We start from the raw sequence: 118,045 nt of genomic DNA, 5'->3' as shown, positions 1-118,045 counted from the left end.
GGGCTGTCACGTGATGAACGAATGACTCAAACCCGAAGACTTGAGAGATGAACTAATCAATTCTCTTTCCAGCTCAGACTGCATTGGTTAAACTTATGGGGCTATCACGTGATGAACGAACGACTCAAACCCGAAGACTTGTCAGATAAGAAGTGAGGTGAGCTAAAGAGACAGGTAAACAATGAATTAATCTTTTCTGTTTCTTATAGCATTATAGTTTTGTATTATTTGTTATGGGATAAACGTTTGCGTAAGTAGTAGACATGTTAGGGAAGTAACACGTAACATTTTAATTATATTTTGCTAAAATGAACGAAATGACTCGAAAAAAGATTTTGCTGAACGAGACTAAAAGGTCTGAGTCTGTAAAATGATCCGAACTTCCCATCACTAGTCTGTTAAGATTGATGGCTTGAGCAAGTCTGTGTGTGTGTGTGTGTATAACACCAAATGCATCAGAAATACAGCATATCTAATATACACTATAGATCTGATGATGTTGCATATGGGAATCTGAATATACTGAATATAAACGAATGCTGAATTGTGCAATTTGGTTTTAAATGAAATTGTGGCGATAAATGTAGAGGTTCATTTCATACAACCCAAACTGAGTTTAAGAATATTGAAATGTGAATATAAGGTATAAAACACAAAAATGTTCATTAAAACGATTAGTTCCAGTCCTTGATTCGGATTGGTCAGCAGCTGTGTTATACACGATAAAGCACGGCTATCATAGCTATGATGGCTATGACCGCTTCACCCAACACCCTTAGCAACCACCCTTGGCAACATAAACAATCAATAATACAGTATAGCATCAAAACTGTTCCATGTTGTTTGTTATGTTGTATCATTCAAGTTTAATTTTGAGACCACACCCTTACCCCATCAAAGAAACTCTTCTCATACGGAATATATGTAAGGAATAATTGACAACGCGCCGATGAATTCGTAAGGGATAATCAACAGCTAGCCATGCATTAAAGGATTTTAATGCATGACGTGGCAGCAAAGAACCGCCTGCTGCAAAGTGCATTTAAAATAATTTAATGCATGGCTAGCCATTGATTATCCCGCTTATTTCATGGTCATTTGCCAAGTTGTAGACAAGTTAAAACTAGTATTGCTCTTTGCAACGCAATATTTGACCGAATGGGTAAAAATGACAGTTATTTTCGTCAGTTACAGATTGTTAGGTCTAGCATTCTGCCTGCTTCAAATCAGACACAGAGATTAAATGAATTTAAATGAATCATAGCATGTATTTCAATTAATTATCGGTGGAGAGAGAGAGAGAGAGAGAGAGAGAGAGATGACAGTAGTGTGTAGCCTTCCTTCTTGCTGTGTCTGCAAACAACTCTGCATCTCTCTCTCTCTACAAACAACTAGGCTAGTTCAAAAACAGCGATTTTATCACCTCGTTGCTGGAGAATATAATGTAGCGATCTAGTATCTATCTTTTATTTTATTAATAAAAATTGCGGGGAAGCGTTGACAACAAGTTTATGTGTGTGTGCAGCGCAATGTACGATCTCCGACCTCACTCTCTCTCTCTCTCTCCGTGTGTGTGTGGTCAAGAGCTGCCTGGAATTACGCTCGCCGTGCGTTTCCCTGAAAATAATTGCACACCTTAGAGCAGGGGTTCTCAAAGTCTACATTCAAAGGTCCAAATCTGAATTTTCATCAGTGTCAAAGGTCCGGAACAATTGGTTATTACAAAACGTGTTTTTAATAAACATACATAACATATAAAAAATTAACACTCATTTAAAAAAAAAAAAGGTTCCCTTTGCATTCAAAATACTTTAATAACAAGTGCAAAAGTGGCAAAACAATTCATTTAAGTGTCAGCAGTAGAACTCAACCTATAATGTTTTTTCTCTGGCCAATATTTAGAAATCAGGGCAGCCTATGGCCGATATATGATGCTGATTTTTTGGGCCGATTTTCTCTTTTTTTCCCTTTATATCAAAAGAGAGTTTGCGTAAATGGTTATTGCAGGGCACAAGATAGTAATAGTAGTAGTAGTAGCCTAATTCATAGTAATAATACATGGCTCAAAACTTAAGCACCTTCTCAAAACAGTTCTGAAGCATGCTTTTTTGTTTATCTTTGCTGACAGACACCAGTGTTTCCCACAGACTAGCAAATGCAAGTTGATTCTCTGCCAGCAGGAGGCGCTGTTGGAGCGTGATATATAGCTGTTTCCCCGGTAACGACTGTAATCAAATAAGCGCTACTTTATCAGCCATTACAGGAAAGACCAAATGAAAATTAGCATCAAAGCTTTTCTGAAGAAAACGGACGGTTCTTTTAAAAGATACATTCATATAAAAACACCATTTTATTTTTGAAACGCGCAGTGATCAGTTTATTCAACGAAGTATAAGCCTTTTGGAAAATCTATTTGTAGCGGTCAGTTTTGATATTGTGACAAGCCGCCACAAATAAATGTATACACTGGGCACTGCTATAAGACAAATTGCCATAATATAAGTGATAGCAAAACAAAACAAAAAATAAAAATATTAGCGGTGAAATGTCGCCCGATTACGTCAAACGTCATACGCTCACTGGATGTCATGATGACAACAAATGTCATGAAGGAAAATTTTCAATATCTCGCCTGCAATTTCGGACCTTCTCCAAAAAGACATAAAAAAATAAGAATAAATAAACAAATGATTTACAAGTTTAACGTGCGTTTATAAAAGTAGGAAATATAATTAGTGTTCTTGAAATAGAAGCGGGTCCGGATTGAATTCCCTCCGGGTCCGGATCCGGACCGGAGTCCGGACTTTGAGAAGCACTGCCTTAGAGTGTTCGTCAGCCAATCAGATTCAAGCATTCAACGCCCCGTAGAGTGTATATGTGTATATATATATATATGTGCTGTCAATTGATTAAAAAAAATTAACTAATTAATTGCACATTTTTCTGAAATTAATCGCAATTAATCCCACCTAACTTTAAAGTTTTTAAATATACTTTTATATAGCAATAATTTCACATTCAATCTTCAATTTATTGTACAAACAACATAAAGACAGTATATTTTTAAATATTTGTTTAATGGCATCTTTTTTATGACTGAAGGTCAGTATCAATGATCCGGATACTACTGATTTCTCTATAAAATTGCCCCCCCCCCCCCCCCCCCCCCCCCCCAATATTTAACCATTGACTATAGCCATTCAAAATTAAAGTATAATTGAGAGCTATCAATTTATTCGACTTAAAAAAATAACTTCTAATTTAAGTGAACTTCACATAAACCCATTATAATAAATGTCGTATTACCAGCACTTAAAAAGAAAAAAAAAAAGTTCAGCCAACTTAAAATCTGCTGAAGCTGGTTGCCTTAAAATTTTAAGTTGGCTCAACTTTTTTAAAATATTTTTTTGTGTGTTTTTATGTTTTGTTTTTTTACAGTGGGTGCCATTCAGCAGAAATACATAAATTGAAATTGAAGTTATCAAACACTAAATTCTAAATTAAATATAGATGAATCCTTAAATCTATAAAAGTTATTTTTTTCCTCTTTTTTTCTTTGTCCTTTGATTAACAGACATCACAGCAGCTGGTTATTTTGGCTGTTATTTCTTTAAGAGCTGCCGCGGAACATAACGCAAATCTGACAAGCACCCTATTTTCTCTCAACCCTTTTTTCCTTTTCTGACCCACTTCAGGTCTTAAAGTCTATTAATGAGCTGACGAGTTAAATTGGGTTAAATCTTGATCAGAGGTTTGTATCTTGCTGTGTAGCATCTGTAATTCTGTGTCAAAGTCTCCTGAGGACAGTAGATTGTCAGAGCATCACCCCAGCTTTCTGGAAGTTGTTGGTGATTTTACAGACACGTCTTTTAGAGTTCATTTTCACAGCTTTTATGATTTGTCTGTCATCAACTACTGTTGTTTTCTCAGCTGATCAGGTCGTTGTTGGTTGTTGGTATCGCTGGTGGTTTCCAAACTCTTGATTTCTCCATGCCCTTTGTTTTTTCTAGAGCTCTAACTGACTTCCTCTTTTCTTTTAGCATCCAAATTGCTTGCTTTTCTCTCAAAATCAGCTCCCTCATCTTCATCCTGGTTTGTGTGTGTCATCATCGAATGCAAGATTCAGAATGCAGAAGTAATGGATATAACTGATACGACACATTCCCTGCTTTTAATATCTGAACAATTAATGCAACAAGACACAGCTGATCACTTAGAAAGACCTGTGAGGCAACTGTCCCAATACTTATGCTCACATCAGATAGAGGGATGAAACTCTAAAAGTGCTGTTCTTTTTATTTGGTAAAACATGTATGTGTTGAAACGGCTAATAATAAAATGTGACATTCTGTAGTTTTGTCTCATATTCATCTTTTAATCATATTTATAAATGTCTTGACTCCACAGCCAACAGAGCAATTTAGTCTTTACTGTTCCAATACATTTGGAGGGCACTGTATATATATATATATATATATATATATATATATATATATATATATATATATATATATATATATATATATATATATATATATTAGTATGCGTGTGTGTGAGTGTGAAAGAAATTAAATATTTAATTTAACTTGGCATGGATGCATTAAATTCAGTAAACATGTATAATAATTTTACAACAAGAGCTTTCTATTCATCAAATAATGCTTAAAAAATCTTACCAACCCCATGCAGCATGTCTGAACTCCTCAGCTGGTTATTGTGAACTTTGATGTGATGGGAGTTCTGGAAGGGCCTGGATGTTGTTATCATCTATCATGAGTTTATTCCAAACTGTTAACCAGTAGTGCATATTTGTTACTGTGACAAGATTTATGTTTGATCACAGGTGTTCCTTAAAAGCGACCGCGTGTCCCGTATGGTCCAAAGCGGCGGTTGCTCAGCCAGTGACTCTCGTGAGGTCTTCAAGAAGCACATCGAGAAGCGAGTCCGCAGCCTGCCTGAGATCGACGGTCTGAGCAAGGAGACTGTCCTCAGCTCGTGGATCGCCAAGTTTGACACCATCTACAGGGGAGAAGAAGACCCATGCAAACACCAGCAGCGTATGACAGCCAGCGCTGCCTCTGAGCTCATTCTCAGCAAGGACCAGCTGTATGAGATGTTCCAACAGATTCTTGGCGTTAAGAAATTTGAGCACCAGCTGCTGTATAATGCTTGTCAGGTAAGGAGGGGACATTTATGCAAGTCTGTTCATTGTCAAGGAAGCGCACACTTGTTTCTACATGACATGGAAAACATAGAGATATATGTGATTATCTGAGTCTGGTTTTGGCTCTGTAATAAGATTTTTACCATGCTTTTCTTTTTTTGGAGGAAGATGACTAAACCCAAAGAGCTCTGCGAGAGTTGGCTTGAAAGCAAGCATAATTATGTGTTATTTTAAATTGCTTGAAATTGGTCTAAAGCATCTGCACAGACCAGAAAAACCCATCAAGATTCCTGCAGCAGGTTGAGGAAAAGCAACAGTGCCTTTGCTTAGGAGGTGTGAGTTTGCAAATCATGCTTCAGTTAGAAGAGCTTTCATTAGACCAGCTGCAGAAATGTGCACAAGTCAAACAAAACCCAGAGGTCCTCCCACATTGACTTGACATCCTGTCCTCACGGTAGATCATTTCAAAATACACTGCAGAATGATATGAATTCAGAAGGTGATGTCATCCTAGGCTTTATGGGTTGTGGTAATTTCCTGTTTGTGGTAAATGAAATGATTGGAAACTAGCAAAGTGTGAGTTTGTTGAAAAGCTATTTACACTGACAATAGCATGGATAGTGAATCATTGACTCATTAAATCATTGACAATGAGTGGGTTCCAGAACAACAGAATAGACAGAAAAAGAGAAACAATTAAAGGAAAGAGGATCGTTCGACTGTCACATAAGCTCTGCTCCAAAATTTAGTGAGTTGTCCATGCAGTATTTTAAGATCGTTCCAAATGGTACAGAATGCAACTTAATTAGTAAAATAATAAATTGTGGGAAAGTTGAGAAAAAATAAACATGCTTTGGGGTTAGTAAGTTAAAAAAAGAAAAAGAAAATAATACTTTAATTCAGCAAGTATGCATTATATTGATAAAGACATGTTACAAAAGATTTTTATTTCAAATGAATGCTGTTCTTTCAAACTTTGCATTCTTCAATGAATCCTGAAGAAATGTATCATGCTTTCCAGAAAAATATTAAGCAACACAACTGTTTTAAATGTTCATAATAAGAAGAAATGTCTCTTGAGTAACTTCTCTCTTGCCTGACAGGTTTAGCAATGTGCTAATGCTAAACTCTTATTTTAATCAATTGTGCTCACTAGATTTTGGAACAGACCTAGACCCTTGCCAATGGTCATATATGAATAAAACAAATAAACACATGTTTTGGGTGGAAAGCTTATGGTTTATATACTTCCCCAAATTCCACATATCTTGCAATACACAATGACAAAAATTACATTGAAAAACTGAGATTCAATATCTGATTTATACTTGAGAAAAACTTAGGGTTTTGAAAAATTATAATTAATTATTAATTAATAATATCTAATAAATATGCATAATAAATAAATAAATACATAAGTAAGTAATTGCATAAAATGGAGAAATATTAACCTGCAATAGGATACTTGACCTGAAACATAATTTGACATTGTATTAAATAATAATAATAATAACTAGGTCTTTTTGGACCCCGCTGTATTTTATTGATTTGTGGATTTGTGTACTTGTGTACTTGAATTGGGATAAAAATGGGAAACACCTTCATACAGAATTTCATGAAGGCTCCTGCAGATTTTGGGCAATTGTGGGATTTGTGACCAGTGGGAAGACAAAAGCACCGAATCCGGAGGAGGTGTCAGTGTAGGAGTCTGCTATTCATCATTTTCCACTGTCTGTGTTCACACTGGAGCCAAGCGGGCCCTTTTGATTGTGTGCCATTTTGATGATCTTTCTATTAGCCTTATGAATCCTACTTACAGTGTAGTAATGGCAATATCCCTGTAACCATGGCAACGGCGGACACGCCAACTAGGTCTTACCTCAAACCTCGGCATCAACTCGGTCCTGTGGTTACAAATGCTGGCATATTTGTCTTTTTCTTTAGCTTCGTCTCTGTGCCATTCTCACTGCTAGTTTATTTAGGGCGCTTAAGTCTTTTATTTTTCACAGCAAGTCATTATTTCTGTTTTTCCACTGGGACTTCCAAGCCCCTTCCTGTTTTTTAAATTAAATCTTGTTGATAGGGAGAGTCTGGGTTAAACAGCTGTGTGTGTGTGTCTGTGTGTGTGTGTGTCTATGTGTATAACAGCATTCAGTATCAGTGCATTGGCTGTCTCCTGGGTAGTAGGAGTTTAATCCAATCTATCGACTCTTCCTGAGGGCATATCAAGATACCGGCTGTGGATGGCAAGTGACTGACAGGCAATTCAATTTGATAGAAAATGCTGGAAAAAGGATCAGTCAATCAGGGGAAATCAAGAATCTATTAATTTGGGGCCCATAACTCGCTCTGTCCCTTTAGCAGCTCTCTTGCAACTGTTATGAGGTTAATTATATATTATTATTAGAGGTGTTAATTTTGCATCTAAATTTATAATTAATGATAAAAAAATTATTCACATAATTAAAATAAAAACGTAATGTCATTAATTAAAATAAAAAATTAAAAATGTCATTTAAATTGAATGAAAATGTAATATATTTGGCTATTATCTAGTTGTTGCTTTTCTTTAACATCTCGCCTCCATGAGCTGTGCATTTTAAAGGAATAGTTCACCTAAAAATGAAAATTTGTGGAAAATTGATTCACCCCATGTCATCCAAGATGTACATGAGTTTGTTTCTTCATCGGAACAGATTTAGAGAAATTCCTCTGCAGATCCTCTGCAGTGAAGGGGTGCCGTCAGCATAAGAGTCCAAACAGCTGATAAATAGATCACAGTAATCCACACGACGACGTTGTAATGTACAAAAAGCTGCGTGCTTATGACCAAAATAGTCCATAATCCATAATTACATTTTCTCTGGTGAAGAAGTATGTCCCTTGTTCTCTCATATCAAACCCCAAATATATTTGTTTTTGCTTGAAAACATAGCTTGATTGGATATTTCTCTCCTGATTCAGACAAGATTACTTTTTCACTGGATAATATATTTTCAGCAAATTTTTCAGCACAAGTACACCCAAAAATGTTTTTTTTTTTTTAAATAATTTTTAATTCACAAACAACAACAACAACAATCAATTAAAATTAGACTAGACAGATGTCTTAACAGCGAATACAAAGTGGTAGCTTGATGCTGGTCTCCTCACACGCACATGGTGTTGGATCAAATCCATTAATGATGTCCCCTGGTGAGGGCGCAGTCATAGGACGATGCATCCACCTCACAGAACACAGCAGGAACCTTTTTCAACTCCATGTCAGTTGTGACACCGATGCCACACTGGGAATCTCAACAAAAGAGCTCACTGCTGGCCTACATCTTTCACTCTTTCCTCTTCACTCCTTCCTTCACTCATTTTGACGGTACATATTGATTAACAAATGCATTTTACCCTGCAATTATGACTATAACTGGAACAAATTGGATTTCAGCCATATGGTGAGCCATATGCATTTTGGTGTGTGCGTCCTGAAGTAGGAAGCATTATTCTGTTGAATGAAATTTTGCTTTCCTGGTTTGGATAATGAAAGCCCAGTCTGAAGTAATTGGCATGAATAGCAAATACAAGAGGAGCAGCAAGGTGACTTGACTGGTATGTGCGCACTCTGGTTGACTGCTGTTAGAGAACACAAACTGATAACAAATCAGTAGCGGTTCTACACACACACACATGCACTTCAAAAAATGGCGTCCCTACTTGAATGCATTCATGATGGAGACTCTCTCCAGATAACTAAAAGTCAGCACAGAAATGGCTAAACAGTTACAAAGTTTTATCAAAGGCTTTTCGAGCAGACGTTGGTAGGCTGGTGCAGTGAGGACAGCTGTTGCCACTCATTTACTTTCATCAAACCTTGTTGCGCTATCTGTATTCTCTGAATTGCAGATTACACAATGAGCTTTGAAAGCTCTGAAAATAAAGACCATGTATGTGTTTGTTTGGTGCTTTGGCGAATCCCTTTGCGCCCATGATGTGCGTGTGCGCTTTGTGGTGCGTGTTTGATGTCCGCAGTGTGACTATGCAGTGCTGAGGGTCTGTGCGTTTTAAAGGCGCTTGTTGTTTGACAGAAATCACCTCAGCGCCCTTGTCTGATCTGAGGTAGTTGTCATGGAGATCGTAAACATGCAGGGCTTTTAAACACTCTCTTGCCCATCAGCTGTTTTTCCTTTTGAATACATTACAGACTGTAACCTTATAATTACTTCTTTCTCTGTCCTTCTCCCACCCTCTCTTTTTCCTCAGTGTCAATCATCTGAGTTATCACTGTTTAAAAAAAGAGTGCGCCAGTGTTATTTTAGTATTATTTATATATTATTGAATTGTAGTATAAATTCATATTTTGAATTAGCTTTTTGTTTTTATATTTAATTTTAGTTTAGGTTTTGGTAATTTTGCTATGTGCTTTTGACAATTTTAAACCTGGATTTAAATTTAGTTTTATTTCAGTTTCAGTTTAAGCAATTTTAGTGCTTCAATTAAAATTGCAATAACAAAAGGAAATGAAAATTATGCTTTTAGCCTCCAGATGGTGTAGATATGGCCAGTGCCGCATTAAGCCTTTGCGGGGCCTTGGGCTAATGCAGATAATAGTGGAAATGAGAACGTGAGAGAATGTCTTTGCCTTGCCAGGAACCCGTGGAAGCAGGGAGAAGCACATACCTCACTGGACAACTTGGGATCCAGGCTGGAGATCGCAGGAGGAGACTGACGCAGGAGATAGGAGGGCAGGTGTGTACAATCAATGATTAGGTGAAACCAGGTGAGGGTGTGCATTGTGATTGGAGAGGGAGAAGGACAGACAGACTCATACCATTACCTCCCCCTCCCGGAAGGCGCGTCCCGTGCCGTAATAGTAACGGGAGGGGGGTCTGGGGACTCCGGCAGCCATGGCGGGACAGGACGCTCGGGGAGCCATGGTGGGACTGGAGACTCGGGAGGTCATGGCGGATCAGGAGACTCAGGGAACCATGGCCATACAATTTTTTTCAGGAGGGCTCGACCGTCCCCATGGCCACTATGGTTATCCAGGCCAGGGATATATAGCCCCCCCCAAAAAAAAGGTTCGGGGAAGCTCCTCTCTGGAGGAGCGGGCTCTGGTGGGCGCTCTGGAAGCGCGGTGCTGGACGGGACCAGCGGAGATGCAGGAGGGCCGGACGGGACCAGCGGAGACGCAGGAGGGCCGGACGGGACCAGCGGAGATGCAGGAGGGCCAGACGGGACCAGCGGAGACGAAGGAGTGCTGGACGGGACCAAGACATCCCCTCATACTCAACCAATAACCCAAGGGGTACTTGTGGGATAGTCGATAGGCCTGAGTGTGCCACAAGCGGCAGCCTTGATTCACCTGTGAACGGCGGGCTTGGTTTCTTCATGGACGGCGGCACAGACTTCGCCACGGGCGGCGGTTGAACTGAGGTGACCTCGGACTGTGGCGGGCATGAGGGAATCACGGAAGGTGGAGGACTTGAATGAGACGGGCTGGAGTGAGGAGCGGTCGATGGGCTGGGATCAGGAGCTGGTGGATCTTCCCTTTCCCCTACTAGGTATGAGGATCCGACAATCCATAGGGCGAAGTTCAGATATTGAGCCAAACACCAGCTGGGATCACCTAACGGCATCATCATCTGGATTTCTTCATCCAGCCCGACTCTGAAACCTTCCATAAGCGTGAGTTCGCTGCAGAAGGCTTTGTGGCTGGTCTCTATAAATTCCTTTACATATTCCTCCACACACCGTTCCATTCTGGAAGAGGAATATAGTGCATCCATCAGAAAGATTGTCCTCTTCCCTGGGCCACACGTTAATTGAGGCTAATTCCAACCTCATCTTCAGTATCAGTCCGATCTTCTGTTACGGGAAGCAGACTCACACAAGGGATTAATATAAATCACAGAAGCATTTATTGAACAGCAGAGTAAGGAATGACTGATGAAGGTGAGTCTAAAGTTCAAGGTACTGATAATAGTGGAGATAAGAACGTGAGAGAATGTCTTTGCCTGGCCAGGAACTCGTGGAGGCAGGGAGAAGCACATACCTCACTGGATGACTTGGGATCCAGGCTGGAGATCGCAGGAGGAGACTGACGCAGGAGATAGGAGGACAAGACGCTGGAGATGACACAAGAGGTAGGTAAACAAACAGGTAAGTAGCAGGTAAGTCACTGCGATAATTTAAGGAGTCCACTTCGTTAAAATGAAACATAAACCAAACGAGATCGGACCCTGGAGTGCTGTGAGGTGTGTGACTTTGTATTGGATGGTGATGAGGATCCAATGACGTGCAGGTGTGTACAATCAATGATTAGGTGAAACCAGGTGAGGGCGTGCATTGTGATTGGAGAGGGAGAAGGACAGACAGACTCTTATCAGCATTACTCTGGGCTACTGAATTATTGAAACTTCAATGCCCATCTGAGGTTTATTTTCCTTACACAAACTTTCCCTGACGCGGAGAGTAAAAATTAAATGGTTAGAGTTCCATTTTGGAAAAGGCCCCTTGACCATGGCAGTCATTTGCTGTTGCTTCAAGAAGACTGGTCAGCAGGGTCTATTTGGTGAAATGTACAATAATGACATAATAGAGCTGACATGAAAGCAGCACAGCCTTTTCTTTCTTGCACTCTAACACATTCAGTCATCTATATTTTGCCAACCGCAAATACATGTTTGCTTCAGGCAGGATTATGGGATCATGTAAGACTATAATGGTTTTATTAATTGAACCAAGAACTCTTGTGGCTCCCTTAGCTTATGAAAATAAATTATTTACAGCTCTAGTAAATTAGTTGTCTTGATTATGTGCTGGACAGGTTCTGTGTGTTTCTCCCACCCATGTCTGTACATTCTCGCTCATCTGCATAAAGATGGGTCTGTCTGTTCTCTGTCTCTCTTTCTGTATCTTAACAAGCTGCCACTCCTGTGCTGATTGCAGTGGTAAAGAGTAATTAACTGAGAGAGATTGTTCAGAGTGTGTTATCTGCACACTCGCCAGCTGAAATCTGTGTCCAGAATAATGGGATTGAATTGGCTAGTCACCATGACAGAACTACAGTAAATACTTGCAATATTAAAAAGTGGCAGGTAAGCTGTGTAGCCGACAGGGATTACATGTGGATTTGTTGTGCCAAAGCCTCCATCAGTTTTCACCATCACTGACAAGCTTTCAACCATCGCGCAAATGTTTTTATTTTTGAAAAGGATGATTATTTATTTCCCCAGCATCATCTGCGGTATGACATGAAAAAGTACTATAATAAAAACATTTTTGAATAATTCAAATAATTGTTTTTAAGGATTTGGCTATTAATGCCAGAATAAAAAAAGATTAAGCAATTAAATTAATTAATTAAACACTATTGTTCAAAAGGTTGGGTTCAGTAAAGAATTATTACTTTTATTCAGCAAGGATACATTAAATTGATCAAAAGTGACAAAGACAAAAACAAACAAACAAAAAAAAGGTTTCCACAAAAAAATATTAAGCAGCATAAGCACCAAATCAGCATATTAGAATAATTTATGAAGGCTCATGGCACTCAACACTGCATAATGGCTGCTGATAATTCAGTTTTGCAATCACAGGAATAATTTACATGCAGTATATTAAAATTGAAAACTGTCATTTTAAATTGTAATAATATTTTACAGTATTATTATTTTTTTCCCCACACCTAATTGTTGCAAAAAGTACCAGCTCCAAACATTTGACCGGTAGTGTAGCTCATTAGTGCCATATCGTAATACAAGCTACCTACAAGTAAAAATAATTCATACCTTTTTTTAAATCTGATTTTTAAAGCTATAAATGCCAGAATAAATTAGCCATTAAAATGAAGAATGAGTAAACAATGAAATTATAAAAAAAATTAAAATAAACATGGCTCGTTGGTACAGTGGTATTATTTTCATAAAGATGTGTCATATCGGTAGGAATGGATTTTTATAATAAATAACATTTCTCCTTTCACGCTCTATACTGTAAATCCTCTGTAATTGTTTCAGGGGTCTTAATTGAAATAGCTTCTGCAATGTCACAATATTTATTTCCGTCCAGAGTTGCATTAATTTTTCACCAAGATCCTGTATTGTTGATGGGAGAGTAGTCACTATGCATGATGTATGCATCACTTCATCTGCCTCTCTTCTTACCCGGATGCACCCATCACTCTGGAACAGGGTAAATCTGGACTCATCAGACCACATGACCCTCTTCCATTGCTCAAAAGTCCAATATTTATGCTCCCTAGCAAACTGAAGCCTTTTTTTCAGATTAGCCTCACTGATAAGTGGTTTTCTTAAGGCTACACAGCTGTTTAGTCCCAATCCCTTGAGTTCCCTTCACATTGTGCATGTGGAAATGCTCTTACTTTCGCTATTAAACATAGCCGGGAGTTCTACTGTTGTTTTTTTACAATTTGATTTCACCAAACATTTAAGTGATCGCCGATCACGAGCTGGACAGTGGACATGTGTTGGACAGTTCTTATCCCAATTTGAGTAGTTTCAGCAGTCTCCTTAGATGTTTTCTTGCTTGATGCTTGCCAATAATTTGACCCCTCTGAAACAGATTAACATATTTTCCATAACCACAGGATGTGTCATCCAACATGGTTGTTTAAGAAATGAGAAGCTACTCACTGCATCATTTAGGGTTAAATAACTTGTTGCCAGCTGAAACATAATCATCCATGCAGTAGTTATCCAATGGGAGGCTCTTACCTGTTTGCTTAGTTAAATCCAGTTGGTGACCTTTTTTTTGGACGGGCAGTGTATATACACTATATATAGTATATGCTGAAATGCACAATACAACATTGTCATAAACTAAAAAGTGAACAGAGATATGAATGTGAAAGTAACAGAAGAGTGCATAAAAAAATCAATTAGACAGGGCTGTAATACAAGAGACTCTGTGCAAGAAATAATGAACTTTCTTGCCCATAGCCTTATTCCTCTTGCATTAATCCACGCTTTTGCAATTGTCTTCATGCATAGATTCATCACATGCATTTTTGATATGAGGATGGCGGCCATTTCCCCCTCTTTCTTCAAAGTAGAGTTTGGCTAGTCAAGATCTACTTTCTCCCTGCCTGTGCTCATTACCAGCATGGATCACCTATTATTACCCATCTCCTCACTATAGATCAGGAGCAGAGCCCTGGGCAATCAGACGTTTTTTTTTCCTATAGCTAGAATAATTTGCTCTGCCGTTAGAGATCTTGATAAGTGTTCTGTCCTGTGCTTTTCTTCCTGTGGTGGTTTTTCTCAGTCTGTAATGGTGATTAAACTCGTGACCCTGTCTTAGACGATCTCCCTGCCCTCAAAAGCTTGCTGGAATTGGAATATTGAGTCAATAAAATATTCCATTGATTTGACTTTCCCCCTATTGTCGTTTTGTCCATTTTCGTTACATGATAAAGGTAAAAACTAACCTGGACTTTCACTGCCTAGTGGTGGAAAGAGCACTTTTTCTTTCAGTTTGTGAAAGATTACAGTTGCAGAGATGTTTACAATAAAACTCTGTATGATATTGCTTTAATTTTACACAGCTATTGTAGGTGTAACATGGTGCCTTGAAATCAGAAAAACATAAAATCAGATGTCTAACATTAAAGTTCATCCCCTGCTAGTTTTGTACGCCTCCATCATGTGGTGTTGGATGCTAACCACCGTTACACCCACACTAATCAGTGTTCCACTGAGTTGCCTCTGTCCCAGAAGAACTAACTTCACCAAACAGACTAAATATTTAACGACCACAGTTTAAGAAGCACTCTTGAACATTCTGAGTGCATAGCACTAGTCATTTTAGCTTTTTATCCCTGGAGAGAGGGACTGTGTTGTCAGTGTGCTCTACTATTAGATTGAAGCAAATGCTACAAAATACTCTAGCAATACTATGGTACACTGATGACAATAATAGCCTAGCATGGTGCTTTTGTGTAATAATCGTCAACAATTTTTAAATTGTATATCAGATCTTATTATAACCTACAATGGAAGCTACAATGGAATTCAGGTACCTCACAAGCTAATCATTAGGCCACTTTAGCATGCTGCCATAGCTGATTATTCTGTTGCTGACCAATTAGCCTTACTTGTTACATGACCCCCCCCCCCAAAAAAAGCGCAAACTCCACTTTGCAGCCGATTCTGAAGATGTCCATTGGTCTTGTCAATCAAAGTGCTGATAGCATGCACAACATTGAACCTAATGTAAACTCATAACCCTAACCTCAGCTCCATGATTTTTCACTTTCCTTGACAGGCGACCAGTGTTGTTATTGTTGACTAAATTTATTAAAAATAGTTTTCGGTAAATGAAATAAAGCTGAAATACAATATCCTAAACTTTAAAAAAAAGTTAAAAATGTTGCCTTTGCAACTATCTGCAATGAACAAGTTTAAGTTACTATACATATTAAAAATGTAATAAATAAATAAATAAAATAAACAAATAAACAAATAATTAAAGCTATATAGAAATATAAAAAAAATAGTAAAAACAAAAGAAATACTACAATTTGAAATATAAAAATGAAAAAGAAATCAAAATATTATTGAATACTATAAGAGTACAAAAATAACATAATACTAAAATAACACTGCAGGTGACTGAGTGTTGAATTGACCATTCGCAAAGAGCTTGATTGACAGGCGATCTGACCAGTCATAACGCTGAATCCTCCATCTTGCCCGTCAAACAAATCCGGTAGGAGAGTAGATTAAGTTTGGACTTAATTTTGGAAAATTGTGTGTATTGATGTCTTTCCGTGGTTTATATAAAATACGTTCTGATGTTCATTTCATGCTTTAAGTAAATATGAAAAGACGATTGGTTCACGTGTGCTGCTTGAACTTAGGCAATATGGTGATCTGTCACGACACATTCAAGAGCCACAAAATGGTATTTATTGTTTGAATTTCTTAAAAAATGACAAAATTTGAAAGCTGAGACCTTATTTCATACCACAAATAACCTGCTCTGTCTTGTCTGTCAACATGTTGTCAGTTTTCTCTTTGCACCACAATGTATTTTTTAATGTGTGAGAACGGCATTTTTTGTTGAACATAGCAACAGTAACAAAAGGGGGGCGGGTTTTTGCTAAGGGTCTATTGACCAATAAAATTTGCTGCGGGGTGGGGTTTGCTGCTTTGGGAAAACAGATAACGCTTTTTAAATTATCTTAATATATGATGATGATCTGTTTTGGAACAGGCTTTACAAACAGATTGCTCTTGTGGTCTGGGGATGTCAATCTGCAGCGGGATTGAATATCAAGGAAAAATATTTTATTAGTTTGGAATAACATGAGGATGAATAAATAAGGGCAGAATGTCAATTTTGTGGCAAATTATTCTTTTAATGTTTGAGAAACTGTTGTTCATGATGCTGTCTGACTCTGTTTTGTTGGACTCACCTTCTACTCACACACACATACACACGCACTGGCCAGACAATCTCTCTGCCTTGGCTGGCTTAGATTAGGCACATTCATTTAATTACACATGTCTTGTTTGCACCAAATCTGATTATCATCAGGCAATGACATCATGGATTGCTCCCTTGCTGGTGCATGAAAATCTCAACAAAGTTAGGATGTGTCATGGCACGCCGGGTTATTTGTTTATTGTTGTTCATTTGAAGGCCTTGTTTGGCAAAACCCATCTTTTACATTTTATCAGGTTCCATTGACTTGATAATAGCCTCTCTAAATCAGGTTCAAAGGCAATCTATGGTGTCGCAATAGAACGGTTGGTTGCTTGCAACAATGCCATTCATCTGGTTTACATTCTGGTTCAAAGCCAGAACAGATAAATAATTTAAGAAATAATCAAAAGCCTCACAGAGCAGTTAAATGACAGTGGTGGCAGGTTCTTTTATGCTAGCTGGTTTGTCTTTGCGATGTCAACACAATGAGAGAGGCAGCTGAGACGTGAGGCATGTGTGAGAAAGACTGAACTCTGATTCATCTTTAGCATCGACTGGCTCAGTCTACCAGCAGCAGAAGAACCATGCATGCTGTGCTGCTTGGTCTCAGCTTGAAAAGCTAATTTCACTGTTAGAATGTTTGTGACCAGACTCAAAAATGCCATTTAGGGAAAGTAGTGTCATTTGGTGGTGGTCAAGGCAGTTATGTTTGATGCTAGGCTAGACTTTTGATTAAATATTGTAATGGAATATATTTGATAATAAATGTTGCATTTACTAAGTGTGTTTTTTTTCAGAAGTAATTTTCTGCATATTAATTGAGCTACAACTATACATTTTCCACTAACGTTGCCAAATATCAAAATTGTGTGTTGTGTTTATGTGTAAATGTGTTTATTTTAAAATGTAGACCTTGTCCCTTTTGTGTTTCCATAATCTAATGCATATTCAATACGGATGACAATGAGTGAGAGACTGTTTACATTGAAACCTCTTCTTCTTCGTGCGTTTATCCATGGAATCGTGACAGACTAGTGTTTTAAAGTTAGCAATTTTCTTGAAAGCAATTTCACTACTTTTTAAGTTTTGGGTTAAAGAATTAACACTTTTATTCAGCAAATGACATTGACAAAATAAAATTTATAATGTAAAAGATTTCTATTTGTAGTTATTTTGAACTTTCTGGTTATTAAAGAATCCTGAAAAAAAAGAAAAGAAATTAGCTGAAGGATCGTGTGACACTGAAGACTGCATGGCTGCTGAAAAGTCGGCTTTGCCCTCTCAGGAATAAATTACACTTAAAATGTATTAAAACAGAAAACAGTTGTTTTAAATTGTAATACTATTTCATAATATTATGGTTTTTATTGTATTTTTGAGCAAATTAATGTCGCCTTTGTGAAACTAAGAGACTTTTCTAATTTTAAAAACACAAATTCTTACAGACACCAAACTTTTGAATGGTAGTGTATATATTGCTTGTTATTTCTTTGTTAAAACCGGCTTTGTTGCAGAATCAACTATAAGATGTGACAGATTTTATTAATGTCATTATTAGGACCCCACAAAGTATTTTCTTTCATTATTTCTTTCATCATTTTCAAACAATAGAAAATCAGGTTTGGAACAACATGACTTCATCTAATAAACCTGTAATTGCTGGACAAAGGTGCATTCTCTGTGGAAAGTGTTTTTGATCTTGGATGGAGATGAGGCTTAATCTGTGTCTTGGACTCTCATCCTGTTATTATGCAGTAACATTAAGCATTTCATTATGAAAACACCCACATATTGGCATGATGCATGTGAGTGTGTGTTCATATACTGTATGTGTGGGACAGAACTTTTATATGAATTCATGCGTGTGTGATGTGAGCATGTGTTTTAATTGTGTATCCCTGCACAGTTATATGCCCTCGTTGTTCTGTGTGAGCAGTGTGTATGTTGCAAGTGCATTGGTGTGTGTGCGCTCATTTGCATGTAGGAATCCTCATGGAAGGGTGTAGGTGTTTGTAGCTATTTGAGTACTGAATTTAGCCCAGCTGGAGTCAGGAACGGGGACACCATAGCCACAGCCTGTCCAGATGGTCCTCCACCCAACCATGACTGGCCAATTCTTCCCCCGTAAGGCTCTGAACTCACCATTAGTTCAGAACCCTTTTTGAACATACTTGGTATTTAAAAGATGCATCCCTTGGCCATAAACTGATAAGCTTGTAGGATAAAAAGTGGCATGCTGATTGATTTTTGCAACAAGGTATTTAAACATTCAGGCCGCCAGCTAACAGTTTCATTATTAGGTTGGGCATTGAATGATGGCGGTACAAAAATAGCTAATTACAGAAATAGTGAGGTCTGTTCTATTCTTAGCAAGGGTAATTTTTCTGGCTTGGAGAGTTCACTGTTAGCTAAAAGGAATGGTTCATCCCAAAAAATAAAACTATACTAACCCATGGGCCACCCAAGGGTTTATTTCTTCATCCGAACTGATTTTGAGAAATGTATCCTTACTTCGCTTGCTCACCAATGGATCCTCTGCAGTGAATAGATACCGTCAGAATCAGAATTCAAACAGCTGATAAAACATAACAATAATCCACAATTAATCCACTCAACTCCAGTCCATCAACATCTTGTAAAGCGAAAAACTGTGTATCTGTAAGAAACAAATCAATCAGTATGATTGAACTTCAAACCATTGCTTGTGATTCAAACTATTACAAGTTTTCTATCCATAATATTGCTTTCTCCAGTAAAAAAGTTGTCTTGTCCGAATCGGGAGAGAAATATGCACAGAAGTTCATGCTTTATTTTTAAATGATTCGAAAGTTGCCTTCTCAAGTGACATGATGCCAATAGGCTGATGGACTTTGCCCTCTAATCTAATAACAGTCTTGGGCTTTCAGATGGACAGTGCTGTGCATGTATTGGTTGGAGGCTTGCAGAAAGCCACATGCAGGCATTAGATATTGAATACAGTTCGCTTGAGGTTTATTTGGTTTATATGGTTGGTATGGTACAGCTAATGTTGATTTATGGTTAATACAAATCAAAAGATAAAATTAAATCATTAAATCAGAAATCAAGATCTTTCTGAAGACAAGTATTGATCTCTTATCACTTGGTATCTTATCTATACATGTAGTTATTTTTCTGAATAAATGCAGGTATTTCTTTGAACAGTAGTGTGTTTTACAGTATATATAAAAAAGTATTTTTTGAAATTACAGCTGTGTTCGGCTCTGATCTGTATGCCCTTTTATGAACATTCAATTCTTCATGTACACACAGTGAATGTGACTATTGACGATGACCTTTTCTGTTGAACTGATATATTTTGGCTCTATTTATTGTAATGGTGAAGGTCAGATTTGGTTGATCTTGTTACAGGGAGGAAAAGTTGTTGGTGTAAATGCATTAAAATGTGTCTCTTACAGTTGGATAATCCTGATGAACAGGCTGCCCAGATCAGAAGGGAGCTGGATGGACGACTCCAAATGGCTGATCAATTCACCAAAGTAAGTGTTTCGATCTCAAACAGTTACACATGAAGCTGTTGCATACTATACTTTTTAGGCTTATAGAGGAGCCTATTCTAATCTCATTTAGTCCCTCTTGGTCACATTTGATTTTCTTTCCTTAACACCTTGAATAGGCTGGCAGGTTCCCCAAGTTTGTGTCCAGGGACATGGAGGCCTTGTACATTGAGGAGCTGAAGTCATCAGTGAACCTGCTGATGGCCAATCTGGAGAGTATGCCGGTGTCTAAAGGAGGAGAGTTCAAACTGCAAAAGCTCAAGAGAGGCCATAACACTTCCATCATTGACATGGGCCAAGAGGACGAGAATCAGCTCTCCAAGTCTGACGTAGTTTTGTCTTTCACTCTGGAGGTACTTCTTCTTGCTTAGTGTTTTATCATTGGGTTATAAAACAACTTGACACTCTAAACCATTTCTGGGATCAAACTCTCCTTGTTGACTACTTTTTCTTGTCCTAATATAAATATAGCTATCCACCTAATTTTTCAACATGGAAGTAAGCCATTTTCTGTGAATGTGTGAGACTACTGGTTCATTAGCCATTGTAGGGACATAACGAGAAGAATAGCAAAGTGCAGTAAATGGTAAAACTGTTTGCACTACAAACCAGTGTGTTCATAATTAAGAATATACATTAAATAATACATATAATGTAATGTAATATAATAAATAATATGGTAAGACACACCAGTGCAATATTGCAATATCAAGCAGCTAAACTATCTAAAATTAGCTGGAAGTGGATGACTCTGCAAGTGTCACGTTCCCTCTCGGGATACAAGGAGGTGCGGAGACGTGGAAGTTCCAATAAGGTTCTTTATTAGAATCCAGCAGACAGACAGGGAGCATGGGGAGAGACGAACATCAATGACATTAAGACCGGACACAGGGGCTAGGAAACACAGGGCTTATAAACACAGGGAAATAAGGAACAGGTGTGGACTAATCAAACACAGGGCTAGGGACTAATTAAACTAATGAAGACAAACGAGGACAGGAACAGGAAGGCCAAATATGGGCACGGGAGGAGGGGAAACAAGACAAGGACTGACATTACGCCCCCCTCCGGAAGGCGTGTCCTCACGCCTAACACCATCCAATGGGGAGGGGGGGTGGGCGCTCTGGAGGCCTCCAGGGCGGTGCCCGTTCCAGGGGCCATGGCGGGTCAGGGGACTCGGGAGGCCATGGCGGATCTGGAGACTCGGGAGGCCATGGCGGGTCAGGGGACTCGGGAGGCCAGGGCGGATCTGGAGACTCGGGAGGCCAGGGCGGGTCAGGGGACTCGGGAGGCCAGGGCGGGTCAGGGGACTCGGGAGGCCACGGCCTATTTTTTTCGGGCCCGAGGGGTTCTGTGGCCTTGGCCCTTGGCCCGGCCACACAGGCTGTGACCCTCTTACCCCCCCCCCCCAAAATTTTCTTGGGGAAGCTCCCCCCTGGGAGCCACAGAGGAGCGGGCTCTGTTGGGCGCTCTTGCAGCGCGGACTCTGTCGGGCGCTCTTGCAGCGCGGACTCTGTCGGGCGCTCTTGCAGCGCGGACTCTGTCGGGCGCTCTTGCAGCGCGGGGCTGGATGGAACCAGCGGAAACACAGGAGGGCACGTGCGTGGAGCCGGCACGGGAGGGCACGTGCGAGGAGCCGGCACGGGAGGGCGCTCGGGAAGCGCGGACACCTGGGGGCGCTCTTGCAGCGCGGCAACTTGGGGACGCTCTTGCAGCGCAGCCACTTGGGGACGCTCTTGCAGCGCAGCCACTTGGGGACGCTCTTGCAGCGCAGCCACTTGGGGACGCTCTTGCAGCGCAGCCACTTGGGGACGCTCTTGACAAGCTGGGCTGGACGGAACCAGCGGGAACTCAGGAGGGCACGGGCGTGGAGCCGGCATGGGAGGGCGCGTGCGTGGAGCCGGCACGGGAGGGCGCGTGCGTGGAGCCGGCACGGGAGGGCGCTCTGGAAGCGCGGACACTTGGGGGCGCTCGGGAGGCGCGGGGCTGGACGGAACCAGCGGAGACGAAGGAGAGCTGGACGGAACCAGCGGGAACTCAGGAGGGCTGGACGGAACCAGCGGGAACTCAGGAGGGCTGGACGGAACCAGCGGGAACTCAGGAGGGCTGGACGGAACCAGCGGGAACTCAGGAGGGCTGGACGGAACCAGCGGGAACTCAGGAGGGCTGGACGGAACCAGCGGGAACTCAGGAGGGCTGGACGGAACCAGCGGGAACCCAGGAGGGCTGGACGGAACCAGCGGGAACTCAGGAGGGCTGGACGGAACCAACGGGAACTCAGGAGGGCTGGACGGAACCAGCGGGAACTCAGGAGGGCTGGACGGAACCAGCGGGAACTCAGGAGGGCTGGACGGAACCAGCGGGAACCCAGGAGGGCTGGACGGAACCAGCGGGCTGGACGGAACCAGCGGGAACTCAGGAGGGCTGGACGGAACCAGCGGGAACTCAGGAGGGCTGGACGGAACCAGCGGGAACTCAGGAGGGCTGGACGGAACCAGCGGGAACTCAGGAGGGCACTTGCGAGGAGCAGGTACAGGAGGGCGCTCTTGAAGCGCGGGGTTGCGGGGGTGCTCTGGGCTGAGGACAGCAGCAGTGCTGGGAAGAGTTGGGTGGCCGGAATATTTGGCAGGGCATGTGGAGGGTCCTGGCGAGCGGTGAGCTGGTGAGGCCGGGTTGTTCTCGGGTTGGGTTGGACGAAGATTGGTTTGACATTCTTCGACTTCGAAATCAAAGCCATGTACATTGAGGACATAATTTATCAGCCCGATAAGGGAAAAACTGGACGTGGGGATATCGCAGCTGATGACATCTTTGTCCAACCCAAACCGAAAACACACACCGAGCGAGGCGTCAATCCAGCTCACCTCGTTGGAAAGCTCAAGAAACTCCTCAACATACCTTACCAAATCCCGACCATCCTGCCGCAGACACCAAAGCCTGTCTTCAGCCATAGTTGAGTTGTATGGGTCCGGTCTTCTGTCACGTTCCCTCTCGGGATACAAGGAGGTGCGGAGACGTGGAAGTTCCAATAAGGTTCTTTATTAGAATCCAGCAGACAGACAGGGAGCATGGGGAGAGACGAACATCAATGACATTAAGACCGGACACAGGGGCTAGGAAACACAGGGCTTATAAACACAGGGAAATAAGGAACAGGTGTGGACTAATCAAACACAGGGCTAGGGACTAATTAAACTAATGAAGACAAACGAGGACAGGAACAGGAAGGCCAAATATGGGCACGGGAGGAGGGGAAAAAAGACAAGGACTGACAGCAAGCAAGACACATTCAATTTACAAAAGGCTGTGCCTGTTCTTATTCTTATTCTCTTATTTGTTATATTTCTCAAAGAACCACTGAGAAAAACTAATTTAGGTAATTAAGTAATTTTCTTTATCTTTTTTTTTTCTTTTTGAAAAACACTGTGTCTGAGGAAAATCACAATGTACACCTGTGAAACACAAAAAACAGAGCTCTGTAGCGTCGACCAGACGGTAACAGTTCAAAGAGGGAGTGTGCTGGGTATGAGGGGTCCATAGTGATTTTACCAGCCCTTTTGCTCACTCTGGATAAGTACAACTCTTGGAGAGTGGGGAGGGTTGTACCAATGATTCGCTCAGCAGTCCGGACTACCCTCCGTAGTCTTCTGAGGTCAGACTTGGTAGCTGAGCTGAACCAGGCAGTTATTGAAGTGCAGAGGATGGATTCAATGATGGCAGAGTAGAACTGTTTCAGCAGCTCCTGTGGCAGGTTGAACTTCCTCAGCTGGCGAAGAAAGTACAGCCTCTGCTGGGCCTTCCTGACAATGGAGTCTATGTGAATATCCCACTTCAGGTCCTGGGAGATGGTGGTGCCCAGGAATCTGAATGACTCCACTGCGGTCACAGTGCTGTTTATTATGGTGAGTGGGGGAAGAGCAGGGGGGTTTCTCCTGAAGTCCACTATCATCTCCACAGTTTTGAGCGTGTTAAGCTCCAGGTTGTTAAGACTGCACCAGACAGCCAGCTCCTTAACCTCCTGTCTGTAAGCAGACTCGTCACCATCCTGGATGAGGCCGATCAGTGTGGTGTCGTCTGCAAACTTTAGAACAGGGTTTAAGAGAAAAAACACAGCCTGTATGAAAGATTAGTGGTCAAAAGTTGTACTTAGTGGTTAAAGATATTGGCTCATAACTTAAATGTTGCAGCTTTGACCCTGTGCAGTTTCAGTGTTCTGAATAATATTGCATCAAACATTGCCTTTTGAATTCTTGCACAAATTTGTCTTAACCATTATTTTTGGCTTTGCTTCAGAGCACTAAGCTTTCCAGAATACCACATCACATTGCCCACACTTAAGAAAATAGAATTTCTATGAGCACATGAAACAAATGCAAACGCAACATCGCCTCTTTCCTTTTCACCACCGTCTTGTTGTAGCTTGTGATTTGATAGGAACTGATCTGATCATCAACATGCAACAATGTCCTAATAAAATAACTGAATCTGTGATGGTCTTAACATTCATCACTGGCTTGACGTAGGATTTCTGTACTTCCTTTTATTGGGTAAAAATTTAATTTGCACAATCATTGCTTTTGAATATCTAATTAAAACGTTACAGATCAATGTCAAATATCACAGACCATGTTGGTGCATTAGCAATTAGACAAATTGAAAATGTCACCTTATGTTCATCATGCAGGTTTAAAAGAGGGCAGGAGAATTCTGAATTTGTGAGAAGCAGATAAGTCTGTGTGTGTGTGTGTGTGTGTAGACAAGTCTTACTTAGCACAAACAGGACAGAAAATCCTGAGTGGCACTGACAGCCTGCTATAAAGCTAGCTTTAATCAAGTGACATTATTTGAGAGGAGATATTCCCTGAAGAAGGGGGCAATAAAACTATGTGATGTATGTTGTGTGTTAACAGCTCATTCCCCTTTCACTGATACCTTTGTTATGACGGCTTTATCTGACACATCTCACATCCTCTGTCCTCATGCACGCCAGCTGTGTGTGGGTTTGGATAAAAGTGCTTCTAACTTATCTCACGTCAAAGGATTAGTTCACCCAAAAATGTAAATTCTGTGATAGTCTATTCACCCTCACGTTGTTCCAAACCAGAATGACTTTCTTTCTACAAAAGAAAATAAATTGAAAATACAGAATAATGTTTTTCCCCATGCAATTACAATGACTGTAGACTCAAGCTTTCAAGCTTCAGAAATATGTAAAAGCATCATAAAATATAATAAGAATACTAAAGACACTGAAATTTCACAGATAATCTACCAGTGGGCTGTTAACTAAAGTCTACAGTCTGATTCATACAAGAGTTATTCAGAATGGTGAACTGGATGAACTGATTCACAAAATAGATTTGACTCAAAAGATCAGTTTTTACCCTGATCCTAATTTGATGTTTCTAGCATTTTGATTAATTTTCAGGTTTGCAGACCATTTACAAGCATTATACAATCATATTGTCACTCTTGTTTTTTTTTGTTTTTTTTTTACCTCACACTAGCGCTGCAATTTAGGATTTCTGAAAAATTCAAAAAAATATTGATTCATACATTATTGGACAATATTTCACACAACATTAATGTTTTGTTTTAATGTTTTTGTAGTCATTTTATGTGTAGAACATACATTGTCTCGTTTACTTTCTTGAAGTTGGTTTTGGGGTTATCAACAGTGTGTTTGGTTAACAGTTACAATTGTTTTTTTCACAATTGAGTCGTCTCTATAGATTTAATCTTTTTTTTTCCACAGGTGGTGATTATGGAGGTACAGAGTCTAAAGTCTTTAGCGCCAAACCGGATTGTTTACTGCACCATGGAGGTGGAAGGTGGACAGAAACTTCAGACCGACCAGGCAGAGGCCTCCAAACCAACGTAGGTCTCGAAGAAATTTCTTGTCAAACATTATGTATGTTCTTTGCATCAACATCATATTAACTTCTCAGTGAAGTTCAAGCACTGTTTATAAACAGCATTGAAAGCTGCTGTCTGGAATAAATGATTCTCTTGCAGACTGATTAAATCAGTCTATGTACACTAACCAACACAAACCTGTTTAGGTCTGATTACTTGTCTTCATGCATACAGGCACATTCCCACTGAACCGTTCAGAGCTGGAGGAACTTAATCTCAAATCCCATCAAATGCTATTTGCTGAAGCTGTGTGTGTGTGTTATTTAGCTCATTACATGATCAGTTGATCTTATGATCGTGTACACAATTGGCCCATTCTGTTTGTGGTGAGGTTTAACGCTTCATGATGAAGTAACAATTCTGGGCATCTAATCAACACTTACGAAAACCGTACGCTGATCACATTACTCAACTAGACTTATCATATTTGTTTGTATTTGAGGAGACTGATTCGAGTGTAAGAGAGAGAGGAAACACCACACACACAATTCTCACACTTTTCACTGAACATGCTTTATGCACTCATTAGATCAGCTTACACTCACACTGATTTCTGTGACATTTCTGGAATTGTAAATTATTTATTTTGTCGTAGAACAACATCTCTTGTTAATGAAAGATTAAATGATCATCTTGCTTCAAAATTACCTCGAGTTCACTTTGGAACACGAGCAGTCAACTATGAAAAACTTATAATCTTGCAATGTGAAATTTTTTTCACAGTGTGACTTTGCCTTGTAATTTGACTCACATTTACGATTATCGTAATATACTTTATATCTCGTGATGATCTCTGGCAATTGACTTATATCAGTGTGACTTATTTCACGGTGTGACTTTATATCTTTCAATCTGACTATATCTCACAATTGAGATTTTCTAATAACGTTATATTTCACAATGTGACATTAGCTTACAGTTGTAAATATTTTCCAATTATAAATTTGTTTTTCATAAATGACTTAATATCTCACAGTGGGACTACTGTATATTTGACTTTATATCCCGCAGTTGCAATTTTTTACAAAGCTAACTTTATATCTCGTAATGTGACCTTACAACTGCCAAAATTGTACAGTTTTCAATTGCAAACATCTCACAATTGCAGCTGTTTCTCTTAATGGACTTTATATCTCAGAATGTGATATGTATTTTTAATCTCACACAGTGACTTTTATTCCACAACTTTTTCTCATAACTGAATTTAAAGTATATCTCACATTGCGACTTCAACAATTTGCAATTGTAAATATCTCACAATTGCAATAACTGACTTAATATCTCACAATTTCGACTTTATTTCTTTTAATTTTGACTTTGTCTTGCAACTTTGAATTTCTTGGCACAGTGTGGGTTTATATCAAACAACTTGTCTTTACATCTCACAGTTATGACAGTTTCTTATTATTGTAACATTCCCACAACATTTCATCTCACAGTTAGTTTTTTTTTTTTTTTTTTTTTACTCTGAGCCAGAAAACCTATATCCATAGCCCAAAACTTATTTCAATAGCTTCTTTTCTTTCTTTTTTTTTCAGATGAAACATTCCAAGCATTAGCATAGGGGCTTGATTGGATTTCTGCCGTACATATTCAATTTAGTGTGTAAATGAGAATGTCAGAATGTGACAGTGAGAGATTGATGATGTAAAATTCCTAGTCAGCAATTGATGAGCCTTGGCTTTTGCCCACAATTTCACTGAGGTCACATCATACAGTCTGACCAGCAACAAATGTAAAAGATAGAAAAAATTGCATTGTGTTCAGCCAAGTTTACACACACACACACACACACAAAGCAAAAATGCTCATATCCACTCTCTTTCCACTAAAAATACGCAGTTGCTCAGATCAACAAGTTCGCACATTCACACACACATTTGGTGCACATTTCTCCAGAGCTTGCTGTAATGCTAAAAGCCTGCTGGGTCTCAGGGGTAGAGCCGTGTGAGGATAGATGAAAAAGCGAAAGAGTGATGGGAAACTGCTGAGAGACATGCGTTCTTTACCTGTTTGATCAGACACCTTAAAACTATGGGGACTGATCCTAACGCATCTCTTTAATTAAAGCACATGTGTGCTTGTGAGTGTTTGAGTGAGAAAAAAAGGAAGTAGATAAAAAAACAAAAACACAACAGGGAAAGAAAGGCTGCTGTTGTAAGCCTCCAGGTCTGCTCAGGGGCTGGAAAGCCTTTTTAAACTCATATGTGCATTTGAGTCAGATTGGACCTATGCTTGAATTTGAGTGTTCAGATTGCTTTTCTGGCATCAGTTTTTAGAGAGTGAATGCTGCCGTGACCCCCTAAAGGGATAAAAAAGAAAATTAAAGGGTTGTTGTCAGTAAGTCATGTATAGTACTCTGCATTTGTTCTAGGGAGGCAGAACGTTTGACTTTAGATGCTCTTAGCTGGTGGGTTGTGACACAAAAATAGGTGGTTGATTTGGTATAAAAGGGTCACGGACAGCGGGGCGGGGGCACAATACTGAATACTGCTAACCATATAATTGTGCATAGTTTAGAAAAGGCAATTAACTGTGCTTAAGGAAAAAAAGAAAATGCTATGAATATCTGTCCAATCAAATTCACACTGATGATTCATCTGTCATTTGGCAGCCAAATTATGCATATGCTAGCATGGATAGGTTGTGTGACAAATGGCTTCTTCATTAAAAACTATAAAAAAATAAAACCGTACAAGATCAAAGAAAAAAAATGACCAAGACTAAATTAAACGCGACTTCATTTGCAATGAGAATGAAAATGGTTTGTGCTGTTTTGGTTAATCATTTTTATATTTTTGTATATTGTTGGGCCTAGACAGTAACGAGAAATGTAATTTACTTAAAAAAAAAAATTCAAGACAAATTAAGTGGTCAAAAATCATATCTGACCCACTATGTCTTTTGAAATTTGTGCTGTTCACTATATAACCCGCCACTTTCTTATACTGGCAGTGATGTATCTACAGTATATTGCATATATTACTCACACAGTGTCTACTTTCATAATCAGTGAATTCAGTTGAATTGAATGTTAAATAAACAATACATTATAATATTTAAATATACATTTAAACTAAATATGTTTTCTGTAATGGCCACCACAAAAAAATAAAACCTTAAAGCAAAAACTTAATGTAGCTTAAGTGTGACATATCAAGTCAAATGTGTTTTTCTTTATTAGTAACTTTATATTTAAATACACATTCATTGATATATGCTTTCAACACAAACCTTTTGTGATTTGTAAAGAAGGCAGTGGCCTTATTTGTGACTGGTCCTGTTTCCGCTCTATTGTGTCACTGGAGTGTTGCTCTAGGCGCTGTGGATTACATAACTCAGAGAGCTTTGCTGAGAAGTGTTTTACTCTGTGTGTGTGTGTGTGTGTGTGTGTGTGTGTGTGTGTGCACTTTGCATGGTTTTCTTTGTTTGTTTTTTTCATTGTGTTATGATATAAATCTGTAATATAGATCAGGGTTTCTCTACCACATGTGGGCTTTTAATGCACATTTATCACATTTAGCAGGCCAAATGTATGTTTGTGATATTACTTAGTATTTAAGTTCAGGCTGTATTCGCCAATCACACATGTGATTCACTCACAGCTAACATTAACACTAAATACAAATGCCAGTTATATTGTATTATGGATCTTCAAAGCATACTCAATTAGCAATAGACAGCTTTTTTTGGGGGGGGGTGTAGGTTTGATTGAAGCTCAAATGTGAGGAGTAGTGTTTAGAGTCATTCGCATTAGGCTTCATGTAATATTGATGCAGTGTATGTACAAATGTAAGCTCTTCTACTGCCACCCTCTGGCACTATTAATGCTAGCTGCACTATGCACTGATACAGTGAATTTCATTAACATGTAAATGAATACAAATATATGGATCACTCTCTGGCAACACTGATATGGCAACTTCTGACATTTGAGTATTGTATTTATAAATGCATATTGTAAATAACTTTTATTTATTCTTCTTTAAAAGAAAGAAGCATCAAATTTTTTAATTATTCAGAACATGCTACTTATATTCCAAAAATAAGTATTGTACAATTTTTTTAGTTGTATTTCATCCTCTGGGATGGCTAATCTGAGATAATAAAACTTAAAAAATGAGACTCATGCAGCAAGATCATAAAACTCCAATCATAAATGCAGTAAAACATATCTCAACAGAACATAATAGTTAATAAGACAGTATTTTCATTTTCTGTCTTGCTATCATGATTTACTCCCATTCTTCTGGGACCTGTTGTTAGAATTGAAATGGTGTCCCAGTATCAGTGAGACTTTATAATTATTAAATGATAATGTCAGGCCTTGAGCACTGTAACCTGTTGAAAATATGTGCCAGACACAGAGACATAGAGTCTGATTGTCTCTAACGTGAGTGCAGTAATGGTGTTTGTCTGTGTGCAAATGGTCACATAAAGATGACTCACTGAGCAAATGAAAGGTGCAGAGTATGTGAAATATGTGTTTGAGAAGACTCATGCACATTAATAACAGGTTTAATAGCATTCTAAAACACTCTTCGGTATGTGGCAGAACAATATTTGTTGTCACACACACATTTACAGCTTGTGGTCATATCAGTGTCATCAGACAGCTGTTCTGTTCCAGGCAGAGGATCTGATGCCAGATTGTTATGAGGACATTTACATTCATGTTTTATCAACTTTACCTAGCTATCTGGCTATAAAACACAAACTGAGACCAAAACCCTATCCCCAGAAATTCTGCATTAATAGAATTATAACAAAACCTTATATTTACATTTACATTTAGTCATATAGCAGATATTTAAAACCATTATTTACTAATAATTTTACCTATGAAAACATTCCCAATAAAAGTTTATATATATATCCCATGAATAGATTGCATTTATATAATTAATGTAATTATTTATACAATGTGTACTTAATATATATTATTGTAATTATATTTAATGATATTGTTTTACTGTATTTTGATCAAATAAATGCAGCCTTGTTGAGCTTAAAACACATTTAAAAACATAAAAAAAATCTTACTGGCTCAAGCCTTTAAACAGTAGATAGACAGACAGACAGACAGACAGACAGACAGACAGACAGACAGACAGACAGATAGATAGATAGATAGATAGATAGATAGATAGATAGATAGATAGATAGATAGATAGATAGATAGATAGATAGATAGATAGATAGATAGATAGATAGATAGATAGATAGATAGATAGATAGAGTCAGATGATAGATAGACAGACAGACAGACAGACAGACAGAGAGATAGATAGATAGACAGACAGACAGACAGATAGACAGATAGATAGATAGATAGATAGATAGATAGACAGACAGACAGACAGACAGACAGACAGACAGACAGACAGACAGACAGATAGACAGATAGATAGATAGATAGATAGATAGATAGATAGATAGATAGATAGATAGATAGAGTCAGATGATAGATAGACAGACAGACAGACAGACAGACAGACAGAGAGATAGATAGATAGATAGACAGACAGACAGACAGACAGATAGACAGATAGATAGATAGATAGATAGATAGATAGATAGATAGACAGACAGACAGACAGACAGACAGACAGACAGACAGACAGACAGATAGATAGACAGACAGACAGACAGACAGACAGACAGACAGACAGACAGACAGACAGACAGACAGACAGACAGACAGACAGACAGACAGACAGATAGATAGATAGATAGATAGATAGATAGATAGATAGATAGATAGATAGATAGATAGATAGATAGAGTCAGATGATAGATAGATAGATAGACAGACAGACAGATAGATAGATAGATAGATAGATAGATAGACAGACAGACAGACAGACAGACAGACAGACAGACAGACAGACAGATAGATAGATAGATAGATAGATAGATAGATAGATAGATAGATAGATAGATAGATAGATAGATAGATAGAGTCAGATGATAGATAGACAGACAGACAGACAGACAGACAGACAGACAGACAGACAGATAGATAGATAGACAGACAGACAGACAGACAGACAGACAGACAGATAGACAGACAGATAGATAGATAGATAGATAGATAGATAGATAGATAGATAGACAGACAGACAGACAGACAGACAGACAGACAGACAGACAGATAGATAGATAGACAGACAGACAGACAGACAGACAGACAGACAGACAGACAGACAGACAGACAGACAGACAGATAGATAGATAGATAGATAGATAGATAGATAGAGTCAGATGATAGATAGATAGATAGACAGACAGACAGATAGATAGATAGATAGATAGATAGATAGATAGATAGATAGATAGATAGATAGATAGATAGATAGATAGATAGAGTCAGATGATAGATAGATAGATAGATAGACAGACAGACAGATAGATAGATAGATAGATAGATAGATAGATAGATAGATAGATAGATAGATAGATAGATAGATAGAGTCAGATGATAGATAGATAGATAGACAGACAGACAGACAGACAGACAGACAGATAGATAGATAGATAGATAGATAGATAGATAGATAGATAGATAGATAGATAGATAGATTAATGTTTCATGTCTTGAAAAAGATAAATCAGTAACAAAAATCGAAAAATATATATATATCATCTGCTGTGCCACAGGCGGCTTCTGATACTAAACAGCAGTTCACAGTTCACATGCTGTGCCCAGTAGCTGTAGCCTTCAAATACACAGCAAGTCCTAGCAAAACCCGCTTTTCATGATCCTGTATTGATGGCGTGCTCACTAACAGCACTTATCCTTTCTTCCAAAGAATGTTTCAACGCCATGAGCCGAATATGCATCAGACATCTCCCCTGAGATACTGATGTGAAGGAAGGTTGAACAGCTCTATACACCGACACAGCAAACACACATGAAGACACAGTGTCCATACACCCTCAGACTCACCCCAGGCATTCTAGAGGGAGCCAGGCTCAGAGGGGGTTGCCATGGAGACCCGTTTACTGTGCACTCTGGGCAGATGATTACCCCCCTCAACTCGAGGGATCACAACACACACACACACACACACACAGGCACACACACACACAGGCACACACATGCATCACAAATACTTTCATGTACACACATACACATGCACACACATAGCGTATTACCAGACAAGCCAACAAAGCTGCAATTATTTTCGTGTTGATTCAGCCTTTCTTTACAAAGTAAAAGAGTGTATAATCCATTTAAACTTATTTATGTGTGTAGACAAGCTCTTTTTTTAGCTTATTATTAGATTGTTGCCTTATTAGTAACCAAACAGTTGACAGTAGCCATTGACGTCCATAGTACAAACATACAAACAAACAAACAAAAAACATTTTTGGGTGAACTATCCCTTTAAGTAGGCGGTTGAATATCCATTGCAGGTTTGCAAATCATGATCCTCTGTGTGAGTGTGCAATCTCAGACTGTCTCTGTATCATACTGCTGTTGTTGTTTTATTATTGTTATATTATAATTGATTATTAAAAGTATGCATATTTATGTAGTTTTACACCCCTAGTTGAAAAACCATTTCGAGAACCACTGATTTAATCTCTTTCTCTGTCATTTAGTTGGGGTACTCAAGGAGACTTCACGACCACTCATCCACTTCCAGCAGTAAAGGTGAAACTCTTTACTGAGAGTACAGGAGTGCTGGCACTGGAGGACAAAGAGCTGGGACGGGTCAGACACACACACACACACACACACACACTGAACCCATCACAGCTCATTTTAGCTCATACTCACACAGCTCTTTAAGCAGTCAGCAATGATCTGAGTTCAGTTCTGCCATCAGGAGGTGATTGGCACTAAAAATGGTTTTGCTAAGCTCTCCAAAATGAGCAGCCCCCTGCGTGCCTGTAGCTGTTCTAATGGATTTGATCCAGTGCTGAGTCAATGAGGCATACAGTCTCTCTATTCCACTCTCTCTCTCTCTATCACTCATTCTCTCTAAACAATAAGCCTGCACTGATATAAAAACAGAAAGATAAGGTGCTGATGTCGGCTCTTACGCAAATGATAGATAACTTCAAAGTGAAGTGAGAGATAGAGAAAATAATGAGATCCGATGTGCGATGAATCAAAACATTGGTGGGAATGGATATTACTGGAAAGCTGCAGTGTCCCACTTTTTTTTCTTTCCCATATTTGAGCTAACTATGCAATATATACTGTATGACCACTAATGAAAATGAGTTTGATTTCAAATTTTCAAACAGAGTGAAAAGTTAAGTTAAAATTAATTTTATGTCTTTGTATTTGGTATGTCCCCCTTTGCTTTAATGACAGCTTAGCAATAGTGCAGAATTTATAAATTTACTATAACATTTACATAATATATATAGATTTAATTTATGTATTTTTATAATGATATAGTTATAATCTTTATATTTTTATTTATTTATAACACACAATTATATATATTTAAAAACAGTTATCTCACACTTCATTTTTTACATTTTAGAATAAATAAAATATTTTAAATATTCATAATGTAATTCCAGGTTGTATTGCATCCAACACCCAACAGTCCCAAACAATGTGAGCTCCATAAAATGACTGTTGCCAAAGGTTGCCCAGATGACCTGAAGATCAAATTGGCTGTCCGTATGGACAAACCACAGAACATGAAGCACTGTGGGTAAGTGACACCCTCAAAATTTTTATTTCATATTTTGCTTGTGAACTGTTAAGATTTTGTTAAGGTGAAATCTGCTGTAATGGACAGTCAGTTCTACACTGACCCAAAACTGAATAGAGTTTAATAAGTTGTTGAATAGATTCAATATGCACAGGCTTAGGATAACCCATTCCACTAACACTGAAAGGCAAGAGTCATAAACTGGCTGGTCCAATGAACATGCGTCCTCGCCACTTTTATGATCTTTTGGCTCCACCTAGTGGATACAGTAGCAAATTATTAACAACAGAAGCATATGATGGAAGAGATGCGGTGAAGTGACCCATACTCGGAATTCGTGCTCTGCATTTAACCCATCCAAGGTGCGCGCACACGCACACCCGCACACGCCCGGGGAGCAGTTGGGGGTTCGGTACCTTGCTCAAGGGCACCTCAGTCGTGGTATTGAGGGTGGAGAGAGCGCTGGACATTCACTCCCGCCACCTACAATCCCTGCCGGCCCGAGACTCGAACCCGCAACCTTTGGATTACGAGTCCGACTCTCTAACCATTAGGCCATGACTTCCCCCTTTTAAATCAGAATATCAGAATGATTTCTAAAGGATCATGTGACACTGAAGACTGGAGTAATGGTTGATTGATTGTTCGATTGATTGATTAATTGATTGCAGTGGTCATTTAATTATATTTATCATCATGTCCCATGTGATGTGCATTTGCCTTCAGTGCAATTGAATGTTTTCGCCATTAGGGGGCACTAAACCTACACCTGAGAATCCATATCTATTCTTTGCTTGTATTAAAACTCACTCTACTTACTGAGAGAAGACTCGTATGTCATCTTCTATGAATTTGCATTACGTAGCAGGTTTTAATTTTAAATATTAATTCAAGTGATATATGTACAATATAGCAAATCTCTGCCTGTTTCTCTGTATGCTATATCCGTATGCAGTTTACTTCTAGTCCATTGTTTATCTGCTAATGGGACTATATTGACAGCTTGATTTTCTGTAAAGCTGTTTTGAAATGTGTATTGAGCTTAAGGAAATATTTGATTTCATTTTTTGAAAAACTGTATATGTCATCCTTGATTCAATGAACACATTTTTAAACATACTTTTAACATATATTTATGATGTTAACGTATCCCTGTTTTAATTGACAAATTTTCAATTATTCAGAGAGAAAGGCAACAGTGACATCCAAATTAAGAAGAACACATCCAGCAAGCTATATCTTGACACTATGATGCAACACCTGCTCTGCGTCTGTTCACAGATACCTTTGGGTCATTGGGAAAAACCTGTGGAAGAGATGGAAGAAGAGATTCTTCGTCTTGGTGCAGGTATGTGCTTTTTCACCTCGGTGTGACTTCTAATGGAGACCGTTTCCTCCCCATTTGATTCAGATTTTTTAAATCAAGTGCTGTGCATTTCCATTGTATGTGTCAAAACTGCTCCAGTGAAGTAGACTAGATTCCTGACTCTCTCTGGTCGAGCACTGTGTCAGGTACTTCGATGGAGCCTTTTTTTATTTCTGTCTCAATTGTTTGCTGTTCAGACAGCTCCTCTGTGGCGGGTTGTAACATGTCTGAGAGCTAAAAGTTGACAGGCGGCTTGACAGTAAAGGACCAGCACTCGCAGCTAAAAGAGCCCACATCACACACCCACCAGTCGCTCGCAGCTACGGCTACAGCAAATGACAAACAACAGTCAATACACTGACATTATTTATTTACCTTAGTGTTTGCGTGCATGTGTGTCTGTGTGCGTGCAAGCAAAAAACATTACACGATGCCCTGTTTGTGTTTTCGAATGTCAGTGCGGGTAAGAAAATGCCAGAATGCGCTTTTTGTGTCCGTGCTTTTTGTTATTTTGTTTGTTGGTTTCACACTTTGTGTTTGTTTGTTTCCTTTCTGCTATTTGTTGTTTCTTCTCTGTTAAATCCTGTGTATTCACACAGACGTCAACACATCCATCTGTGTAATCCTCGTAAATGTAAATGTTAACACAAACATGCTCCAGAATACATTGTGGCATCTTGTTTTATTTAGATTTTTAAAAAAAATTATATAAAATGTTTTATACCACATACACAGTTCAATATATTTTTGAAACCAATGTCTCTGCAATATAAGACCTGTATTATAAGATTTATGCTGTAAAAAAATGTGTTGTGAACATAATGTGCAGCATGCATTTTTTGCCTAAATTATTGAAAAAATATTATTTTACCTTAATAAATCAATGTAATTACATTAGTTTACATCATCACAAGGGTCAGTTCATGCAGCAGTAGCTGTAAAATTAAGTAAATTAAATTTATATGATGCATACCGACCCTGTTAATAACATCTATCACTACTGCTATTTTTATATACAGCACACTACCGTTAAAAAAATTTAGGGGATGGTAAGATTTTGAAAGAAGTCTTTGATTTGATCACAAATACAGTAAAAAGGTAGTATTGTGAAATGAATATATTTTAAAATATCTCGTCTTCAGTGTCACATGATCCATCAGAAATCATTTCAGTATGCTGATTTGGTGCTCAAGAACATAACTTATTATTGTTAATGAAAATTTTAAATAAGTGTAATCTAAAAATGTCTTTACTGTCACTTTTCAATCAATTTAATGCATCCTTGATGAATAACAGTGATCATACAAGTAAATCTTTAGTATGCTGGAAGTCCTATCTATGAGTGACCAGCGTTTGATTGACACTCTGAAGGATTGTATATAAATGCTCCTGCATTTAATGTGGGGTTTGAGTTACAGGGTGGGTGTGAGTTCACTGTTGCATTATTCATAGATTATTACCACACCACGTAGACCATTTAGGGCTCCTGTTTGACACAGTCTGGCTTTGAAACAAGGTGTCGTGAAAAGGTGGTGACAGGGTTCCCTGTGGCTCCACCCTGCCATTTCATTTCTTCAGTGTTGTTTAACTGAGTTTGCTTATCTGTTTTAACATCTCTATCATTTATAGAGCACTGATAAGCAGTCATATAAATTTTACAGCAGCCGGATCATCTATCTTCGTGCCTCTAAAAGCTCTTGTTGTCAGTAAGTTGACAACATAAGGCCAGCATTATGATTCAAACTGAAGTCTAATTATTTTATGGTCAATAGGCGATGCGACAAAACAGCGGGCAGACGCTCTGTGCTCGCTTCCTCTTTCCCCTCATCCCGTCTCCGATGCTCTGGCTCAGGCATTTAGCCTCGCACATCTGAATATGGTAATGTGTTCGAGTGACCGGGTTGTGTGTCTGGCATTCGGCTTTATATTTCCAGCGTTAGTGATCGATTTGCACCCACTCTCCCGCTCTCTTCATCCACAATGCAATTTGCAGCGCATCGACAATAACAAGGTTATTTAAAAGAGCAAAAGCATGCAGGGGTAATCAGAAAGCAAAGTCCTTTAAAATCCTTTAACTGTCGGTTTGACAGCGGGTCAATGGCCCCACCAGCGACTGCTCCGGCTTCTGACAGGGCCGAACTTCAGCAGATTGATGGGAGGTTGTGGGTGTATACATGTGTGTGTGTGCGAGCGCGGGGGATGCGTGTGCCCCGGTAGCGTCCCGAAGGCACCTGGGTGCCACCAAGCCAGATTGGGGCCCCGAAGCGAGCCCAAGTACCCGTCACACACATGACATTGAATTTATCATGTCACTCGGAGACGGATTGAGAGAGGGCTGCCACTTTCAGCAGAGGTGATGGAGGCGCTGGATTGGTGCAATGCTGCGGATGAGGCCGGAGAGCGTCTTGTGTGTGTGTGTGTGTAGAATGTGTGTATGACTGGCACCTAACTGCACGACTCGCATCCAGAGTGACAGCGTGTCATCCCACACTCTTCTGTCAGTCCCGTTTGATTGGCAGGACAAAACCTTACAAGTCCAACCCTACTACGTCAGTGACCAAGACAGCCTCCCTCTGAGATGCCACCCTCCATTTGAACCCTATCACTAGCCTGAAGTAGATATTTCTGTTCAGGTTTTGCCTTTCTAGTTCTTAATAGTGTAATTCACAGTGTGTGTTTAATGTGCCAATATTCTTTCCAGGTCAGCCAGTACACCTTTGCCATGTGTAGCTACAGGGAGAAGAAAGCAGAACCTATTGAGCTTCTCCAGCTGGACGGATACACTGTGGATTACACCGACCCTCAGCCAGGTCACTGCAGCCAATTGGATTGTTGCAATCAATGACTTCACCTGTTCTAGCCACCTTGTTTTTAACGTAAGAGCGTGTACGGCCATTTGTAGTTTGAATGGCCAAGGCATCCGATGTCAGTTGCTTCCAGTTATTTTATCTGTACCAAATCAGGCCATTATGCTGCTTGATTTTGCAAACTGGTATTTGTTATCATATATTTTTTTAAATGTATTAATGTAATTATAAACATATAGCACATAGTTTTTTTCCCAAAGTATTGTGCATTCACAAAAATCATTGCAAAATAAGGTGGATAGAAATACCTCTTAGACCAGCAGGTGTCATGTGTTTCTAGGATCCATTCACATTTATTCCCAAATAATATGTGACTCATTTTATTAGTGTTAAACAAGCATTAACTAATGTTTCTAATTAACTAGTTAAGATCAATTATCTTTCATTGAAACCTTCTGTATCTTTGCATAAAACATTACGCACACTATACACGGGTAATTTAATTCTCTAATATTCATCGGTGGTACATAGTGTCTGTGCAGACATGTTTTATAAAGAATGTTTTATTTTCATATCGTCTGATATTTGACTAATGAATCATTTATAGTCTATGCGTAATCAAGCAGTGCATACTAAATATTGTGACATAAATGGAATAAATTAAAACAATTATATCAGTATCAAACAATATTGGTTCATTTAAATCAATTACACTGTAAAAATATTTTGAGATAACCAAAAAATATGATTCATCTGTATTAAATGAATAATAAAGTAAAAATATTATTTAACATGGTTGACTCAACCTTACTACCTTAGGTTACATTAACAAAAGCAATTACTATGTTTTTAAAATAAGATTCTACACACCAATATTAATTAAAGCATTGGTTGCCATACAAATAATAATAATAATAATAATAATTTTACAGCTTTTATTGATCTTGATGAATAAAATAGCATAACATTATTGTTTTATTGTGATTAATTATTAATATAATATTATACAATGTGTAAAAATATTTGGTATAATTGAAATACTTTCTGCATTAGGTTGCAGATCCTGTGAATATATTGACCAATGTTTTGGCTATCATGCAACTACTAGATTCCATTCCTGCTCTCTCCTTGTACTTTCCTGTCATAAAAAAGTATTATTTTATGTATAAATATAATTTTGCCAAAATTCAAAAATGCTGTGAGAGTATCGTTAGTTCAAGAATGCTTCCACATACCTTGAAAGGGTCTTGTCAAGTAGAAATAACTCAGTGTTTTGACTTTTCATAGTGCGCTTTTGCTTACAGAGTGATTCATTTCCATGTGATGTATAAATGATGAATATGTTGAATGCAGGTCTGGATGGTGGCCGGACGTTCTTCAATGCTGTGAAGGAGGGAGACACTGTGATCTTCGCCAGCGATGATGAGCAAGATCGAATCCTGTGGGTTCAAGCGATGTATCGTGCCACGGGCCAGTCCCACAAACCCGTCCCCCCGACCCAGGTGCAGAAACTCAACGCCAAAGGAGGGACAGCACCACAGCTTGATGCTCCCATCTCTCAGTTCTGTAAGTATGAATACATAGACTCTACAGATCCGCACACGCTGACTGCAGTCACACACACACACAGGGCCAGAGCTGCATTTGTAATGGCACTCTCCATAGCAGTCACACTGTTACATGGAATCTTTCTATATAACATCGGCTAAATAAGTTCAAGTTCTATACAGCACACTACTGATGTTTTTACACCCTGTTTCATTCTACTGCTCATTAATGTCCTGTAAGTGTAATCTCAACAGTGTTCACCTCCTGAGAACAGTAACTACTTACTGTACTGGTGTTGTAAAAAGGGAGAAAAATCTCACTCTGTTTTCATCTGCACTGTGTGATTCTGTCATAAATCTTTCGTCTTGCATCCCACATACATTTCATCATTGCATATTATTTGCAATGATACCTTTTGATCCCTGTCTTTATTTTTTTTTCTTCTTCTGCTTGCTTGCTTTATTTATTTACTTATTTGTTTGTTTTTAATTACTTATTTTGCCCACTTGTTCATTTGATCTCTTTCATTCATTTGATTTGTTTTCTTTATTTCTTTCTTTCGCTTGCTTTTGACTTGCATGTTTGTTTTTTTACTTGTTTGTTTGCACTTTTCTTCTGCCTATTTGTTTCTTTTACTTATTTTTTTCTTTTGCTTTTCACTCTTTCAGTTTTCTCTTGTTTATATAAGCTCTTTTTCTTTTCATTCACTCGTTTTTCTTTCTTGCTTTGTTTATTTTTTACTTTCACTTATCATTCGCATATTTCTTTCTTTCTTTCTTTCTTTCTTTCTTTCTTTCTTTCTTTCTTTCTTTCTTTCTTTCTTTCTTGTATATTAAATAAGTGTATCAGATCCTTCTTCTCTCATGCTTTGCTTACAGTGTAAAGGGACTATTCTTTCCTCCTTTCTCTTTCTCTCTCTGCTTTTTTCTGTCTTCTGCTCCACGTGAGTCTATATGTCACTCTGGTTTGTTCCCTCTTACCCTGCTCTCTTGTAGCTGGACTGAAGGGTAAGTGCTTCCTTGTAGCAGGCACAGATCAGATAAACCGCTCCGGATTATCTGACACAGGCAATGTGCTATTCGCTATTCCTCTTCTAAAACTCTCATTACCCCTCCTTCTGCAAATCTCCCTCTATTTTGTTTCCTTTGAGTCTGGAAGACAAACACACTTTTATTTAGAAGACTAGATTGCATGTGAAATTTTATTTCTGGATGTTTTGCTCTGATTAGTGGTTACATATTTGCCTTCTCTCAATATGGCTTCATCAGATCAGCGGCTTCTCAAATCAAAGCGGCGTTTCACATTAAAAAGCATGGGCAAAATTAAAACCATATGTTCCTTGTAAGCCAGTTTCTTGTTCAACAGCAGTTGCCTTTATTTAACAATAAAGATTTCTGACCAAATAGAGAATTTGGTAAATGATATAATTATAGTGATTTTCTCTATTGCAGTTGTTGATTTATTGTGCTAAATGAATTCTGTGAAACCAATGGCGTGCTCTGCACCCCTCAGCAGCTGGTAATTACCATGTTAAGAGTGACATGCTATGAATAAAACAGTGTATCTTCACCCTGATTATTTCTGGAAGCTATCAGTGGAATGTTACCAAATAACTACTTGCTAGTTCACACCAGTTTCGCATCTGTAGAAAGTAGTGCCACCAGTGTTTTCGTTTTTTTTTCTCTTAACCTTACGACAGCGGCAAATTAAATTGTTGTGGTTGCAGTTTTAAATGTGGGGATTAGGATGCAATTGGAAACATTGGCTGTTTGTTTTCAGTTCTCCTTGGAAAGATTTGTGTTGTCCTTGAAGCAGTGGACTCTGTGAGATTTAAGAGTCTATTTTTATTTTAAAAAAGAGAGTTGGCAAATATGTAGCTGGAATACAGAAATATTCAGCAGGTGATGTCATACAGTTTTTTTTTTTTGTACGATAGTTAAACTAATGCAACTATTGTCACAACTGATACATCTGTTTTGCCACACACTTACGCTGACACTTTTAACAAATAGTGGCCCTGTTCATGTTGTAGTAGTGTTTCTGTTTTACTTTCCAATAGAACTACTAACATTTTTAGACTAACGGTTTCTTTCCTCATCTCTGGGAAAATGCTAAAACTCCTATTGTCTGCTGTTTGTGTAAACCTGTGAAGGTACACTGTATGTAGGGGGAGACTGAAATCAGAGACAATTACATTACTAACATTACTGAGGTCTTGTAGTAGTAGTAGTAGTAGTAATAATAATTATTATTACATGGCTTAAACAATGTTTTATTTATTTAATACCATGGCTTCACCATGGCTTAAACCCATTGTAGACAACCTCAAGGAATATAATTTAACAACAACAAAAGCAACAACTATTTTTATTATTAATATTATTATTATTATTACCATTCTTTTTCTTTTTCTTCTTCTTCTTCTTCTTCTTCTTCTTCTTCTTCTTCTTCTTCTTCTTCTTCTTCTTCTTCTTTTATCATGGCTTACACCCAGTGTAGACAGCCTCAAGGTATATAATTTAACAATAACAGCAACAACTGTAATAATAATAATAATAATAATAATAAAAATTCATCTTCTTCTTCTTCGTATTATTATTATTATTATTATTATTATTATTATTATTATTATCACCATGGCTTACAACCAGTATAGACAACCTTAAAGGATATAATTTAGCAACAACAGCAATAATAATAGTAATAATAATAATTATTATTATTAACAATGGCTTACACCCAACGTACAGAGCTTCATTGAAACAACAACACATGCTCATTCAGACAAAACAGGTTTGAACCTGACCTGCAACATGTCTCAATCTCATCCCCCCTCACTTCTTAATAATTTAATAGAAATAAAATACTAAAAAATGTATGAAATGTAAAAATGTAATTTGTTTCATTTTTCAACTCGTTTACTGCTTCATTATTCTGAAACAAAGAAAGTAATGATTGATGTTGGATGTCAGCCAGAGTCCAGGGTTTTCTAATCCAGTGTGATAAGGACTGAAATAGCGACGGGCTCTGAGAGAGGCTCACATATGGACTTGTCTGCAGGCCTGATGAGGGAAGCCATATTGTTAGAAACTGAGTTCAGGAGCAGATTAAATTAGAAATAATAAAGTATGTGTCTGCTGTCACCCCTTTCTTCATCCCTCCTTTTCTTTCTCTCCCTCTGTTCATCCCTCACTCACAGAGGAGCGCCCATCCTCTCAGTTGGCCCCTTCAGCTCTTGTCGGCCCAGGGCAGAATCTTAGACTCCCAATCCGTCCATTGTGTGTGCTTGTGCAGACACATGCACAGAACAAAAAAAAAAAAAACAAGCACTAAATAGCCCCAAATGTTCTGCTCTTCGGACTCTTCGAGAGATATGATCTATAAATGAAAGGAATCCATCAATCAGTGTCATTTCTCCTCTTCCCCGCTCGGACAGAGTTGACTAATGTCATTGTGTGTTACTGTCCAGAGACCTTCCCCTCAATTCCAGTGTCAAAGAGACATGACAAGCTCATATTAAGACATGGGAGAATGACACAATGTCACCTTTTTGACCTGTGGCTGATTTCAGCGGACCATTTTGCTTTAAATTATTGTTTAGATATCTTATAACGAAATTTACAGACAAAAACACAGCATAGAGTAACTTTAAAGTAACTTTCATTATTCATATTAATTATTATTAATATTTTATATTGCTTAGCAAATTAGTAGTTCATAAACATTCAAATATGAATACATTGATTTGAGACCAACAAATTCTTCTATTGTACATTTTTCATTACATTTTGTTTATGTATTATATATATATATATATATATATATATATATATATATATATATATATTTTTTTTTTTTTTTTTAAGTCCAATTTTATATTGCAGACTTTCAGTATGGTCTCTTTTGTTTCCTATTTTATGTATGAAAATATGAATCAAAATTTCATGAATTTTGGGTATACTGGTTTGTTAAACTTTATATTATATTTTATGACTTACTTTCTTCTGCAGAACATAAAAGATGATATTTTGAAGAATGTTGGTAACCAAATTTAACAGTGGAACTCAAAATTTCTTACCAAAATTCTTCAAACAATCTTCTATTATGTTCCACAGAAGAAAGTAAAGTCAAACAAGTTTTGAACGAATAAATAAAAATTGTTGTTGTTATTTTTGGGTGGACTATTTTAAAGTCCCTTTAAGTTTAACAAAAGATGTTGTGAAGTCTAACCACAATGATTTGATGTACTGTATAAGAATTAAAGCCAAAATTATACAATTATCATTTACATTGTGCAAGCAAAAATTTAACTTCCATTATATAACTAAGCAATTCATGTCTTATTCCTGATTTAACATGCAAACCAGCGACGCTTTGGAGGAGGAGGTGTCTGTTGAATGGCTCAATCATACAGTATAGCTCTAAAGCCTCTGGTTGAAACGGGGCATTAGAATAAGAATAGCCCCTGACCAGTTGCAGGATTAAGAAGCGGCCCTGCTTATTTGTGCAGGCCCAGATGTAATACCTAAGCTTACCGACTGCAGAGGAAAGGGAAAATGTGTTGTTCAATTTATTTAGTCTCTTTAATGGACAATAGATGGTAAGGGTAGGGGGGCTCCATGGCTGACTCTCTCTCAGCTCTGGGTTTAGAGGCACTGGGTTTCTTTAATTAGGGCTTCCCTGAGGGGGGGCAGAGGCCTGCGGACAGAGCATTGAATGGGGAAGGAGGGGTAAAGCGTGAACGTAGAGTTGTTGTTTGATTAGGAGGACCAGGCAGGAACACTGGATCAGACAGGTCTTGCAGGATTACCAAGCCAAAAAAGACAAAATACTGGGGGAAATACAAGCAAATAATATAACGATGTTTGCATACAATTTTCTTGCTCTTTTAATGCATATGGATCTGTTGCTTTTAAATTAGTGCTTGAAGTCAACAATCAGCAATTCTACTCTGTTTCATGTGTCACAAGCCAAAAATGTGGGTTGATATTGCCTGATTGTCAATCTCCTTCTTTGTTTTTACATGATCTTTATGGGTAATATTATAGTTCATCAAACATGCAGGGACAAAATTCTTAGAAGTTTTTAAAAACGAGCTCCAAGGCAAAAGCCACAAAAAGAACACAAAGGCTCGTCTCACATTTGCCAAAAAATATGTTGATTATCCCCAAGACTTATGGGCAAATATTCTGTGGACTGATGCAACAAAAACTGAACTTTTTGGAAGGTGTGTGTCCCGTTACATCTGATGTAAAACCAACACAGGATTTAAAAAAAAGAACATCATACCAACAGTCAAACATGGAGGTAATACTGTGATGGTCTGAGGCGGCTTTGCATCTTCAGAACCTGGACGACTTACCATAACGATGGAACCATGAATTCTGCACTCTATCAGAAAATCCTGAAGGAGAATGTCCAGCCATCAGTTTGTGACCTCAAGCTCAAGCGCACATGGGTTATGCAGCAGGACAATGATCCCAAACACACCAGCAAGTCCACCTCTGAATGGCTCAAAAAAAACAAAATTAAGGTTTTGGAGTAACCAAATCAAAGTCCGGACTTAAATCCAATTGAGATGCTGTGGCATGAGGACACCTGTAAAATAATCCATGTGACATCAGGGGTTCAACCATAATTTTACAAAGCTACGAGATTAATCTTTGTGTGCAAAATAATAACAATGACTTTATTCAACAATTTGTCTCCTCCGCATCACACTGGCGCCATTGTGGAGAGTATCCACTGAACGTAAACAGCATATGCTATCCTGTGTCAGCTGCATCATGCGGATATACATTCAGATCAAAGCGCAAATAACATAGAAAACGTATCCACGTGGCACAGCTGACACAGAATAGCATATGCTGTTTGCGTTCAGTGGACACAATGTACTATTTCCATATTGTTTTTTTCAAACAGGTGTTTTTTTTTATTTTGGATTCCATTGCATTGTGGTTTATTTATTTATTACATATTTACATGCATATGTTATTATTATTATTATTATTATAGACGGTTAATAAATGAATATGTTGCTTATATATTTATTTAACATGAGTATCTGCTCTTGTTTTTATTTTGCACTTTGAGCATTGCTTGTAATGCACCTTGGATTGAATTTACACAGTAATGCAAGCTGACAGTGACACTTTTTAGGCTGACATCTGACTCATATTACAGACCTTTCTCTAAAGAGTGTGTGCTCCTGTCATCCTGTGACTTTGAGATATGTATGTTTTATGTGTGTCTGTCTCCATACATTAACGTGCACGCATACACACAGATGCAGACCGAGCACAGAAACATGGAATGGACGAGTTCATCTCCGCTAACCCCTGCAATTTTGACCACTCTTCGCTGTTTGAAATGGTTCAGCGGTTGACACTGGACCACAGGCTCAACGATTCATACTCCTGCTTGGTAACCCAGCTTTCAATTCAGTTTTGTTCAGTTAGGGCTATAGCTGTGCTATTTATATTACCATGTATAATCACATTTGCACTACTGAAACTGCACTTTTGTCTCTGATTGTGCTCCTCAGGGTTGGTTCAGTCCAGGTCAGGTGTTTGTATTAGATGAGTACTGCGCCAGGTATGGAGTGCGAGGGTGTCACAGGCACCTGTGTTACCTGAATGACCTGCTGGAGAGGGCAGAAAAAGGGTCCATGATCGACCCCACACTACTTCACTATAGCTACGCCTTCTGCGCCTCCCACGTGCATGGCAACAGGTACCGCTGATCTCACACTCTTTATCTCTTTCTCACTCCATCTCTTTAACACCCTCTTCATTTCGTTCTCATTTGTAACCACATTAATTCTCCAATCATTTATCTCTCATGTTCTCCCTTTGTCATTCCTCCTACCCTCACCTGAAGTTCTGTCTTTTCTCCTCCCCCTAAAATCACTCCATCCTTCTTCACTGTCCTGCCTTTTTAGCTCTCCATACACCCACTTTCCACACATGGGCAGAAACAGAGGTAAAATAAGAACACAAACTCTCTTTTGACTGCCAACGGACTCGTTCTCCTGTGTTTCATAGAAACCCCATTCTTTCTCCTGAAAGCTTTGTGGTTGGTCACAGGTAATAATGCTTCTCTCCCAGACTCCAGTAGTTTCACTGCTTTTACTAGAAGCTCAAGTTGCCTCATTACCTGGTTCGCAGGAATCCTCAAAGTCTGTAACTACTCTTTAAACAAGTTTCCGTTTTGCAGTTATTTTGAGTGTTTTCAGTGTTTTTTTGAGGTATATTTATTCGAGATATACATATTATCTGTTTAAAATACATACAACATATGTAATTAAAACATTATATAATGTAAGTTCCCTTCCAGAAACTTGAGCTGCGTCGGAAACGCTAGGGGAACACTTTCAGTGTGACCGCGCTCTGAATTACATGTGTAATCTGTCCAATGGAAAGGCGAGGCGTCACGGGCGGGTGACGTAATCGACCAGGAAGCATAAAAGCACGTGCGGTGGAACCAGCGTCAGCTTTTTGTCATTCAGCAAAGCTACTCTGTGTGTGTGTCTGTCAATCTGTGTTGTGAGTCTTATTTAGTGTTGTTTGTCCCTTACAATCAATTGAAATAAGCTCCACAATGTGTGCAAACACTTGGTCATTCTCATTCATATATTCAGACCTCGCGAGCTATCTGTCCCCTGGCGGGTCGTTGTCTCTGAAGGCCCCGACCTTGCCCACCAAGATGCTGCGCTCAACTTCAGCGCTGGTGGGCAAGGGGTACGCGGCAGGCAGGCGTACCAAGCCGACGTACCTGCTTAAAGAGCTAAGATGAAAGAGAGGAGGTCAAATCTGCTATCTCGGAGCCATGTAGAATCGCTGGGCTCTGTGGTTGACCCTATTTGACATGAAGGAGAAGATAGGGTCTTCCTCATGGACGCCCCGCTTGCGCCTTCTGGCCTGTTCGGTGACACCGTCAATTCCGTCTTTGACAGGTACCAGGAGGCCCGTATACAAGCGATGGTGTTCCAGCGGTTCCTCCCTCGTCGATCTCTAGCTCTGGGGGCTGCTGAGCGGGAGCAGCCCTTGCCGCGTGCCAGCTCCTCATACAGAGAGGCACAAAACCGAGGTGGCAAACGCTCTGGGTCAGGGACCTCTAAGACTAAGCTGGATCTGCAGACCGTACTTCAGTCTAAGAGGTCCTCGGCCAAGAAGCCCTGATGAGCGTGGCCCAGGGCTTACGAGGGCAGGCCCCTCTGGGGAAGAGTGGGTTACACCTCATTATACGGTGTCCGTCTCCCCCCAGTGCCCTCGGGAGACCAGTCTGCCAACTCTGCCAGAGTTCCAGGGTACAGCTGGCTCCATCGAGCGCTTCTCTCAGTTATTTCCGCCCGGAAACGCAGCAGAGCTGAGAAGCTCGCCACCCCTGTGGGGGTCTCTAGAGTAGCTAGTTCGGCCATTTCTTGCCGGTCCTCCGCTTCAGGGCACCGAGCTAACAGCTCTAGGTACACCAGAGGCCAGTGTCGAGAGACTGGTTCCCTCAGTAGGCACTTGGCGATGTGGGAGCCCATGCCAAGCGTGTCTCATTGGGTCTTGCCTGAGCAGGCACTGGTTCTATCAGTCTAGTCTCCCTAGAAATGACGCGGGTCTGAGGACCGTCGTTTCAATATGAGACTTTAGCTGAGGCTGTTCTGATGCTATGGCCCAGGACTTATGAGGGCAGGCCCCTCTGGGGAAGAGCAGGTTACACCAAATTACAAGGTGACCGTCTCTCCTCAGTGCCCTCAGGACATCAGTCTGCCAACCCTGCCAGAGTTCCAGGGAACAGCTGGCTCCAGCGAGCGCTTCTCTCAGCCACTTCCGCCACCCCTGCGGGGGTCTCTAGAGCTCCTGGTTCGGCCGTCTCCTGCCGGTCCTCCGCTTCAGGGCACCAAGCTAGCAGCTCTGAGTACATCAGAGGCCAGTCTCGAGAGACTGGTTCCCTTAGTAGACCATCTGGCAGCATGGAAACTACTGCCAAATGTGTCTCAGTGGATTGGCCTTTGGGACACAGGCCCGACCACTTTAGCCACTCGTGGCCCTTTTTCTCTCGCCCTCGTTGTGCTCCTGAGGGATACACACAGGGCAGGTACTTGGAAATCTGGTGGCGTGGGCATCTTGTTCCCCTAGCGTTTTCGATGCAGCTTGAGTTCCTGGAAGGGAACGTCTCAGGTTATGTATGTAACTTCAGTCCCTGAAGGGAACGAGATGCTGTGTCTAGAGGCCATACTTCCAGCATCCCTGTGAGCGCTTGCTTCATTCCTAGAAGTTGACGCCGGTTCCACCGCACGTGCTTTTATGCTTCCTGGTCGATTACGTCACCCGCCCGTGACGCCTCACCCTTCCATTGGACAGATTACACGTGTGATTCAGAGCGCGGTCACGCTGAAGGTGTTCCCCTAGCATTTTCGACGCAGCGTCTCGTTCCCTTCAGGGAACCAGGGTTACATACGTCACCTGAGACGTTTATATTAATATATGCATTTAAATACTGTACATAATTATACACAAAATAATTGGAAAGAATGAATGAACAAACTTTGTATAGTCTCCATTTTGTACATTTTAAATGATAAGTCATGATTCCTTTAGTATGTGGCTAATTTGTGTAATATTCAAATTTCTTATTTCTGAATGTTTTTCATGTCTTTTCATCTTATTTTTGTCTGAATCTATAATTTTATTCTGACGGTTATTTTCATTATTACTTGCATGATTCATATTATTTCTCTTCTTTTATTTCTCACTTACCCTCACACCATCTTCTGATAACCTTTGTGAATGTGCATCTTTGTGAATGTGTGTGTGTGTGTGTGTGGGATATGAAGCCAAAGAGTGAATGAGCTAGTAAAATGGCCCATGTCAGAGACCGAGCTCCTTAGTTCTCTGTTCCCCTCCCCCCCTGAGCCCTTGACCCCCTCTAAGAAAGAGAACAAAATCATGGAGGTCTGGAGAAAAAGGGAGTCTAAGTCGCAGGTGCTCACAGGCCCCAGAAGGTGAGAATGTTAATGCAACCCCCTCTTTTGGATGTGGATTAGCATCCCGCCCTCAACCTATGAAAGTGGGGGATGTACGTTAGGGAAGACTGCAATTAAGTTGAATGTCTTCTTTCTTATGTGTGTGAGATTACTTGATCCGTTGTGTGTAATTTTATTCATATTTATCGTATGTGAATGTGCAAAGTAGGTATTTTATACACATTCTGAGCTTTTTAAATTATTAATCAAATACATTGTTAATGTATTTGATTAATTTTTATATATTATTTGATTAAATTTCAGAATTTATTTAATATTGAATCACCACCTAGGAATTATTTTCTAAGAAAACGACTTAAAAGGTTTTCAGTCTGGTCTCAGACATTTGGACACTACTTAATGTGTGAATGTGTATCTGTGTGAGGGAGAGAGCGAGAAAAGTGAGGGTGAGGCAGGGAAATAGAAAGTGATAGACATGTGTCGAACCAGTGAGAAACATGCAGGGTAAAGAGAGAGAGAGATGAGGGACACCATGGATGGTGCCTTAAGGTCATGGCTGACAGGATGACAGGTCATCGCTCTGTCTCTCCATCTCTCTTTCCAAACTGTCCAAGGCCTCACTCCAGCCTGTCTACTTGTGCCAAAACCTCACGTCCAGCCAACCACGCTCTTTATAACTGACATGGCCCTCAACCTGAACCTCTTGGCACTGAACTTGTATACTGATATATATTTAAAGCCAAATAATCTACAAGTGTTACAGATAGTGACTGTGGCTCTCTAATGTTGTTTGACATCCAATACTGTGCCATTACCATATATGGATAACCATATTAGTCTCAAAACACACTATTATAAATATCATGATGCCTTGTGATGTTACTAGAAGGTGAAATGGCATAAATGTCATTGTACAGGTGCAAAAAAAAATTAAATGAAAAAGTAATATTAACATGGTCCAGTGTGCAAAAAACATGTTTTTTGGACATTGAAATCAGTTTTTTTTGTAGATTTGTTTCCAATTTGTGTGTTGTTTTTTTATTTTTTGTGTTTAGTTTTTGGGGTTGTGTGTGTTTTTTGTTAAGTTTTGTTTTTAGTTTTTTTGTTTTGTTTCGCTTTAGTAGTTGTGTGTTTTGTTTTTCTTTAGCTCTGCTTTGTTTTTGTTTAGTTTTGCTTTGTTTTTGTTTTATTTTTTGTTGTGTGTTTTGTTTTTCTTCAGTTTTTCTGGCCCATAGAGTGAAAGGATTTTTTCTGCTGGTCCGTCTTTTATCCATCAGTTTTGTTGTGACACACAGCTAGAACTGAAACACACTCACAGCCGACGTATGTCACCTGCACGCAGTTTAACACACAAACACGCACACTCTTGTGCAGAATGTGACTAAAGGGCCAGGCTCCTTATCGTTTGTGACATGGTAGACGGAAGGAGGGCTGTGAGCAGAGTGTATGTGACAGTGGAGGTGCGGGTCGCCGTGACAGCGGTTTGAGGAGCAGGAGACATGACATGCTCCTCGTCAGTCCGCTCCCCATGTCAGCCCAATGCACGCTGAAGGACAGCAGGGAAAAGCAAAGGAGGAGGGGCAGAGATATCAGGGGGGACCACCACGGCTGTCACACCAGACGGGGTCCATGGCTTGGTGGAGGGTTTTTAGGGGGAGATTGGTGACCGGATCGCCCCTTCATGTTCACAAAAATACCTTAAAAGCTTCTGCTGTTGTACACGTCATCTAGATGTGACAGAAAGTGAGAGGTGTAGATGTCTAGTATAATGCTCAAATCAATTAGGTTTGACAATTTAGCATCAGTTGCCTAGATAGCAGCATCTTAAAATAAGTATTTTAAATTCCTGTGTGTTTATAAAACTGGAAATGATAATGGGCATCATGGTAATTTGGCTAATAAGCTTAGGAGTGCCTCTAGACATATCAGGTGAACTGTTTCCCACAGCCTCCCTCTTTCTGTTATGGAGTCACAATAAGAATACTGTGAGTGTGTATGTGGTGAGAAGTTAAACTCCTCAGTGCTAGTAGCAGGGGGATGTAGTAATGCGTAGTGTCTTTGTATTGTGGAGGACTCTTTATTTGACCACGGACAGGGAGGGGGGTGTTTAGGCCCTTCCAAAAAGCCTTGCCTGAGGAGAGGATGACACACACACAGACACACATGTAGACATACACACTAGGAATTGCACCCACTTATAATGCACAGTGCAGTTGCACATATTGTTGAAAGAGTCTGGGCAGATATCACTAGAAAATGTATGCAAATGTCTCTTTTAAATTTTTACTTTTTCCTGTGGTCAACAAAAATGTCACATACTGTAAATTGCACCAGGCAAGTATCAATAACTATGACTTAATTTGCATAAGGTTTTTGCTCTCAAATACTGGCAAAAGTGAATTCACCCCAGAGTATTTACATGTATGCATATGGAAATACATTCAAATAAAGAGCTGGGGCTCAACTAAAAATTGAGCAGTTTGTCTGAATCTCTCATTAACACATACCTTTTAAAGAAGATGAATGGAAAATTATTTATAGTGCTTGTATAATAGTCCTGTGTCTGGCCTGTTTTGGAACCCCGTGTTTGTATCTGTGACCCTTGTTACCCTAATGAGACAAGCAGTTGCATTCATTTGTGTGTTTGTGTGTATTGCCTCAGGCCTGATGGAATTGGTACTGTCACAGTAGAAGAGAAGGAACAGTTCGAGCAGATCAAAGAACGACTGCGCGTGCTGCTCGAAAACCAGATTACACACTTCAGGTACATCACTGGCAGTCTACACAGCATCACATATACCACCTTATTAACAGCTAGGGATAATAATGGAATATGTGGTATGTGTATATATAATCCATATATATATATATATTGAAATTTTCAAAGTAGTGTGAAACTACTAAATGCAATTTATATGTAAATGTTGCGTGAAACTAATTGTGTGATGACTGGATATAGTGATGAAACAGAATATTTTTTCAAACAAATTTAAATGGGAATGTATAATGTCTCATTTTTCAATGTTTTAAATAGTTTAAACACTTTTAAATGTTCTCTCTAAAGGTATTGCTTTCCATTTGGACGCCCAGAAGGAGCCTTAAAAGCCACGCTGTCACTGCTTGAGAGGGTACTATTTTCCCACACATTTTTGGGTTTACATAATTTTATGATATACAATGCCTTGCGAATGTATTCCTGCCCCCTCATTTTTTTCACATTTTGTTATGTTGCTGCCTTATGTTAAACTGCTTTAAATTACTTTTTCCCCCACATCTATCTACACTCCATACACCATACTGACAAAGCAAAAACAGAATTGTCACAACTTCGTAAATTTATAAAAAAAATAAAAACTCAAATAAATACATTGCATAAGTATTCATACCCTTTTAATATTTGGCTGAAGTACCTTTACAGCCTCAAGTCTTGTTTGTTTAATGCGACAAGCTTTGCTCATCAACATTTGGCAATTATCTACCATTTGTCTCCTCACCTCTTCACCTCTCAAGCTCTTTCAGGTTGGATGGGGGCAGACACACATTTTTAGATTTCTCCAGAAATATTTGATTGGGTTCAAGTCCAGGCTGTGGCTGGGCCAATCAAAGACATTCACAGTATTGTGTGTAAGCCACTCTTGCTGTGTGTTTAGGTTAATTGTCCTGTTGGAAGGTGAACCTTCGAGGTTCTGAATGCTCTGGACTGGGTTTTCATTAAGGCTATCTGGATATTTTGGTGCATTGAGCTTTTCTTTTATTCTGATGAGTCCCTCAGTCCCTGCTGCTGAAAAACAGCCCCATAGCATGAGCCCCATAGCATTTCCTTCAAACATGATGCTTAGAATTGAGGTTCACCAGACCAGAGAATCTTGTTTCTCAGAGTCTGAGGGTCCTTTTGGTGCTTTTTTTTGTAAATTCCAAGTGTGTTTTCTTTTGTCTTCACTGAGGAGAGGGTTGAGTTTGGCCACACCTCCATGAAGCCCAGATCAACCCATATGATCATGGAGCTCAACTAGAGTGACCATCAGGTTCTTGGTCACCACTGTAACCAAAGCCTTTCTCCATCAATTGCTCAGTTTGGCCAGGAGGCCAGCTCTAAGAAGAACCCTGGTTTCCTTTCCAAATCATACCCATTCAATTGAATTTGCTTCAGGTTACCTTCACTCAAAGTCTAGTAACACCTACAAGCAATATGAATGCTCCTGAGCTAAATTCCAACTGTCCCAGATAAGGTTATGAGTACGTATGCAATGGAATCATTAAAGTTTTTTTATTTTTAAATAAATTTTGCAAAGATGTTAACTTTTTTTTTTTTTTTTTTTTTTTTTTTGCTTTTATAATGTATGGAGTGTAAATTGATGTGGAAAAAAGTAATTTAAACCAGTTTAACATAAGGCAGCAACATAAAATGTGAAAAAAATTAAGGGGTATGAATAGTTTCGCAAGGCACTGTACATATATATAAATGTATGTATGCGTGTGTGTGTGTGTGTGTGTGTGTGTGGCCCTGGACCACAAAACCAGTCATAAGTAGCACGGGTATATTTGTAGCAATAGCCAAAAATACATTGTATGGGTCAAAATGGTACATTTTTCTTTTTAAAAAATCATTAGGATATTAAGTAAAGATCATGTTTCATGAAGATATTTTGTAGATTTCCTACCATAAATATTTAAAAACTCTAAAACTTTAAAACTAATTTTTGCTTAGTAATATGCATTGCTAAGGACTTCATTTGGACAACTTTAAAGGTGATTTTCTCAATATTTTTATTTTTTTGCACCCTCAGATTCCAGATTTTGAAATAGTTGTATCTCAGCCAAATATTGTCATGTCCATCCCATACATTAATGGAAAGCTTATTTATTCAGCTTATATATTTACACACACACACACACACACACATACACATACATATATGCATAACTGTCAGTCCTCTGTCGTGTGTGTCATGTGTTCCTGCCTCTTGTGTCCATATTTGGTTTGTTTCCTGTCCTTGTTAAATGTAATCATTAGTTAATTCTTGTCCAGCCATGTTCGTCTCATTATCTATGATTTACCTGTGTATTTATAGTCCTGTCTGTTCAGTTATATTTTGTCTGGTCTACTCGTTACCCCCGGTGTTTCCTGTCTGTAAGCCTTGCCTTGTCCTGTCCTGCCATGTCTTGTCCTGATGTCTTCAGTAAAGACTATTATTTGAGTTTACGTCCTCGTCTGCGTGTTCCTGTGTCCTCCTCATGTGTGCACCGTGACAATAACTAAATTAGAAATTAGATGCATATTTACTTAAGATTGTAGCTTAAGCATGCTTTTTCAATACAGGAATATATTTCTAATTTTTTTTTTTCAGGTTTTAATGAAGGACATTGTGACACCAGTACCTCAGGAAGAGGTGAAGGCAGTGATCCGAAAATGTCTGGAGCAGGCAGCTTTAGTGAACTACCAGCGTCTCTCAGAATATGCCAAGGTGGAAGGTAGGAGGCACATAAACCAGTTTTGCAGAGTTTCTTCTCCTTTCTTCACTGTCTTCAGTAATATAGCACTTGACATATTCTTCTCTTAACAACAGTGATGCTCAACTAACCAGTATTCCATGGAGGCAATGCTGAAATGCCACTGTTGGTTTGTTTTCTTACAATGTAGCAATAATTAACTTGGTGTGTATAATAGCTTTTTATGTTGGATAATTGTCCTGTAGTATGTACCCAGATAGTAATTTTATATATGTATATAATTTCTTTATAATAATAATAATAAAATGTTTTTGGTCCAGGTTTGTTTTAGCTCTTTCTAGCAGATTATAGAGTAAAAATGCATTCAATTCCCCCTCTCAAGCCCTGGCCCCAGTGCCATATTGTTCTGCTCAGTGGTTTATTGCTGCCCTCTGTGATGGTTCCTGTGGTTTAGCTTTTAGGACTAGAAGTACTGTACAGCAACAACTACACTTTTCCTTTCCAGCTCTTCATCACCTTTCCAGCCCCCCCTGCTTCATATGTTTATTGCAGAATTGTTGCCTTTTTACTAGCTTTCTTTGTCTTTTTTCCTCTTCCTTTCTCCTTCTATCTCTTTATCTCTCTCTGCTTCCTCTCTCTGCGCTTTCCTCTTGTTTATTGGCTTTTCTTCTTACTTGGAGCCCTCTCTTGTTGAACCAGTTTGAGAAGCCAATATACAGTGCAAAGCTAGATTGCCCACTCAAGCAACACACACTTGTGTGTTGTAAGTGAGACGGTTTCTTTCATAGACATGGACAGCTAAACTGTGGCTTACACGCGGGTGGTCTTTGATGTCAAATAATAGCCATGTTTATAGCACAAGTGTTTTTATTTTGTCCGGAATGTTTTTAATATATCTTTTCTAAATAATTTTCAATGACTGTCCATGTTCATGAAGAAATGAGTGGGCATTGCAGATACTGAAGGAGAAGCCCTTAGTATCTGATTGCCAAATGATGTCAATGTTGTTCCCTATTGATTGCTTAGCACTAAACTGAATGTGACTTTTGAACTAACCCAAACTAACCAATAGCTTACAGCACACTCACAAGTCTTTCCAGAGACTAAGACGTTCAACTGGATTAAAAGCAAGGCTAATGGTGGAATTCTGAAGTGACTAAACCAAAACTATTTACGATGAGTACAGTGCAATATTTTGTCATTCTGAAAATAGTTCATGCACTATCCATTAAAGGTTTGGAATAAATGTTTTTGAAACAAGTCGCTTATTAAAAAAATAAAATAAATTAATACTTTTGTAAGGACAAATAAAACTGTTTAAAAGTAACAGTAAAGACATTTAAAATGTTACAAAAGATTCCTATTTCAAATAAATGCTGTTCATTTGAACATTTCATGAAAAATATCATGGTTTCCACAAAAATATATTGAGCAGCAAAAACTGTTTTCAACACTGAAAACAATAAGAACCATTATTAATAATTGAACAGACCATTTAAAGAACCATCATTTATAATTAAGCAGATCTAATCAGAACATTAGAATTGTTTTCTGAAGGATCATGTGACACTGGAGAAATGGCTACTGAAAATTCAGCTTCGCCATAACAGGAATAAATTGCATTTCAAAATATATTGTAATAGAAAACAGGCATTTTAAATGCATTATTTCACAATATTACTGTTTTTACAGTATTGTTGATCAAATATCATAAATGGAGCCTTGGTGAAGATAAGCAACGTCTTTCAAAAACATACAATTTTGTAATTATTCCAAACTTTTGACTGGTAGTCTATATCTGAATAAAAATGAATGACCTTCCTTCCAAATAAACAATAGTGACAAATTGTTACAATAATAGGTCCTACTCTATATTAAGTGGTATTCACTACTATGTACTTACACCAAAACATAAGTACAATGTATTTATTGTGTTGAAATTATTTTGCAGATCACTTTTGCTGCTATTGAGGTGGGATACTGGTAAGGTTAGGGACAGGTTTGGTGGTATGGATAGAGTTAATGGTTGTTAAGATGTAAGGGATGATTCAACATTGTAATTATAAATGTAATTACATAAATTAATTACAGATGTAATTGCATGCACTTATTCTTAAAATACAAGAACAATGTAAAAACATGTAGGACTATGTACACAATAAGTGCATTGTATCAAATGATTAATTTAAATGTAAGTACATGTTAGTTCACTCAAAAATGAAAATTAGTCCATGTTTTACTCCCCCCTCAAAGCATCCTAGGTGTACTTTGACTTTCTTCTTTCAGACGAATCCAATCAGAGTTATATTCAAAATTGTCTTGGCTCTTTCAAGCTCTATAATGACATGGGCGGATGGCAGTGTTCAACATCCATATTTAAAACGATATAAACAGTTTTGTGTAGCTTCCACTATCTGTTGTACGTGCGTTCACTAAAGACTAGCCTTGTTTGAGATGAGCAAAATCTGCGCAGAACCGATCACCGGTGATCACCGCGAGATGCATGCCGGTTAGAAAAGTGTCCGAGTTACATCTGCCTTGCTCTGATGTCATGCTGACGTGTGCGACTGCTCTGATCAAAAGCATGATGGGAAACAACTGACTAACGACACAGCTTAATGCTCATTTGTTCAGACAACCGTGATGCTGTGTTCTCTTCTAAAATTGTAAAAAAAAAATTATCTGATTTCATGTGATTATGTATTTAAATTATGCGTGAATATTCCCAAACACTATGACACTTGCGATCTCTGTGTGAGATGATAATAATAATAAAAATCTAAAAAAACATGTTTGTATTAAAGTAAAAATGGATGATAAATACGCCTTTCGTATGGAATTAAATAGCAAGCACTTTGGGTGTCTTGTTTATTTTAATATAAAAGCAACAGAGCTGAAATTAAACGTTTATCAGCAACACAGCTCATGAGTGAGAATAACGCGATATCCTCCTTTAATCTCGTTGGTATCTGTTCCACTTCGAGAGGTCAGAACTGTCCGTCTTGACTGCACTTATTTCACTCCTCCCCTCACTGCATTTCTTTACAAGTCCTTGTTTTGTGCTTCTAATTCGTGACCAGCATTTTGTTTTGTTGTCTTTCCGTCGCGCTTCCGCATTTGTCACGAATCTCCAGCACTTACGCGACACATACGTCCTACGTCATCCACCGGAATGCTTCAGCCTATGACAGTTAGCAGAAGTGAGAAAAAGGTGTTTATATCATTTTAAATATGGATATTTGTCTTACAAAAATGCATTGATTCGCTACAGGAGGCCTTTATTCGATGGATGCACACACTATATTTGACTACTTTTAACCTGTTGAACACTACCAGCCGCCCATGTCATTAGCTTTAAAGAGCCAGGACAATTTTGAATATAACTCCGATTGGATTCATCTGAAAGAAGAAAGTCATATACACTTAGGATGCCTCAAAGGTGACTAAAACATGGACACATTTTTAAGGCCACCTAGTATTAAGTGGGACCCAATAATATGTTTAAAACTTGATTTGAGGGAGTTTATAGAGTTTTAAGTCTTTGTGCATTTTATAGAGCTTTAAATCATCACGCATACTGACCTACAGATCATATTAGGACTGATTGATCACTAATTTTTTTGAGATGCAGTAGATCAGTTAATTGGCTTTTTGCCAACCATGCCAGGCAACTTTCCATGCCACTAAATTTGGTCAAAAGCCCCGTATTGCACATGCAGCTGTTGTGCTTCTTTCTCCTCTGAAACCTTGCTCTTGCATGCCCCGATCCTCTTTTATAGGGAAAAAGAGAGAAATGTATGAGCATCCTGTCTTCTGTTTGGCGTCACAAGTGATGGATTTAACCATTCGTGAGTACCCGGCTCATCTGGAGCCACTCCATCACTTCCGCCACCCCTCTTTTTTTTTCTTTTCTAATTTTTTCGTTCTCGAGCACTTTCACAAACAGTTATTCCCTCATGCCCCGAGCAGCACCATCCTCTTGTCTTGCTTGAAGTCTGCTTGCCTTTTTCTTTGAGTTTGTCACTTGCATCTTAGGTTGAGTGATTCAGCCACTTTCTGTTGCTTTGATCAGACCGTCCCGACCGCTATTCTTTCTGTTTTCTGCTTATTCTTTCTGTTTGTGACTTGAATGCATTTTTACTTTGCTTTTGTGTAAGTCACTCCTCCCTACCTTTGTGCATTTATTGATGTGTCCCAGGTTGACAGTATTGGCCAGGTACAGAGTGAACAAAAATAACTGACATTATCTCCAACCCAGGAACAAAACAGGGATTCTGATGCGGTTTTCAGAGACATTGTGTTTCTAATAGTTTTTTTGTCTGTAATCCACTCCAACAGCTTATCACTGTGCATCTTCACTGTTTTTCTGTCTGTGATTTGGTTTATTGTTTCTGTCTTGGGTCAAACTTGGTTTCTGGTCTACAATTGTAAAAGCAGGGGTGTAAAGTACTTGAGTAATTGTACTTTATTACTATACAGGAATTTCTGCTTTGCTGAAGTATTGTACTTATACAGAGGAAAAAAAAATACTTTATACTCTGAATATCTAAACAAAATAGCAAAACGTAGAAAGTCTGGTCACCGGTCTATGTGGTTTAAATTTTTGTGCAGCTTAATATTTTTGTAGGAATCTTGGTCCAGTTTTTCCTGCATTTCCTTGTATGGAAATTCAACATTTGAATTTCTCTACTGCCACTTTTGATAAATGCATCCTTGTTGGATAAAAGTATTTATTTCTTTCTAAAACAATTTTACTGAACCCCAAACTATAATTTTTTCATTTAATTTAAAAACAGAATAAATTTTTAAATGTGCTTATTCTTGTGTTTGAAAAGATCAGCAGTCACCGCAAAATGGCCTTTCAATAATAATTTGAATAATTGTTTAATAATATAAAGAGGAGTCCACTGAACAGTGAGTTTAGTGAGAACTCAGGTGCAGTTTATTTACAACGTGATCCAAAATAAAAACATAATCTGAGACTTTACTCGAACAGACTTGGCATGAACAGACTTGAATAAACTTGACTTGGCTCACCGGCAGCGGGTTACAACATCAATACATGACAAGAGACAATAATCAAGTTTCCATCCAGTTTTTGCTCGGTTTTGTTATCGACAAAGACAATATGCGTTAAAAAAACTTCGCAAAATTTGCTGTCTAGCCTGTTTCCATCCAACTGGCCTTTTACCAATAAAATGGTGTGCGTGATGACGTCATCCCTAAAAAAACAAATTGTTGCATAAGTTTTCGTGTATCGCAAAAAATGCCCTTGAGCTGTTTCCATACATAATTTATCCTATTGCGTAAATTATAGGCTAGTAGCCTTTCCTTCATTCATTTGAAAGAAAACAGCCTATTATTAAATTATAGGCCTACATAAAATTATTTTTATTAACAAGTGTCATGAGTTTTTTTTTTTTGTACTTTGTTATAGACTATTAGATAGATAGGCTACTTGATAAACAAGCAATAAACCTAAACAGGTGCAGTTGTATTATTATTGTTTTTCTGATTAACTTTTATAGGAAATGGGTTCATTTCGGTTATTTTATTTCTCCTAACCGACAGTCGTTAAGCCATATTAACCGTTAAACCGACAAGATTATGTGAAATTACAATTAAATTAAATTTAAATTCATAGGTGGCTGTGACCCATTAAAATGACCTAAATTTGTTTTCCAGGGATTCATTTTATACACGCAAAAAGCAGCATAAACAACATGAATGTGAGGATTCACATGTACGTCACGCACCTGCACCGCTTCTGCGAATGGAGAAAAACAAGCTATTATATATAAAAGAAATAGGCCCATATGCAAAATATATTTTTCTAAATAATTAATGAATTAACTAAACGAAAAAAAAAACAAAAAAAACTGTTCAACACTTGGCAGCCTATATACAGAATTTCGGTTAATTTTTGTGTTGCGCTCTTGGGAAAGCGGCATCCTGTTTGTTTCCTTTATTTCACAAAAGCACATGCTTTGTTTTTATTGTGAATGTACACAAATAAAATAAATATTTTGAATAATGTCTTAACTCTTATATTACCACAAATTAAGGAGTAGGCTATTGTAAGTTGTTTACACTTTTATAAGAAAAAAAAAATAAAATTCAAGTGATCATGCCGGCGGCTCACGCGCACAGTTAAGCATTAGCCTACTGACTTGCCAACGCAGCCTGTTCATTGTCATAATAAAATACAGTCAGCCAAACATATTGAAAAAACATGCTATTTTATTTCCCCTCACTCCACAACAAATCCTTTAAATTCAAGCTGAAAGGCACAAACTACAGGCTATTTAAACCAGTGCACTGTAAAACAATTATGTAAACGTAGGCTAGCCTACTAAAGGAACATGAAATTAAGAGAAGTATGTTTGAGAGGTAACTCGTCTTTTTCTTACCATGTATAAAATAATTTTAGATGCAATTTAATAATATGAATATGATTTAATGCCCTTTTGAACTACAGGGAAACGGTGCTTTAACATGAGCAACACCATGAATACGGACGTTGCCTATAGGCTAATTCTGTCATGTGACACTACATTTATTTGCGTTAAAACCCCTTTTCTCGACAAAGTGTTTCCAAACAAATTTTTTGCGACATTTGAAGTATCAATATGGAATTTATGCATTAAAGTTAAATGGAAAAAGATTATGGCGACACATGAGAAATTTAATCGATAATTGCCATTTCCATCAGCTATATATCGTAAATATTTTAAAGCGCTAAATGTTTCTTCACGAAAAAGTCATTTGGATGGATACCTGGTTAATGGAAACAAATGGGCTACTTATAGCAAACAGTGAGGGTCACATGACATGAACAAACCAATGGGGACAAGACACATGAGTAAAGCAACCAATGAGCAGACAGAACTGATAATCACATGACAAGACAATAACCAATGAGAACATGACACACAGACTAGGGAGCACATGGTAAGAACAGGAAACAAGGCAAAATATCAAAATAATAGACATGAAAATCTTAACCAGAAACAGAACCCCAAAACAGACCTTACAATTAATGCATTTAATTAGCTAGTGATCTCTGTGTAAATAACTGCTGCTAAATTTAAAGCATTTTTTTTTTTTTTTTTTTAACTAAACTCTGATAAATTGTGGAAGATTTTATATTTTCACTCAAGTGCTTTTAGGCTGCATTTTTACACCCCTGTTTAAAAAAAAGGTTTGTTTTTCAACCTAAAACAACCACTCCGGTAGAGTCTCTTTCACGCAGTCTCTCATGGAAGGATAGCGCGGACCACGGGTCTTTCACTGTTAGACAGACCGGTCCTCGAACGTCTCTTTCTTCTTCTTTCCTTCTCTTTCTACTTCCCCCATCAGATCTCTCATCTAAAACCACATGAATGCTTATCCCTTCTCCCTTTTCTCTTTTCCCTTCTTTCTCCCTTTTCCTTTCTTTTTCTCTTTCTTTCTTTTTAGTAGAGAAATCTCAGATGGATCAGATGGATGCAGGTGACATCTTTTGTCTGACTTACTATTAAATTCATTTAAAAACAGCCACCCACCCTCCCCCGAGCTCTAAACATAACCAGCTCACAGCATTCACATGGGAAGTTAAGCAGACGTAAAGGGAATCATGGGAATGTTGGGACGACGTTATGCCAATGTCTCCTACATTTTGCACTCTCCTAAACATTGCATCTTAATGTAGATGCATTTTCCATGAGCTGGTAAGCGCTTTATAAATGCATTATCAGTCTATGGAACTTGCAGAGTGAGTATTTCTTTCATTCTTAAACTTTCAAAAATCGAAATAAATAAAATAATAATAATTTGCCTATGTTAATTGCAATTAAAGTGATACTCTCTCTGCACCAAGTGTGTGATTAAAGTAACACTTTACTATAAGATTCAATTCTTTAACATTAGTTAAAGCATTAGATATCAACTAATATTCAACTTGCAAATTGCAATGAATATCTTTTTTTTACATTAATGTAGGTTAGATTATTACATCTATTATATATTGCAAATAAATATATACTACTACACAATGCACGTTTCTTTATTCATGTTTGTTCACAGAACATTTACTAATGTTATTTTATAACATTATTATTTCAAAACATTAAATGTTAACTGCTATAAATTAGCCTTAACCAAGATTAATAAATGTTATAAAACAGTTCATTACCTGTTTATTACTAATGCTTTCAAATTGAACCTTAGTGTAAAGTGTTTCAGAAAAATCTCTAATGGGTCAAATAGCAATACTGATGCACTGTTAATGATCATAATAATAATGTCAGTTCATATCATATTGCTGATTTTCCATTAGAGTAAATATGGTGACATGATGGAGTCTGTGTGTGGTTTCTGAAACCTTTACAAAAATACCTATATTTAATCTACAAAGTACAGTATGTCATGGATTGGATTAGAAACCCTCCATGTCTTGAATTAGGGAAATCAGGTATTTCAAAATGTCTAAATCTTTTTGGACACTTTTGAAAAATAATCAAAATGTCAAAATGCTACTGGCACATTCTGTTCATTGCAAATGAAGTACCTGATTTTGCACTAGTACATGACATTACGTCCCTGCATGGACAGTAACCCTTTAAAAGGCCACAAATATTATATTTTTTGAAAGTCTTCAGTCCTACTGAAGGAGCTGAAGATGACTGAGAGACAATTAGAGGAAAGGTCAGAGGGTTAATTCACATTTAGGGGGCGTGTGCTTTGTGTTTAGTGATGAAAGCACTGTTGACTGAGAGGGGGGTGTGACTCTTCAAAATGATGTTAATTGTTTTGACATTTATCACACAGCAAATGACTTCACTTCCTAGTTCCTCTGTCTTTGTGTTCCTCCACCAAAATGCCACATTTACCACAGTCAAAAAAAGACAATGCTGAAAGATCTCAAAAACAGATGGCACAAACAAATCTTTGTTCAAAACCAACAGAAGCTACACAAACAAAAATCAGTTAGGTTGTCTAAATCATCACATAAAAACACCCTCTCAGGCAATATTGAAGCATTATGAACATGTATCCATACACCTTGGTCTCATAAATGTCTCTTTACTTTGCAATCCCATCCTTAACCAACAGCAATAAACAGTTTGCTTTATATTGTGTGTATTCATCATGCTAAAGACCACTGAACATAGTTCCATAGTTCAATTTCTTTAATTTCATGCTCTTATATTTAAATTGAACTCCTGTCGTTCTCCGTGCCATATAATGACAGATGAGGTAGATTTAAATATGGCATGTTTAAGAGAGAGGTGCTGCCAGCTTGTATTGACAGAGAGAGGTAGGAAATGAGATGACATAAATTCCTGCATGTGCTGAACATTATGCATGATGACTAAAACATATTTGTTGTCGTTTTTATCCTTTCTTTTTCCTCAGTTCCTTGGTTTGACTCAGTATACATGCATTGCTCTTTATTGACTCATTATGGTTCGTGTCTACAGAGCTGAGTGTTGACAGAGTGTCAAGATTATGCTAAATCATTAACTAAGACAGCAGAGTTAATATACTGTATGCAGCAGCTAATTTGTGGTTCATCAGGTCAGTTTTTTTCAGAGGGAACATTTATGAAATTCAAATGAAAATTTAGACATAATTCTGAACTTTACCCATCTCTTACCTATACTCTGTAATTTTAATTGTCATCTAAATTTGTCTTCATAGCAGATATGCTTATGAAGTGAATCCTTGGAAAATGATTTAAATTCAATTCTATTTAATTCACTGTTAAAACATAATTAGTTTTTCTGCTTTGCAGAAAGTACATATTAAGTTTAAAATCACATGAAGTGAAATGCAGTTTACCTTGAGGTTGAGGAAATCCAGTGTTTTCTGTGTATGTCTGTATTAACTGTTGTACCTTTGTGCCTCAGAAAATGTAGGGCGCTTAGTCACACCTGCCAAAAAGCTTGAGGACACGCTCCGTCTGGCCGAGCTGGTCATAGAGGTGCTTCAGCAGAATGAGGAACATCATGCAGAGGTGAGTGTGCCAGACATTACGTGGTAGACATGCTTAAATATACAAGGATGAAAAGAAACATGTCAGGGGCATAGTTATGTGAAAACAAGCAATGCTGATTCAATAATAAGACCTCAGAGCAATTTAAAATGTTTTAAATAATAATAATGATAATAGTAAAAAAAAAAGAAAAAACCTGCTAGCACTCTTTAGGTAACATTCCCCATTAGAGCAGCCGTCATCCTCTCACAGACAACAGCAGAATATATGTGTGTTTTTGTGTTTTTTTTTTTTTTAATTATGTGCTCTGCAGGCTACACGCCCAAGTACGGGAGGTCAGGCGGTACAGTATTTTTTTTTTTTTTTTTTTTGCTATCATCATTGGCATACCCTGCTCTTGCATGCCAGTCTCATGATCTGGCCTGCTCTGGAAGAGGCTTTACATGGGCATCGCAAATCAGGAGTCAGGCATCTGCAGGGTGGATTTATTTAATTTCAGTTCAGCTCATTCCAAGTTAAAGAATTAAATTCAGAACTAGATAGATGGATAGATAGAATTAACTGAACTGAAATTACTGTCACATTGACTGCATACATTCCAGTTTGACAGCATCAAATTAGTACAGTTGTTCATCTTTATTTCAGTTTATTTCAAGTCTGTTACTCTGTTGTTGTTGTTTTTGTGTTTTCTTTTGTAAATTCAATTTACACTTTTAGTGCCAGGTTCATTAAACCATTAAAGGAACAGTTCACCCAAAAGTCATTAAGAACAAAAAGAGGATATTTTTAATTATGTCTTTTTTTGTCTATCTGTCTGTTTGTTAGTTTGTTGTCCGTACAATGCAAATCAGTGGGGTCCAGTGTTGGTTGGGACCACACTGACTCTAATTATATAAACAAAAAAATATTCTAAATATCTGCCTACAGAAATGGCTACAGGTTTGGAACAACATAGTCATACTTTACTCATCAGAATTATACATTTTTGGGTGGCTTATCCCTTTAAGCACATAAAACCATTTTAAATAAACATGTCCACTATAGTGCACTATAGTGCATGGGATTGTTATTGGTATTTTACATGGTCCAGTCATTCATCATGCCCCTAAAATTGCATGTTTAAATGTAAATGTGCATCATGTACATTAAAGCCCTGCATTTTGGCCGACTTTTTTACGCCTCTAGGCCCGGGCTTCGGGCCAATTTTCACGTCACAGTTCAGACGCGGGCCGGGCCTCGGGCCTCGGGCCTCGGGCCTGTTTTGGGTTTCTCCTTATTTTTATATTGTAGACATCCATCGAATAGTGATGAGAAAAATTGCCGCGCTGGTGGAGACAGCACAAAACCGTGCTGCCTCGACTGAGAGTAGCTCGATGGTATTTAGTGTCCCGCTAAAGCTTGCTGCAAATCCCCAGCAAACATAACCATGAATGTGTCTGCGGGAAATAGTAAGGAGATATTTGAATTATTTACTAATAAACTAATGTTTTCTGAGTCTGTGTCACAAGGATGAAGTTGGTGATCCTGACTCGCCGTCTCCTCATTAGACGCGCCTTTAGAGAGAAATGCATCTTTATTGATTAAGATGATAATAGATTTTTTTTTTTTTTTTTTTCGTTAAGTAATCATTTAAAGCTTTCTATAGATGTATGTATCATGTCTGTGAGGCATGTATTCGCTCAGCTTCGGTTCATTTTTGTGAAGCGCTCCCGTTCAAGACGGCAGAAAGCGCATGTTTGTTTTCTTTGTTTTATAAAAGAACTACCTTTTGTTGGTATTGTGAGTGCCCACAAATACAAGTAGACCCTTTACAGGTCCGAATGATGTATTACTTTTACCTTTATAAAAAAAAAAAAAAATGATGTCGTAGGCTATTTTAATTTGTTTCCACTGAAAAAAATCCAAGTGTTTGTTCTGGTGCCTCCATGTCCTGCAGAGCACGCTTTAGCTTCCACTCTCTGCACAAACTTGGATATGGCTAGCGCACATTATTATTATAGCGCAGGTTTAACGTTTAAACATTGTTATAAGCTTGAACTGTTTTAGTATATCTATAGATTTTATTTTAGGCAAGTGATGATATGAGAAGGCTAAATTGATCAGCTATGATCAGCTCATGCAGCTGGCCGCTTGGTCGTTACTTTAAAAAGACAAAAACTTATAGGCTATTTAACAAACAAAAATGCTCCAAACGTTTTTCTAAATTAACTTAATAAAAACGAAACGAAATATAATAATTTTGCCATTACACACAAAACTGAACTATTTTAATAGCCGAAATAGTAGTATAAACTGTTTTAGGAGAAGGGGGGAAAAAAAAGACTGGCTCGGGTCGGACTCGGCCCGGTAATTCTGATAAGCTGTCGGACGTGGGCCGGGCTAGGGCCTGAGCGTCTCGGGCCAGGGCCGGGCTAGGGCCTAAATTTGAGGCCCGTGCAAGGCCCTAATGTACATGCACAAAATAATTGAATAAATCTGGTAAATTGATGGACATGCATATATATATATATATATATATATATATATATATATATATATATCATGGCATTTTTATGCCATCAGTGACAATTGCACATCAAAACCTAGAATCTTTACAAGAGTACCAAATTGTAAGAATTATTTGTTTGCTTCCATTTGATCAAGATCACTGTTAAATGTTTTAACATTGTTTTCCAGTTGCATTTTAAAGCCCTTTAATGCTGAAGCATTCATGATAATCAAGTACTCAAACCAAAACACAGAGCGAAGAAAATCTCATGTAACTCTCACTGTTTTTCATGATTTGTTTGTTGACTGGAAAACGTTGGACAGGGTAAAGAGGTATGTAGACCAAAGAGTCCCCCTCCATGTGCATGTCACAGCCCCTGCACCATGGATGGAGGGATTTCCACCTTTTCCCCCTAATTTTGTCGTCCCCATCTCTGCTTGGACACCCCATCCTTCCCCTAGTCAGCTTTCCACAAGCACAAGGGGACAATGCTTCACCTGTGGAAGCAGACACCCCAAAAATCCTCAATGAAAATGACTGGTCTCATTTTCACCCTTGCACAACCCCAATAATATCCAAACTCTCCTCTGTCTTTCAGCTTGGTTTGGTCTATAGCTTCACTTACCAGCTCTGACTACAAATATAAAACTGTGTAACAAATGCACTTCTCCGGGGTGTTTGAGTGGTCAGTGACAACAGCATGCCTTTAAAGGAGAGGGAGCCATGATCTGCATTAACTTTTCATTTGTCTAACATGCTTGATGCATATCTACAGGCCAGATGTGTTACAAACAGCAGCGCGGTTTGATCAGCTACAGAGGACTCTCATATACAGAAGACCTAATTACACTCTTAAAAATAAATACAATAGAAAGAACCTTTTTTAGGTTCCCCAAAGAACCTTTCTGAACTTTTTTTTTATTATTATAAAGAACCTTTTGTGCAATGTAAAGGTTTCATGGTTAGGTCTTTGTTGAACCAACAACGCCAATTAAGAACTTTTATGTTTAAGAGTGTATTTAAAATGATTTTGTTTTGAACAGAGAAATAATGCTAATAAATACTGAGATTATGCTGCTAATCAATGCTGCTGCTGCATGCTGGGAATTTGTTTGTTACAAAGGTATAAATTCCTGTGCATGGACTTCACATCTGCAAAATGGAAAGTAAATGAAAGATATACATTAAATATAAATAAATGTATGTGAATTAGATATTAGCTGTGCTTTTTAGAAGAGGGAGTAGCATGAGAGTTTTAATGCATGAGATAAGCTCATGACACTCCACAGACACAAAGATGAAAAAGTACATTATTGGAGAGTCTGGCATAAATCTGAAAACTGTTTCAGTGTCATTTTTATAGATTTGTGGACTGTCATGCCCTTACATATAAGAGAAAGGACTGAACTTCAGTGTATGTCTTTATATTACAAGGCTAATTTCATTTTGCTTTCATTTACCCCTTTTTTCTGGCTCTTGTGTTGTCTCTGTTTCTCTTTCTCTCGCTGCAGGCATTTGCTTGGTGGTCAGACCTGATGGTTGAACATGCCGAGACGTTTCTGTCTCTATATGCTGTGGACATGGACGCGGCACTGGAGGTCCAACCACCAGACAGCTGGGACAGCTTCCCTCTCTTTCAGCTGCTCAATGACATCCTGCGCATCGACTGTGAGTATTTGCAATGATTTTTTTCTGGACAGGTCCACATAGTTTATTCCTTATTAAATGAATATTGTAGTTTAAATGCAAGGTGATTTCTATTGACACCATATGTGTCTCATATACTGTCAGAAACATTCTTTCAAACATTCAAGATATTAAAATATATATATATATATATATATATATATATATATATATATATATATATATATATATATATATATATATATATATATATATATATATATATATAGAGAGAGAGAGAGAGAATAATCACGGTTACCATAAATGAATAAATTAAATTAATGAAATTGGAAATGGTCATATCTACATTCCGTTATTGCATATTTGTGATGTTGCATGCTTGCAATAGGTTACAAATTGCAGCAAAGCGGAGCTTTAAGAGACAATATAGAAGAATTAAGGGCCAAATAGCGAAACCGCAGGGGGTCGAACCAACACATTGAATGTAAAGAGTTTGCTCAAGGCCTTATCACGTCTCTAATGAACTGAAGTCAATGGGGTGCTGTCCATGGTGCTAAAGCCACGCTGCTATGGGCTGCAGTTGACTAATTATCCTAGTGGCATTCTTTGCACAGCTTGACAGGTTGTTGTCTGGTAACCTACTCTTGATATTGGATTGCTTGTTCTGATGGGAGAGTTAGAGCTTGAGATAGCATGAGTGTGTACTGTGTAAAATATAAACAATTTAACAGCCTTTTCCTTTTTAAAGTATATTTAAATTGTATTTTATTTTTGAATATTTTCTCCCTTACATTCACATGCTTGGTATTCACTTGTTTGTTAGCTTGCTTTTTGTTTGTATTTGTTTATTTTTGTTCTTCTGTCTCTTCTCCTCTTCTTCTATGAGAGATTGTGTTTTAACATCTTAAATTATAAGAATGGAATTATTCTTAATAATCTCTTGTAAAGAAGAGAAAAGAGAAAATGTCTTTTATACATGGTCTGTTTTTCAGCATTCCAGCAGAGAAATAACTTCTTATCCATCTTATTTTTAAAGGCTCTAAATTAGAAACATGATCAAAACTTTGTACACAATTTACGACATGCCTTCTGTCATCTGATTGATGTTTTACATTTTTTTTAGCAAGTAAAAATTCTGAAAACATCTGTCTTCATATCGATTCATGTGTCTTTTAGCTGCACAATCTTTGCTGATTTCATAACATAAATGTTAGATCTTTTACATTGTTAGTAATATTTCAAGAAGAACACTTACCGATCCTTTTTTAAAAAAAAAATCATCTCCAAATTGCATATGTTTGCTCAGTTTGGACCTCTGAGTTTTTCTTCTTTTTTGAGTATTAGCTCCATATTCTCAATATATTATATATGAGCCATATAATCCCAATGCAATAAATATCATTCTTAAAAAAACACAAATGCAAATTTTTCAAATTAATTTTATTTTGTCTAAAGTTCCAGTAAGCTTAACAGGGTTAAACACAATCTAGTTTCATCTAGTTCCCCAATCTAGCACCATGTAGTTCCCCATAAACCCACACACATATTACTCCTCGCTACAACACAGAGACACATATCATCTCCCTCTGGCCTCCTCACACACAAGCACGCTCGCATAAACACAAACACAAGCAAACACCATCGACAGCCTACAGCGTGCACTACATCTGTGGAACAGGACATTCAGCATGGAAGGTCACTATTGTCCTGTGCCTGTAGCACTGAGCTAGGCATGAAACAGTCTTAACACCAGACAGGCGCTAAAGCAGAAGCTATTCATGCTGCTAATGAGGTCCAAAACAGAGGAGCCTGGGAGACCCCACTGCCCCGGCCACTTGCTCGCGGACAAACACAGCCAAGTGTACAACCACTGCCGCTCAAGTGGCTAATTGGAACAGAGCAATCAGGGAAGCACACAAACATGGCACCTACTGCGAATGATCGACCTTGAGTACAACGAGAGAGATAGTGAGAGAAAAAAAGTGTGAGAAATGGAGATGCTATGACTACTATGCTTTTCCACCAATACAGTAGACTTTCGTCATCCTTCAATTCTCTTCACTTCAGTGACACATGATCCTAAAGAAATCGTTAAATATATACACTCACCTAAAGCATTATTAGGAACACCTGTTCAATTTCTCATTAATGCAATTATCTAATCAACCAATCACATGGCAGTTGCTTCAATGCATTTTGGGGTGTGGTCCTGGTCAAGACAATCTCCTGAACTCCAAACTGAATGTCAGAATGGGAAAGAAAGGTGATTTAAGCAATTTTGAGCGTGGCATGGTTGTTGGTGCCAGACGGCCCGGTCTGAGTATTTCACAATCTGCTCAGTTACTGGTATTTTCACGCACAACCATTTCTAGGGTTTACAAAGAATGGTGTGAAAAGGGAAAAACATCCAGTATGCGGCAGTCCTGTGGGCGAAAATGCCTTGTTTATGCTAGAGGTCAGAGGAGAATGGGCCGACTGATTCAAGCTGATAGAAGAGCAACTTTGACTGAAATAACCACTCGTTACAACCGAGGTATGCAGCATAGCATTTGTGAAGCCACAACACGCACAACCTTGAGGCGGATGGGCTACAACAGCAGAAGACCCCACCGGGTACCACTCATCTCCACTACAAATAGGAAAAAGAGGCTACAATTTGCACGAGCTCACCAAAATTGGACGGTTGAAGACTGGAAAAATGTTGGCTGGTCTGATGAGTCTTGATTTCTGTTGAGACATTCAGATGGTAGAGTCAGAATTTGGCGTAAACAGAATGAGAACATGGATCCATCATGCCTTGTTACCACTGTGCAGGCTGGTGGTGGTGGTGTAATGGTGTGGGGGATGTTTTCTTGGGACACTTTAGGCCCCTTAGTGCCAATTGGGCATCGTTTAAATGCCACAGCCTACCTGAGCACTGTTTCTGACCATGTACATCCCTTTATGACCACCATGTACCCATCCTCTGATGGCTACTTCCAGCAGGATAATGCACCATGTCACAAAGCTCGAATCATTTCAAATTGGTTTCTTGAACATGACAATGAGTTCACTGTACTAAAATGGCCCCCACAGTCACCAGATCTCAACCCAATAGAGCATCTTTGGGATGTGGTGGAACGGGAGCTTCGTGCCCTGGATGTGCATCCCACAAATCTCCATCAACTGCAAGATGCTATCCTATCAATATGGGCCAACATTTCTAAAGAATGCTTTCAGCACCTTGTTGAATCAATGCCACGTAGAATTAAGGCAGTTCTGAAGGCGAAAGGGGGTCAAACACAGTATTAGTATGGTGTTCCTAATAATCCTTTAGGTGAGTGTGTATATATATATATATTTGAGAAAGTTTGCCACTGACTATTTGGGACTTTTTAATTTAATTTTATTTAATTTTATTTATATTGGTTGCAAAAATTGCAGCCAATAAGATAAATCAAAAATCATATAATGTTTAGTTTGATCTCCTGAAATGAAAAAAAAAAATAGTCAGGCCTTACTACAGCATGTATCCTGTTGAAAGTGCCATAACACTTTAATGTTAACACTGTAACTCAGATTTGCTTAGTCACACATTTTCTGCTGTTACTACTAGATTTCGTTTTCGCTGTTTCAGATAATCTATGTAATGGGAAGTTTCATAAGCACCTGCAAGACCTGTTTGCTCCTCTGGTGGTGAGGTATGTGGATCTAATGGAGTCCTCCATAGCTCAGTCCATACACAGAGGATTTGAACGAGAGTCTTGGGAACCTGTCAAGTAAGCAAAACACTTTTTCATTTTAAACATTTATTATGAAGATGTTAATTCAGCACAGTAATAAAAATAAAAATGCATGCTTGGCGTTCCGCAGTCTCACCATTTACACAGTAAGTTTTCTTGTGTTCAGAAACAGCTAAAAGGATTCCAACAGAATGAAAAAGTATGGTGTGTTTGGTGTCTTTTTGTTTTCTTGAATCTTAATTGGCACTTGTCTACTTGTTTTTAACAGCATAAAAGTTATCATTTTCATGATTGAGATTTTTTTTCTATAACTAGCCCTAATTTTCTTACAGTCCAAACCAACCCTGCTTGTTGAACTTGAAAAACATTCTTACATGATTCCCAAATAGTCATCAGAATAACTTGGATTCACTCGACAAAACAATATACTTTAACACAAAGTGTGTGACTGTAAGAATGTTAATGCTAATTGAATCAACAATCTGCACTTCAGCAGAAACAAAAGTGTTTTCTCATAAAACCAGAGCCGAAGTGGTGATGATGTGATTCACTCCTTCTCATGTGCACTTCTCGTCTCTACAACACATCTTATCTCTGAATTAATTCTTCATCTTGTGCTCTAAACATACTGTACATAATGCTGTTTCTGTGTCACCTGCACTTTCTTCTGTGCATCTACATCACTGCATTCTTTTTTCTGTGTTTTTTTTTTCCTTTTCCACAGGAGTTTAACAAGTAATCTGCCCAGTGTCAACCTACCAAATGTGAATCTACAAATGCCTAATGTACCAAATCTACCAGTGTCAGTTAATCTGCCACCAATGCAAATGCCTAGCTTTTCCACCCCCAACTGGATACCGGGTTTATCTGATACTGAGTGTGTACTGAGTCTGTACCGGATTCTAATACATGCATGCGTGGCCTTAGCATGAACATATTGTCTCTATTTTATACTGAATTCGAATTCGAATTCAACCCAGATCAATTGTAGGTATAGGTTTTCATGTGGAAAGTCTTTGCAGTTGAGGACTTCAGAATTTCTAAAATGATATTATGGAACATCATAACAACATATATATTTGTTGAGCTAAATAGTTCAACCACAGATCGCTCCAGAACATTTCTGTGTTTCCGATCAGAATTTCGCAACTAAATTAAATATTTTTTTTTACAGCTTAGTACAATCTGTTGTTGATTTACCATGCTTGATTTACCATGCTTAGATTTATAATGCACAGAAAAGGCAAGGAGAAGATTGGTAATTTGGAAGTTCTTTTGAGCTATTTTTATCTTCTGGATTTAAAATCAACATGTCAGTGAAGTTCTTCTTTTTTAATAGCTTGTTGTGTAACAAACTAGTTTAAAAAAGGCTTACTTTAGATCATCTTAATTAAAGTTTGAGTAGCTTGTAGCTTGAAAAAGTACACATTTCAAAGTATGCACATAAAACGAAATGAAAAAAGCAGTAATGAAGCGTTGCATCTTGACACAAATGAAGATAATATTATAGCAGTGATATAAAATCTAATTTCCAAATAGTTCTTAAAACTGTACATGCAGAATCAGCTACTTTCTTTACATGTGAGGAAATTTTCTACATAAATTGCCAATGATTTAAGAATTTGTGATTTAGGGAGTTGACAGAGGTGCGGCAAGAGAATTTTAGATTATATTTAGACATGATAATTAAAAACCGATACTCCAAACCTTAGCATATTACCACTTTCCAGACAAGAGTGAAATACCTTACGCACTGCATGTGTTGGAAAAAAAATTATGCATGCACATGCAGACATAATTACGCATACTGAGTGAGACTCGGTATAAATATTCCATCTCTAAGGTGTAATAGTGGGTAAACACCAAAGATTGCCAAAACTAGATGACACCACCTCAAAATTTTACTATCTGTCTTGGCATGTCAGACTTAAGCTTAAATTATTTCAACTTTGTAGAAATTAGTGTTTATAAATTTCAGTTATGTTATGTTTCAGGCTAAGGCCACATTATGGAAACAGCCCATAGACAATTTTTAATCCAAATAGCCCTACGCATGTTGAAGGGTTGGAAGATACAAATAACATACTAGAAAATATATACTTGCTCATGTTTTGTAAGCTAAATATTACAGCTGAAGTGTGTGCATACTTCTGCACTAGTGGCACCAAACAGAATCACAAAAATAACTAGAAGGGAACATTTGTTAAGTCAGTTTGTTAAATGTTGGTTAAACTTTTCTTAAGTCTGAAGAGGTTTAATCCTGCTAAACATTGTTGCTTGATTGCCAAGGTATTTTGGATGGATGGTTCTAATGTTTTCTGTGCGAACACATTAATGTCAAGCCAACATAAATGCAATTTCAGACATATGTTCAGCCCTGTCCCAAACTCATACCACTGGCTGAGCCAATGTTGTTAACTTCAACCTCTAAAACAAAAAGATAGAAGTTTTGTTTGGTGCCGCGAGTAGCACAGAAATTACACACTTCACCTTTAACAAAATTATTCACAATATCATGGTCAAATGATTGGTATCTGGTCATGAATAAGTAAAGCTGCTTTAACATCTTGTATCTTTCCAACATCTTCCTCCGTTCCCTTTTTCTAGGATAGAGCAGGATACAGTTGTCCTTTCTCTTTCCTCTTGCTGTATTTGATGGGTTATGGGTCCTAGAGTAGAAGCACTCCAGCTGTAGCCTGTTTTAGGATATAGGGTGTCAGGATGGGAATACGGAGGGCGATCACCCCCATCCCACTTTTGGTCCTGTCCTGTTTTCCTCATCTACAGTGTGACAATGCTCTGAAGTGATATACAGGCTTCAGAGAAACGGGCATCTGCTTTCAGTAGAAACCAAATATAAAACTTTAAAAGGACTGGTTGTGTGAGAAACCCAAACTGCATTGTTTCTCACAACAGTCTTTTTTGGTGTTTTTCACATGATGGCTTAACATTCTTGTTTGAGGTCTAATTTGGTAGGTTTTAATAGAGTATCCTTTTATATATTTATTTATTTTAAATTTAAATGGCAAAATGTTTTTATACAGTATTGTTCAAAACTAACATTTTTCTAATTCATTATTGAATTTCAAATTATATTATCAGCACAGTTTCAGTGAAAACGTTTTAGTATTTCTCTATTTATCCATATTAATTGAGAGTCTTTGTATATATAAAACAATCCTAAAACTTTTTTTTTTTTACGTAGGAAAAACATAAACAAAGTAAAGAAAATAAAAATAAATTCATAATTTATAAATGTGTAAGATTATATATTGAATTGTGTATATACTGTCTAATTAAATATTGATACAATTAATTATTGATTGTTGGTCCGTATCAGTCTTTCTTTTATTAATTTTTTTTTATTTGTCATCAGACACTCACATTGTCAGTGTCACAGTCACCGCCGTCAACAGCAATCACCAGATCACAGTCACCTGAGTTCTAATCACCCGCACCTGCAGTCCCTCATCAGCACTCCTATAAACACCATCTCGAACAGTACCTGACTCCGTATGCACTTACCTGTGTTTACTTGCCTCATAGACTTCCCCACGATTCTCCAGCGGTTAATCTAGCTCTCCTGAGCTCAGGGTCTCCACTCCCCTGTGAACGAGACAGATATCAGCTCTCACCAAGACATTCGGAATTGGGCTAAGCATCAAGATACTCACCTGCTCATCACTCTCCTCACGATCTGCTTTGCCTATCAATAAATCATCCTGTTTTATCACTTACCTGCTGTTCCTGCCTCTGTTTGTGACAGAAGACCGGACCAACACCGATACCTATATGGATCCCCGGCCTTCATCCCCGACGGAAATCCTGGAGGAGCTGATCAACACTCTTCGTGCTTCGTTACTACCAGCTCCTACCCCTCCGCCATCTGCCTCTGCCAGTCTCATGGCTTTACCGGCTGCTTATGCGGGTGATTCGGCTGGATGTGGCGGCTTTCTTCTACAACTTGCCTTGTACATCAAAATGCAGCCACAACAATGTCCCACCGAGCTCTCCAAGGTAGCCTTTTTGATCTCCCTTCTCTCGGGTCGAGCATTAACATGGGCGAAGGCCATATGGAATGCCAAATCTGCCATAATTAATTCCTATGAAGCATTTACTAATCATTTCAAGGAGGTGTTTGGATGTACTACCGGAGCGCTCTCTGTGGTGGACCAGTTACTGCGCCTGCGTCAAGGCACTTCCTCTACCCACGAGTACACGATACAGTTCCGCACTCTGGCAGCAGCTAGCAGTTGGAACGATGCGGCTCTTCTCAGCGCTTATCGGCTGGGATTGGATACCAGCATCCACGCCCAGATGGCGATATATGACGACACTTGTTGGTTTGGAGAGTTTTATGTAGAAGGCTAACCACATCTCCCAACACTTATCAGCCTGCCACCCCATTGAAGCTGCTCACCAGCCTGTCTCACCTGCCAATGGTTCCCCAGTACCAGAACCCATGCAAGTTGACGCGGCTCGTCTTTCCAACCGTGAACATGCTCGCTGAATGGCAGCTGGACTGTGCCTCTACTGTGCTTCTCCCGACCACTTCATCAAGCGTTAGACCCCCACATCCAGCGGTGAGTACTCTCCAGATTGACCCTGTAATTTCCAAGCTTTCTGTGCTGACTGTACAACTGCTCACCCATGCCGTTACAGCCTCTGCTCTGGTTGACTCGGGCAGCTTCATCTCCCAAGACCTCTTAAGTCGTCTTCATCTGCCCTGTCAACAGCATGCCCGGGAGCTCCAAGTCGAGACAATTAACGGAAAGCCGCTTGGACGTGGGTATGTGAAGTTTGAGTCTCCTCCAATGAAGCTCCGGATCGGCAACTTGCATGAGGAGGAGATCAAGTTTCTGGTACTGGAGGAATCCACCATGGATCTAATCCTGGGGTGCCCCTGGCTCATACTCCATTCACCAGAAATCAGATGGGAGTCAAGTGAGGTAATTCGCTGGAGCGAATTTTGTCACCAACACTGTCTCCAAGAAATTCCACGTCACCTGCTGCTCAGGTCACCTCCACATGGGTTGAGAGTCCCAAGTCCGGTGCGACTCCCTCCATCCCATCTGATTACAGGGTGTTCCAGGATGTCTTCAGCAAGCAGGCAGCCACCCAGTTACCTCCTCATCGGCCATGGGACTGTGCAATCTGCTGCCTGGATCTGCTGCCTGGATACAAACTCCCCAAGGGTAGAGTATGTACGCTGTCCATCCCGAAGCGCAAGGCTATGGAGGAGTACATCAAGGAGGCTCATAATCAAGGTTACATCCGACCATCCAGCTCACCAGCTGCATCAAGTTTCTTCTTTGTGTGTAAGAAGGACGGGGGCTTGAAGCCCTATACTGATTACCGAGCACTGAATTCCAAGACTGTCAAGCTCCCATATCCACTTCCCTTGATCCCTGCCGCTGTAGAGGAAATCCGTGGGGCCCACATCTTCTCTAAACCTGACCTGCGAAGTGCGTATAGCATCCTTCGAATCCAGGAAGGCGTTGAACGGAAGGATGGCATTCATTACTCCTTCCGGCCACTATGAGTACCTCGTGATGCAGTATGGCCTTGCCAACGCCCCCTCCGTCTTCCAGGAATTCATGAACGAGGTGTTCCGGGAGTTCTTTCACCGCTTTGTGATAGTCTATATCGATGACATCCTCATCTACTCCCGGAACCTGGTCAACCATTGCCACCACTTTAAGCAGGTCCTCCAGAAACTCCGTCAGTTCCACCTGTATCTGAAGCTAGAGAAATGCGAGCTCCATCGCGCCTCACCGTGCAGTTCCTTGGCTACATCATCAGTCAAGAAGGTATCCAGATGGACCAAGGGAAGGTGACAGCAGTCGTGGAATGGCCAACCCCCCCAGGCAGTTAAGGAGCTTCAGAGATTCATGGGATTCGCCAACTTTTATCGCTGTTTTATTAAGGATTTCAGTCTGCTCGCAGCCTCGCTTACCACCCTGCTCTGCGGGAAGCCCAAGTCCCTGTCCTGGAATCCCAGCGCCCACGAAGCATTCGGGAAACTCAAGACCGTGTTCAGCACGGCCCCCATCCTTCGCCATCCTAATCCCCATGTGCCATTCGTGGTAGAAGTGGACATCTCCACCACGGGAGTCGGGGCCGTGCTGTCCCAGCAGTTTGGTGAGCCTCCAGCCTTGCATTTACTATTCAAAGAAACTAACCCCAGCGGAGCAAAATTACGACATCGGAAACGGGGAACTGTTGGCCATCAAGCTGGCCCTGGAGGAGTGGCGGCATTGGCTGGAGGGAGCTAATTATCCTTTCAAAGTCATCACAGACCACAAGAATCTCCAATACCTCCGTGAAGCCAAGATGCTCAATCCTCGACAGGCACGCTGGGCTCTGTTCTTTACACGGTTTGAGTTCACCATCACCTACCATCCTGGAAATTGCAACTGTAAAGCTGACGCCTTATCATGTCTGTATTCTCCTGATTCTCCTGCAGACCCCGAACCGATTCTCCCTCCAGCCCTCATTGTTAACCCAATTGTCTGGAAAATCGACAAGGACATCAGAACCGCCACCCTCACCGAACCTGCTCTGCTGGGCTCAGTTCACAATGTACCAGGCTCTGGACACCGCTTTTCTAATGCCTGCAAATTAATACCTCTCTGTGGATTGCTCTCAGCCTTGGAAACTGCAGAACATCTCTTCCATCAGGTATTCAGGAACTTCGGAGTGCCGGAGGAAATAGTATCGGATCGCGGTCCACAGTTCATCTCCCACGTTTGGAAGGCCTTCTTTCATCTACTAGGAATCACGATGAGCTTGTCCTCCGGTTATCATCCTCAGACAAATGCCAAGGTTGAGCGACAGATCCAAGAACTTGGACGGTACCTCCGGGCTTACTGCCAAGAAGATAAATTCAGCTGGAGCCGTTTCCTCCCGTGGGCCGAGTATGCACAAAATTCCCTCCGACAGAACACCACCGGCCTCACGCCTTCCCAGTGCATACTCGGTTACCAACCACCGCTCTTCCCGTGGACGGGAAATCCCTCGGAGGTTCCAGCTGTTGTGACTACTGATTCCGGGCGAGCGAGGGAGTGTGGGACTCGGCACACATCCACCTCCAGCGAGCAGTGCGGAAACAAAAGCTTTGCAGATGCCCGACGCGCTCCAACTCCTATCTACCACCCTGGAGACCGGGTGTGGTTATCCACCCACAACCTGCGACTCCGCCTGCTCTGTAGGAAGCTGAGTTCCCGCTATATTGGTCCGTTCAAGATCCTGAGGCAGATAAACGTGGTCGCATACTAGCTCCAACTACCCCCCCCCCCCCATGCTCTTCTCTCACTCCAGATCAATACAGGCCTCCTCCTCCTGAAATACTGGACCAGCCATCTGTGTATCAAGTCCGCAACATCCTGGATTCGTGGCGACGGCGAGGCCCGGCTGGAGTATCTCGTGGGAGGGCTACGGACCCGAAGAGCAATCCCAGGTGGCCCGGGGACGATATCCTCTATCCTATGTTATTACAGGAATTCCATCATATCCATCCTGATCGTCCTGCACCCAGAGGCCGTGGTCGCCACCGTCGCCGCATGAGGGCATCAGGAGCCGCCCCTGGAGGAGGGTGTAGTGTCAGAGAGTCACAGTCACAGTCACCCCTGTCAACAGCAATCACCAGATCAGTCACCTGAGTTCTAATCACCTGCACCTGCAGTCCCTCATTAGCACTCCTATAAACACCACTCTCTCTCTGACACTCATCGTCTGGTCAACGGTTTACGATCTCAAACAGTACCTGACTCCATATGCACTTACCTGTGTTTACTTACCTTATAGACTTCCCCACGATTCTCCAGAGTCGAATCTAGCTCTCCTGAGCTCACGGTCTCCATTCCCCTGTGAACGAGACAGATACCAGCTCTCACCAAGACATTCGGAATTGGGCTAAGCATCAAGATACTCACCTGCTCATCACTCTCCTCACGATCTGCTTTGCCTATCAATAAATCATCCTGTTGTATCACTTACCTGTTGTTCCCGCCTCTGTTTGTGACACACATACAGCATTAGAAGGATGTGTAGAAATATATGTGAGTGTCTGTTCAGTCTGAAACTCCATTTTAGCAGAATTGAGTATAAATGAATCAAGTGTGAAAGCTCCTACAGAGTCTTCTAACTAAATCTGGCTTCAGTGGGAAGCTCTCATTGATTCAGTTGATCCGAAAATACGTTTCCACTGAAGATGCCTTGGCCTGCTGGCTGTTTGAGGACTCATGCTCAGGCTGTAAGGAGTGGCGTGAGAGTCAGTCTGTTTTCTTCTATGATCCATTCTTCATTCACTTCAGACCATGTGGCCTTAAAATTGGCTCCATCCAAACAGATCTATGCCTTTAGTCAGATCAGTTGAAAGTCTGGAACTGTAGCTTCTCCTGCCACTTCATACACATACAGCCTTTACTTGTGATCTTGAAATTCTCCTTTGACATCATTGTGCATGTTTTATCTTTCCTGTACTCAAACAACCAGACCTGACTGGTTGTCATTTTGTTTTAGGATTAAACATTTATTTTTTCCATGGAACGATCGCCAATGAGGTTGATCTAAAGCCATCGGAGCACCTCTGCAACGATCGGGAAGTGGTAAAAATAACTAAAATGAATGTTACCTTGGAGTGTGGACTTAAAACAGGTTTTGTCTTCTTTAAGACAAAGAAGACAACCTAACCCCCCCCCACCGACCCTGCCCTTTGACATTCCTACCTCCTAACATTGGAGTTTTCCCTTCCTGATAAACAGCTTTGATTAAAATTACTTACTGTATATCTTTCTGACTGTCTCCTCTGTACATGTCCTGGTGTTGGCAGTAATGGATCAGGGACATCAGAAGACTTGTTTTGGAAGCTGGATGCATTGCAGACATTCATCAGAGACCTACACTGGCCAGAAGAAGAGTTTGCCAAGCACTTGGAGAGCCGACTCAAACTCATGTCCAGTGACATGATCGAGTCCTGTGTAAAAAGGTGAGACTTGAAAACGTTGTTGACAGTTATTTGATGAACTTTGCAACATTAATAATGCCATTTTCCTTGTTTGAAGCTGCTTTTAAACAATCTGTAATGTATAAAGCACCATAGAATTGACTTATCTGTTGCATTTTGACAGTGGACAATTTATTTGTTCAAGACACGTTTTGGTTTGTCCTGCTGGTTTATCCAAAACTATTTTAAACAGCATTTTGTTATTATTATTATTATTTTTAATATTATTATTATGACACCACATTAACTGAGAGACTACATTCTCACTTAGTAGTAATTTCACTTAAGTACACTTTAGTAAACAGTACATATAAGCAGTCAAGTCATTATTTGTAATATCTGCAGGCTTTTCCATTTGAATAACAGAAAAATGCTGGATGATTTTCAGTATGCAGGCCTACATTTGTTATCCTTTTACTTGTTTTGAGGATGTCAAGCAGGACGTCTTCTTATAGCTGCATTCTTCCATTCACTCTTAAGTCGTAATAAACTCTTTGTCATTCTTGCTGTGAGTGAAGACGTGATTTGAAGTGCTTTAAGAAACTGTTGTACGTAATGTCATGGTAATTTGCTGATTCAGCAGATCTGTCTTAACAAGTAAAATAATCCAGTCCTTTTCCTCCTCCAATCAACACAAAGAATTGTTATAATGCAAAAGATGTGGAAAATAAAACACTAACGTGCATTTTGTTTATTTATTTATTTAGATCCTTTATTGCATCTCAGTCATCTCATAAGTTACAGTTCAACCAAATATCTATGTTTTGGCTATATATTTTTAATGTACCACTGAGAATGCCAGTTGCTACTCAGATTTTAAATAATTAGTTCACTTCCAGAATAAAAAATTCCTGGTCATTTACTCACCCCCATCTCATAAAGGATGTTCATATCTTTCTTTTTTTTAGTCGTTTTTAAGGAAAACATTCCAGGATTTTTCTCCATATAGTGGACTTCAATGGTGGCCAACGAGTTGAAGCTCCAAACTGCAGTTACAGTGCGGCTTCAAAGGGCTCTACATGATCCCAGCTGAGCAATAAGGGTCTTATCTAGCAAGACGATCGGCCATTTTCTAAAAAAATTATTTATATACTTTTTAACCACAAATACTCATCTTGCACTAGCACTGCAATGCGCATACACAACATTTCGCATTACGTTATCATGTTGGAAAGGTCACGCGTGGTTAGTTCTTTGTCTGTGTACTTTGTTTTTTTTGTAAGTGCTTTGACACAATCTGTATTGTTAAAAACACTATATAAATAAAGGTGACTTGACTTGGTTTAAAAAGGTAGAGTAGGGCGAAAAACTACATCTCATTTTCTCATCCAACTTCAAAATCGCCTGACATTGTTGTTTTATCTTTTTTTGTAAAGGGTGTTTGACTTTCTTTGCATGTTCGTTTGGTAAACACTTCTTCTGCGTACGTCATGCATGACCTATAGTATATAGTTTTTTAGTTTTTTAGAAAATGACAGATCGTTTCGATAGAAAAGACCCTTATTCCTTGACTGGGATCGTGTAGAGCCCTTTGAAGCTGCACTGCAAGTACAATTTGTACCTTCAACTCCCATTGAAGTCCACCATATGGAGAAATATCCTGGAATATTAATTCCTTAATTTCTTTTCAGATGAAGAAAGAAAAACATGAACATCTTGGATGACATGGGTCAGTACATTATCAGGACATTTTTATTCTGAAAGTGAACTAATCCTTCAACACAGAAACTCTAAATTAGTCACATATATTTTGTCTTGTTTCCTGATTTTTTGGCAATCCTGCACCATTCTGAATTACCAAAGCAACCAGTCAGAATTCAGTCTCTCTTTCGTGTTGTTTCAGAACCAGAGCAGCATTTGAGGTGAAGTTGCAGAAGAGTCCACGCACTACAGACTTCCGTGTCCCCCAGTCCATATGCACCATGTTCAACATCATGGTGGATGCCAAGGCCCAATCGGCCAAACTATGTGCCATGGAACTCAGCCAAGAGGTAGACAACACCAACAAATGTTTCTTTCTGTTCTCACTTACATCCGTATACACTTCCCATGTTCTCCATCTTTCTCATCATTGCAAACATGCACTTTCTCTGCCACAATGTTTCCAGTACAACACCCTCATAATGTGCTGATCTGCATACATCTTAGATTGAATATATTGTAAAATCCATTATTCTGTAGTGTTTTGAATTGCACGTATTCATCATATGCACCAGCCTATAATATATACAACAGGTATATATGAATTGAACATTGTTGTTTAAGTGTATAGACACAAATATTCTCTATGATTGCAAATATATAATTTAAATGCATTTACTGCAGTAGATCTGAATGATTCACCAGCATGGCAATTTTTCCATTGTTTCTGAATTTTAATTTAATTTGACTCTGTGCTGGAATGAGACGTTTTCTTTTTCTCTCTGCTCTCTAATTGTCACTGTCACCTTGTCTGCTGTATCTTTCTTTTCATCCCTTTTCTCAATCTTGTGAAAGTTTGTTAGAGAATGGGTAAGTGTGGCTAACAATTCAATTGAATTCTCACCTTTATGTCCCAAAGGTATAATTAGCATTCCTAGCAGTTTCCCCCAGTCCTGTGACACTTAAATTGTTTTGATTATATTACCATATGTGATAGCTGCTTCTGAATATATATGTGCTAGAAGTGAGACATCTCATATCCGTAGCATCTTGAGACAGGTAATGATCTGAACTGAATGAATTACCCAGACATATTTAATATGGGTAAATGGAGACAAAGGGATTGAGTTTGCACAGATTATCCCAGGTGAAAACCACCAAACAGCTCAAGAAAGCTTGTTGTGATTTGTGCTCATTATGTCTTTCTTTTCCAGAGACAGTACCACTCGCAAATTGACAATCTCATCGAGGAGACGGTGAAAGAAATGATTACTTTACTCGTGGCAAAGGTAGCATTTAAGGAAAACAATATTCATAAATGTTTTGTATTCATTATTAAATGTCTTGAAATTCATAGCATGAAAATAATGATCAATTATGATAATTTAGCATTTTTTTTAAAGGTAATATGTTCTATTTTTTATTTTTTATTCTTTATTTCTGTTTTACAGTTTGCTGTGATCCTAGAGAGTGTTCTGGCGAAGTTGTCACGTTATGATGAAGGCACACTTTTTTCCTCTTTCCTGTCATTTACAGTAAGAACAAATAGTGGCTTAATTTTAATAAAAATCTTTTACATTAGCACAAGATGTTTTCACTCAAAATGCATTATTTCAGTTTATTCTTATATTAAAAATGAGCAATCTTCTAAAGATGTTATATTTTACTTAGCAGTATTTTATAAGTGAAATATTTATATTTAAATTATTTTAATTTTGATTTTTATGTCCCTTTTATTTGTAGGTAAAAGCTGCTTCAAAATATGTGGACGTACCTGTAAGTGACAACAGGATTTTTTTCTGATGCTCATTTGATTTATCAGTTAATTGTTTATCCACCTTATTTTTCAGTGTGGAAGTAAGCCATTTTCTGTGAATGTGCAAGACTTCCGGTTCATTAGCCGCTGTAGGGAAATAGCAAGAATAATAACAAAGTGCAGTAAATGGTAAAAATGTTTGCACTACAAACCACGGTGTTCATAATTAAGATAATACATTAAAATAATAGGGTAAAACACCAGTTCATTATGCAGTTGTGTTAAAAATTGCTGTTTTGTACTGCTAAAAATAGCTGGAAGTAGATGAGACCGGAAGCCTCGAGCATAAAATTTACATATGGCCGCTCTTACGGGAAAAATAAGGTTGAAGTTGTTGCATATTAGTTTGGATAGTTCATTAATAGTAAGTTACACTTTGTTTTCAGAAGCCTTGTAACAGCTTTAAGACATGGCTAATAATTACCTTGGCCTGCTGTGCAGATGGCCATCTCTTAGCCCCAAATGGCCATTCATATGTATGTGGGAGAGAGTCGTCTCTGTGAAGCTCTCCCCTCTGCAGCAGACAGTGTGAAGTGTGTGTTGTGCAACAAAAGTCCACTGTGAAGATGCCGCTGGGTCCAACTCATTGCATTCAGCATCACATCACTGAGTTTCCTTCAACTGCCAACACATTTGGTCACGACGTGAGGCTTTTTAAATTAAAACCCTGTCAGTGAATGCCGGAAGCATCCTCTCGCTGTCTCGCTCTCTTTATCGTTCTGCTGATGATCTGAGGGTTAGCAAATCGTATGTTTCCATGGTAATTGTTTGCTTAATACACAAAATAAAATTATGTCTGACAAACTTGCTTATTTGCACCCTTTGAAAGGATCCATAGATGTGTGAAGTAAGTTCAATTTACAGCGTCTGACAATTACCAATTCTGATGACCTTCATATGCCTGCTGGCAAAGGAAGTGTTTAATTCTCCTCTGAGGCCGAGCAGAACACCCCTCTGGGTTGATTTTTCACTTGCTGTTTTGTTGAATAGAATCGTATTAATCAAATAACATTGTTCTCCTGCCGGTCTGTTCAGACTTCAGACTTTGACAATGACAGCTCATTTTGCACACCTCAGGTTTTGACTATTAGACGTCTAAGCAAATGAGAAGCAAAACACATTTCATCTGTTTGTCAGGTGAAATATAATTTGCTAATTTGGCAGTGGAAAGTAGCTTTGCTATTTTACAAAGCAAAATCACCATGAGCATAAGATTAGCATAACAATAAAAATTTCAGAGCAGTGCAAATTATGTCAATAGTGAAGCAATGTATGAAGCACAGTTCACAAAGAAGTCACTTTCAAACCAAGTAGACAACATGGCAAAATCGCATGACCAACTTGATCGCGATGCAAAATTTTTCATCTTCACACAAAGTTCCAGGTTGTGTATTCCTGTTGAAATTACTTAAATAGCATTTTTTGTGACTACATTTTCTGTCATAAAACCTAGTGAGCTGTTTATATTAATAGTATTTTGAAGGAATAGTTCACCCAAAAATTAACATTTACAGAAAAATGTCTTGCCCTCCAAGGCCATCCAAGATGTAGATGATTTTGTTTCTTCATCAGAACAGATTTGGATAAATGTATGAATGGGTACCGTCAGAATGAGAGTCCAAACAGCTGCTAAAAACATCACAAAAATCCACAAGTAATCCACACAACTCCAGTCCATCAGTTAATGTCTTGTGAGGTGTGTTTTTAAGTGACATATTATTTAGATGTGTTAACATTAAAATGACACTTCTGGCCAAAATATCAGTCCATAATATTGCTTCATCCAGTAAAGAAGTGCATCCTATATTGTCCTCTCACATCAAAACTCACCAATATATTTGTTTACAACTGCTTTTGCTTGTAAACAGTCCTTGATCTGTGCATATCTTTCTCCTGATTCAGACATGACTTTTTCACTGGAGAAAGCAACATAGGGATATATGACTCATATTTTAGCTTTTAAGTTAAAATCATCTTAATGATGAATTGGTTTATTGCAGACATGCAGCTTTTCACTTTACAAGATGTTAATTGATGGACTGGAGACTTGTGGATTACTGTGATGTTTTTATCAGCAGTTTTGACTCTGATTCTGACGGCACCCATTCACTACACTGGTGAGCAAGTGATGCAATGCTAAATTTCTCCAAATCTGTTCTGATAAAGAAACGAACTCGTCTAAATCTTGGACAGCATTTTGTTTTTTGTTTTTTCAAAATTTAAGCAAAATTAAAATTCTTAAGTGTAATTAAAAAGTTGTTGTTTGTTGATTCTATTTGTGTAGTCTGTATGTAGATTGTTCCAAATCAGTCACCTATGAGGTTCCATGATGTTTAGGATGCTGCCTATATAGGCTGGAGCAGAGTTGTTGTATGCTAAAAAATACATTAAGCAGTAATACATCTTTCTCTTTCTTTCTTTCCTTCATTTGCAGAAACCTGGGATGGATGTTGCAGACAGCTATGTGACATTCGTTCGCCACTCTCAGGACATCTTGAGGGACAAGGTCAATGAGGAGATGTATATAGAAAGGTTATTTGATGTAAGTAATGGCTGTCTTCTCCCTCTGTGATGGGGAGGCCCTCCAAAATGTGACATAACAGCCAGCTAGGAGGGATAAGTCCCATTTTGAGATCTTTTTCTCACTTAATTTCTCTATCTTTTACCCTTTACCCTTTCTCTATCTTTGTCTCTTGCACTGCTTTCTCTGGCTTAACCTTTCCTCTCTGGTTTGCAGTGCTGTGTGTATTCCTGAATGTTCTGGCTGTAATATTCCCTTTGCTCTGCTCGCTATTCCTGGAGGAGGATTATCTTAAGATGTGTTCTCACACAAAGGGGCATGCAGATGTGAGTTTAAGCAGCTCAAGCTACCTACAACACACTGCAATCAAAGATAGAATCTGAGAATCTACAGATGACTACATAGTTATGAAAGTTATTACAGTCAGTTCATTAAAGGTTCTACTTATTAAGAATAGCTTGCGATTCGAAGAGAACTGTAGAGTAGATCTCGACATAACAACAAAAAAACATTCCCTCTAAGATCTCAACATATACTTCTGTTCAAAAGTTTGGGGTCAATAAGAAAAAGACAAAAAAAGAGAATTTTTATTCAGAAAGGATGCAATAAATTTATCAAATGAGACAGTAAAGACATTTCTAATGTAACAAATAAATATTTAATGTTCCGTTTCTATTTTCTATAAATATGTATCACTGTTTCTACAAAAATATTAAGCAGCACAACTGCTTTCAACATTAATAATAAGAAAAAGTGTTTCTTTAGCAGCAAATCAGCACATTAGAAGGATTTGTGAAGGACACTGAAGACTAGAGTAATGGCTGCTAAAAATTCAGCTTTGCATCACAGGAATAAATTATATTTTAAAATATATTAATATAAAAAACAAGTATTTAAAATTCAAATACTATACAATTTTTACTGTATTTTGATGTAACAAATGCAGACCTGTTGAGCATAAGACTACTTTAATATATAAAAATAAAATCTTAAAGACCAAACTTTTGAATGGAAGTGTAAATATGATGTGAGAGATATTTTCTCAAATCTTGATGTAAAGATTATTTACACATTCTTCTTGGTTTGGACAGTTAACAAAAAAGCTATTACAATGTTTGTTTGTTTTCTATCTCTGACTCCGAGAAAGCGACTTTTGTTATGTCAAGATATTGAAAAAGTGAGAAAAAAAATAATGCATGTAATTTTAGGGCTTCCATAGAAACCAAACAAATTGAACATACTAAAACCAGTGTGATGGATATTGTTTTGTTCATTTTAGCTGATAGTTAGGGCGGGGGGTGTTACAAAGGCAACTGCCCTATTTCCAGAGTAAATCTCCCACTAAGCAGATCCAAACAAGAGAAGCCCTCCAAACCTTGGGCTTATTGTGATAAAGGCTTAAAGAAAAGGAAAGAATGAGGGAAAACACTGAGGGCAAGAAAGAGGAGTTGAATAAGTAACACTGAAGGGAAGGGCACACAATGGAGAACACCATCTTAAGGGATGGCTAGGGCCATCATGTTGGTTATAATCCTTTTGTGCTGTGTGTAGACCAGTTTGTTAAGTGTGTGTTGTTGGAGAGGTATGTTTGCATTGTGTGGCTAAAGACTTGTTTATATTCAGAAAGAAAGCCAGAACGGGAGCGCCGATCTGGGATCAAATTTCCTGTCCGTTTGCTTGACGTCGCTCCTTGCGAAATCAGGACAAACTGATCTGAAAACAGCACTCCCGCTCTGAAAAGCTTTGTGAATATGGCTCCTCGTGTCATATGTGAACAATTCAAGTAAGAATCCTGATCATGGTTCATCATTGACTTTCACTGACCCGGGATCAGTAGTCTTACTATGAGATGCTTGAAACATATGAGCTCTGGTTTTTTGAGCGTCCTACAAAAAGGCTGCTTGAATCTGCTGCTGTATGCTAGCTTGTCCTGGTTTTACTTTACTTACTACTTTCTCCCCTCCTGGAGGGTGTCTGAAAAGATGTTTCGTTTCTTTGTTCATTCGCTTGGAATGAGATGGCGTTGCTTATTTTCCATCTGCATTGTGCATTTGCGTTCATTTCCTTGAATGCAAACAAGGAAAAGATCCCATCTGCCTTGTCTTTCCGACCCTCTCATTCCATTTCTCCATTTTCTTTTCTTGTTTTTACACCTCTTTTCTTGCTCTCTCTCTGCGCCTGAACCAAAATGAAACTTATCCTTCCTGTCAAGTTGTTTTTGTCACATTATGCCAAGTGGCGTTATTCAGAGTCAAATAATCTTCCTTTGTACATCTACTAGCATGGCCCATGTCCTCAGAGACTCAGCTCATACATGCACTTACACCCATCCATCCACACAGCCAGCCAACCAGCCCACCCTCCCCAACCTCCTACCCCACCGCCGTCAACCCCAGATGGGCACGCATGGCACACATCTCCCCTCTCCACCCGCTCAAGTGGTCGGGCCTCCGTAGTAGTAAAAAGACAACATGTGTGCATGCATACATACATGCACTCTCACTCCGTCTCACACACGCTAACACGCACACTCTGGTCCTCAATGTTATGCTAAAAAGCCATTGAAATAGCACCGCTCTTTATCGGGGGCTCCAGGCAACCTGCTCAAATGTTTTCTTGTTACTTTGTCATTTCACTTGTTAAAGATGTCATAACATCCTCCGCAATGAGCCATAACACCACATGCTGTTGTTTTAAACCTGCTACACTCACCCTATTTAAAAAACATTTAGTTTGTTATTAAAAAAAAAAAAGACATAAAGAGAGGAGATTATAGTACCGGCGGCCCTAATTAAATGGGTTTAAAAGAACAGCAGCCCCCCACCCCCTTTCACTTTTTTTTTAACTCTACCCGTTTTTGCTGATTTGGAAAACCACATTTGATGCAAGGAAATTTACAATACAAATACATATAAAAATATGAAAAGAAAGAAGAAATATATTTGTCTTAACCATAGCAAAACATTTTTTTTTTTTATTAATAGCTATAGCCAAGATTCTTAAGAAATGCCATGTTTTGCAGGGGTCACTATAAGTTAAATAATTTTGAATTTCTCCACAATTTGACTAATGAAAGAGCCACATAATTTAGTTTGGATGGAGTTGCACTTGCAATCATTACAAGGGCTGTTTTCTTCAACATTCGTGCTGGAATTGTGGTTTCTAATTTCCTTTTTTTGTTTTTAAATCAGCCAAAATGTTGCTTCCACTTGTTATTTTGACTCCAATAGTCAGAATATCCTTGATGGCCTCCTCCCCTTTTACACTTTTTCATTTTTTGATTGTTTTAAGTAATCCGCTTTGAAATGATCTGTTTGGTGGGTGTAGTATAATTGCTTAGTTGTTCTTGGCTGGTTGTCATATTGAAGTATATGTAGCCCGCGCTAAGCTTGGGTTAATTGGGGTCAAGGATGCTGATTTCTCACAGACAGAGATGGCACATTGGCTGGAGTAAGAAGATTAGACTTGCTGTTTGACTAATTCAAAATATGGCTGTGCTTTGCTTTCATAACAGCGTTTCATAATGCAGAAAAAGCAACCATATGGGATTAGGTATGAAAAATGAAAACAACGAAAAATGGAAAAAATATTAGTCCAATGATATGGTTAAAAGGAAGATGTGTAAAATAATACTAGTAATTATTATTTTGCTAATAATATAAGTTTATTACTTTGTTATTTGAAAAGACATTTCTGAGGTTTACATTTAGTAGTAAATAAAGATCAATTAATTAAACTGAATTAAATATTAATAATAAAAAAAAACATTCAAGTGAATTAATATATTAAGACAAAGTTCTTACAAAAGAAGATCTAGGTCATAAAAATATTTCAGTAGTGAATTTTACTTGCAAGCGGCTTGTTGCAACTAATGTCAGCTGTAATATTCATGAGTTCTGAGAAGATGCTGATTTGTTAGAAGGCCAAAAACCAGATACAAGCTTCCTAAGAGCCAAATTATTTGTCAGTGGATGGATAACGTTTGTTAAGTCCAGGAAAGACGACCAGAGAGAGGGATAGGAAGGGAGAGGGAGGGGAGGAGAAAATTAATTTATTTCACTCTGCCAGCCTGCCAGTTCTTGAAAGAACAGCTGAGGAGAGCAGGATTAAGGCAGCTGTGCTTAACGTGAGGGCTCATCTGTCAGATTGGGGCGGAGCACATAGATCATTGATTAAAAAAAGCCATCTCCAAATCCAGTGCTTCACTGACACCACCGTCCTGCCCCGGCTCTTCAGTGTGTGTGTGTGTGTGTGTGTATGCATGCGTGTCTGAGTGCCAGCAGAGAGACTCAGATACACGGCAGATTACACACGTCAATTATACACTTAATCTGCTTCTGGAAGAGATTGCGGCCTACCCTCATTGATTACTCATTTGAAGTATTCCCGTTGACCTTGGCAGTTACCAGATTGTCGAGATTGCACTTTATGGTGACAGTTAATGCGGTTTAATCGTTCTGCTGCTGGAGACTGCAAGGAACACATGAAGCTGAGCTGCTGCTTGTTGCATTTCACAGACCTGTGATACCACTTCACTGTCTGGAACACTTAACCACTTTGCAGGTTCAGCTGACCCAAGTGAACAGTTTAATCAACTTTAGCTAGCACCCAAACTTAATGCTGTGCATTCTGTGGTCCAAGAAAAAAAAAAAAATGAATCAAGGAAACAAGTTTGTAATAAAAAATGCTAATTTCTTTTTTATTATCTTTGTGTATTTTGAAATTTTATTGAATTTCATTTTTGTATAACATTTTTTGTTTTGTGTTTTGTATTTTTTCTAGTGCTGTCAAACGATTAATTGCATTCAAAATAAGTTTTTGTTTACATAATATATGCATTTTGTCTTTTTTTTTGTCAAAAGAACACTTTGATCTACAAACATGCAGAAAACATGTTTTGGAAAAGAATTTTTTTAAACATTTTTTTATACAATTTAACCCCATCACAGCAATTTTGTTATGAAAATGTTTTTTTTATTCTTGATTATGATGTCCCGAACAACAAAAATCAAAAATGTGCTTTTATTTGATTTATTTATTTCAATGAAGCCTCTGATTGCATTTAGATGATCATGCGATATGGGAGGCGGATGTGTGCTTATTGTTTTTCTCCCCAGTTAATCCTTTTATTTTAGAGGTAAACCAATTCAAAACAGAGCTTTAGATGAATAATCTGAACGCTAGTAGGTCAGTATGAAAAAAAGACTAAAAGAGACCCAACAGGTCCTTTCACGGATACTGTTCAAAACATGTTAAATGGGTTTGGCTCTTTCAGAATGCAGGGCAGATGTTAGCTGTTCAGGTTTCTGATAATTACAGAGGTCGAGGTGCTTTCTTTGTCACTTACTGTGTACCGAGCCTGATTTGAATAAACCGTCAGCAACAACACTAACGGCTAGAGATTTTAGCAAAGTAAACGCGCAGCAGAAGAAGTGCATTCGCGCGCCGTGGGTCTCAACTGGCTCTATTAGCCGTCTATTGGCTCTCTCTCCGTCTCTTGCTCTCCCCATGACATATAAGTGAGGTATGGTGGCATTTGTTTGATTAACTTGTCTGACAAAAGTGACATCTGCTAGCGGGTTCATGTATACGAGAGGCTCAGCGCGGGTCCGTCTTTGTACATCTGTCAGCACAGAAGCAGGGGAAAAGGGTGAAAAGAAACAAATTGGTCCCAAAAAGCAGCCCATTCACCTTCTGCGCTCCCCCCTCTGCCCCCTCCCAGCCCTTAGCCATTCAGGTGCACCGCAGGGCTCTCAAGTGCTTGCTGGTTTATTCCATTTCGTTCCCCCCATTGAGGCCGAACCCCACAAGTGTTATGCTCCTCATTCCTGCTCGGCTCAATCCTCCCCTAAGCGTTCCTTTGTGAGCAGAATGGTTCACTTTGCCCTGGGACCAAACTCTCTCTCTCTTATGTTCCTTTTTTTTTTATCCCTCACCTCTTTTTCTTCATTGTGTGTTTACTCAATGACACGATCACAGGATGTAATTCCCGCCATTTAGTTTATCTCTACCAGCTCCTTTTCTAAAGAAAGGCCCTGTTTGGACACTGTTAAGCACAAGCACCGGTTTCAGTAGCAGAAATGCATTCCCTGCAATTATACGTTTTTGATCGGCTCGTTTGTTCCAAGAAATTGCTCCAGACGCCGTTCCGTTCAGTTATTCCTTCAATCACGCACAAAAAAACAGCATTAGAGACAGTTAAAAGTGTAGCAGAGCTTGCTCAGAAACAGTAAGGGCTTGTTCCACTTAAAGATCCGGTGAGGCGTGCAAATCCCGAGCAGGGTTCTCTTTGTATCCACAACACAATCGTGAGCAGTTTGAAGCCCTTTCGCTTGCTGAGCCTGAAATTTTATTTTCAATCCCGCCATTCAGAAGCACCTATTTCTGTAGAGAAAGAGAGAGAGCGCTAACGCAGCAGCGTGTTGGAGGACCGTGTTTGGGGTCACGTATTTCCTACACAACTTTTTTTCCGCAAGTTCGCGGGGTCCCGTGGCGGAGAGATAGCGAGCGGCAGGAGACGTGGGGTCACCGGTGTGAGTTACCATGGTAATTGAGTTCAGTCATCAATGGACCTCCTCTCAGGAGGGATGAGGCGTACAATAACGGGCCGGTGGCGGCCATGAACAGCAAGCAGGTAGGATTACCCCAAGCTTTTGTCCTAAGTGCATAATGTCTTGTAGTCAGATTTAAAGACTCCTCGGTCCCCGGGGCCTCCCTCTCTGGCCCGGCAAGGGGCCCGATTCACTCGCTGGCCAGCAAGAAGAACGAATGCCCTACGACCCACTGGCCTGAGAGAGACGGCTCTATTTAGTGCAGACAAAGACGCAAAGACTACCAGGAGAAAGGTTGGACGTTCGATTTTTGTGGTTTTTGTTTGGGGTATTTTCTCGATTTTGATTCACGAGGAGCACGGAGAGGACAGGGAGCATGGGGAGGCACCGTTCTCCTGTTTTCATCTCCACCGGCCTGTCGCTTTGCATTAACATCAGCGCTAACAACCATCATCATTCCATCCCTACTGCTAATTGCAGACACAGCTGGGTCCCAGCAGGAGCGCTTCTCAAACAGCCTAGGCCTCCGAGAGCAGGCCGAGTGGCACATACACACACACACACACACACATTTACAGAGCCACTACCACCAGCAAGGGCAGAAAGAGGCAGAGTCACAGGTTGCTTGTAATCCCCCCATTACCCCCCACCGAGCCCCCGCCCCCTCCTCGGCATTCCTGCTTTTGTAAGAGTGTGTTTTTTTTCTAATCCTAGCTCGAAACTTACCAGCTCTTTCTTCCTTCTGGTCCTCCTCACATAGGAGCCGCTAGCCTTCAGGTGCTTCAGGATTCGATTAAAAGCGAGTCGTGAACACGCGCGCGTCTGTGACGGGGGTGGATGGATGTGCAACCTTACACTGAATTCTGTTTGTTGCCCCCCTGCTAGGCGCTATGGCTTCCTGTAACATGTCAAAGATGAGAGTGTGAACACAAGCTTAGGAGCGCGGCTTGTGCATGTGCGTGGTGTGGCAGGGGGCAGGAGGTCGCTCAGCCTTTCAGCGCTCCCCGCTAGAGGTGTGGGGGCCCTGCAGATGTTCATGTGTGTTGTATCGGTAACCATAGCGTACGCGTCCAACACACACGCACGTGTACACGCAGCCCTCGCGCTTTCCAATATCAGATGGAACTCGTTAGATGATCACAGATTTTTTTCTCTCCCATATCCGCTTCTTTCATTATGCATTCAGAGTCATGATACTCCTGTTTTGGCTAGCAGCTATTGCCAGCTTCCCGCTGCTCAATATCCAAAAAGTGCCACTGTACATAATACGCTCTCGGAGAGTCTTCTGTTTCTCTGCTGACAGCAGAACAATGTCCCACTGCCAGCACTGTTCATTTCACAACCAAGACCATAGAGGACGCGGTCTTACTGGACGAGTCTCTCACAAGTTTAAAAATTGATTTAGCAGAATGTACTATATGAATATGTCTTTCTTGGCCTTGGGCATCATTTGATTCTGATTCGGCATCTGATTTGGTGCTCACAGCAGGGATTATAAAGTGGAACTAAATTATTAATATAGCAATTTCAATTTGTAAATATCGATTATGTCATTAAGTGAATTGATGGTTTGCTAGTAATGGGTTTAAAGAAACCAAATCCAAAAATTCAAATGATCATCATTTACGTGTATGTTGCCATTATTTACAAGTCATTCCAAACATTCTTTATTCTTTGGAACATAAAAGTCAGTGGAGTCCAGTGTTGTATTCAGACTCTATTTACTTTCATAGTACAGACAACACCAGTTTTCATTCTTCAAAACATTCATCAAAATATACAAAACTGTCTTCTTTTGTGCTCCACAGAAGAAAGTCAATCATACAGGTTTAGATTGACATGATTTTAGTAAATGATGACAGTATTTTTATTTGTGGGTGTCTCATTCCTTTAAAATGATAGAGGACGGAGAGGTCACACTATTTTAGGAACAAATGTAGAAGAAATAGAGTGAGCATGAGAGAAAGACTGAGTGTGAGAGAGAGCAGTTGCTCCAGGTCTGGCCTCCCTGTGGGGGTCCATCGCGGCCCGGCTGCCCAATCTTTCACAGGCACAGAGCACCAGCCCTCACAGAGCAACACCAAGCTCTGATTCACTGCAGGGACGAGCCACTGAGCTCAGCCGCTTAGATCAAATCCTAAAACACCTATTTGATTATTTGGACACACCTTAGTGGCATAATTTTACCAGTGTACCACTTAAACGCAGATGGATTGCACTTCATTCATTGTGTTAAACTGGTGGAACCACTGGAACAATTGGCTTAGCAACTTGTGTTATGTTTACTACTCAAGTCTTTTGACAAGGATACATTTTCCTTTTTTTTTTTTTTTTTTTTGGTCATCACCAACAGAGCCGTAATGCTTTTTCAAACTGTGGGTGCAAAGTGGATTTTGCATGCAAGATCTATAAAAAGTAAACTGTCAAGTGTGCTGCAGTTACCCAAGACACAGCTCCTGTGTCTTTGGCTCGATTTGCTCAGCTCCTAAACCGTTGAGACTCAGTCAGCTCAGATTACCATCAGACCAGCTCGATCATAACTAATCAATTAGACTTCAAACGAGATCTTCCCCACGGTCTAACATCTGTAGCCCAAAAGCTACGTGCACTGGCTATTTGGGAGGTGCTTTGAGTTCAGTGAGTTCCACTGAGTGGAAATGGAGAGCAACACTCTTAGAACTAGAGGAAGTCTCGTAAAAAATAACACCCTGAGCCACTGTTATATTAGTAAGCTCATTGTGACTGCGGTAAAGACAACATGTCCGCTGGGAATGATGGATCTTTCTCCCTCAATGTAACAGAAAGTGCCACCGTCTGAAGCGCAGGCTGAGGGCAGGATTGTGGCTGGCTTAACATGGGCAACATCTCTCATGATCCGTGTCCAAAAGCAGCACAGGAGATAGCTGATGGGATCCGAAACTGTCAATTACCAGTTCCTGGGTGGAGCTGTGGAGACAGGGAGAGGTTTTGGGTGAGGATCATGGCTGTGACAGAAGGACTTTCTCCAAGGCAGAGCTTGTTGGGACCTCTTTTATGAACAGCCCTCCTTATAATGTCACCAGTTTGCTTGCAGTGCCTCTTTAAGCTCTGTTCTGCCAGTCATTTTCCTCCATAACTAGTTTACTTGATGCCAAATTTAGTAGAAGAAAACTCCTACCGGTCAAAAATGAATAATTAAGATTATGGGTGTTAATTAAAGTTTTTGAAAGAAGTCATTTGTGCTCACCAATGCTGCATTCATTTGATTAAAAATACAGTAAAAACAGTAATATAGTGAAATAATGTTATCGTTTAAAAGAGCTGTTTTATATTTGAATATATTTTAAAATATAATTTATTTACTTCAGTGTCACATGATCCTTCAGAAATCATTCTAATATGCAAATTTGCTGCTCAAGAAACATTTCTTATTATTTCTGTTGAAAACAGGTTTTGTTTGCTGTACAATATATTTGTGAAAACCATGATGCATTTTTCTAGGATTCTTCGATGAATAGAAAGTTCAAAAGGTCAGCATTTATTTGAAATAGAAATCTGTTGTAACATTATACACGTCTGTACTGTCACTTTTGATCATTTTAATTTGTCCTTGCTGAATAAAAGTGTTATTTTATTAGGGTTTTTTTATCCTAATAACCCCAATAATAAATAGTGATAATAAATTGGAAAAAAAAAAAAGCCCAAAATCTTAATTATACCAAACTTTTGACTGGTAGTGTATAGGTTGTCTATCGTTGTCATTGCTGGTTTAAAGTTGTGCTATATCAGATTGGTGAGTATTTTTAGATCTTGTACTAAAAGGATTTTCATTCACATAATCTCCTCTCTTGATACAAAACTACTGCCTACACTTGTTTGTTGTGTTTTTGTAGATGGGTTTCCCTATGTGTTTGTGTGTGGCAGCATTTATATGTGTGTCTGTCTTTGCTGGAGAACAATGTATTTGTGTTTCAGCAATGGTACACCAGCACAATGAATCTCCTGGGCACCTGGCTGACAGACCGTATGGACCTGCAGTTGCATGTGTATCAGCTGAAAATCCTCATCAGAATTGTAAAGGTAAACACTACAGCATCATTGACCACTAAAGTGTGGGTATTTGTGCAAAACTGCACAAAACTGCCCAAGTATGTGCAGGAAGGAATCGTAGCACAGTATTTGCACCAAATGTACTTGTAAACACATGCTATAAAAATATGCACATGCCGTCCAATCAGAGTCAGATTACAGTGGTGGATCAGCCAAGTGAAGGCGGTCTTCCTCTGCAGCCTCCGCTTGTGCTTGATTTTACAACAGCATCAACAGATCAACAGGATTTCATAGTATGACATTACACATTTATTTCTGTGCACTCATATGGTGTGTCTCTCTCTGTGTGTGGATATATCTCACAGATGCAGGTTTCTTTTTAGATCTATATCAGATTGTTTTCCTTCATTTTCCCAAGCATAGATTAGGTTTAGTACTGGATAAAGAAGACCTCATTGTCATGTTTTCCTCATTTACAATTTCCAAGAAAACCAGAATAACAACTGGATGCAACTTTCCATAAATGGAGTACAATATCTGTTACCAAAATTAGTGACATGCATGTGCATGGTTTTTATTTTTAGGAATAAGAATTAAATAAAAATATTGAAACAGGGCTGCAGATTTATTTTCCACTCAGTAGGGACTAGCTTGGGGTCAGTAATTTATTTAAGAAATTAATACTTTTATTCAGCAAGAATGTATTCAGTTGATCAAAAGACAAGAGGCTATTTCAAAGAAACCTGGAAAAAAATGAGCAGAACTACTTTTTTCAACATTGATAAATGTATTTTGAGCAGCACACCAGCATATTAGAATGATTTCTGAAGGATCATGTGACACTGAAGACTGTAGTAATGCTGCTGAAAATTCAGCTTTGCCATCATATGTTTAAATTACACTTTACGGTATATTCAAATTGAAAACAACTATTTAAATAGTAATAATATTTTTACTGATTTTGATCAAATAAATGCAGCCTTGGTGAAAATAAGAGATTAAAAAAAAAGGTTTGAACCGTAGTGTACTTTTTTAAATAACAGAAGGAAATATCTGCTTGATCTTTTTTTCTTCGAATAACAGTAGTAATAGTGTTGAAAGTTGAGCTTGGCGATTATGTTTAAATGTTATGCAAAGTTAACATAGATAGTTTAATAGGGTCTACATATACAAAACAAACATGCTTACTGCTTCAAATGCTAATGGAACATCAAAGTTCTGTACCCATATTCATGAGAAGAGACAAAAATATTTTTTTCTTCCATGTTTATATAACTAAACGCACGCTAGATCCACTTCATGTCATTCTGCTTCATGCCTCATACCTATTCCCACAATGCTCTATATGTTTTGCAGAAAAAGTATCGTGATTTCCGACTACAAGGTGTGTTGGACTCCACTCTGAACAGCAAGATGTATGAGACAGTGAGAAACAGGCTGATTCTAGAAGAAGCTACAGCATCTGTAAGAGAGGGAGGGATGCAAGGCATATCCATGAAGGACAGCGATGAGGAAGACGACTAGATCCTGCTGGAGACAATTAGGTGTGGACAATTCGGTCAGACACGTTTATCGTGGCCTAAAATGATGCATGTACACCACTGTCCATCGCTCGCACATGTCTGAATGTTGTTAACCTCATATTCTATGACAAATAAGGGACCAACTTCAATTAAGATTAAATTAAAAATAAGAATCTCTATTCATATGACAAAAACAAAAGCATATATTAACCGAATTTAAAATTAATTGACACAGTTTGATGGGTTTTGGAGTGAAATGTCTGAAATTAATTTCTAAATGTTTCTAAGCAATATGGAGTACCATTTGTAAAAGATGTTGTGTGAGATGGTAAGGAATAATGCTCGTCGTCTCCCTGTTCAATGCAAATCTGTATGGCACTGCTTCGATGTATTGTAAATACATTAATGGCATAACTGTGCATAGACCTTGTTTCTTTTGGAGTGTAGGCCAACTGACATGATTGTATTAACTTGGTCAGATGTTTATATATTCAGCTGACTTCAACAACATGTCAAAAATCCACAATGTGTTTTAAACCCAAAATGTTTTGAGACACCTTTTTTAACGAGATAGTTAAGGTCATATGTCTGTAGCTGTATTTTAGAGACGCAATATATTCCCATTGCTTATTTGTGAAATACTTAAACTGACGTCGATACTTTTTATGTTTTTAAGCCATGCGTAATTAAAAAACAAAAAAAACTAATGTATTTATTCTGTATTTTGGGGGTGGAATCACAAGGAGGCGTTTTGTTTGTATCCTTTTTGTTTCTTTGCAACAAAGCATTTCTGATCCCTCTATTTGGATAGCCTCTAAACGCTTGTAGGTTTTCATCATTGCCACTATTGTTTTGTGTATATAGCGCTTTATATTGCCCTCTGTGCAGTAGCTGCATGTCCCAGTTGTCTGAAATCTTATCTGAAAGCTTTTGATTTTGTGGAAAGTAACCGGTGGATTCATCTTGCGTCGGCCTTATGTACACCCACAGTTGGAATGCAAGAATCTGGACTTATAAAAATAAAAGAATTCAAACTCAGAACTTGTTTTTTGCTTTTAAATGAGTAACAGTAAAGGTCACAATGTTTTATTAAACTTAGAAGCCTTTATACATAAAGTTACGGCCACTCAAAAGCAACACCTACATACGGCACAGGCTTCATTCGGTATTTACAGTATAAGTAAAGCACAACCGTGTCTTAACCTCTCCCCACACCCACCCACTTCCACCAAAAAGAAAAAGTCTGAGATTAATATTTTGGGATTAAGACATAGCTCATCTTCAGTGCCTGTATTGCAGGACAGAAGGAGATTGACTGACCAAAGATGACACAGGCCAGTCCCAAGGCAGATCTTATCAACCAGATTAACATTTTTCATATAAGATTTTCTAAACAAATCAGTCTGGTCTTCAAGACAGTAAGTATAAATTCGGGATTAGATATTATGACCATGGCACATTAAATGAAGATGGAATATCTTAATTAGAATATAGATTGCTTGAAAATAAATCCTTAAGGATGAGAAAAACCAACCAAGATGGCATCTTGGTACCAAAACTGTTAATATTTGAACATCACTAACAAATTCCAAAATTCTGTACATTTATATTTAAATAAAGAGATATTTTAGACAACAGTCGCAAGGAGGATTACAAATGTTAATTTAATTGTATTAAGATTTGAAAGAAGTCTCTTATGCTCACCAAGGCTGCATATATTTATTTATTTTTATGAAGTTATATTTTTGGGGATTTTATACCTTTGTTTATAGGACAGTGGAGTTATAGGGTAGAGTGGGGAAAAATGCCCCCTACTGTTTTTTCCCAAAATAACCACAAGATAAAGATAATTTTTTATTGTAACTATGGACTACACTGACAAGAGTGATAGAAGTTTTCACCATGAAGGTGCACTGGAGAGAAAACGGATTTCACAGTAAATGAGTCAATTTTCAGCAATAAGAAAAAAAAGTATTTTAAAGACTGGGGGGCATTTTACCCCACCCATGGGGGCGTTTTGCCCCATAGGTGGGATAAAATGCCCCTTGGCACAAATTAATTTTTTGTAAAAAACAACATAACTCTTTTCATACTTGGTTTATAATTTATGTCTTTGTCACTAAAACAATGATAACTTTTCTGAACACATGTAACTTTTGTTACACTGAAAAAAAAATGACACAATCCTTAAGGGGGCGTTTCCCCCCACTCTACCCCCACTTCTCACCAGAAGCACAGAAGCCCACAAACCACAAGGCAATCAGCGCCGACTAGACTGCTGTTATTTGATCAAAAATACAGTAATATTGAGAAATTGCATTTCAATTTAAAACAACTGATTTCTATTGTAATATATTTTAAAATGTAATTTATTCCTTTGACACAATTTATTTTCAGCAGCCATTACTCATCGGTCTTCAAAAATGATTTTAATATAGGCTACTGATTTGTTGCTAAACCCACATTTCTTATTATGATCAACAGTTGCGGTGCTTAATATTTCTGTGCAAAAAAATAATGAGGTTGAAAATGCTTTTATATCTTTACAGTGATCTGAATTTAAGAACGGGTGTGTTTTGGTGAGCTGGAAAATGATATTTTGCTCGTATTTATGATCTATAATGGTCCAGTGATGATCGTACAGTGGTATAATGCATCATTCAGCATTTACACGTCATCTCGTTGAATAACACCGCGTCGTGTCCACTGGCACATAATTGTTAAGTATAACCGAGGTGAAGTGTTTCGTTTAACCCCCTGGAGCACAGACTATGGGCAATAATGCAGCACTCAGACCCAGAAAAGGGAACGGGGGAGCTTTAACTAGCAGATGGAAATTGCCTTTTCATCTCCTTACACTTTCCGATTCGAACCCACGGATACAATTTGGTGTGTTGTTCGGCGCGGGGGCACAGGGCAGGGAAAGACAAATGAATGAATGACAGAATATGTTCCTGTGGCCCGCCGCTGTGACCTAATTGCGGGAATGTTCGCTTCCTCCGAGTCGCCACTCTCGCCCTGATTTCACTGTAATCAACAGAGGACGACAGAAATGCTCGGTCGCCGAGCGCGGAGCGCCATAAGAGGAGGCTCAGATATCATACATTTAATTTCCTCATAAATCCTGCCGCAATGCAACAATTTCGAGAGGGAGAGGACCCGGCGACAGATTAATGGGCAAGGAGATTTATTCTGGCACGATCTGAGCTGCTTTGGCTTTTAAGCCTCAATCAGGTTAGGAAATAGGAACGATAAGTGTATCCAAATAAAAGATTCTCCAATTGACCGTCGCAACAAGAACTGGCCCCAGGTTCGCACTCGTATCTGCGTGACGTGGATGCGAGGCGAGGCCCGGCTCCGAGCGCAGCGTGTGACCTCCGGAACAAATGAAAAACAGAAACTGCAGACACCGGTAAAGTAGCACACGATTACATTTGTGTGCCAACGTTTGGTTAGACTTAAACGTTTCGATTCGAGGCCCACAGCATGCGTATTTCACCGTGCCTGCTCGAGCAGATGTCATTGTGCGATGACGGTTCTCAGTAGCGCGTGCAGCGATTGGATGCCAGCTTGCTTCTCTAAGTAAACCCTCTAAGTAAACAGGTAGATGTCAGATCCCTTCAACAAGGACAATTCAAAGCCTCTTATGGGTTTTTTTAAGCCAAGCTGCAACCATCTTATCTCCGCATTAGGACCGGGGTACAACGGACCTGATTATTATTATTTTTTTTTATATGAATAGCTTAATGTTTGAAGTAATCTCACATTATGTTCAGCTCATGGAAGCACCGACAGGGTGAGAGTCAATGAGAGACAAAGAGAGATGAAGATGACGATCATCATCCTGCTTTAATCAGAAATGGCTCAGAGGATAAAGTGTGTCATATCTGGCCCTGTGAATGGGCTTATGCTTGAGAGCTCACTGTGCCTTTCCACCTAATATCCGCCCTTCAAGCGAGCTATACGATAAATCAAGACTCCATCACATGCCGCAATCACCCGTGTTAGCTTATTAATTTTACAATTAGCAGGAAATTAGGAATTCAAATCGTTGACTGTTTTGACCTTTTCAAATCACTTTATAGGAAACTTTTGAATAAAGATGCAGATGTGCTTCAAGTATTTCAAGTCGTCATAAGCATTTATTGGAGAGGTGCTATATTATTAACGCATGGCTGACACGTTTATTCAACCCACAGAAAAGTGACAATATTCAACATATAGCACTATATTTACAGAAAATAAATTCAGCAACATATAAACATTAAGGAAAATTTCATTCAAAATGTAGAAGTCTCTTGAGCCCAATTTAGGCTATTTGATTACAAGAAAAACATATTGTGAAATATTATGATTTAAAATAACCGTTTTCTATTATAATAGGCTATATTTTAAAATGTAATTTATTTTTTAGTAAATAAAATATTTCTGAAATCATTCTAATATGCTGATTTATATATATTTTTAATACTATTTTAATAATATGATGCATTTTTAGGATTATTTGATGAATAAAAGTAAAGTAAAGTAAAGTCGTGACGTATTGTCAAGTATGGTGACCCATACTCGAAATTGGTGCTCTGCGTTTAACCCATCCAAGTGCACACACACAGCAGTGAGTAGTGAACAAATGCACACACACACACACACACCGTGAACACACACCCGGAGCAGTGGGCAGCCATGCTGCAGCGCCCGGGGAGCAATTGGGGGTTCGGTGCCTTGCTCAAGGGCACCTCAGTCGTGGTATTGAGGGTGGAGAGAGCGCTGAACATTCACTCCCCCCACCTACAATCCCTGCCGGCCGGAGACTCGAACCCACAACCTTTGGATTACGAGTCCGACTCTCTAACCATTAGGCCACGACTTCCTATTTATTGAAATAGAAATCTTTTTTTTATAAATGTAGTTAATGCCACAAAATAAATGTGACCCTGGATCACAAAACCAGTCATAAGGGTCAATTTTTTTTAAAATTGAGATCTGAAAATTGAGATCTAAAATTGAGATGTATGGTTTGTTATGATAGGACAATATTTGACTGAGATACAACTATTTGAATATCTGGAATCTGAGGGTGCAAAAAAAAAGAAAAAAAGAAAAAAAAAATGCCTTTAAAGTTGTCCAAATGAAGTACTTAGAAATGCATATCACTAATTAGTTAGAAAAATTATGTTTTGATATGAGTACGGTAGGAAATTTACAAAATATCTTCATGGAACATGATCTTTACTTAATATCCTAATGATTTTTGGGATAAAAGAAAAATCGGTAATTTTGACCCATATTGTTGGCTATTGCTACAAATATACCTGTGTGATGTGAGACAGTTTTTTTTGGTCCAGGTTCACAAATATTCGTGGCAATTCATTATATAAAGTACTAGTATGAAAAACCGTTCTAATAAAACAATTTCTAAAGAATTACAAGTGCACAGTGTTGTACTGTGCAGCGTGGCCTCTGAATGGTGATGTTATGTGAGAGTCTGATAACTTGAGACATCTCCTCAAAGAAACACAAATATGCTTGAAATAAGTTTAAAGTGGATAACCAGGCCCTTGAGAGCAATGAGCTCACATTCTCCGCAGCCAATCAAATGGCTCGAATGCCATCCCTCGCTCTTTCTAATTCCCATCCTTCCCTCATCCACCTGTTCTGCAGCCTGAAGCGAATATGTTAATGCCCGGCCTTACTCACAAGACACATCATCTGCGTCCCGCAGTCTCCTCCATCCCCATAACACCGGAGGGGACATTCCCTTGTCCATTTTGCGGACCATATTTAATTTGGTGGACAGATGAGGGACGTGAATGGTGAATAGGAAGGTGAAGGGGGTTACTCAGGTTGCCCTGCACTTGCGGCTTTGTCAGACTTTCATGCCATTGTTCTGAAAAAAGCATTCAAACCTTTTGCTCGGAGCATCAAAGGTGCGGTGGAGTCCCCCACCCCACCACCACCATGCTTTGGAGACCACTACACCATTCACAGCTGATATTATAGAGAACATACTGCACACGGACAAGGGTCAGAAAAATAGAGGCAGGAGCAAAAGTGGTTCACTAGCACTTGAAAGAACGTTAGGACTTGAAAAGGAAAATAGAGAAGAAAGGTGCACTGAAAGACAATTTTAAACAGAAAAGAGCTGGCTAAGAGAGCATGCACTAGATAGGGAGCAGTGTATGGACAAGACCACACAATCAAAAATAGCTATTGAAAGTACTGCGACCATGCAAATGTTTGCCATATGCACACATCTGAGTGATTCTGGGATGCTGAAGAGAGCTGAACAGACAGGCAGTGAGGCGCAGGTGAGAAACTGATGGGCTGCTGGAATGTCTTGGCTGACAAAAGGACTCACTCAAGTCTGAGTTAAAACAGCCATTTTTTTGCAGTCCGCAGCAATTGCCTGACAACACAGCTGTTCTCCTTGGTCACCGTTTTCTTTGCAACTTCGACAGCTACTTTCTTTTTCTCTTACTATTGCTATAAGAGTGTTTTTTTTTTTTTTTTTGTCTGTATGTTTGCTTGAGGTAAGCATTTTTGTAGAAATCCGAAAAACTATTTGCAGAAATGTAAAGGTTACGTGACTATGTTTAGAGAAAGCTTCAAAAAAAAAAAAAAGGACAAATACATAATAAATTAGATTTTGGTACTCAACTTTAGTGAAAACGTTCCTCTTTAACCCTTATGTTTGGGGCCTTTTGTTAACTAACTAACTAACATACATACATACATAAAACATACCTTAAGGGTTTAAAAATTCTGTCGTCCTTTACTCAACCTCATATCATTCCAAAACTGTATGACTTATTCTATTCTGATGTGGAACAAAAGAAGATAACACTTAAAGGGATAGTTCACTCAAAAATGACAGTTCTGTAATCATCTACTCACCCTCAAGTTGTTCCAAACCTGTATGAATTTCTTTCAGCTGTTTCTTTCAGATATTTTGAAGAATGTTGCTGAAGAATGTTGGTAACTGAGGCAGTGAGATCCAGACAGATGAGTAAAGACTATGTCAGAGATCAATTTTAGAATAGGGAATAAAACATTTATTAAATAAATTTTTTAATACAATAAAACAAATAAAATAAATATATTACAATAAATTCTGAATAGGAAATAAGATCTATCTTATTTGACATCTAAAGTGCAGAGTATTTCAATTATTATATATAAGGGATGAAGTAGTGAATATCAAAAGAAAAGCCCAAAATAATAAGATATAAGGAAAAGGGAGGAGGAGGAGGAGAAGAAAGAGTAAAAAGTAGAGTTAGGTAAGTAATCAGAATATATATGCAGAAAACTTTCATCCTCCCAAACTGGTGTTTTATGTCTAATAAGAAAAGTTCAAATAGATGTATCCATGTTGTTATAATGACTGCAGGTCAGGTCAGAGGTCATCGTGACCAGTGAGATGTTGTGGTTAAAAAAATAAATAGATGTGTGGCTAGACATGGCTTTCAGACCTTTAGAGGAAATGCAGCAAAATGAGCACTTTCAAATATCTTACATATTTAAAAAATACAGCTTAAGGAAAAGAACATATAGTATAATTAATGACTAATTCTGAGAAACATTATTTCTCAGGCAGTAGTTGAAAGATGTCCAATATCTAACAAAACCCATCTTTCAGACATAATATGAAATGTGCATGACAAAAAATGTAAGAGTGCATGCTTTGTCATATCAATAACATCTGAATAATACATTTGAAGTGGTTGGATTTCAACAGAATTTTTATTTTTTGTATGGAAAAGCAGTTAATTTAACTTTATATCTGTGTTTGGGTGTATACGTAGGTTTGGTATGTGTGTGTGTGCGTGTGTATCATCACAGAACCTGGCATATTCAAGCAAAGCTGGCATATTGTCAATTTACAACCCTATCCGCTCACACACAGACTCCCTCCTCTCTGACAAGCCATCTCCTTCAGAATGATAATGATTGTTTATATTAAACATAAATTAATTGAATCCAACATTAAGTATGAGGATCCATTTCAAGAAAATGCAAAACAGGATAGTGTTTCACATATAGTTTATTTGCATAAAAAACATCTTACCTTGTATATATTGGCTGTGTACAGAATGTTATCAAATGCACACCTTTGAACTCCATTCACTGTTACACATGAATGAAAGAATTCACTTGTTATTCAGAGAACATTGACTTAAGCAATCAAACCATTTCACTCAAATCATTGACGAAAAGTGAACTGATCATCGTTTGTTTTCTAGCGCTGTATCCTCAAATCCATACTTTTTTAAATCAAGACCCTTTGACTTATCTGAGAACAGATGGACTGGAAGCGCTGGTCTCTAAATGCACCTAAGGGTGGGATCCCTGCCATAAAGTGTGGCACAATGTGTTTCTGGAGGTGTGCTTGTGTCTCGCTTCCTATGTGTTTGTCTATCTTATCCTGCAATTCATGCAATTAAGCTTACACACTTTCCTTAGAACGCCTGGAATTAAAAGCTGCTAAATTCACAGGTGTCATCATTATCAGTAAGTACAACACATTTGTGTTGGATACAAGCTTTTCAGTTCTTCTCTTAATGTAACCTGTTACCATTCACAAGCTGTCATTGCTGTTGCAAAGATGAACTCATTTATTAAAGAACCAAGCGTGGTTTAATTAAACAGTGGGCAAAGAAAAAGAAGCCCGCTGAAAATGAACAGCCAGTAACAGTGAATATGTTGATTGACCATGATAACTTATGCCTGTTTAAGCATATTCACTGTTCATTCTACACACTCAATGACATGTAGCCAAGGAAAAAAAACTCATTGTGAATTGTGATCACTTTTAAGAAATCAACCCTGGGAGGCTGGACCAGTTTAAAAGTTTTGTTTTGGGCCTTTTTACATGAAAAGTAATACAAAATAAGAGTAATGCAATGTAGGTTAAAATTATATAAATAACAGATTTTATTCCCAAATGCAAATATGATGCACCCCAACCCCGAAATAAATAAATAAATCCTGTTTTTGTTTAGACAAGTCTACAAAAATGCTTCCAATATTCTGTAATGCATTTTTGTAAGAGTGGCCATTCGACTAATAGGCTATTAATTAAGATTTCGTTCCAAAGCAATTACAATAGGCCTATATTATATAGCCTACCAAAACAAAACTGTGCCAAAACGTTCATTTCTTAGTATAGTGTGCGAATTAATAGTGGTTTGTACTGGCCATTTATTCTCAAAATCTATTTGAAGGTCTGTATTTTTTATAAGACAATTAATCCCGCCTTAATACACAAGCAATTTGTCATGTAAATCGCGCTCCGTCTTTTCGCTTTCTGAAGAGGAGCGCGTCCGTTGAATGGGAATTTGAGCTCATTTCACAACGTGTTCGTGGGCTGAGAGTGGAGTTACAGCAATGTTTATTGTGCGGACACGCCGCTAATTGTGCCTGAATAAACTCAAATTAGAGTTCGATCATTTACATATGAGTAGAATTAGTGGAACCTGTTTAAAGTCCTCTCTGTTGCGGCTGCAGGTGTGGGGAATGGGATTTTTGTGCTTGTTTTATTTCGTGGAAATATAACTGCAATAAGCAAATAAGTGCAATTAAGTTGCAAAGCCAAACTACAGAAATATGTAGGCTACTATATAAAATAGATTCAAATGATTCCGATTCACGAACAAATGATATTCCAGTGTCCTGCAGTTGTGCTTGAAGAGGTCAGCACGCTTCAATCAGAAGAATGTTAAGTCAACATCTTCAGGCGACACTGTGTGAGCAACTTCAACCATATTCTCCTCACAGTAGAGATAACCAGTGTTTGAACTTGAAAAGCTCCGTTTCGGACGTTTTGTAATAATTTGTTGTGTCTCAGTTGAAATCGTCTGCAAACAAATGAATTCAAGCTGGCCCTCTTAAAAAGACGAGAGGGCGACTGGTCATTGTAGCAACCACACAAAACTGGATTCCAGCAAACTTTTTATACAGCTTTAAAAGAGTCTCTCTTTTTTCCCCATTTCTTGCTATACCTCTGGCCAGGCTAAGTCTTTTCTTCCCTGCTTTAATCCTTCCCTTTATTTCAGAAAAACACAAAACCAGGTTCCACGCAGTGCTTTAGTGGCTAAAAGTGAAAGAGCTGCTTCTTTGGAGGCTGAACTCTGAATCGCGCTGGAAAATTGGTTCCTCTGAATAGGTGAAGGAGGAAAAACGTTTTAATAGGATCCGAGGGAGGTTCTGCTCTCGCAATCTGCTCTCTAAACAGGTGGAAATTGGACCTTCTCAATTGTACAAATAGTAAGTATAAACCAGCATGGAAAAGCAATTTTCAGCGACAAGGATTAGCAACTTGCAATGAAAATTGAAACTGGTCTGACGGTTCACAAATCCTTCTTATTAAACCGACCTGAGCTGCACATTTCCTGTGAAATTGAGAGCACCTTTAAATAAATAACTAAATAAATAACACCAAAAAGTGAAGTACAAAATCGTGAATATCAACTATTTAAATACAGAAATAAAAACATCATTTGTTATAAAAATGAAGTTGAAGAAAAGCCACTAAATTAATGTCATTTACAGACATTATTTCTATGTCTTACTGCTCTGCACCTGCACCTCGCGGATCATAATATGAACTGTGAGTGGATGCGCGACAGACCATTTGAGGCAAGAAACTTAAATAATAATCTGTAGTATCTGTCATGCATACCACCCCCGTGGCCGTGTATAAATGAGCGGTAGGAGAGGGGACAGTTCTGGTGATGGCGTTTCCTTGTCACCCTGATAAGAGCAAGAGCAAGTGATGTCAGCTAAGTGCTCCAGACAGTGATCTCGCGCTGATGAGGACGTCTGCGAGTAAAATGTGACAGTGCAGTCACGCCGTTATCGTTGAATACATCTGCTGTGCGCTTTGGAGGAAAAGGTAAACTACAACATCGACTCTCTGGCGTAAGTTTGCTGTAAGATTTTCGCAGGTGCTGAATAGGAATCGACTCTGGGAGGTTTTTTTTTTCTTATTCTCTGTTTAACGAGCTATGTAATGTCCTGTTAATTTTGTGTGTACTAGTTAATGAGCATTAATCGGGTACCCCTGGACGCTATTGTTCTGGGGATGGCCATTTGAATGCAAATGGATGACAGTGTAAAAGCAAGGTGCTTATTAAACTGGTGCATGTCCTGGCTTCTCTGGAATTCCGCAGGAGAGGACGGGGCGGCTGGTCGATGCTCACACCAAGTTGGGTAGAAATGGCGAGCTCTCTCCCTCTGGAAACAATGATGTCCTGCCCGAGACTAGACGACGGGAGCCGGGCCACTGCGGCACCCAAGTCCCTGGCCTTTTCCATTGACAGAATCATGTCCAAGACGTCGGAACCAAAAGCCGCCGCCGCGGAGGAGGAGCGCCGCGCAGGACACGAGGGGTCCGAGGGGAAGAGGACGCTCGGCTTGTGTACCCCGATTCCCTGCATGATCCCGATACAGCCGTTCAGCTACGACCTGCAGGCCAAGGCTTTAATGAACTATTCCGAGTTTTGGAAAGTTAATTTCAGGGGAGCATTATGCACTTCAGCGGCCATGTGTAAATCCAACTGCGGCGTCTGCGGTAAAGCGGACGCGGGAATCAAGCACTCGGTGTTGCCGGGAAGCAGGGTCATTAAGCCGCAGGTGATACACCAAGCGCTGGCCATGCCCACTAACGGATCGTTGTGTTATTTCAATTACTTGGACTCGGCTTATCATCAGTCCGAGCTGCTGAGCGGACATTTATTTTCCTCAGCAATCGCGAACTCTCAAGCACAAGCCATTAGCGCGCATCAGAAGCTCCTCTTGTTGGAGAACGCTAAACTTGCGTGCGTTTCACCCGAGAAATTCCCCACACCTCAGTACCCACATAAAGAGCATCTCCCTGGGCAGCTGGATCAGATAGTGCGGGAGAACCACAGTTTGACTGAGAAGAACGGAGTGAAAGCGCACAGCAAAACGAATAACTGCTCCGCTGACGGAAAACCCAAAAACTTCACGTGTGAAGTTTGTGGAAAGGTAAATTACGGATTTTGTCAAGTTGGTTTGAAGGGATGTGGGACTGTAAAATTATGCTCCCACGCAATAAATTGTAGATGATTTATTATTTATTAAGCTCTTTCGTTTTTCTTTCATAGGTCTTCAACGCGCACTATAACCTGACTCGTCACATGCCGGTACACACAGGCGCGAGGCCGTTCGTGTGTAAAGTATGCGGGAAAGGTTTTCGACAGGCCAGCACATTATGTAGGCATAAAATTATTCACACACAGGTGAGTAAATAAAAAACTACAATTTTAGAACCTTAATAATTTAATATATATTTTGAATAAAATGCACGCGCGAGATTTACTTCCCCAGATGTTGTGAATTGATTCACAGGAGAAACCTCATAAATGTAACCAGTGTGGAAAAGCTTTCAACAGAAGCTCGACTTTAAACACACATATCCGAATTCACGCAGGCTACAAACCATTCGTCTGCGAATTTTGTGGAAAGGGCTTTCATCAAAAAGGTTAGCAACTTCTGAATTATTTCATTCGATTGTTTTTTTTTTTAAGTTGTTGAAATGAAGCCTTTATCAATTTTAAATAAGACCAATTTGCCACTCAGCTAACAACTTACCATTACAAGATTTTTACATTTCATATGGGTCAAAACACAGACCTTTAAATCCTTTGTACGTCGACAGTTCTCGACGTTATATTAACTAAGTTTGACAACTTCTTGACTTCAACATGCAAAGTGCTGATTAGGCAAGGCTTGGAAATGAAACTCTTCTGCTAAATGTTACTTAATTATGAACTGTAGACCTGCTGAGAGAAAAAAATGACATAATTCGTTTTTATAAATATTTTTTTTTTTTCAGGGAATTACAAGAATCACAAACTGACCCACAGCGGCGAGAAACAGTACAAGTGTTCAATCTGTAGCAAAGCCTTCCATCAGATCTATAACCTCACGTTTCACATGCACACGCACAACGACAAGAAGCCTTTCACCTGTGGGACCTGCGGGAAAGGCTTCTGTAGGAACTTTGACTTGAAAAAGCACATACGGAAACTGCACAATAACGCCGTTTTATCCGGCGGTAACGATTCTTCCAGAGGACACCAAAACTGAGACGCGACCGAACGAGGACAACTGATGAACAGCACGATTTTTTTTTTTTTGTGGTGCTTTAACATCTACCACCGACATGAAACGAAGATGAACGGGACGGGAGAAAATCATCACATCATCGAAGAATTGTACATAAAACAGAATAAAATATTATTTAATGAAACCACTGCCATAAGGGGCTACCGAGGAATTATTTGTAGACTAGATGAAGGGAAAGCGTTTTATAAATAAATGCATCTTATGTGTAAAATAAATGTTTGATAAATTTGTAAATTTGTTGACAGTTGTTGACACAGTAAAGCGAATATGCTAAAATAAAATAAAAAATGAATACAAAAATGTCGGATTTATTTATAGCCTATATATTTATTTTTCATGTGTAGAAAAAATACCAGATTTCACCATTTAAAATGTTTGTGTCTGTTTCACATGAAGAGAAATTGTTTAATTTTTGTGGGTCTTTGATTTAGGAACTAATTTGTGAATTAATAGAAACGTGATTTGCCATTGTAAAAAGAAAGAAATACAAACAAATAAAGAGAAAAAGGGACTATATTTATATACTTATTTACATAGCTTATTGGAAAGAAGATAACTGCGATTTTTGACGAAATAAACCTATAATTAGCCACATTACAGTAAATTATAAAATCTCAAGCTAGAGTGATTTTACAGTTTAAAAAGGAGGGACAAACAAGACTCATTAATCTATCAAATATAATAACTATCGACCTATTGCCTTGCAGCCATTCAGTGCTCAGTTCAATTTAAAGCTCATAATGACATATCTGGAGGAGTTCAAAGCCTGCAGTTTCACTCAGACATTTGATACACGACTCTGCCTCTGTGACCGTGCACTTGACTTCGGTTTAATGGCTCAAATTATCAGATAAAACATGGACTCTTGAAAGCCTATTACGCTAATCAACTAAAGCGCCTCAAGGGAAGCTTCAGCGCATCAAGTCGTGTTCATCAGAAGGTGGAAAATGGACTGCACTTCTCCCAATTCTCCTCATCACCACAGCTTTAATAAACAATAATGTATTCCGCGCACGGATCCTGGAACAATATTATTCTTACATGCTAACAGAAATTCTGATGAGAGACAAGCGCGTGATCCCAAATCTCGCTCTCCCAATTACAGCCCAATTAGCAATTATGCCCACGTCTTGGGATCACGAAGAAGACTAATATTACTAGTTGAATGGCATATCCACGTCCTCAGAGGCAGAGGTTCTAAAACGTTTTTAAACAGAAGCGTCTTTATTTAATTCAACTGCATTCGAATGTCGTCCCGTGCGGAATATTTAAGCGTGATTTTTTAAAAACATAAATCACGAAAGAGTCAACGAGGGATAACTGGGTCTCGAGAGCTACATTTATTTGATTTAGTCCACAGAGTTTATAAAGCGCATTTACTGAAAAATTTAAATTTTCTTGGGCAAGCCAAATAGAGAAAAAAAAAACTAGTAAAATTATAATTTAGAAGACTAAATTATTTTTACAGTGACATTTTATTGCATCATGTTATATTGCATAAACACTTGGAGAACTGGAAGAGCATTATTTATGAATGATGCATTTTCAATGGAAAAAAAGTGGCAAGAACTGTCTATTTTGTTCTGAATCAAAATGCATCATTTGATTAAAGTTTTCGTTTTCAGCTCTACTTTACTGATCATGAACGACATTCAAGGTGGTCTAAAAATGCGATGATCACTACAACTTGTAGGCTAACTTTCATTTTCAATTTTAACGCGCTGACGATTTGTTTGAGAGTGAATCAATATAACGTTGGCAAAAAACAAAAAGGTGAACTAAAAGATCAGAGCATTTCTGGTGGTGAAGAGGTCTGGGAAAATACCAGTGAGGGCGGGTGTCACCAAAAGATATGTTTGTGTGGGGTATAAAAAAAATCCCTTTTGTGCAAAGCTGCCTATCTTGCCTAGTGCCTAAAAAGATTGCAGAGAAGAAAACAACCTAAAGGCAGTCTCGTTGGCCTTTTTCTGCACTTACCTCTCAAACATCTGAGCAACCAGCTTTGCTTCTAGAAACATGTTAATTGACAACGGAGCTCATTACTGCATGCACATGTAACGCGGCGAGAGGGATTATCGGGACAAGAGCGCATTAATTAACTGTCAACAGCGGAGAGCATGTACACGACAGAGATCAGCCGACATTGAGGCATTAACAAGCGACAAAAGCCCGGCTGAGACAGGAAGAAAAAAGATCCAGACTTTTGTTTGGTCAACTCAATTGATTGTAAATGGAAGATTAACGGGGGTAGCGTCAGCATTTTTTAAGGGGGCGCGGAAGAAAAGGCCCCAATTAAGCCCACCAAATGTTAACTACATCGTTTCTCTCAGTTTAGCCCAAATGAAATTCTAATTAAACCGTCCTCCTTCCATCATTATGGAAAGCAATTTCTCTCCCACTTGGAGAAGAGCGGACCAGTTGTAGTACTTGTTAAGGGAAGCATTGCTTCTTGGCACAAAGCGCTCGCGAGGAGCACTGTAGCGCGCCAAGGGGAAAGTTAATGAGCGTCAGGCGCGCACTCTTTGGATCCGTTCCTACAGATCGGTGTTGAAAAGATGGACTCAGCCAAGCGACCGCATGGTGTTCTTTACACGTATTTATGCCCAAAAAGATGATGATAAAGAAGGTCAACCTGACAATATGTTGTTTAATCCAGTTTCACAGGCTGTGAACATTCATTCAACGAATAACCGAGACAGCCGAGGCTATTCACAAATAAAATAAAGGTAGGCATTTACAAATAAAAATAGGCCTACATAAAAAAAAAAATACAATTTATACAAAAATGATTTGAATATATATCTACTGTGATGGGAAAATTAATATGAGAGGGGTGGGGGGTGGGTGATTAAAAATGTAAAAAGTCTCATTAAACGCTGAAATGTATTAAACTAACTAAATTACTTTGAATAGTAGTAGTAAAGCAGCTTTGTCTTCTAAAATATTTTAAATATTTGAAAACCATTTATCCGCCAAATTAAAGTGGTGTAACCAACATGATGAAAGCCATTTTGTTGACAAGAAAGCCCTAAGAAACGATAACAAAGAAAAAAAATCATCACATACATTTCATACTTTTTATGAAAAGGCACAGATAGTTCAAGTCAAAGTAACAACCAGAAAGCAAGAAAACAAAATGGAAAACAACATCAACAACAGAAGTTGTGTATTATCACACATAACCAATGTACCTTTTTAACTGATAGAAACCACACTTTTAAAATAAAAAAAACCTTAAACAATTCTTGTTACTTGTCTTAAAAACAAAGAACTTATCAAACATATTTTAAAACATTTCTCTTTCTAGCGATTTCAGACATCCTTGTTTACACATGGATGTCTGAAACATTGTCACCTGCAAAAAGAGAAATGAAACATGCTTTGAGTGTTCACATTCCCATTCCTAAATGAGCGGGATCACGCATTACCCACGCAGGGCCTTGAGTTGCAGGCAGCGGTGCCCCCTTCGCTGCATTCGGCCTGCTCGTCAAGGGCACGCAGAGAAGGAGCTTTATTGCTCTAAGGTGTCGAGGCAGCCGCATGGTAGCGGAGTGCGGGGACTCTGCCTCGCCGGAATTACATCAATGTCAGTCTCGGGTATGACCTCCATTCAGAAGCAGTCTTGAGGGCTTCAGGCCACGCAGCTGAAGGGGACCTTCTGTCCCCTCGTCCAACTCTTTACCCACTATGTCTTAAAAGAGACGAAGGTCTGACCTCAAAACAATCTGTTCCACATTCAACAATCTCAGCGCCCCATTATATAAATATGAATGCAAGTGACGCATTGTGTTAGGAAATAAGGGATATGGGCAAAAGGAAACTGCTAAATGAAATCTAAGGCTTATCAGCAGCTCTCCAATAGTTATCTGTTTAAATTGCTGTATTGCTTCTGTAGAGGAGTGACCTGTAATCTGTCTCATTGTCTGCAAGGATCAGTAAATCTGGGATGTCCGGTGCTAATCTTTTGACCTAGGATGCCCTTTCAGGACAATCTCAACTCCCTGTTTTCCAATGGATGGGTCTTAATTAACTCAGACCAAAAACCCTGCTGTTAAGGTACTCTATTCAATTCACCAAGTTAGAATGCAGGA

At 38.9% G+C, this 118,045-nt stretch overlaps 2 protein-coding genes across 13 annotated transcripts; both read left to right on the top strand.

Moving 5' to 3' along the window:
* Positions 1 to 4,858: 4,858 nt before the first annotated feature.
* Positions 4,859 to 100,806, top strand: LOC306857287 (calcium-dependent secretion activator 1; the record flags this gene model as incomplete). 11 transcript variants are annotated; one of them, XM_079397156.1, is made up of 28 exons in its annotated part: positions 4,859 to 5,176; positions 20,041 to 20,121; positions 20,259 to 20,492; positions 25,895 to 26,016; positions 33,664 to 33,775; positions 34,600 to 34,736; positions 36,018 to 36,084; positions 38,804 to 38,912; positions 40,263 to 40,475; positions 46,744 to 46,880; positions 47,002 to 47,189; positions 53,096 to 53,197; positions 53,498 to 53,561; positions 55,782 to 55,905; positions 59,664 to 59,732; positions 65,775 to 65,881; positions 69,860 to 70,016; positions 73,612 to 73,753; positions 74,442 to 74,594; positions 82,551 to 82,706; positions 84,568 to 84,715; positions 85,221 to 85,235; positions 85,580 to 85,654; positions 85,817 to 85,900; positions 86,109 to 86,141; positions 88,616 to 88,723; positions 99,208 to 99,312; positions 100,639 to 100,806. In XM_079397156.1, the coding sequence occupies exons 1-28, from the start codon at positions 4,874 to 4,876 to the stop codon at positions 100,804 to 100,806; spliced, it is 3,513 nt and encodes a 1,170-aa protein (XP_079253282.1). In that variant the 5' UTR covers positions 4,859 to 4,873. The 11 variants fall into 11 exon arrangements, with proteins under 11 accessions (XP_079253282.1, XP_079253284.1, XP_079253283.1 ...); XM_079397158.1 differs by lacking the exons at positions 59,664 to 59,732; positions 85,221 to 85,235 and adding an exon at positions 66,174 to 66,203; XM_079397157.1 differs by lacking the exons at positions 59,664 to 59,732; positions 85,221 to 85,235 and adding an exon at positions 63,343 to 63,375 and having other exon boundaries at positions 65,775 to 65,887.
* A 10,669-nt stretch (positions 100,807 to 111,475) lies between these two features.
* Positions 111,476 to 114,226, top strand: fezf2 (FEZ family zinc finger 2). 2 transcript variants are annotated; one of them, XM_079396904.1, is made up of 5 exons: positions 111,476 to 111,573; positions 111,974 to 112,811; positions 112,931 to 113,065; positions 113,175 to 113,307; positions 113,662 to 114,226. In XM_079396904.1, exons 1-5 carry the CDS (start codon positions 111,536 to 111,538, stop codon positions 113,913 to 113,915), a joined length of 1,398 nt encoding a protein of 465 aa, XP_079253030.1. In that variant the 5' UTR covers positions 111,476 to 111,535; the 3' UTR covers positions 113,916 to 114,226. The 2 variants fall into 2 exon arrangements, with proteins under 2 accessions (XP_079253030.1, XP_079253029.1); XM_079396903.1 differs by having other exon boundaries at positions 111,532 to 111,696.
* The last annotated feature ends 3,819 nt before the right edge of the window (positions 114,227 to 118,045 follow it).

This window comes from Barbus barbus (genome assembly GCF_936440315.1).
Source record: "Barbus barbus genome assembly, chromosome: 37".
NCBI classification, from domain to species: Eukaryota; Metazoa; Chordata; class Actinopteri; order Cypriniformes; family Cyprinidae; genus Barbus; species Barbus barbus.
This window is presented reverse-complemented; position numbering and strand designations above follow the sequence as displayed.

What these genes read in the sequence shown, in the direction of transcription:
- fezf2 (XM_079396904.1), top strand. Translation starts at nt 111,536, where the DNA reads ATGGCGTTTCCTTGTCACCCTGATAAGAGCAAGAGCAA. An exon ending in CGTGTGAAGTTTGTGGAAAG is followed by an intron (nt 112,812 to 112,930) that starts GTAAATTACGGA and finishes TTTCTTTCATAG; the next exon opens with GTCTTCAACGCGCACTATAA. An exon ending in AAAGGGCTTTCATCAAAAAG is followed by an intron (nt 113,308 to 113,661) that starts GTTAGCAACTTC and finishes TTTTTTTTTCAG; the next exon opens with GGAATTACAAGAATCACAAA.